This window comes from Ambystoma mexicanum, chromosome 3p (genome assembly GCF_040938575.1).
Source record: "Ambystoma mexicanum isolate Mex_15411 chromosome 3p, UKY_AmexF1_1, whole genome shotgun sequence".
Lineage (NCBI taxonomy): Eukaryota > Metazoa > Chordata > Amphibia > Caudata > Ambystomatidae > Ambystoma > Ambystoma mexicanum.
In genome coordinates, this window is record NC_090925.1 from 956,543,011 (window position 1) to 956,687,189 (window position 144,179).

Here is a 144,179-nt window from a genome sequence, read left to right on the forward strand (position 1 = left end):
TACCCTCATCTACATCTTACGTCACTAGACTATATAGTATTCAGTAACACTCAGAAGTGTGGCCACAGTGGCAACAGTCCGCCCCATGACAATTGCTTGGTATTTGTTGGGATTATTCAGTTTGTTGTTGTATAGTTGTGGAGGAACTGGGGTTGGGCAGGGAGGGGGGCAGGGTACACTGCAGGTTTGAGGGTGGCAGTGAGGGTGGGTGGGGTGGGTGTTGGAGGTTTGGGGAGCGTACACAATTACTCATGCTTAGAATGGGGATGGGTACTCTTACGGGGCGGGGAAAACATTTAAAAACGTCTTGCCAGATGGACACTTGAACATGGTTAGGTTGGTCCTCGGGATTGCTATGGATTGGGACTAGAGACAGGATCTGTGCATGTTCACAAGGGGAATAATGTAATGCAGATTAATGTGATGAGCTAGAATGTTCGGGGACTTGGGAAACTTCACCAAGGCGAGGAAAATTATGGCATATGCAAATAGGCACAGGATTAATATCCTCCTTCTCCAGGAGACACACGCTATGGTTGATACATGTTGTGGAGTGGCATCCTCTCAGGGGGGAATAGATATTTTACCTCGTATTCAACCCAGTCACAGGGAGTTATGACCCTTCTCCACAAGTCTGTGAGATTCAATGAGAAAAATGTACACATAAACCCTGAAGGGCATTATGTGATTATCCTTGGTATTATTGAGGGGGTTGAGCTCCTTTTAGTGAACGCGTATGGTCTGAACATTGACTCCTTGGAATATTTCGAAGTGATTACCGGGATACTAAACGCTTATATTGGAGTTTCTATCCTCAGGGGGGTGGGGGGTTATGAATCTAATGCTAGATTAAGACAGTGAACGTACTAGCTCTACCCCCAGTCCTCGATCCAGAGCAGCGCATTGCCTATCAAATAGAATCGCTATCCTTAACAAATGAGTGGTGCCTCCTTCACCCTTACTCCTGGGAGTATACTTTTTACTCGTCCGTTCATGATATGGCTTCACACATAGATATGTTCTTGATATCCAAATTGCCTGTGGGTAGAGTTTCCACTGTTGATGTCCTTCTGCACACACTCTCAAATCCTTCTCCTGTTGTGTTGAGCCTGCTTATGGACAAACCTTGCGCGTTGCCGGAAGGTCTTGCTGTTTCAAATCTGACGCATTGTGAGACATTAATGGGCCTCATTACGAGTCTGGCGGTACCCTGCCTGTGCTACCTGCGGGTTGCCGCCAGACTCGTAGCATTTTAGCGGCACCTAGCTTCCCTCTGCCACTGGGACATCACAAGTCCCAGCGGACCGGGAAGCTGGGTGCCGGAAAATGTTAGTCCCCATTCTCATAAAGTCTGATAGGTCTCCATGGGAATGGGTTCACGGAAGCATTGGCACCGTTACTAATGGTGCTGATGCTTCCATGACGAGTCTGCCTACAGGGGCCGCTGCACCCAGCAGGGTCAGACCTGTCAGGCGCAGCGGCCCCGGCAGGCAAACTCGTAGTGTGGCAGTCCAGAAACAAGGGTGCCAGTGAGCTTGCCAGCACCCTTGTTTCCAGACCGCCACACTCATAATGAGGTCCATTGTCTTTAAAACGTATATTAAATCAGACATTGAGACCTTCTTCTCCTGTTACACTGCTGATGCTACGTCAATGGGCACTAGATGGCAGGCATTTAAAGTCTACATCAGGGGTATGCTGATCTCTAGGGAGGCTGGAGTCCTCAGGATGATCAGGAGGGACTTGCAATGGTGTGAGACCTGACTTAAAGTCTTGAGACCGAATATGCATGGTCACCAGACCCCACAATACTGGCACAGACACATGCTGAGCTGAAGCAGTTCAGAGCCCATGCCCTTCGCGAGGTTAAATACTTTATGCAGTCTATGGCAGCCAAGAAGTATGGTGAGGGGGAGAGACCAGGGAGGACAGTGGCTAGAGTGGTGAAGTCGGAACATGGGAAAATCCACATTGGCTGTGTCCTAGATGCACATGGAGCAGCCAAATGGATGATCAAGATATCCTTGAGGTTTTCTGAGCTTTTTATGGCTCATTATATAAGGCTGGAATGCCCCAGTGGCGAAATAGGGCATTCACTCTTTGATTGTGGGTGTCCCATTGTCCCGGCTAGACGCACAGACATGAGACACCATAAACACTCCACTCATGGTCGAGGAATTGCGATCAGTGATCACAGACCTCCCTAAAGGGAAAACCCCCAGCCCGGATGGGCTTACAGAGGGATTATACCAGGAATTCAGTGAGCTGTTCGGCCCTCATCTTTTGGAGGTTTGGGAGGAATCACTCACCTTTTCAGTCCTTCCCGAAACCCTTCGGGAAGCTACCATAATGGTCTTACTTAAGAAAAACAAACCTAGTAATGAATGTGGGTCTTATCGACCCCTCTCACTGATGAATGTAGATACCAAGATTTACGCTAAGACTCAGGTGAATCATTTGCTTTTGTTGCTGCCCCATATGGTCCATAAAGATCAGGCTGGGTTTTTCCCTGGAATATCCACTTCTCTAAATATCCAGCGCTTGTTTAATATCATGGCCGGACTGAATCCCAATTCTGAGGCAGTGTCAGTCGCGATCAGTGCCCAAAAGGTATTTGACATGGTCTTGTGGGAATACTTGCTAGTTGTGCTGGACAAGATGGGCTTGGGCACGGAAATGCTGCGGTACATTAAGTTCTTATATAAGCTCCCTGTAGCCAGGGTGCTTGTTAACTCCTCTGTGTTGGACCAATTTGTACTTGAGAGTGGAACCAGATAGGGTTGCCCTTTGTCCCCTATTCTGTTTGCATTGGCTATTGAGCCAATGGCAGACCTGCTCGTTACCGCCACAAACAACAGGGTTTTCGTTTTAGGGCCCTCTATAAATAATCTCATTATACACGGACGATATTCTGCACTACTTCAGAGACCCACAAACGAACCTTGACCCTATTATACATGACATTACACAAATGGGTGAATTCTCAGGCTTTACGATAAACTATACTAAATCGGAGGTTTTCCCCTTAACAAATCTACGAGGGAACCATGCAGCGCATATCCTTTCTGCTGGGCTCTCGATGGTAACAGGTACCTGGGAGTGTTGGTGTCTAGGGAGAAGTCCTCTCTCTTAAGGGATAACTACACAACACAGGCAACATATGTGGAAAATAGACTAACCCGATGGAAACCTCTTCCTATCACTTTGGCGGGCAGACTGGCGTTGATAAAGATGATTCTATGGCCAAACTCCTGTATACCTTCGCTAATGTTCCCATGTGGCCTGGCAAATAATGTTTTGCCAGGCTACATGGCTCACTTGGTTTCTTTCACACACTCGTGCTGTTTGAAAAAAAGGGGCAGATAGGGCACTACCTTACAATAAAGTGAGTATCAAAGCTCTGCAGCTGGAGGTATATTGGCTAGCTGCCCAAGCCCAATTTGCTTCTTATTGGTACGGGGGTGATCCTCGCCCTCCTCATGTTAAACTGGAAGAGTTAGCTGCAGGGAACTCGGACCACAAATGCCTGTATGACCAGGTACTGGTCACTGTGACCGCCTGGTGTGTTATTTTTGCAAGGACGGATGCGCAACGTGCATACTAGAGATGGCTCCCTTTATGGAAGTTCCCTAGACTGGGGCCGGCGTGGGATACGACATTGGCTACTTGGTGGGCAGATCTCGGCTATCGGGCATTGGCTCATGTGTTTCTAGATGGGAAATTTCTCACGCTACAGACAAGGAGCCAGGGCCATGGAAGCACAGTGGTTGGGCTAATGCAATATTATAGGGTCTGTGCCGCTGTTGCTGCATGGTGGTTGGACTATCCCACTGAATCTCCCGAGAACACTGTGAGCCTAGGGCCCTTTAGGAATGTGCATGCAATGGATGGGTTCACACAGAATAACTCTGATTCCAAATAACCGGACCAACTCAGGAAGATGGCAAAGTATTGTTTTGTTAACAATTATCTAAAACAGTGAGTTACAATGAACATCAACGGACGGACGCTCAATTTCTCTCAGCGATCTTTTCACAAATCATACCTTTTATATTACAAAATACGTTAGAGGTGATGTCATACTACGTAGCAAATAATGAAAAACCTACTGGGGATTGGGATAGGCTTAAGGGTAACTTCTAAGTATATCATCTATAGGAACTAAGATTGTAATTGGCTGCCCACTGTCAGGTGGACTACATATGCCTACCTCTAAAACATGTAATCTTTAAAAACATTATATACACAGTTTCTTATTGGTTTTCAAACTATAAGGTCCCTCGTTATATGGACCTCTACAATTGGTTGGCACACTTGTGGCATGTCTGGAACATTTGGTTCACTTAGCAGCACATAAGGCCAGACCCAAATGCAAGGAGATAGGCCTGAATCTACCTTCCCGCCCAATTAACCCAACATCGCTCTTCGCCAATGCCTTCTGCCATGAAGATTGTCTATGAACTTGGCCTTGCAAAGTACCCTTGTCTCTGAGAATACACGGGAGTGCAGGCAATCACTATCCTGTTCTAGGACTCCAAGTCCGAACTCTATTTTCATCCTTGGCTCACCTGACAGGAGACCACAATTTGGTCCATTTTGCAGCTTTTAAATGTCTTAAATGAATTAAACTTGGCACTCTTGGCTTTCTTTCTTTGCCCCTTAACAAGAGTTGATTCGTCCTTCATACTCTCACTCCTTTCCAGAATATATAGCCGACTTTGGCTGCTTCAGTCTTGTTCCCACGCGCCTAAAACAAGCATGGGTCACACCGCTCATAAAAAAACAAGGCCTTAATCCATCTATTCCCACCAACTACAGACCCATTGCAAATGTCCCATTTCTCCTCAAAATCCTGGATATAATTGCTTATGAATAAGTATTAGCCCATTTGGAGACAAACACTATCCTTAACAAATATAAATCAGGCTTTCGTCCGTGCCATAGTACTGAATCTGCTCTTTTGGATTTTAAATCCAATATGTTGAGAAGAATTAATGATGGACATAATGTGGTGCTCATGGCATTGGAGACTTTGTGAGGTTGCTAACTTTAGTGATCAAGCATCAGCATGGATTGAATCTTTTTTGGGCAATAGAACGATCAGGGTTTGCAGTAATATTGCAGAAGGTACACCAGTCCCTTTGAACTATGGAGTTCCGCAAGGGGCCTGTTTATCGCCAATCCTGTATAATATCTTTACAACCCCATGTTGGAAAAGAACCAGATCTGCTTTTCAAACTATGTAGAGGACACCCAGTGCCTCATCACCCTGACAGGAGACTATTTGGAGAATATAAAACTGATAAATAAGATCTATAACCTGATTCATGACTGGATGTGCCGGAACGGCCTGGCACTGAACTGTGAAAAAACAGAGCTCATGGTCATAGGTTTCAGCCGTAGAATTAAAAATCTCAGCACAGATGATCATCAATTACTGATTGGAGATTGTGTCATTAAGACTAAAGATAAATAAAGACTAAAGACTTTGGGGGTCATGTTCGACCAAGCCCTTTCCATGAAGGCCAAGGTTAGCAGCCTCGTATCTTCCGCTGCCTATTATATTATTTTTATTTTTATTTATTTTTTATTTTTTTATTTTTTATTTTAAATACTGCCTATTATATTAGGCTATTGCACCACATTCGCCCATACCTTTCTCAGAAAGTTGCAAAACAGTGGCAAGAGGCATTATTGGCTCTAAGATTGACTACTGTGGAAGCCTTCTGGTAGGCATTGGGAAGAAAGAACTATCCAGACTCCGGGTGATACAGAATAGCAAAGTCAGGGCTATTCTGGGTCTTAAGAAGTTTGATCATGTCTCTGATGCCAGGAGAAGTCTGCATTGTTTCCCTGTAGAGGCAAGAATTGAATTTTGCCTAATCACGATCACTTTTAAATGCTTAGTAGGAGACTTTCCATCTTATGTGGCCGATAAGCTGAATAGAAAGAGAATAACAAGGAACCTGAGATCAAACAACCTCAAACTGTTGGAAGTCCACACCTCCAATCTAGTTTTTGTTAACAGATGCGCATTTTGGGTAGCGGCACCAATAGGCTGGAATGCTATGACATTGGATCTCAGAAGCTGTGAGTCGCTTGGAATATTTAAGAAAAAACTTAAAACGTACCTTTTTAGGGAGGATATCCTATACCTTATCTTGACAGTGTAGAGCAGGCTGTCTCTGTCTTTGCCCTCTGTGTTTGGGCCTTTGTCCTTGGCGCTCGTATGCCTCCGGGCCTTTTAAGGGGATAAGAGAGCAGATGTAGCAACCCTCCTTAGATGCTTTTTCTCCCACCTTTTCCATGTGTTGGTACCACATGTTATTTCACAGGTGAACTGTGTTATCTAAATAGGTATTTATCCCTTCACTATCTTCCTCTGCATCTCTTTTGTGTCTCCCAATATACTTATAGAAAACAAAAAGCCTGTCTTTATTTGTTTTCACGGTACGGATAACCATAGAAACTCCTTTTTCAGCAGAAGTACTAAGATGATAGAGACTGTGAAAGATGAGGAACAAAAAGACAACGAAAACAATCATGCAAATATATATCATGCATAAAAATCAAGGCATCCATTTCTCGCGCCATCCTACTACTTGCTGAACTTGTTCATTCTCTATAACCATGCCATTCCTTCATAAATCATTTTCAATACAATCATCAAGTGTCTTTACCTTTGCAGCTGTAAAATGTGTTCAAAATGAATCTGGTTACTGTTCTCATTTCCAATTTCTGATCAAGAACTGATGTTTAGACATAACTCTGATGCATTATTCTCTGCTCCAATGTATTTCTAAAAGTTCATTTCAAAATTCCTGGAATTCTCTGCAAGTATTTGCAGTCTCTGCTAAATATATATGTAAGGAGTGTCTATTGAATTCCAGTCCAAATAAAGTATTCTTTAATCACTCGTTTTATTGTCCTTCTTCTTGGTTATCGATCGGGTCTGCACACGCGGAAATTATTCTTGTCTTGCTTCTGGATCAGTAACGGTGGGAGGGAAGGCCTTTCCTTTATAAATCTGCACGTCGCTCATGTGCAACCAAGCTCTTCTTCCTTGTATTTTAATAGCAGAAGGGGACACTTCCTCAACAATAAAAGGGCCATGGAAATGTGACTCATGCCACTTCTTGGTAAAATATTTAATCAACACTAGGTCCCCAGCACATAACTTAGTTGGTGGTAATAGTTCACTTAGATTGGTTGCCAAATTATCTTCTTCTGTGTTCTTAGACCGACCCCCTGATGCTTGACTTGATCTGAAATTAAAGAAATACTAAAGGTCATACATGTAAAATAATCATGCATCTCATCCCCTAAAGTTTTAGCTTCTCTCTGGGCATCACTACTAATCCTAGACAGTGGTGTAAGGGGTGTTCTAAATCAACACCCTGCCAATAGTTTGTGCAGGGTGGGGTGGTGATCCGACCATGGCTGATTCGGAAGGGCATACAAGGCCTGGGGTAAGAAATACAGCCATTCCTTTTTCAGAGTCAATTGGATCTTGGCAATCCTTTCTTTGAGGTGGCTGTTGAGTCTCTCACATATTCTGTTCGCTTGCAGGTGATAAGCAGAAGAAAACATGTGTTTTATGCTTAATACAAGCCTTATTTGTTCAAATAACTCATTAACTAAATGTGGCTCATTATCGGATCTCATTACTTCACACACACACACCCCACCTGAGAAATACTTTGCTCACTTAAAACTTTGCTGTGCAAGTGGCATCAGGGTGTGTACACGGACCTCGATCCACCTAGAAAAGGGACACACCACTGCTAATAGATACCTATATCCTCTACATGTCTGCAGAATATGGACATAGTCGATATGTAAATGCTGAAAAGGACCACTCAGTTGAGGTATTACTCTTTTAATTGTTCTCAGTGTATGCCCAGCAGTAAACTTTTGAAATACGATGCAATTCACCATAAATAGTGCAACGTGTTCCAACAAATTAGGAATGAACCAGTCTTCTGCAATACTAGCAGCAAGACTTTCTCTAGTTACATGAGCAGGGTAATGCAGCTGTTCAAGTGTGACTTTTAATAACGTTACTGGCTTCACTGGCTTTCTAGTGCTTTGCTGTCATCATAATGCTTCCTTGGGGGATAAATAACACCCCCTTTGTTTCCACAGTTCTTGCTCCTCCTTTGGTGCGGTTCCCTGAATCTATATTAATTGGGTGTTTGACAATTTATTAAACCACTCATGTACTAACATAGTTGTCACTGAGTTCTCTTTAATGCTCTCAGTATCAAAACTCGAAATGTCTGGAGAATATGCAACCCTTTTGACTTCTACATCTGCGGCTTCATTCCCAGAAGAGATCAATCTGTTTGTTTAATATGTGCTGCAAATTTAATGACCGCTATGGCTACTGGGAGCTGTAGTGCCTTAATAAGTTTCTCCAATAAGGACGCAAGTTGCACTGGAATGCCGTCTGCGCAGAGATAGCCCCTCCTCTTCCGACATGCCAACCTTGTCTGTACGGTTAATGTCACATAGGCAGAGTCACTGTACACCGTCACTTCCTGCCCTTCATGTTTCTCAAGTGCAACAATAAGCGTTACTAATTCTGCTGCTTGTGCTGAAAAGTGAGATTGTAGTCTTGCACTCCCTACTACTTAAAATTCACCATTTAATCTGTGTCTTAATACCGCTGCGCCTGAATGCCTTTCCCCACAAGTCTGATCGATTTTCAAAGAACCATCAATAAACAGAATCTCCTCTTCTGCTAAAGATTCTCCTTTACACGGGGTATGTCATCATAAAATTCAACATAATTAGCACAGTCGTGCACATGATCACCTTCTTCTACGGGTTCAGCTATGTACATAGCAGAGTTAACTATTTTACATCTTACAATTTTAATCTCTGGGTTGGAAATCATTACCTCATAAACTGAAGCTCTTTGGGATGTCAATGTGCCTTTGGATTTCTCTAGAATAGCAAATAGAGCATGCTCTACGAAAAGAGTCATAGAGCAGCCGATGAGAATACTTGTGGACCTCTCAATTGCAAATGTGGCACTTCCAAAGATTGTTCACAAGGGAAGTGTCCTCTCATAACTGAATCTAGAATCCCAATGTAATATGCCAAATGTTTGTACCCCAATGTGGTTTTTTGTGTAAGCATTGTTGTCATTACTGACCCATCTGGGTGTGAGAACAAATAAAATTCCTTAGCATAATTGTGAATCCCAAAAACTGGATCTGTACAAATTGCTTTGTTCAATTCTTCAAATCCTTCCTCCATTTCTCCAGTCCATTCTAGCTTTGTTTTACCAACTTGGGCTTTCTTTAATGCTTGTAGAAGTGGCCTTGTGTACATACAATAATCAAACACCCAGGCTCTAACATAATTGCACAGACCCAGAAACTGTTGCATTTGTCTCACTATGTTTGATTTTGATGTTTTCACGATTGCCTCGGCTCTCTCAGGTGTCACTTTCTTTCCTTCATGTCAAATCAACTGACCTATACATAACACCTCTTTTTGAAAATACTGAAATTTCTCCTTGTCTACCTTGTATCCCTTGTCTTCCAGAATAGTCATTAATCAAATAGAGTCCTGTCTGCACTCATCCTCTGTTTTACTACAAATCAATATATCATCTACGTACTGTATCACTGCACTTTCAAGATCGATATTGCCTAGATCCATCCGTAGGACTCTGTTAATGTAACGCTTACCTGGAATCCTCTGGAGCCTAATGCCTTCTCACCCTGTGGACCTGGTACCTGGGCATCTTAGGATTCTCTTTCTGTTAAAACAACAATGACAACAATAGAAATACTATAACATCTGCTAACGGAGATTGTACTGCATTAGATGTATACGCCTTAAAATCCCTCCCTTCTCACATTCTCACCTGTGTTTATTTATTGTGGAGCTCTCCATCCTGCTTTTCTAAAGGGGCACGTTGGGATGAAAAAGCAATGGTAACGTGGGTAGCTTTTGTAATCTGTTGCTTCTTGCCTTAAAATGTCTATACTTTTAAGAATGAGTCTTTGGGTAAGTAAGCTGATGAAAATATTGTAGTCCTTAAGGGCTTGGATTGATAACTACGTTAGAGAGATCTCTCTTTCTAATGATTTGCTCTTTCTTTTCTCTTTTTGCAGGTTTTCAGATTTTAGGATAAGAATTATGGCTGCGGATGGCTGCAGAGTTACTCAGGATGAGAAAACGTTTTAAAACGTACGTTCGTCTATACGCAGTAACCATAGCCTTCAAGGAAGAGTGTGGAAATAACTGTGAGGTGAAAACTTGAGGAACCTTCAGGTATGTGAAAACATATTAAGTGTCTTCTTTTATCAACGGTTAAGTTTGTTTGTTAAATAAAATACCTTTTTGTGTTGTCTGCAGGTCTTTGGAAAAGCTGTGGAAAAATACCTGCGGAAGATGCGATGGCTGCGGAAGAAACTTCTGACTGAAGATGCTGCGACTTCGAGTGAAAACTGCTGACGGAATATACTGCGGCTGTGAATGAAAATTCTGACTGGAAATGACGCGGCTACGAGCGGCAACTGCTGACGGAAGATACTGCGGCTGTGAGCGAAATTTCTGACTGAAGATAACCGCTTCAGACAATACTTTGGTCAGGTAAGCCTTTTCTATAAACTATTGAATTCTGTAGTTTTCTGTAAAGCTAATGTCAGTCATTATTTTCTCATTTTACAGGTTCTGTGAGGAGAAACGCTGGTAGCGTTACCCGATGTCAGCAGAGCAGACGCAAAGCGTGTGTTCCAGCAGAGGCAGGGCTTAAGTAGCTCCCTCTGCAATATGAATAGAACGTGCTACAAGTTGTGAATGGATCTTGCGGCGGCCAATTTTGGTGTATCAAAATGACTGTTAAACATTACTAGAGTCTATGGAAGCATATGCTGTGTATGGTGTAAATGCCTCATGTGCCAGGCTAACACCCACCTTTGACCTGCTGACTGAATGAATGTTCCCTGCCTAGCCTGAACGCCTAAATGAGGGCTATGCTCCTTGACTGGGATCACGACAGTTAAAGAACGATGGGGATTCACAGTACCCTTGAGGTAGCCTAGTATGTTTCAGTCTTTTTTGGAAAAACATAAATTAAGTCAAGTCCTGGGAGTCCTTATGCAACGGGATTGAGAAAAACGCCTTTTTCAAATCGATCACCGTGAAGTATCGAGCATCTACTGGATACTACACAATATTGTCTCTGGATTGGTAACTAAAGGAAACTCAGCATCTACAATCTGGTTAAGAGGTCTCATATCCTGGATAAATCTCCACGACTCCCCTTTATATTTCTTAATCGGATACACTGCCGTATTGCACGATGACTCTGATGGCACCATAATCCCCTGATTCATCAGCGCAGAAATAGTTTGAAATATACCTTCATCAGCCTCTTTAGACATGGGGTACTGTTTTGCGTGAGGTAAAATTGCTCCTGGCATAAGCTTTATTTTGACCTACCCTATCCCCTTAAATAAACCTACATCATAAGGGCCTGTAGTCCATAAGGCACTCAGCACCTTTTCAAGGTCCTCCTGAAAGAATGCTGGTTGCTGCCGCATTATCGCCATTCTTTCTCTATCCTTATCCAGTATGTAATGCTCATGAAGAACAATACTTCATCATCATTTCAGTCCTCCCCGAACATATGGTCATCAGTTTTATCAGTCAAACTGTACCCATCTTCAAGAGCTATCACTGTTCTCCATGATCTACCCTCAGCGTCTAGTCCTTCGAGGATTGCCATTTCTTTTCATACTATAGCTGCTTCTAACTGTATAGGAATAGTCTGTCCACCTTCCTCTTCCATGGGTATTTATGGTTTGAATAGAAACTCATCAGGTATTTTCACAGTCGTTCCCACCAGACCAGGTAGCCAAGTCAATGAAATGCTTACCCCATAAAGAAATGCATCTACAGGAACGCACAGCAGAGCCACTCACCCTGTGAAAGCCAGTATGAACTCTGCCACATTTAAATAGTGTATTCCTGGAGTGGAGCACACTATTCCTTGATCAGTGAATGAAATTGTCATGTTAAGTTTAGTCGGTAAATCTCTTCCTAAAATATTAACCAGTGTCTGTCGTGAGTATAACAGAGGAACGGACATGTCACATTCTCCTATGGAGACCGGTAATTTATCAGTAAAAGGAACTCGACTCATAGCTCCAGAGAACCCTTGAGCATTCATGGCAATACCTGACATTGGATATTTTCCCTCTCGTATACACAAACTAGTTGCACCAGTGATTTGACTCCTATTGTCACATCGGCCCTTGGTTCCTCTTGGGGGTCTGGTGTCACAGATAGTATTGAACACATCAAGTCACCCTGTGAGCTGTCCTACTGTGGATACAAGCTCATCCCCGTCCCTGTCAAAGTATTTCCTCCTATCACAGTGACACCTCCTATTCTGGGTGTCAATACTTGTCCTGTGTTTGCATACTGCTGTGTCTGCACAGGGGCTTGTTGTGACTGCCCTTTTGATGGATTCATTTGTACTTGTCCCTAATGTTTCACCTGCTGTACTTGCAGTGCTTGTGCCTGATAAGATGTGTGATCTTGGGCAAAGCCCTCTCTGGTCTGTGTGCTGTATGGCGGAGGATAAGCTGTCCCCCCCTCTGGAAAACTGGCCTTTTTCTACATTCCCTTGGCTCCCACATATGCATGCAATATGTCCCATCATTCCACAATTCCAACCTACTGGAGGAACTCTTCTGTTAATTCCTCCGTGAGTATATCCTCCGTGAGTACTCTGGTTCTCATTCTGTATATTTTGAAACCCACTGTGGTTATTCTGAAATCCGCCTCCTCTTGCTCTATCGGCCTAGTCCTCTGCCTCGGCGCGTAAACCCATATCCACCTTGGTGCATCGGGCGTGAATTATTTGCCTGTGATGTAACTACTGCTTACTACATTCCCAATACTCTGCTTGTCAGTACCTCCCCTTCTATGGCAAATTTGTAAAAAATGTTCTGAACTAGTTTGGCTTCCTCAATCTTACTATTCTCATCTTTCTTCTTGTTTTTCTCTTGTAATAACCGAAAATGATGTACTATTGCCCATGGCTTTGCTTCCATCCCCACTTGTTTTTTTCATCTGCCTCTGTGCTGGCTCAGGCAGCTCTTGACATAAAATAGGATAAAATAACGTCACTGTCTTTTACCACGGCTCGCGAGTATCAAGCTGCCATTTTCCTAAATGTCCAATATAGTCTTTATCTTCCGTCATTTTTACGTGTCATAATTGCACCCACATCTGATGTGTCAGGATATTCTACTCTGAGAGCCCTCCAAACATCTGCCCTATAATTATTAAATGGCGCTCTATCATGTGCCATGTTTTGTGCAGTCACAATTGAATATCCCACTCTCCTCCATATTTCATCAGCCCTCTCTCCAAGAATAGCTGGCAGGAGACCTTTTATGTTCCCTATGGCCAGTGTATTTCCTCCTATCATTTTTTCTAATTCGTATATCCATTTCCCATTGCCCGAAGTCAAACTAGGGAGCTTGCATTTTAAATTATACTTGTCCATCTGTGGCCATGGATGTATTGCGGTCTTGCTCACCCTTTTTCTAAAAAGGGAAATTGTGTAAACCCTGTCTCATAGTCGGATCCCACTATTAGTCCATCTATGGCAGGGGTTATCGTGCCTATCCGCCTTCTTGCTTGTAATGACCTTAACCTGCTTACATATGGTGGAGACTCTCCCTTCTTCACTATGTGATCGTCCTCAGGGACACTGAGGATATGCTACAGGATCTGGCATTCTATCTTTAGGCTGTTCCAGATCCGACCATCTCACTTCCTTATCCATCTGCAGACTTCCTTCAGCGGCGCGTGCCCTCCCTCCTTCTGCCCCAAGACCGGACTCTCTTTCTTCGTCTGACATGTCTAGGCCCCAACTAGTGTGACTATCATCCCCCTCACCCTGGTCTAAATTCAGTCTGCTCAAAGACAATGCCCGATGTTCATCACTGAACAGGTTTCCTTCCTCCATTCGTGGGGGAAGTTCCAGGGATCGATCATCATTCCCTCGAGTTCCACTGCTGGCGTTATTTCCTTTATCGGAAGAATCTCTTCCAGTCTGTCCACCTTATGTCTGGGCTTGGCCTCCTTTATTCTTTACGAATGAGACTGGCGTCAAACACTTGCTGTCTCCTTTTTTTGCTCTATTTCTTCATCTACTTCCCTTCGCTTTCTTGCATCCCTTCTAATTCTTTCTTCCTCTTGCCTTTGTTCTTCTCCTCTCCTTACTCCTTCCCTTGTTTCCTCTACTTCTCTTCATCTCTGTAATCTTGTGTCCCTTAGTCGTTGTGCTTCTTCCTCCTCTCTCTTTCTGTATTGTCCCTTTCTTCGATCACTTTGTCTATAGTTGTGCTTTCTTTAATCATCTGCATCTGCCCATTCTTCAAGTTTCTCTTGCTCCTCCTGATATATCTGCTCTCGTCGCTCCCTGCTTTTCCTTTTCTGTTCATCTTCTTTTAATCTCTTCTCTCGTTCCTTATCCTTTCTTTCTTGCTTGTACTTGTCTTCTCTTTGCCTAATTTCCTCAATACTTTTCCCATCTATCTTCAGTATATCTATCCTCCCATCCATTTGTTTTGTACGAGCGCTACCTCATCAGCCTTATCTTTTTCTCCTTTCCATTTCTTAATCTCCCTATGTATTTCTATCGACAAATTCAACCGCTCATTTTTCTCTTCCTTGTCTTGTTTGAATTTAAAAATCTGTTCCTTTCTTTTATTCTCTTCCGGACTATCGTCGCTACTGTAAGCGGGAGGGTCATATATTGGATTACTGTACCCCGTTGCTGCTCTTAGTTCCTTTAAAGGATACACTCCTAACTCTTCCGTTCCAACACTCTTTGCTTCAGGTAAGGTAAGGGGAGCGCAGGGCTCAACAGCTTCCTCCTTATGCTGATTAAGCATCCACTACTCAGGTGGCGGGTCTTCTCTTTCCTCTTGATACATCTTCCATAGCTCCAAAATCGCTAATATTTTCTCTAATTTCTTCCATGTGTGCACAGCGTGCAAGTATGTGGTCATGTGTTGCAAAACCGCTTTTGACAATGATCCCTCTTGTGGCCATGGCATGAACATTTTATCTGCTGTGCCCTTTACCCATTCTGCACTGTACTGTTTGAGCTTGGGCATATGTTTTGGCAGTGTCTTGAATAGGTGCATGAGAGGAGTATCCTGCATCAATCGACTGTCGATACTTACCAGATCATTAAATAAACCTTATACTTTAGCTTAAATCAGCACTTTTCAACATTTTAAAGCAATAAATATGAGCAAGCACCATCAATCGCTGCTCAGTCCTCTTGTTTCAATAGCCTATCTTTTCTCTTGATTGGTGCCAATCGTTTTACTATACTGTTACTTTTTCAATTCTTGACAATCTCTATCGCTCTTTGATATTTTATTCAACAGACAACATTTAGACTAGTCAGTCATTACACGTTATAAACTCTGTGATCACCTCTTCCCTCGAACATCAACGGCCATACGCCCGATTTCTCTCAGCGATCTCTTCACAAATCATACCTTTTGTATTACAAAATACATCAGAGTTGACGTCATACTACGTGGCAAATAATGAAAGACCAACTGGGGATTGGGATAGGCTTAAGCAGAACATCTAAGTATATCATCTATAGGAACTAAGATTGTAATTGGCTGCCCATGTCAGGTGGATTACAAATGCCTTCCTCTAAAACATGTCATCTTTAAAAACACTAGATACACAGTTTCTTATTGGTTTGCAAACTATAAGGTCCCTCGTTATATGGACCTCTACAATTGGTTGCCACACTTGTGCCATGTCTGGAACATTCAGTTCCCTTAGCAGTATGTAAGTCCAGACCCAGGTGCAAGGAGATGGGCCTGACTCTACCTCCCCACCCAATTAGCCTAACATCTCTCATCATCCATGCTTCTGCCATGAACATTGTCTTTGAACTTGGCCTTGCAAAGTATCCTTGTCTCTGGGAATATACGGGAGTGCAGGCACTCACTACCGTGTTCTAGGACTCCAAGTCTGAACTCTATTTTCATCCTTGGCTCACATGACAGGAGACCACAATTTTGTCCATTTTGCAGCTTTTAAATGTCTTAAATGAATAAAACTTGCCACTCTTGGCGTTCTTTCTTTGCACCTTAACAAGAGATGATTCATCCTTCGTACGTTCACTCCTTTCCAGAACAGATAGCCGTCTTTGACTGCTTCAGCTTATTCCCCTTCTCCTTCATGGGTCCTGGTTTACTAAAATTCCTGATACCAATGTCCAGCTCCAATACAATGGCAGCTCTGCCTGCATTCTATTCACTACATATAGCCAGCTTCTATGATAACTCAGTCTACTTGCATTTCAGCACCTGTACAATTATTGAATGGTTGATTCTCTGCAGCACTTTGGGCATGTGTAATCTTCTTTTTCATATTTAAACATGTATCTTGATTATTTACTTCGTTATTAGTTTCCGCAGGATCCATACATCCTCTTCAACCACTATCCTGCGATGTCGTTCATACTCTCTTATGACATCACAGGCTTCTTTCTTTACCCTTATTCCTCCCTCAAATGGTCAACCCTTCGGGGATACATTTGATATGGTTGTCTCTATGGGTATCTTCTTTCAAACATACGTTGCGGTATTGGCACTCTGCTAATGTCAAACACGGCACAATCTCAGGCTACCAACATATGGGAGGTATGGGGGGTAGGGTTTCCTGCAGAGGCATGCAGCTGCTGTTCTACAACAGAGCTGGTATATAAAGCAAATTCCGGGGGATGTCGGACACTCCTATCTACATAGTATAAAACAATATTGAATAAAGAATCTATGTCAGTCCCCAAGGTGAGAATTCATTGGGCTGAAAATCTAGGTGTGGAAATCTCAGATATTCAGTGGAAAAATATGTGCTTAAATACTAATAATGTGTCTTTTAATGCTAGGTTCAAGATCATGCAGTTCAAACTGTTAAACACTTGGTTGGTAACATGAGAACGAGCCCGGATGCTTACCGTGTGTATTACCCTCTATAGCAATGATACCTCTACTTCGAATATTAGTGATTATTTCTCACCCTTGCACCCAAAGACCTCTTTCCTTGCATCTGTAATCTGTACATGAAATATGACAATGTATACATATGCTACAATGTTCTGTCTTCCAAGCTTAAATAAATAGTACAAAAAAGAGTTTCCATCATCAGCTCCATCGTCACCGAAGACAGGTTTCAAGAAATACCACGATTGCAGTGCCACAATGTCAATCACTGACCCTCATCAAGTGTGCCTGTGGTGTCTGGTCACAGAGCATTGAACGACTGCGACTCCTGTCAAGAAATGACCGGTAGAGGCTCTAAAAGAGCGTAAAAGGAAACTAGCCGCAGGTAGGACCCCCTTGAAATCCCCTTCATCCCAATCTAAAATCCGATCTTCTGACCAGTCGAGAGGAGACTCTCCTTTGAGAAAATCATCCAAAAAAACAACCTCGCTCCAGGAGTGGGTCTCACCATTTTACGTATTCGACTAAGAAGTCGAAAAAGAGGTGTCACAGATCTCCATCGTCCACTAGTGATTCCTCTCCTGAGAGAATTTCATGTCTGACAAAATCCTCTACTCCTGCCCAGTGGAAAGAGTTTTGGAGAGAGATGTTGTAAATATGCAAGAAGGAGGCCTCCGCCCTCTTGAAGGAGAAGGCGACTAGCCATGCTCCTGACATGCTGCATAAAGGTGAAAAAGTGAAGGTAAAGGCTAAATCCTGCGCGCCCTCGAGCCCAAGACATAGGCCATCGACCCATAGAGACTTGTCAAGGCCTTTGACCCGACAAAATGCCATCAAAGACTCCTTAGAGTCGAGGGTCTAGCTCTTCTAGGGAATTATCAGCAAAAAAAAGACTTCATCAACATCATCAGTGCCAAGTTTGTCGATGTCTCCAGTGTCGAAAACATCGATGCCATTGATATCGAAGAAACCGTTGATGACAGGCTTGAAGCCGTCGACGCCTTTTACAAAGCAGGTGGAGGAGACTTACAAACCTGCACTGAGAAAAGATTTCTTCAAATCTTTATCGTCAAATCGTGAAGAGCATGAACCTTCTGATGCAGACATCCTTTGGCCTGGAGTTTGGTACCTCTAATGTGCCAGAGGCCCTGGTGTCAGAAGAGTCCAACATCGAGGACTTATATGAAAGCCTATAGACATCCAGTGGTGTGGATACATCACCTGAATGGGAATTTGCAAAACCAGACCCTTCAGACCATGCAGAAGCCTCCTATAGGCAACTCATGACCAGTGTGGTTGACTTTCTAGGTTGGAGCAAGCCTACATCCCCCTTTTGAGCATGACGATTTAACAGATTTCCTGGCCCAGGGTACACAAAAGGGTTGAATCCTTCCCTTTCACATTGCCCTTCACAAAAAGGTTAAGACAAATTGGGAGGTACCTGAGACAATAGCTGCGGTGATCAAGAACCTCACCAAACAGTATAGGCCATCTAGCCGTGACCCTGAATATTTGACAAAGCACCCCATGCCAGAAAGCCTGGTGGTTCAGGTGGTGACGTCCTCATCTAAACAGGCCGCATATCCCACAATCCTTCCTGACAGGAACGATAGGAGAGTGGACGCTTGGGAAAGAAATATTTCTTCTGCAGAAACCATGGCATTGAAATTTGCCAAAGCCACTTGCGCCTTAGCAAAATTCACATTCACCCTGTGGGATTGTATAGCAATGGCTGCAGACCATTTTCCAGAGGGGGAAGACAGAGACGGCTTCCTGTCCATCATAAGTGACGGAAAAGAGGCTATATGCCGTCTCTACAGTCAGGTCTGGATACTGCTGACAGCATCAATAGATCCATAGTGACAAGTACCGTACTACGCAGATTTGCTTGGTTGAGAAATTAAGGATTTGCACTGGACTTGCAGTCCAGACTTTTCAATATGCCTTTTGATGGCTCTGACATGTTTGGCAGCAAGGCTGGCGAAAGCCTGGAGAAGCTGCAGACCTCTAAAGCGGTGGCAAAATCATGTAGTGTCACAATCAGACACCCACAACAATCTTACCCCAGTGGATCTTCTTGAAAGGGTAGGTCCTTTTGCTTCTATTCCTCCGTTGGTAGAGAGAGGGGACAGGCTAGTCATAGAGGCCAAAGAAGATTACCTCGTGGTAGACGAGGGAGAGGTACTAAGTCTGCCCAAACAGCAGTTGCTTTACCATCAGCCACTGTTCCAGCTGCCTCAAAACCTCTCTGAGGTCCTAATTCACACGACCCCAGTGGGAGGCAGACTGTCTCAGCATCTGCAAGAATGGCGTGGCATTACTTCAGATGCTTGGGCATTAGAAACTGTAGCCCAGGGTTACTGGCTCCCATTCATAAAAAGACCTCAGAATCATCCACCGGTAAACCACACAATCAGAACCCCAGATCCGTTCCTTCTCCAGGAAATAATGAGCCTGCTAGAGAAAGGTGCTATAGAACCAGTACCTTTAGCGGAATGGAACACAGGGTGGTATTCCCCATACTTTCTAATCCAAAAGAAGGACGTGGGATTGAGATCCATATTGGACTTGAGATACATAAACAAGTTCCTCAGGAAGGACAAGTTCAATATGGTTACCCTTTCTCAGATCCTTCAGGCCCTCCAGCTTCAGGATTGGATGGTATCATTGGACTTTCAGGATGCTTACTTTCATGTGCCTATTCATCGCAAGCACAGAAGGTACCTGAGGTTCGCGGTTGGCAGTTCTCATGATCAGTTTTGAGTTCTACCATTCGGGCTTCCCTCCGTCGTGATGGTTTTCACCTAGTTAATTGCAGTTGTGGCAGCAAGTCTCAGGAGAGGGGGGATTTACGGCTACCTCTATCTGGACAATTGGCTGATCAGGGCACATTCTCCTGAACAAGCCCTGGAACATCTCAGCATCACCTGCCACTCTCTCCACAGACTGGTCTTCTCCCTCAATTTCAAGAAGTGCCACATAATACCATCACAAAGACTCCCATTCATCAGAGCAGTCCTGGACACAACCTAGGGGTAAGCCACGCTACGCGAGGTGAGGGCTCAACACATTCTGATGGTCACCAAAATTCCAGAGTGCCCAGCGTCTTCCGGCCTTCGTCTTTATAAGGTTGCTCGGCCTCATGGCACCTTGCATTTTCATGGTGCCAGAGGCTCGCCTCAGAATGAGATCCCTCCAATGAACTCTCAGGACTCAGTGGTCTCAATTCTCATGCAAGATGTCAGACCTTCTTCAGTTTTCAAGCAGAGTTGCACAGGATCTCCTGTGGTGGACCTGAGAGGACAACATTCTGAAGGGAGAAAGTCTTACAAATGACTAATAAAATAAATACATAAAGGGAGAACCTTTTTGGCAACCATAGATGGAGATAACAGTAGTGATAGATGCCTCACTCACGGGGTAGTGAGCCACGCTAACCATCTGACAATCAGCAGTCGTTGGTCTCCATCGGAGACCAAACTATACATCAACCTTTTGGATCTGAGGGCAATCAGACTAGTGCTGATTACATTTCTGCCCTCTGTACGGGGAAAGAATGACCTGATAATGACGGACAACACAGTGGCCATGTACTACCTCAACAAAAGAGGAGGTGTAGGGTCAATACCACTGTGCAGAGAGGCAATGCAGCTCTGGTTCTGGGCAATTCAAGAATGAATCTCCCTATCAGCGGTTCACCTAGCTGGAGACGAGAACACGATGGCTGGTGCTCTGAGCAGGCAGAGCACAGTCTCCCACGAGTGGGAACTAGCTCAGGAAGTCCTTCAAGAGATTGTCACCCTTTGGGGAAACGCTCAAGTAAACCTGTTCATGACCAGTGGCAACAAGAAGTGTGAACTGGTCTGCTCCAGGGAATTTCCCCCAAGAGGAGCTCTATAGGATGCGTTTGTAGTGGACTGGGAATGTCCACTCCTGTACACGCTTAGCCCCGTCAATCCTCAAGTGATCAGGATGTTCAGAAAGTTTGGCAAATCACTGAACCTAATTTCTCCGGATTGGGGCAGGAGGACGTGGTACCTGGACCTTCTGGACATGTCCATCTGCCCTCCAATGTGTCGTTCACAAAAAGAGAGGAACTCCTCTCATGAGAGGAGGTTCTGGATCTACATCCAGAGGTCAACACACTCAGCATTCTCGCATCCTTTCTGAGAGGATGAGATACATGGATTGGGACCTCCCGGATGACATAATGGAGATTTTGCTTTCCCCTTGTCATGATTCCTGCCCCTCATGTCCCCAGCCCTCCAAGATGTCAGGCTGGAGCCAGTCCACAATCACCTACATGGCCCTCAAGGGCCTCCCCATCCCTCCAAAGACCCACTTGGAGTCAAACTTGGCGCTTGTGGCACCAGACTCACTCACTCCCATAGGATAACATTGGGGATTGGACTTGTAGTGCATTGATGGGGACAAGATGGATGCCCCCACATATTTCAGTTCCCAGATCTGCATGTGCGGTCTAGTCTTTTGGGTGTGGTTCAGCCCAGAGACACCTGGGATACCCAGAGACTATTTAAGCCACACCCAGGCTGAGAAACATGCTTTGTGTTTTCTGCACCTGCAGTGTGACACTCACCGTGTTCGGATCGGTCTCCCGTAGGCCTGCATCTTTCTTCTGCGCTCAGCTCCTGCAAGAACACTGTTAGGAACAGCCTTACCTTGCGGCGCTTCTCCCCATCATTCATCGCTCCTTCTGTTCTGAGGGCATCTTTGGCGGTGTCATTCCCATCCCGGCACGCTGCTTCCTAAGGAAAAGGGAAAAGAACAGAAAAAAGGCATTAGTAAGCATACTGCAAATCTTGGCTTATTTTAAAATACTGTACGAGCTTCAAGCGCTTTCCTGAATCCCAGCCGCTCTGGGGGAACTCTGTCTCCCGAACTTCTCATCCATCTGCAAGAGGGAAAAGACACTCCAGGTTAGCGTGGAAACATCTAGAGGCGCCGCATACCGCGCTTACCCACCGCATTTGTTCTTCATAACCAGCATCCACGCTGAAAACGTAGCGGCACCTAAAAGACACAGAAAAAGAACTCAGTTCAATGCAAATACGAAAGGGGGGCATTGCGCATCGCGCTCTCACTCACCTTCAGCGCTACTCATCTCAGCAACACGCCGCCATCCCCGGACGCCAGCCATCATCAAAGGAAGGAAAGGAACGAAGTTAGAGAACTGTTCAAAAGACTCATTATACTTACCCGTCAGACTCTTGCCAGTGAAGTAACTAGGCAGCAACGAGCCTGCATCAATCAACGCGCCCCTGAGCTGAAAGCAGGACGGAGAGCACACTATCCAAGAAAACAAGGTGAGCTGTGGATCAAAGGGAAGGGTTGGACACAGGGGAAGAAGGGGTTCAAACACACAGAGACAATAGGGAGTTAAACTCTACCAATCCTGTGTTTCAGGCCTAGTCTCCAGTCGAATAGCCTCCAGGGAAGGGTTTGAGGTTGTAAGAGGTCAGAACAGGCTGAGTGACGTCCCTGTGGATACCAGGTGAGCGTTACAGAACGCAAAGCCTCACATCAAAATCCACCTGGGCGTCATGGAAATGTCAGAAACCCACCAGTTAGCCCACATGTTGGGGCAGCTACGTTCCGAAGTACATGCAGCCAGACAGGAGACCAACACCCTGAGGAGAGAGCTAATAGTAGCCAAATAACGCACTGATGATTTAAGCCGGCAACTTCTCTAGTCAAAAGCAGGGCATGCACCATTGCCGGGAAGCATGCCCTCGATGCCAGCGCCATCAGCCAATCCCGTTCAGATAACCCTTCCTGGGGCAGTTCCCTTGGCCCCTCCCAAATGATTTACGGGGATCCCAAGAGGTTTGCAACATTCATGGGCCAGTGCCGCATGCACTTCCTTTGTAGGCCAGGGGCCTTTCCGAATGACCAGTCACAGGTCACTTTTGTGCTATCCTACCTGAGTGGTAGCACTGCAGACTGGTCTGTACCCTTTGTGGCCCAAGACGATCCTTTGCTGTATGACTTCAGGGGCTTTCAGCAGGAGATGGAAAAGCTGTTCGCCGGTCGTACTCATGGGCAGGCATTAGACAACAAACCTCTGTCCCTACGCCAAGGGAATCAAGACCTATTAACATACATAGCCATGTTCAATAGACTCATAGTTGAAGCAGAATGGGCAGTGGAGAAGAGAACCACGTTATTTCATCGGGGTTTGCGGGGGAAGCTCAAGGATGTTCTTGCACAAATAGTGAACCCCCAGAAAGACTGCTCAGAATTCATTGACCTTGTTGTTCAACTGGATCAAAGGTTGCAGGACTGAAGAGCAGATCGAACCAGACCGGACCCTCGCCCTATGTATGTGCGTTGAAAGGACAATACTGCCCGAACAACGGAAGGTTCAGGAGAACCAATGCAAATCGGGGGGGGGGGGTCAGATCCCCCTTGACTAAAGCAGAAAGGGATAAAAGGAGACAGCAGCAGTTATGTCTGTACTGTGGAAGGTCAGGTCAGTGCCCTGTGAAGCCACCAAGGAGGACGTTAGGGACAACGGACAAGGAAGATACCATCAAGGAATCGGAAAACTCCCCAGCCCGGCAAGTGTAGGGGTCCACTCCTATGAGCCACGGAGTGCATGTGTGCTGCACCAATGGAGTGCCAGCACTACGGCTGGCGTGGCCAGTAAGGCTTGATGCCGGAAGGCATTTCAGCCTTGTCACGCCCACGCCAGCCGTAGTGCCAGAAGCCTCGCCAGCTTTCCAGCACATCTGGGTAAGTACATGGTGGGGCGGCTGTATGTTTGTGTGTGTGTCTGTCTCGTTCCGTCCTGACTGTGTTTTTTGTTTTTGTATGTATGTTGAGATGCGGAGGTGGGGGAGTGTGTCAGGTGTGTATGGGTGTTTGTATTTGTATGTCTGCAGTGTATGTTGAGATGTGGGGGTGGGGTGTGTGTCGGGTCTGCTTGAATGTGTTTGTGTGCAAGTGCAGTGTGTGTTGAGTTGCGGGGGTGGGGTGTCGGGTCTGCCTGAATGTGTGTGTGTACAAGTGCAGTGTGTGTTGAGATGCGGAGGGGGTGTGTGTCGGGTCTGCCTGAATGTGTTTGTGTGCAAGTGCAGTGTGTGTTGAGATGCAGAGGGGGTGTGTGTGTGTCGGGTCTGCCTGAATGTGTTTGTGTGCAAGTGCAGTGTGTGTTGAGATGCGGAGGGGGGGGTGTGTGTCGGGTCTGCCTGAAAGTGTTTGTGTGCAAGTTCAGTGTGTGTTGAGATGCGGAGGGGGAGTGTGTGTTGGGTCTGCCTGAATGTGTTTGTGTGCAAGTGCAGTGTGTGTTGAGATGCAGGGGGGGTGTGTGTCTGGTCTGCCTGAATGTGTTTGTGTGCAAGTTCAGTGTGTGTTGAGATGAGGAGGGGGGGTGTGTGTGTCGGGTCTGCCTGAATGTGTTTGTGTGCAAGTTCAGTGTATGTTGAGATGCGAGGGTGGGGTGTGTGTCGGGTCTGCCTGAATGCGTTTGTGTGCAAGTTCAGTGTATGTTGAGATACGAGGGTGGGGTGTGTGTCGGGTCTGCCTGAATGTGTTTGTGTGCAAGTTCTGTGTATGTTGAGATACGGGGGTGGGGTGTGTGTCGGGTCTGCCTGAATGTGTTTGTGTGCAAGTTCAGTGTATGTTGAGATGCGGGGGTGGGGTGTGTGTTTGTGTGTGTGTCTGTCTCGTTCCGTCCTGACTGTGTTTTTTGTTTTTGTATGTATGTTGAGATGCAGAGGTGGGGGAGTGTGTCAGGTGTGTATGGGTGTTTGTATTTGTATGTCTGCATGTATGTTGAGATGCGGGGGTGGGGTGTGTGTCGGGTCTGCTTGAATGTGTTTGTGTGCAAGTGCAGTGTGTGTTGAGTTGCGGGGGTGGGGTGTTGGGTCTGCCTGAATGTGTGTGTGTACAAGTGTAGTGTGTGTTGAGATGCGGAGGGGGGTGTGTGTCGGGTCTGCCTGAATGTGTTTGTGTGCAAATGCAGTGTGTGTTGAGATGCAGAGGGGGTGTGTGTGTGTCGGGTCTGCCTGAATGTGTTTGTGTGCAAGTGCAGTGTGTGTTGAGATGCGGAGGGGGGGTGTGTGTCGGGTCTGCCTGAAAGTGTTTGTGTGCAAGTTCAGTGTGTGTTGAGATGCGGAGGGGGGGTGTGTGTTGGGTCTGCCTGAATGTGTTTGTGTGCAAGTGCAGTGTGTGTTGAGATGCAGGGGGGGGGTGTGTGTCTGGTCTGCCTGAATGTGTTTGTGTGCAAGTTCAGTGTGTGTTGAGATGAGGAGGGGGGGGTGTGTGTCGGGTCTGCCTGAATGTGTTTGTGTGCAAGTTCAGTGTATGTTGAGATGCGAGGGTGGGGTGTGTGTCAGGTCTGCCTGAATGTGTTTGTGTGCAAGTTCAGTGTGTGTTGAGATGCGGAGGGGGGGTGTGTGTTGGGTCTGCCTGAATGTGTTTGTGTGCAAGTGCAGTGTGTGTTGAGATGCGGGGGGGGGGTGTCTGGTCTGCCTGAATGTGTTTGTGTGCAAGTTCAGTGTGTGTTGAGATGCGGAGGGGGGGGTGTGTTGGGTCTGCCTGAATGTGTTTGTGTGCAAGTGCAGTGTGTGTTGAGATGCGGGGGGGGTGTGTGTCTGGTCTGCCTGAATGTGTTTGTGTGCAAGTTCAGTGTGTGTTGAGATGCGGAGGGGGGGTGTGTGTTGGGTCTGCCTGAATGTGTTTGTGTGCAAGTGCAGTGTGTGTTGAGATGCGGGGGGGGTGTGTGTCTGGTCTGCCTGAATGTGTTTGTGTGCAAGTTCAGTGTGTGTTGAGATGAGGAGGGGGGGTGTGTGGGTCGGGTCTGCCTGAATGTGTTTGTGTGCAAGTTCAGTGTGTGTTGAGATGCGGAGGGGGGGTGTGTGTTGGGTCTGCCTGAATGTGTTTGTGTGCAAGTGCAGTGTGTGTTGAGATGCGGGGGGGTGTGTGTCTGGTCTGCCTGAATGTGTTTGTGTGCAAGTTCAGTGTGTGTTGAGATGAGGAGGGAGGGTGTGTATGTCGGGTCTGTCTGAATGTGTTTGTGTGCAAGTTCAGTGTATGTTGAGATGCGGAGGGGGGGTGTGTGTTGGGTCTGCCTGAATGTGTTTGTGTGCAAGTGCAGTGTGTGTTGAGATACAGGGGTGGGGTGTGTGTCGGGTCTGTCTGAATGTGTTTGTGTGCAAGTTCAGTGTATGTTGAGATGCGGAGGGGGGGGTGTGTGTCGGGTCTGCCTGAATGTGTTTGTGTGCAAGTGCAGTGTGTGTTGAGATACGGGGGTGGGGTGTGTGTCGGGTCTGCCTGAATGTGTTTGTGTGCAAGTTCAGTGTATGTTGAGATACGGGGGTGGGGTGTGTGTCGGGTCTGCCTGAATGTTTGTTTTTGTGTGCAAGTTCAGTTTATGTTGAGATGCGGGGTTGGAGTGAGTGTCGGGTCTGCCTGAATGTGTTTATGTGCAAGTGCAGTGTATGTTGAGATGCCGAGGGGATGGGGGGGGGTCAGGTCTGCCTGAATGTTTGTTGTTGTTGTGTGCACGTTCAGTGTATGTTGAGATGCGGGGGTGGGGGGTCCGGGGCTGTATGTGTGCATGCTTGTGAGTTTGTTTGGTGAGTTGGGGGGTAGGGGATTCAGGTCTGTATGGCTGCAAGGTGTATTCTTGTGAGTTTGTGTGCTGAGTTGGGGGTTTGGGTCTGTAAGGGTGTATTGGTGTATGCTTGTGAGTTTGTGTGCTGAGTTGGGGGTGGGGGGTTCGGGTCTCTATGGGTGCATGGTGTATGCTTGTGTGTTTGTGTGCTGAGTTGGGGTGGGGGGTTCGGGCCTGTATGGGTGCATGGTGTATGCTTGTGAGTTTGTGTGCTGAGTTGGGGGTATGGGGTTTGGGTCTGTATGGGTGCTTGGTGTATGCTTGTGTGTTTGTGTGCTAAGTTGGGGAGCTTGAGTTTGTATGGGTGCATGGTGTATGCTTGTGAGTTTGTGTGCTGAGTTGGGGGGTGGGGGTTCGGGTCTGTATGGGTGCATGGTGTATACTTGTTAGTTTTTATGCAGGGGTGGGGGAGTTGGGGTCTGTATGAATATGTATGCATGGTGCATGATTGGTGGCATGGGGCATAGTGTTTGGTTGGGGGTGGGGGCCATGGGGCATAGTGTTTGCTTGAGGAGTGGGTGTCATGGGGCATAGTGTTTGCTTGAGGGGTGGGTGTCTTGGGGCATAGTGTTTGCATGAGGGGTGGGTGTCTTGGGGCATGAGGTAGATCCTATTCACCAATGCCAAGTCCTTGCCATGATCCCCGGAAAGTGGGAGGAGAATCTGTGTATCATCTTCATAGATAGTGTAGGTGATACCCAGAAGGTCCAAATCATCGAACAATGGCTTGGTGAATATGTTGTTCAGAGTTGGGGACACGCAAGAGCCCTGAGGGACCCCGCACACGATCGGGGTGGGATCGGCCGCCGCTGATGGGGAGAATACTCTAATGGTTCTGTCACTCAGGAATGATTCTATCCACTTTACCGCATCTGAAGAGACGTGGGCTGCTGAATCAAGATGTTTGCAGCGGACCTTGTGATCCACCAGATCGAATGCAGCTGAGAGATCAAGTAATAGCAGTAGTGCTGTCCTCCCTTTGTCTCTCAGCTCATCTATCTGTGTTTTCAAATATATCAATGCAGTTTCTGTCCCATGTAGCGGGCGGAAACCTGATTGTCTGACCCCTAGGCGTTTGTGTAGCTCAAGATATTTTTGGATCTGCGAGTACGCTATCTTGTCCAAGATCTTAAGTAAAAATGGTACCGTCGTGATAGGGCGGTAGTTTGTGGCGATGAGTGGGTCTAAGGTTTGCTTCTTTAGGAGTGGGAGGACCTATGATTGTTTGAGATTGACTGGGACGGTGCTCGAGGCAAATGAGGCGTTGATCAATTTAGAAATGAATGGAGGTCTCTTGCAGCATCTTTTATGATGTGTGCAGAGCAGACATCTCCTTTACAGTTAGATGGTTTTAGTGATAGGATTGTTTTTTCAACTTCTGGGACAGAATCTATTATTATGACCAATGGTTTTGATATTAGGTGGGATAGAGTTGATTGGCTGTGATAGGTTCAGGGTGTCTTTCTTATTTTTTATTATGGTTTGTAGGGTGTTTATTTTGTTGGTTAAGGCTTGTTGGATCTCTGAGCACCAGGTCTTATTTTTGATACAGATGTCAGGAGTGGAGATAGGGGACTCTAGTTCTCTTAGTATTATTAAAAGTTCTTTCATACTAGAGTTGGAGCTGGCAATGCGTTCGTTGTACGAGTTTGCGTTTTGACAGACAGATTTCCTTTTTGTATTGTGAGGCCATGGACGTTAGCTTCATTTTATTCTCACTGGAGGGACAAAGCCGCCATGCCGTTTCACATTTTCGTTTTAGTAACCGCAAATCCTTTAGTTGCGGGGTGAACCACTTGTTGAGGTGTGCTTTGGTCTTGCTTGGTCTCAGTTTTAAAGGGGCAACTTTGTCTAGTGTGGAAAGCATAATCTTGTTATATTCCTGCACCAGGATGCTAGGGTCAAGGTTATCCGGCAGAGAGTTTAGGGTAGGTTTAGGGTAGGTTGAATGTTAGGAATTACGCTGTTGATTGTGATGTTCTTTTTCATTCTAGTTAGGCACGGTGGTGCGACTTGTGGAGCTATGATAGTTGGTCTGGTGGTGGATAGGCTCATGGACACAAGGTCGTGGTCAGTCCAAGATAGAGGAGAAATTGCTGTTATGGTAGCTGTGCAATTGCACTCAGCCACCCAGTCCAAAGTTCTTCTCTTGATGTGAGTAGGTTCATTTACTTTTTGCTTTATTCCTAAGGCATTAAGGAGTTGGCAATTTGTAAGGCCTGTTTATCCGAGGGGTCATTAAGACCTAGGTTGAAATCGCCCAGGAGCAATACTTGGGAATTTGGCTTGAGATTGCTGGCAAGTATATTATGCAGGTTCTCCTCGAAAGATCCAATGGGTCCAGGAGGTCTGTAAACTACATGCATGGTGAGTGATTGGGAGTTATTTAGAGGGAGTTTGATGGAAATGAATTCACAGGATTGCAAGGTTTGGCGAGAGGCTATTCTCATAGATAAGCTCTCTCTAGAGATGATAGCTATACCACCGCCTCAGGATCAGTCTCTGTCTTGTCTGGAGATGGTGTATCCTTCTGAGATGGCTAGCATAAGTGCGCGTCCTGCAGCGTCGTGTAGCCAAGATTCCGTTATGGCTAGCAAGTCCAAGTTGTTTTCTGAAATTAGGTCGGCTATGTCAATCGCGTGAGCCACCAGAGACCTTGCGTTAAGGAGAGCTCCTTTGAGAGGCTGATTTTCTATTTTAACTGGAGTTGGGCACAGGGAGGGGTTGGTGAGAGCTGTGCCTTGTGGGGGGATGTGGTGGTCTGAGTAGCAATGACACCAGGAGTGGGTGGTGAGATAGACCGTTTGGCAGTAATGGGGGTCATAGTATGGTGAAAGCTAGTTTTCTTGTTAGTAGGAGGTAGAGATCTGGTCAGAGGCTCGTATAGTTTGGGAAGTATGGCGCAGTTTAGGGTTTCTGTTGGTTGTAGTACATGTAGTTGAGGGGTGGGGGCCATGGGGCATAGTGTTTGCTGGAGGGGTGGGTGTCTTCGGGCATAGTGTTTGCATGAGGGGTGAGTGTCTTGGGGCATAGTGTTTGCATGAGGGGTGGGTGTCATGGGACATAGTGTTTGGTTGAGTGGTGGGAGCCATGGGGCATAGTGTTTGGTTGAGGGGTGGGGGCTATGGGGCATTGTGTCGCACTCCAAGAGTGAACCCAAAAATAAAGCTAAAACAGGCACAGTCAGGAGCTGTACATCCTTTGCTTTTTGTAGAAACCTGACTCAACGAAGGCCATACTCCCCTTGGGCAATCCAAACAGCAAAGTATGACAGTCCAAAATAATGGAATGTCCAAAATATATATAATTTAATTAAACAGACGATATGCAATAACTAAATAGAAATAAATAACAATGTAAAATGTGTAGTACAAAAGATAAGTTTGAAATACAAATAAAAATCATTACACCTCAAAAACGTATTATTTTTGCATGTGTTTAATAAAAATTGGGGGTTGAATAAGCCTCCTGCCATGCCACGCCGCACCGCGCCTACCGCCCCACCCACATTTACTTTTCGGCCCACTATAGCCATCATGTAAGGTACTTTCGGCCCTCTGTTAAAATCAGTTGTGCACCCCTGGCATAGACCATACGATTGCCAAATCGACCTGATACCCGGCGCACAAATCCCTTGTGGGTGAATTTACGCACTCACAGAACCAGAAAACCAGCATCTGAAGGCCTATCTTGACCAATACCTGGCCAACGGGTTAATCCGTCCCTCGAAGTCTCCAGCAGCCAGTCCTCTATTCTTCGTACCAAAAAAGGAGGGGGACTTGAGAAGAACGTGCATCGACTATCGCGCACTGAACTAGATTACTATAAAAAATCGCTACCCCCTGCCGCTGATCCCTGAATTGCTTGATCAAGTCAAAGATACCCAAATCTACACAAAACTAGACCTGAGGCAGGCATATCACCTTGTTCGCGTAAAACAGGGGGACGAATGGAAAACCGCTTTTCGCACCAAATACGGCTTGTACGAATATCAAGTAATGCCCTTTGGCCTTTGCAACGGGCCTGCTGCATTTCACTACTTCATGAACGATGTCCTACGGGAATTGATTGATGTCTGTGCTCTAGTGTACATCGACGATATCCAAGTATATTCCGCATCAAAGCAGGACCACGTTAAACACGTCCGATCCGTATTGGAGAAACTCCGTCAACACTAGCTCCACGCCAAGCTCGAAAAGTGCTCATTCCATGTCTCCGAGGTGGAATTCCTGGGCTTTGTTCTCAGCCCGAATGGAATCCGAATGCATGTACACAAGGTAGATGCTATCCTGAACTGGCCATCCCCAAATTCATTCAAGGGGATTCAAAGTATGCTGGGTTTTGCAAATTTCTACCGCCGGTTCATCCCAGGATTTTCGCAAATCGTGCATCCCATCACGTCATTACTAAGGAAAAGCAACAAAAAGTTCCAGTGGGCAACAGAAGCCGAGGAGGCTTTCCAGGAACTCAAAGCAAGATTCACATCTGCCCCAATCTTACGCCACCCTCGCCCTGATCTCCCATACCTGGTGGAAACGGACGCCTCAAGCATGGCTATGGGAGCCGTCCTCTCACAAAAGGACCCCGAAACGGGCCAGTTACACCCTGTTGCCTTCTTTATTTTATTACATTTGTATAGCGCAACAATGAACCGATAGGTGTGAGGGCGCAGACAAGACAAAGAAAGATTAAAAGAAGCCGGGGAATCCGGAGGAAAGAACCGCAGAATAAAGGACTACTATTTGAAGAGGAAGGTTTTAAGGCCCTTCTTGAAGATACTCAGGGCTGGCAAGTTTCTCAATTGATCTGGCAGGGTGTTCCAGAGAGCAGGCGCCGCGAACGCAAAGGCGCCACATTGTGCTTTCTTGCTTTTCACTTTAGGCTGGTGGAGCAAGTTCTGATTATTGGAATGAAGATTCTAAAGGAGGATTTTATTCCTATATACCTTTTTAGATAGGAGGGCATCTTGCCCTTGATGCATTTAAATGTAATAACCATAAGTCTGAAGGAGATCTGTGAGTCCACAGGCAGCCATTGCAGTGCTCGCTGTGCCTCAGATACATGTGCCCTGTAAGCGAGACCAGATACCACTCTAACCGCTCCATTTTGAACCACCTGAAGACGGTTGATGTTTTTTTTACTCGAGCCTGCTAATAAACTGCAACAATAATCCATTTTTGAGCCTATAATGGCACGAGCGATGGTCTCTGCATTGGATTGAGAAATAAATGGTTGCAGATGGGACAACAGTTTAATATAGTAGGTGGCAGAGGATACAGTACTGGCCACATAGGATTTCATGTTGAATGATTGATCCACAACCACACCCAGTATCTTTACCTTGGGAAGAGTAGAGATTAAGACGTCTCCCAGCTGGAATTGTTTGTAGGCTGGGTCTAATTTGGCCATAATGCTATCAGATCCCACAACCATAAGTTCCGTCTTTCCGCTATTAAGTGCAAGATTATTCAGCATCATCCATTGTTCAATAATGGCGAAAATGCGGTTAAATTCTCTTTCGTCCTCGTCATGCTGGCCCGTAAGAGGGATGACACACTGGGTGTCATCAGCATAGTTGGAAAAAAGTATGCCCTCCTGGGCAAGATGGGCAAAAAAGGGAGTCATGAAGATATTATAAATGCACGGCGACAGACTGGCACCTTGTGGCACTCCAAACAGTATCTGGATTGCTGGTGCTTTGGGATTGTTGGCACATACCCTACTAGATCTATTGAATAGAAAGGATAGCAGCCAGTTGGTAGCGTCCTGCGAGCAATTGGCTACAGACATAAGCCTATCTGCTAGTATGGCATGGTCGATCAGGTCGAACGCTGCCGATTGGTCCAGAGAAATGAGAAGGGAGACCTTTTGGGTGTCCATTCTTTGGAGCAGTTGTGACTTGAGTTCCAATAACGAGGTCTCGGTGCCAGAGCCTTGTCTGAACCCCGACTGGAAAGGATTGGGTATAAGGTGGGAGTTAAGATGTTGCGCTATTTGAGTATAGGCTAACCGGTCCAATATCTTTAGTAGGAACGGGGTATTGGTTATCAGCCTATAGTTAGTGGGTACGTTTTGATCCAAGTTGGGTTTTTTCAATAAAGGGGTAACCCAAGCTTGCTTCATGTCGTCTGGGACCGTACAATTCTGCAGAGAAGCATTGACAAATTTACATATGGCCTGTACAAAAGTTGGGGGACATGTTTTGATGATTGTAGAAGCACATGGATCCCCTGTGCAATTGGTTGCCTTAAGTTTGTTAATAATAGAGGCTAACTCCTCCTCTGATATGGGTGTAAAATCAAAAATGGGGATATTGGGATCCCTAGTAAAGGTATTACTGACTAAATGAGTGCCCTGTGTGTCAGAAACACTTTTTTATGGCTATGGTTATACCATCCAGTTTATTTGCTATGGCATTCTGGATGTCCAGACACCAATCATCATTTTTGGTGATCGTAGATAATACCGGTTCTGGGAAAACCTCTTGTTCTTTCAGAATTTTAAATAGTTCCTTGGAATTCGAAGTTGCCTGAAGAATTCTGGAGTCCAAATAAGATTTCTTGGCTTCTGCGATGGCTCTTTTGTAGTTATTGGCAGCTTCCTCATAGTGGGACAGTGCTATGAGTGATTGATTAGTTTTCCAGATGTAGAATAGTTTAAGGGAAAAGGCTTTAAGGGATTGGCGTTCAGGCGAAAACCAAGGATTAGTTAATTTCCTTTCTGATGATTTCTTTCTTCTGGTCGCGTAAATTCACACCCCCTGAACTCAATTATGCTATCACAGACAAAGAACTCCTGTCCATTAAGTTAGCCTTTAAGGCATAGCTGCACTACCTCTTGGGCGCCAGACGCACAATCACCGTAATAACTGACCACCGGAACCTCCAGTACCTAAAAACGGCAAAGGCCCAATCCTCACGACAACTACGTTGGGCTCTTTTTTTTTGCTGAATATGACTACGTGATTACATTTCAACCAGGGGTGAAAAACGGGAAGGCCGGTGCCCTTTCCCGTATGGGGGTGGAAGAGCAAGGGTATCAGACCCCTGACCCAATAGCAGTCATCCCGAGTGACAAGCTCCTAGGAATCACAGCAACCATAACTCAGAAAGAATTACATGAAGAAATCCAAAACCTGATGAGTCCGGAGCAATTACAAGCATGGAGTGCACAAGGAGAACATTACATGATAAAAGATCAGTTGCCCTACTTCAGGAATCGTTTATTCTTACCAAACCAAGAACTACGAGAACAAGTCATGTCCGGTTATCATGATTCCTTGATCGAGGGCCACCCCGGAATTGCTAAAACCCTAGCCAAGGTAAAACGAAATTATTGGTGGCCCACGTGGCGTTAAGACATTATCCAGTTCATCCTATCTTGTGGGGTGTTTGCTCAAAACAAGTCATCCAAGCAGAAACCGGCTTGGCTATTACAACCATTGGAATTCCCACCAGCACCCTGACACACGTCCCTCAATTTTATTACTGACTTACCACCCAGTCAAGGGTTTAACACTATTCTTGTGGTCGTGGACCTATTTTCAAAAATGCCACATTTCATTCCTCTTAAGGGGCTCCCAAATGCTTCCACTTTGGCAAAGGTATTTCTTGAAGGCATCGTACGGCTCCATGGGTTTCCTTCAGTTTTGGTCTCAGACCGAGGTACTCAATTCGTATCTAACTTCTGGAGAAAATGCTGCTCTATGGCCCAGATCGACATCCGCCTATCCATCAGTCACCATCCCCAAAAGGATGGTCAAACTGAGAGGACAAATCAGACGCTCGAGCAGTATCTGCGTTGCATGTTACAAGCAGTATCTGCGTTGCATGTTATACCAAGCAGAAGTAAGCTGGTTCGACCTATTATTATGCTTATAATAATTCACTACACACCAGCACTGGGCAGACACCCTTTTATACCATGTATGGCAGGCACCCACGTACTTCTGAGTTGGACATTCCTACAACCCTGGACATGCCAGCAGTCAAAACCTTGCACACAACCATTTCTCAAACCTTTAAAAGGGCAGCTGAACACCTACTTCAAGCTAAGAATCACCAAAAGAAGTTTGCTGATCAACACCGAGCAAAGGCCCCAACTACCAAGTGGGAGACAAAGTCTGGCTGGCGTCTAAACACGTGTCCATTAAAGGAGCCCGAACTTTCCATCCAAGATACCTGGGTCCATTCACCGTCACCTCCGTGATAAATCCTGTGGCGGTCAGACTAGCTTTGCCGTCAAACATGCAGATTCATCCTGTGTTCCACGTGTCTCTCCTTAAACCTGTTCAACCTGGGACCTGGGTAGCAACGCCACTGTAGCCAGTAGTAGTCGCCGGAGAGCCAGAATTCGAAGTCAAGGACATCCTAGATTCAAAGTATGTCAGATCCAAATTATACTACTTAGTAGACTGGAAGGGGTATGGTCCACAAGACAGGACATGGGAGCCTTGTGAGTTCATCCATGCACCTTGCTTGTTTAGACAATTTCATCAACACCACCCAACCAAACCAGACAGAAGAGCCACCTTGAGAGAGGCCTTGGGGGGAGTGCTGTCATGATTCCTGCCGTTCATGTCCCCAGCCCTCCAAGATGTCAGACTGGAGCCAGGCCATAATCACCTACATGGCCCTCAAAGGCCTCTCCATCCCTCCAAAGACCCACTTGGAGTCAGACTTGGCGCTTGTGGCACCAGACTCACTCACTCCCATAGGATAACATTGGGGATTGGACTTGTAGTGCATTGATGGGGACAAGATGGATGCCCCCACATATTTCGGTTCCCAGAACTGCATGTGCGGTCTAGTCTTTTGGGTGTGGTTCAGCCCAGAGACACCTGGAATACCCAGAGACTATTTCAGCCACACCCAGGCTGAGAAACATGCTTTGCGTTTTCTGCACCTGCAGCGTGACACTCACCGTGTTCGGATTGGTCTCCAGTAGGCCTGCATCTTTCTTCTGCGCTCAGCTCCTGCAAGAACAAAAACACTGTTAGGAACAGCCTTACCGTGCGCCGCTTCTGCCCATCATTCATCGCTCCTTCTGTTCTGCGGGCATCTTCAGCGGTGTCATTCCCATCCCGGCACGCTGCTTCCTAGGGAAAAGAACAGAAAAAAGGCATTAGTAAGCATTGCGCAAATCTTCGCTTTTTTTTAAATACTGTACGAGCTTCAAACGCTTGCCTGAATCCCAGCCGCTTTGGGGGAACTCTGTCTCCGGAACTTCTCATCCATCTGTTATGAATGCACTACGAATTTGTTCCAAAATAACACTGGGAAGAAACAAAAGACCACCTACCTGGGCTGTGTATCAGAAACAGGTATCGGAAGAAGACCTGGTGTTTCTAGGAACTTCATGTGAACCCTTGAAGAATAGTAGGAATTCCCCTGAGGACTCCTCGAAGGGCCTGCAAGACACTTGCTCTTCGAGAAACCCTGAGGGAAACCCTCGTGGGGAATAAAACCCTAGAAGAGCTGCTAGTGAGCGTTGTCTTCCAGCGTAGACCAGGCGAAGAAGTGAGTTGACCTGGTGAAGAAGGCTGGTCTGGTTATTCTTCTGGCAGTTTTAACGCTTTGCTTTCAGAATTGAACTACAGCAAGTGGGTAGAAAATGAACACTGTTAAACCTAATATTCTGCTGGGAAAGAGGGAGTCCTAATTTAAAGGTTCTTAGATCTTACCATACATTTAACATGAAGAGAACGAAGAGGTAGGTCATCTCCGTAAGATTTGCAAAAGATGGAATGGCACTAAGGTTATGGAAAGGGAAATCGGAAGATTAGGGTGGAGATTTCTAATCCTGTAAGAGTAGAATAGACAAGGGAATAAGCCTACCCTTTGACTTCCAAGTCTTTGTGAGCCAGCCTGGAAAGATAAGGTTCGTCTGAAAGATTCCAGCAGGGTATCGCTGATGAGAAGGAATTGACAGTGAGATGCGGAACTCTGATGGCCGAGAGATGACCGAAAGGAAGATGGGAAACAGATGAGTACCTAGTAGTTCCCTGGAGGGAGGCGTAGAGAAAGGCATGGGCTGTGCCTCCAAGGCACAGGGTCTATGCGTGCTCAGACGTAGATCGATCAGATCCGATCCCGGAAATGACAATGAAAGGTATTGTTCTGCCTTCTAAGAAAAGAGAGAGGAATAGGAAATAAGGATGTAAGTAAACAAGGACAAAAGGACTGAATTGGAGAGAGAGACCTTTGTAATCCTAACAAGACAAACTTACGAAGCGTATGCCGGCTCCTATGAGAGTAGCAACGCGTCTTCTTTCTGGTGTCGCTGGATTATAAGTGGGGAAACAGGAAGTGATGATGGAAGGTTGAGAGGCTTCCTGGGAATAAACAGCTAGCCCGAACAGCACGCTTGAGATGGGTACCGCTGCGGCGGCCATCTTGGAATCAGCATCAACTAGGCAGCGGCGCAGGCTATTTCTTGGTCTAGAAGCGGCGGCCATGTTGGAAGTAGGTCAGAAGGCGAAGTATGTATCTGAAATCATCATAGTATGCCCCCTTTTAGGCGTGCTCCCTCCCGGTTTAGACGGATGTTTGTGGTGAAAATTCTTAACTAGGCGAGGAGCATGGATCGCTGTTTCAGGTTCCCACGTACGATCGGCAGGAGAATACCCCTTCCAATCTACTAGATACTGTAACCGACCCAGGTGATATCTAGAGTCACAGATTTCTTTGACTTCGTATTCTGGTCCGGAGTCGCACATCTCTGGGGGAGGACGAACCGAGACCACAGGGTGGAAAGTACTTTGATTGTCAGGTTTTAGTTGTGATATATGAAAGAAAGGATGAATCCGAGACCAGGAGACAGGGAGTCGGAGTTTATAAGCAGCTGTACCAACCGCCGATAAAAGCTGAAAAGGTCCAAAGAATCAAGGAGAAAGTTTTGATGGTACTAGATGTCGGGGGAGAAATCTAGAAGATAGCCATACCCAGTCCCCTTTTTTGATCACTGGTGCTGGAGTTCTGTGTCGATCTGCAAAATATTTTCTTTTGACTTGTGAATTTTGTAACGCAGTCAAGGCTGTGCGATGACCGTGACGTATCTGAAGCATTAAGGAGTCCACATCTGGAAATTTGGTTTCGGATTTCTTCATTATAGGAAATGATGTAGGATTGAATCCATACGTACTGTGAAAGGGAGTTGTGTTAATGGCAGAATTGTATGAGTTATTATATGTGAATTCGGCCATGGGCAGCAATTCCTTCCAGTTGTCTTGAGCTGCTGATACATAGCTCCGGAGATAGCCTTCCAAAGTTTGGTTTAGTCTCTCAGTCTGGCCATTAGATTGAGGGTGATAACCTGAACTGAGAGCCCGAGAAATTCAGAGATTTGAAAAGACAAGCTTCCAATATTGCGAGGTATATTGTGACCCTCTGTCAGAGATGATGGTTTCGGGTAAACCATGTAAGGAGAAGATGTTACTGATAAAGATGCGAGCCATTCGTGCTGCCGATGGTACCCCTACCAGCGGAGTGAAGTGAGCCATCTTGGTTAGTGTATCGATAGTTACCATTATGGTGGAACAACCCCCTGAAGGAGGAAGGTCAACGATAAAATCTGTTGATATTATCTGCCAGGGGCGAGAGGGTAACGGCACCTTTACCAATTCTCCAAGAGGTGCTTTTCGAGGGACCTTGGTCTGTAAACAGACAGGACAAGATCTAACGTATTCCTTGACATCCTTCCGGACTGTCGGCCACCAGAAAAAACGTGAGATCAATTCTAGAGTTGACAGGAATCCACGGTGTCCCGCTGTCTGTGAAGAGTGACATATGTCTAAAACTTCTTTCTGGAGGGGTCGAGTGGGAACGAATGCCTTATTTTCATGGAAATAACAATCATCTTCCTTGGTCAAAGCCATTCTATCTGTTCGTGATAGCTGGTTCTTGGTAATGTGTTTGGATTGGATCTTGAGTCGTGATATAAAATCCGATGTGGTATGTAATCCCGATGCCATCAAAGGAAAGATGGGTTCTGTCTTGAAGAGTTCATTGGGAAGGTGTTCTTTGCATGAAAGAGCATCAGCTTTCGAATTATCCCGTCCGGGAATAAATGAGAAAGTGATCCTGTATGGTGAAAAGAAATGAGCCCAGCGAGCTTGGCGACTATTACAGGTTTGTGCATATTGGAGAATTCTGAGGTTGTGGTGATCAGTCCTGACTTCAACTGGATGTTTAGCCCCTGAGAGTAAATGACGCCACTCCTCAAACGCTCACTTGATAGCTAGGAGTTCTTTTTCTAGAACAGTATAATTAAGTTCAGCAGGAGCAAGTGTTTTGGACAAATACGCTACAGGGCGTTCTTGGTTAGAGTTGTCTAGTTGAAGTAGGACTGCTCCTAGGGCATACTGTGAAGCATCGGTTTCCACAATGAACCTGCGGGATTGGTCCGGTGTTAACAGAATAGGGGCTCAGGAAAACAACTCTTTTAGTTTGTTAAATGCCTGGTCTGTGGTCGGGGACCATGTAAACTGTATTCCCTTTTAAGTAAATTCGTCAAAGGTTGGGTAAGTCTTGAGAATTCGGGAATAAACCTTCAATAGAAATTTGCGAATCCAACAAAGCGTTGAATGTCTTTGCCGGAAGTAGGAGTGGGCCAGTCTTGGACTGTGGAAACCTTTCCAGGGTCCATTGCTATTCCTTTGGCAGAAAGGACATACCCTAGGTGGGTAACCTGAGTTTGATGGAAGGAACATTTCTTTATCTTGCAATACAAATGATTTTGTTGCTGCCGCCGTAACACCTCTTCCACATGTTTCTGATGTTCTTTGATAGTGAAAGAGAATATCAAGATATCATCTAGATAAACGACAATATTGTGAAGTAGTAGATCTGAAAAGATGTGATCCATAAACCTCTGGAAAATAGCCGGGGCGTTGGATAGTCCAAAAGGCATCACTCTATATTGAAAATGCCCAAACGGCGTTCTAAATGCTGTTTTCCATTCGTCACCCGTTTTTTTTCGGATCAGATGATAAACTCCCTTGAGATCCAATTTGGTATAAATGTTGGCCCCTTTGACAGCTTCAAGAATGTCGGGTATTAATGGCATTGGGTATTTGTCTGGGACTTTGATCTTATTCAGACCACGGAAGTCTATACATGGATGAAGTTCAGCCGAGTTTCTCTCCGAGACAAAGAATAGAGAGGCAGCAGCAGGTGAGGTGGATTCAGTGATCAGTCCATTCTTTAGGTGAGTTCTAAGATACTCACAGAGGACCTCTTTTTCGTTATTAGACAAAATATACATTCGAGCAAAAGGTAGTGGTTGGTCTGGAACTAGCTCAATAGAACAGTCATCCCTACGGTGAGGGGGTAGTTGAGTGTATTCAGAGATATAGAATACTTCCTGGTATTTGTGATAGACTTCTGGAAGACCAGAAACATGGTCAAGAGAGGTTATCCACTGATTGTTTAAGGGAGCTGGAGCCAAGTCCACCATCACCCTTTGCTGATCTTTAACACAATGGGTGATGCAGTATTCAGATCCCAGAAAGAAAGATCCAGCTGTCCAGTTTATGTACGGGTTGTGTTTCTTTAACCACGGTAACCCTAAAATTACCGGATGATGGGCTGCCCGAATGATATCCAACGTGAGAATTTCTTGATGGGTTGAGATGGTCATCAGGATTGGATTGGTTTGATCCTTAATGGGTCCGCAATCAAAGGGCTACCATCCACACTTTCCACAGGAATGGGTTCTAATTTAGTGGATCTAGGAACACCATGTGAAATGGCCCATTGATCGTCAATGAAATTTCCGGCTGCTCCACTGTCTACTAGTGCCGGTATGTTCTGCAGCAAACGTTCTCCTATGGAGAAGGAAACCATGAGTACCACCATGTGAGAGTTGGTATGGCTAGTACAGAAGGAGGAGTATGAAGTTTGTGAGGAACCCTGATTAGGCATAGGTTCCCGTACCGTGGTTCCCCTTACGGCCGGGCGCTGGCGTTTCCCGAACGCCGAGGTGGTGTGATTTGGCACTCCTGTACTGTGTGGTTATTGGCACCGTAGTACATACATAAACCCAAGGTTCTCCTTCGGTTTCTCTCCTCGGGAGTCAAGGGACCTCGAGCATCGGTTCATCATTAGACTGTGGGCGAGATGAAGAAGGAGCGAATGTTGTTTGTGTATTCCTTCCCTTTTTTCTCTCTATTACCCTTTCTTTCATACAGTAATCTATTTGCATTACCAATGCGATGAATTCAGTAAGTGTTGTGAGACGTGGAACCCGAGATATCTCGTCTTTGAGGTCTTCAGATGAACCCCTTCTAAATAGTGTGACCTGGGCGTCATCTGACCAGGTGGTTTCGCTTGCCATCTGCTTGAATCTTGTTATATAGGCCAATATGTCTAAATTCTCTTGTTTTAGATCTAACAGGTGCTCTTGTGAAGCCACTCGGATCTCGTGTCGGCCAAACATGGTGCGAATGCTATTGCAAAACACTGTATGAGAGTCTAAAACAGGGTTATTGTTGGTGACTTATGGTGTGGCCCAAGCCAATGCCGGCCCAGTCATTTGTGAGACCATATATCCCACACGATCTCTATCAGTGTGGAAATAAGTTGCTTTAAAAGCAAATTGGATAGTACAGGCATCCAAAAATTCCTTAACCTTATGTGGGTTGCCATCAAACTGTCCTCCAGGTAAGGGTCCTGGAGGAACGTCAGAGCAGTGTGGAATACGAGGGACTGCAGCCTGTTGGGCTGTTTGCTGTTGGACCTGTTTTAAGGAGGCATTCTCCTGTTTCAACTGCTGTACTTCAGTAGTGAGGGATTGAACAGCAGCAATCAGCTTTTGGATTTGCTGTTGTTGTTGCTGTTGCGGATCCATGGTACTTATGTTTCTTGCTCAGAGTACTAGGAACAAAAAATATAAACGGGAGTTGCTAACTGTTATGAATGCACTAAAAATGTGTTCCAAAATAACACTGGGAAGAAACAAAAGACCACCTACCTGGGCTGTGTATCAGAAACAGGTATCGGAAGAAGACCTGGTGTTTCTAGGAACTTTGTGTGAACCCTTGAAGAATAGTAGGAATTCCCCTGAGGACTCCTCGAAGGGCCTGCAAGACGCTTGCCCTTCGAGAAACCCTGAGGGGAAACCCTCGTGGGGAATAAAACCCTAGAAGAACTGCCAGTGAGCGTTGTCTTCCAGCGTAGACCAGGCGAAGAAGTGAGTTGACCTGGTGAAGAAGGCTGGTCTGGTTATTCTTCTGGCAGTTTTAACGCTTTGCTTTCAGAATTGAACTACAGCAAGTGGGTAGAAAATGAACACTGTTAAACCTAATATTCTGCTGGGAAAGAGGAGGTCCTAATTTAAAGGTTCTTAGATCTTACCATGCATTTAACATGAAGAGAACGAAGAGGTAGGGATTCTCCGTAAGATTTGCAAAAGGTGGAATGGCACTAAGGTTATGGAAAGGGAAACCAGAAGATTAGGGTGGAGATTTCTAATCCTGTAAGAGTAGAATAGACAAGGGAATAAGCCTACCCTTTGACATCCAAGACTTTGTGAGCCAGCCTGGAAAGATAAGGTTCGTCTGAAAGATTCCAGCAGGGTATCGCTGATGAGAAGGAATTGACAGTGAGATGCGGAACTCTGATCGCCGAGAGACGACCGAAAGGAAAGATGGGAAACAGATAAGTACCTAGTAGTTCCCTGGAGGGAGACCTAGAGAAAGGCGTGGGCTGTGCCTCCAAGGCACAGGGTCTATGCATGCTCAGACGTGGATCGATCAGATCCGATCCCGGAAATGACAATAAAAGGTATAGTTCTGCCTTCTAAGAAAAGAGAGAGGAATAGGAAATAAGGACGTAACTAAACAAGGACAAAAGGATTGAATTGGAGAGAGAGACCTTCGTAATCCTAACAAGACGAACTTACGAAGCGTATGCCGGCTCCTATGAGAGTAGCAACGCGTCTTCTTTCTGGTATTATAAGTGGGGAAACAGGAAGTGATGATGGAAGGTTGAGAGGCTTCCTGGGAATGAACAGCTAGCCCGAACAGCACACTTGAGATGGGTACCGCTGTGGCGGCCATCTTGGAATCAGCATCAACTAGACAGCGGCGCGGGCTATTTCTTGGTCTAGAAGCGGCGGCCATTTTGGAAGTAGGTCGGAAGGCGAAGTATGTATCTGAAATCATCACAAGAGGGAAAAGACACTCCAGGTTAGCGTCGAAACATCTAGAGGTGCCGCATACCGCGCTTACCCACTGCATTTGTTCTTCATAACCGGCATCCACGCTAAAAACGTTGCGGCACCTAAAAGAGACAGAAAAATAACTCAGTTCAATGCAAATACGAAAGGGGTGCATCGCGCATCGCGCTCTCACTCACCTTCAGCGCTACTCATCTCAGCAGCACGCCGCCATCCCCGGACGCCGGCCATCATCTAAGGAAGGAAAGGAACGAAGTTAGAGAACTGTTCAAAAGACTCATTATTCTTACCTGTGGGACTCTTGCCAGTGAAGTAACAAGGCACCAACGAGCCCGCATCAATCAACGCGCCCCTGCGCTGAAAGCAGGACGGAGAGCACACTATCCAAGAAAACAAGGTGAGCTGTGGATCAAAGGGAAGGGTTGGACCCCGCGAAGAAGGGCTTCAAGCACACAGAGACAATAGGGAGTTAAACTCTACCAATCCTGTGTTTCAGGCCCAGTCTCCAGTCGAATAGCCTCCAGGGAAGGGTTCGAGGTCGGAAGAGGTCAGAACAGGCTGAGTGACGTCCCCGTGGATACCAGGTGAGCATTACACCGCCAGAAGGCCAGCAACTAAATCTTTGTACCATTGCCGTTGGAACAGGTTCTTCAACTGGGGCAGAGATAATAATGTGGACCCATTTCAATGTAGTACACCTATGGGGTTGTCTTTATGGGGCTCCAGATTGGAACCATTAAAGGTTATTTGGCAGTGCTTTCAATTTTGAAGTGCTCTTCTGAGGAAGTGTTATACTTTAAAATTCCTTTAATCAAACAGTTTCTCAAGGGGCTCACCAACCTGTTTCCCGCAACTCCTTTTGAAGTCCCAGTTTGGGATTTGAATCTTGTTCTAAAATGTCTTAAGCTCCTTTTGAGCCGCTTCATTCGTGTCCATTAAAACTTCTGCCATTTAAGACCATTTTGCTAGTAGCTCTAACATCAGCCCTCAGGGTGAGCGAGTTGCAGGCATTATCTTGTAAACCCCTGTTTACTACTTTTTATAGAAACACAGTTTTTCTTAAGGTAAAACCTTTGTATATACCTAAATTAGTCTCCGAATTCCATGTATCTAAAAAAAACGTGCCAACTTTTTACCCGCTTACCCGCCCCCTCATCCTAGAAAGGAAGAGGAGAGGCTACATAGACATGACCCAAGAAGACCTCTTGAGTTTCTATATTTCACGAATGGCAAAGATTCGACAAGATGTTCAGCTCTTCATTGGATAAACGGTCATAAATGAGGACTAGCAGTAAAGAAACAAACCCTGTCTAGATGGATTATTCTGAGCATTGGAGAATGCTATAGATTGGCTGGAAAAGACCCTCCGGAAGGCTTAAGGGCCCCTTTTACAAGGGGCATGGCAACATATTGTGCCCCACGAAGAGGGGTGCCAATAAGGGACAGCTATGGGCAACCACTTGGTCTGCCATCCATACCTTTGTAAAACATTACTGTTTGGACTCATCTTCACCTCAGGAAGGAGGATTTGGGAAGGCAGTCCTTCATTCCGTGCATTACTAATATTAATTCTGAAAATTCATACTCCTGCCTCCAAAACCAACACTGCTTTGGGAATCTATCAAATGATGAGGAATACGTGAGAGGACACAATCCATTCGACAAACAAGATACTTACCCCGGTAAAGTTCTTTCAACAGGAACATTACCAGGGGTAAGTAACTTGTTCTTCTCTGAGTGTGGTGCAGAGTCATGTGGCGCTGATGCTTTATCCAGGGCACTGTAAGCCAGAATAACAAACTTTATTGGACACAAGGTGCACAGCAGGCACACACACATGCACTCACACACCCACACACAGAAACATGATTGATATCGATCATGTAGGTTGTGCCCACTTGTCACTGCAGTCCTGTCACCGACCCCCTGCTTGCTTGCTGTGGTGGCCTGGACAAATGACAAGACACAGTTTGTGCTTAGTGGGGTGTTTATTGAGACACCTCCTGTAACACTGGAACTGGGGAACTAAGAGTTCAGGGCAGGGCTGGTGTAGGTACTCACTGTGGAGCTGTCCAGTTCATGTAGTTGGCTTCACTACATATAAGTGTGTTAATATTCACACACACGACAGCCAGAGCACCCAGGAGGCTACCCTCAGCCTTGGTAATATGCTCTGGCTGACTGGGGCCTCTGTAGGCATGCCCTGCACAAACTGTGGTCCTCAGGCAGGAGGAGCGCCGGGGATGACTGACTCCTTCAGCCTCCCGGCGAGTTCTGCCACCTTCCTGTTATTTGCATGCTTTGCGCTCACGAGATCTCGCGAGATCACGTGGATGTGATCTCGTGAGACGGAGTCCCCACACACCTCCTTTGGTGGGAAAAGATAGTAGCTAGTTCATGACAAAGTCAATGAACCTGGTGGGCTTTCTTCTCTCCCTTTGGGTCTGTCCTTGTTGGTGATGACGCCTGGGGCTTGGGTGGTGATGTGAGGTGTGTCGGGTGGGGTGAGGTCTTTCAGTGTCGCCTCCCAGTGTGTTTCTTGCGACTGGGGCCGGGGGCTCATGTATGTAAGTTCCCTTTGATCCTTTTCTCCTGAAGTGTCTGTTTCTGAATGCTGGGGGTCACTGACCGAACCCCATTCATCATGGTCACTTCCTGTTTCCGTGGAGGGGTGGTTGGTGGATGCCCTCTTGCGGTACATGGCCACTCTTTCCAGGTTCCATCGCCTTCCGTTGCTGGTGTGAACATGGTTGGTTCCCCTGCTGGTGACTTCTATTGCCCTGCTGTATTTGGATCTAGCAGTGGTGTCTTTGTGAGGTAGGCGTATCTTTACTAGGTCACCTTCACTGACTTCTCTGCGATGGGCCTCCCTGCGTTTGTTGCCTTGGGATTTCATGACTTCCTTGTTCCTTTGCATGTGGAACACAATGTCTCTCATGTCAATGTCTTCATTTTCTCTGATTTGGTGTAGCCACGGGGGTACTATCGTGGATGCAGCCCTTAGTCCTCGTGGTGTACAATGCTGTACAACGAACAACATATGCAGAAAAGGGTAAAGGCAGCCTGATTCGTAGCTGCACAGCAAACTGGGACTTCAAGTATAATTGTGGTTGAAGTGAATCATGGAAAGCGCGTTCCGTTGTGCTAGCCTCAACAATCAGCTGTTTACAGCTATGGAGGCACGCAAGCCCACAGGCTTACCTGGGCAGACAAATATTGTTCCAGGCTGTCTGGAAGAGAGCGGACACTGCTCCAGCAGTGTAGGAGGGGCTCCAGCTGCTCTGGGGGATCCTCAGCTTCTGTTCCAGCTTGGGACAGCCACCTTTGTTCAAGTGCCTTCATTCAGAGGGCCAGCTACGCCTGCCGGCGTCTGCTTGGTTGAAAATGCTGGTACTGACCAATCAGGCGTCCGGATGCAGGGAACAGGCAAAGTTAGGTAGAGGGATAAGTTTCAGAGGTGTAGGGCGGCCATCTTGGGATATGCTAGTCCTCGTGGTGTACAATGGCATACAATGAACAACATATGCAGAAAAGGGTAAAGGCAGCCTGATTCGTAGCTGCACGGCAAACAGGGACTTCAAGTATAATTGTGGTTCAAGTGAATCATGGAAAGTGCGTTCCGCCGGGCTAGCCTCAACAATCAGCTGTTTACAACTATGGAGGCATGCATGCCCACGGGCATACCTGGGCAGACAAATATATCTACGGGCCGTCTGGAAGAGAGCGGACACTGCTCCAGCAGTGTAGGAGGGGCTGCAGCTCCTCTGCGGGATCCTCAGCCTGATTCTGCAGGCCTATGAGTTTGCAGACCTCTGTCCTACAGGGCGGGTCCAGGGTCAGTTCACAAGAGGGCTGGCTGCCTCCTGGGAACCCCTGCAGGGGGTTACCTTTGTTGGACATTTGCAGAGATGCCACATGGGCTACACCCAACACATTCATTCGGCATTACCAACTCAACGTGGAGGGGCCCCAGTCTACTTCCTTTGGTGTGGGTGTTCTGAAGGCTGTGTCTGGATGAGCTGGTGGCTGGAGTCATGTTTGGTCTGCCTTTTGCTTTTTGCTGTTCCTTGAATAAATTGGTGTTGGGTGGGTTTCACATTACCCTTGGTGTATGTGTCTTTTGCGACAGGCATGGGTGCCCTTCCTGTTTCTGCTTTGGTACAACTCAAAGGTAAGTACTGGGATGAGGAAGAGGGACGTTCAGGTAATGCTCAGATTACTTACTCGTTATCTTCATTACTCCTAGTTCTACTCTTCCTCCTCCCAGTACAGACTTCCCTTCCCTCCCGTCCACTGGCAGAAAGTTTCCATTCATGGGCTTTGGATTACTGCCATGGGCTGGTTGGTTGAGAGGGTATACTTCCTGGGAGGGGAGGGTCCAGAGGAGGCAAGCTTGAAAAGAAAAGAGTTGGAGTGAGTATGGCGAGTACTCAAAGGTAAGTACTGGGACGAGGACGAGTAGGACTAGTAGTAATGTAGATCACTGGTAAGTAATCCGGGCATGCATTGAAATGAATAGGACATGGATTGAAATACATATGACATCTACTGAAATGAATATAACATCAATAGATATGACTATAACACTGATTGAAATTAATATTAATGTAACATGCATTTAAATCTATATGACATTCATTTAAATGAATATGACAATCATTGAAATTAATATAACCTAGGATGAAATTCTTATGACACAGATTGAAATTAATGTAGCATGTATTGGAATGTATAAGGTGCTCTGAATTGTGTGTATAACACATGCTGAAAAGCACATGACATAGTCAACAATCATATTGCAGTGAAATGAAGGTTGCAAAGCCTTCCGGTGAATGCTGCTCAATCTTCTTTCTTCAGGCCTAACAGTCTTTCTCTGCATTCCATCTCGTGCAGAGCTCGAGGTGCTCCTGCAAAGCCAGGCTGCACCAGTCACGTTCCTTTGTATAATGTATATTATTGCTAGCACTGCAGCCTCAGCTCAGGGCGGCAATTAGCAAATAGCAACATTTGTTGCTTCATTTCACTTCCCCAGGTGGCGCCAGACAGCCAGGCCTCGGTGCACGTGCCCTCCTACAGCCAGCGCATGCGCTGCACAGTGCGCTGACACAGGGGGTTCATTGATTGGGCAGCCTGCCCTGCTGTGACCTGCCCCTGTCTTTATCAGTTGACACGAAAATTGTGGAGGAATCGGGATCCGATCAAGACCCAGCCAGACCCATTGAGCCAGAAGCAGGACATAGCCGCCGGTAGGAGCCCGAGGACGAGCCCAGAAGTGGGGCTCACATGAGGTTGGCTGCGGGAAGAAGGTAATCGAGTTGCTGAACAAGCAGCTAGTTATCATCTCTTTAGGACACGTGGCCGAGTGCATATTTAAAAATCCTTGCTAGGGTTCGGAGAGATTTCCTTTCCTCGCTCGCCATCCGAAAGTAAAGTGTTCATCTGGAGTTGGAATGGAAACACCTTTGGATCTTGCGGGTGGCCAGGAGTCAGGACTCTATTTCTCCTACTCTGGAGTGCTTTGCACCACATGTGAACATGGAAAGTGTTTTAGCAGCAGTGAAAACTGAAAGAGATTAGGATAAGCATTTAGCGCATTTATTCGACATGACATAGACTGTATTTCTACACAATTGGAAGGCAGCGGTTTGAAAGCTGTTGTGCTGTAATTTATTGAGGATAATTCAAAATGCACAGCATGGACTAGGTTATCTAATGGAAAATCATTGTGTAATGCCTTTTCAGTACATCGTGTTTAAACCATATTTTGTGGGGCGTTGTGTGGTGTGGGAAATTATACAGCTCAGCCTCCTCTTCACTAAGTATGTAAATCATACTAATTTAACTGCTGAAACAATTGCAGTTGATAATTTTGTGTTAACTCTTTGGTCTACCTACTTCACATCTTGCCCCATCTATCACTCTGCCGTCCGCACCCTCTGTCTCCTCACCTCCCGTGACTCCATCTCTGCTTCTCTATCCTCCATTGGCTGGCTTCCCTTTCACTCCCAACTTAAATTTCATTTTCTCTGCCTAGTCTTCAAATCTCTCCATGATCTTGCTCCCCCTTATCTCTCCTCCCTACTCTCTTTCTACACTCCCTCTCGTTCCCTTCGTTCCGCTGACCACTTCCTCCTCACTGTTCCTCCCTCCCCTTGTGCCTCCTCCCGTTTCCGCTCCTTCCAACTCCTGGCCCCCCTCCACTGGAACTCCTTACCTCTCTCAATCTGCTCTATCCCTACCTTTTCCTCATTCCGCACGTCCCTTAAATCTCTCCTTCTCCATTCCCCGTCATGATTCCCCTCCCTCTTCTCGCTCCCCCTCTCCCATCCTTTCCCTCCTCTCCCTCCTATTCCTCCCATCCCTTCCTCACCCCCACCCCTTCCTTTCCCTCCTCCTTCCCTTCCTCCCTCTACTTCCCAGCTCTACTCCACTTTTCTCCCCTTCCCTCTGTCTAATTGCTCTAAATACTGTTTTGTTGGCTGATTCAAAATTGTAATTTTGCTTTCTTCAGTTACTGTTATTTTGTTATGTTAATGTATCATGTTGTTGTTAATGTGCAGCGCTTTGGTGTAAAGCGCTATATAAACCTAATAAATACAAATATAAATACAAACTTACTAACCAAAAAGAACATGTATCAACCCATGACAATTTTCTCAGGTCCAGTGCCCCCATGCTCCCCCTTAAGCACTCAATGCGGGTTTGAATCACAGATAGCTCACACAGGCGTGCAGATTTCTGTCAATACATTGGTGTGCACACTGTTCTAAAAGTCATATGTACAAAAAACATGTATCAATAAACGCACCCATACTGAGTTGTTGCTGTTTGTGAATTGTCCGACATGTTGTAATTACAGACTTTCAAAGTCCGGTCCACAGAAGACAGTCATGTTTAAGCGGTTGCCTGAAAACCTTTCATTTGTGCCAATTTTAAATAAAATATTAGGTAACCATTCTTTTGGTGTTCATCATAAACTGCAAATGAGAGCATTCATTTTAAAATCTCCCCGACCCCCAGAGTGGTTAGAAAGAAACTCCCTTGCAGGATACTGCTTTGCTGTGCAATGCTGCAGCGAGCGCGCCGCTCCCCGCATGTACCCGGGTAAAAGGGGACGAGGCATTATCTGCGCTTTAAAATGAAGCGTCCATCCCAGGCTTTGCAGCATCCCGCGAGCCTGCCCGCAGGATTCCAACCATGCCACGGCACGGCCTCCGCGCCTGGCTGCAGCAGGACTGTGACACATTCCCGTGCATGGGATGTTTCCGAGCTCTGCAGCCAGAATGCAAGGCAATTTCTTGTGTTTTGGGGAGCAGAGCAAACAAACAACGTGCATTCCTGAGGTTAGGGTGGGATTTTTGGACACGGGTGGCAACACTGGTATTGCACCCTCTGCTCTACTGCAGGCACAGGCATCCAAGATAGAGAGGCAGGCAGCAGTGTTAGCAGCGAATCCTTCTGCATACACCCCTCGCCCGGGCCACACATGTGTAGCATGGGGCTTGCATTGATGTGCACAATGCAAGCCACAGAATGTTTAGCTGGTCTGGAACCTTATGTCACCTCAAGGTTCCAGGAGTGACGGTTGGGACACACAGGATGGGAGACCAACTTAGAAGGAGGCATTTACTATAGCTCCCTATCTCCATTCATATCTAATCCCTGTACCTGACCCCAGAGTGCTTCCTGCTTAACTGCTTACTGTGTGACTCTAGACACTACAACACGCCATCTTTCCAACCCGCCTCTCCATACCGACATAAGCAAAGTCAAACAACTTATCATTAAAACCAACTCACTTTACTCCTAGCTCGAACACTTGGTCCTTCCCCTCCTTCTGAAGAAAGGTATTGCCTCAGCAACCCCACTAATACTCTGTTTAGACTATCCTGGCTGTCTAAGCTCCCTAAAAAGATGGTTGTCCCCTTTTGGCATCTGTAATGTGAACTTGTATTTTGCTCATAGCCGAGAGGCTGAATAAATCTTTGGCCACATATGTAACATGCGTAGATAGTAATAACCTTGCTTGCCAAGACATGTCAGCTAGACTTGCATAGCAAAGGTGAAGAACAAATGTATAAAAAAAAAAAAATTGCTAGAGTTGCTTTCGAGAAGGTTATTTTAATTATTTGAAGCAACATGCACGTTCTTAATGCGCTTGCCATGCAGTATTGAAAGACACATCATGAAGCTGTGCCTCTTAATTTTTTCAATGTTAAATATTTGCCAAATGAAAATAAGATTGTGCATGGCCCTCCCTATACGAAATTACAGAAGGTCACAGTGAAAACAATAAACATGTTTTTCGTTACACTTTGTCATGACTGTTCCAATGATGATTATAATGGTAAAGATGTCTGGTGTAAGCCAGTGTCTTATTGGCTTTCTCAGAGTGCTGTGTCAGGGAGGAACCACTGCTTTGCATGTGCAATTACACTTACGAAACACATCTGTGGTAGCATATTAAACATTACCTCAACCTTGTTTTAATGGTCAATCAATTGGCATATTACACTGTGTAGCACTTTATACCTGTCTGGGTGTCTAGTGGTGCTGTGTCTGGGTAGCTTGTGTGTTCTTGTTCCAAAGGGGGGATGTGCTTAAATGACTATAACATTGATGGTTGAAGACAGGCAGACTAATAAAGTTTAATTTAGAAAAATTATTAGTTACTGGTACGATCGGCAGTACTCCATAGTGATGGTCTGCATGTGTTTCACAATATCAGAGGACCTGCAGAAGGTTAATTCCCTTGATCCTGTGCATTTGTGATGGGGGGTGATGAGTATTTTTTGTTTGCGGGTCCGAGATCAGGCCAATTGAAAATTATGTTGATCTTATGTGTCAGGGAGTGACGAGGCTTCTGTGTGATGCAGGAATGTGAGCTCTGCTGAGGGTGTGAGCAGACACATATTCACTAAGGAAGTCCCAGAATTGTTCAAGTATCAGCCGAACAACAGAACTGAGCCCCCTACTGTCTGTATTTGTGGTGGGTGGGGAGGCACACAAATCACGCACATGACTCTGCCAGACCGGGGGCCGGCACTGCTGCATTTCCAAATACAAGACCTTTGCACAGCTCTGCTGACTGAGTGAGACACTTTGATCTCAATCCTGGCCAAGTTCCTCCTCACTGTTCCAATACTGAGACTCATCTATTCTAAAACATGTCAATCCTGACTGCTGCACTGTGACAATGCACGCCAAGCTCCGCCGTCTGCACCCTTGCACTTCAGTAGTGAGAAGTGAACCCCGTAGATAAGTGCCGATGTATCTGATTTCGTATCCAAAAACAGTGCTGCTAGTTAATGGCACATTCAAAACACAGCACTGGACATGCCCCTCATTCCTGAACATTGCACCCCGTGTTGTTTCAACAAATAACCTAAAACTACTCTACTAGTACTCTGGAACCAGCAAGCTCTGGCAATGCACCCAAGCCTTAACCAGTCACATCCTCTGCTTTTCAAGTACTGGAATCTGCAAACAGTTTTGCCATTGAGCCGCAATCGTGACGTGTACATCCTCCTACTGTTTTATTAATGGGCATTGGCATCATCAAAAAAAACTGCACGTGTACAACCATCTGGACCTCCAAGATCATCTGATGTGTCTGCTGGGACCTACAGAGCTATGCCAATGCATCTCAATTCTAAACATTCCCAATTAGGAGGTAGATGGAGTTTAATCATGATGCCAATTCTGTGTTTATCTCCTCTTGCCTGGTACATGCTTATGGGTGTTAGCAGGTGTTCCTGCATTGGAGAGAGCTACATCTCTGATATCACGTGGTGACTGTAAATGGTCTGGCTGGCTAACTTGCCTGACAGACAAGGACGACATTTGTTTGTCCCTTCCTCAATGCTGCTTCCTCCCATGTATAGGAAACTGGGAACATTACGGAGGGAGCAGAGGCACCATGTGTGGCACCCTCATAATGTGTGTACGGACTGCAGCGGTCTTGGATGCTATGTCGGGTAACCCAGAGGAGAGTTTGCAGATGTCCCAAGCTGCCCCTTTTCAGTAGTGAGATGCTCAGCCAGCCTTGGCTTTGAGACTCCCATCACTTTGCATTTTATTATTTGCAGAACTTCATTTATTGTGAGGAAAGACTCTACTAGAGTACACAATGACATGAGCTAAAAAGTGGACACTTGGAGGACATATGTACCCTGACAATGAAGAATATGAACTTTGTTTCAGAATTTTTTTAAGAAATAGCTATATGACTTGTTTTTATCTAGTGCGTTATGCCACACTGCTCCGGCTTTTGAATGGTACAATGTTAGGTGCTCTTAATACCCAATTATGGTACACATGTTTTCAACTTTTTGAGGATGAAGAGTGGCCCTGCCATGCGGTAAACGTGTGACTGCAATTTGCACACACATGTTAGCAGCGGGCACTTCATTTGCTAAGTTATCTCACCAACAAATGTGTGTAAACAAGCAGCCCTTTCAGTAGATGTCCTTGGTCCTCATTCCTGCCCACTGTATTTTATTTTGTTCAGGCTAACAAATGACATTTGAATCCCAGCCAAACATTCTACTAGCCACCACTCTAATTTGTTTGGGGCAGATGGCCGCTCTGTTGTGAAGTCCTAGCAGGCTGGATCAAAGGTTGCATCTGAAGAGATAACCCCATACACCCCAAATCCCAAAGAAAATTCTAGACGCTGGCACCCATGCACATAATAATTTTAGAGCTTGACTGGTAACTACACTTATAATTTCGTATTTTGGTGTAGACCTAAAGATGGGACTCGAGAATGTGCAGTTTCAAGACTAAAGCATAGTAAATTGTTTAGAAAACTGATGCTCAAAGTCAGCTTGCGCCCAAAACAATATAATCCCTAACACATTAATTAGTCTGAGTTGTTCTCTACTGTCAAAATTGGGATCACTCAAAAGCAATTCAATCATGTGTGAACTGTTGTTGATTCCTGCTTCACTGTTTAGCATTTAGTGAGCCTCCATGTCTTCATTAGGTACTTTTTTCAGTTTATGGTGCTACGCATGCTTAGTTCCTATGTGTCTGTACAATATTTCTGGTTGATATGATATGATATGGTATTTGTAACGCGCCTATACACAGGTGTTTCAAGGCACGACGAGGCAGGGAGGGGAGGAACAAGGGGAGACAGACAACGATCCTACTAGGCCAGGTGTCATTCAGATCGCGCAAGTGCAGGGGTGGGGGAGGGGGAAAAGTGCAAGGGGAAGGGGAGGGGGGGAAGTGCAGTACAAGGTAAGTGGCGTAAAGTAATAATTAAATAGGGCCAGCTGGTGGCAAGTGCAAGGTAAGTGCAGACAAGTGCTGGGGAAGGGGGGGGGCTGTAGGGATACAGAGACAGTCCCGCAGTGCAGAGGGGTTCAAGGGCATCAGTGCAAGTGGAGAGTGGCTGGGCCCAGGGCCGAGGCCGTTTAGAGAGGTCCAGTTGCAGGATCAGTGCAGTTTCAGTGAAGAATATTAGCTGTTCAGCAGGGGAGAGGGAGAGAGAAAGCAGAAGCAAAGAGGAAGGTTTTGAGGTGCTTCCGGAACCGGAGATGGTTCTCCTCGAGTTTCAGGGAGGCAGGAAGGCTGTTCCAGAGGGAGGCCCCTGCCGCGGAGAGAGATCTACCCCCAGCTCGTTGCTTCGAGAAGCGGCTGACCCTGAGGGAGTTGGAGGCGGATGAGTGGAGGGCTTGGGAAGGAAGATATTTGGGAAGAGAGAGTTGAAGGTATTTAGGACCCAGGCCCCAGAAGGCCTTGTGGACAATGCAGAGGGTTTTGAACTTTATCCTCGCAGCCACTGGGAGCCAGTGTAGAGATTTCAGTCCTGGAGAGATACGATCCCTGGGCTTGAGGCCAAGGACAAGTCTCGCAGTTCTGTTCTGGATGAGTTGCAGAGGGCGGAGAGTGGAGGCAGGCAGATTAAGATAGAGGCTGTTACAGTAATCCAGCTTCGAGAGAACCAGGGCTCGGGAGACACTGAGCTTCTGGGGGAAGGAGAGGAAGGGAAGAATACCTCTGAGGAGGTGCAGCTGGTAGTGTGACCTCTTGGCGACGTCAGAAATATGAGGAGAGAAGGAGAGTGTGGAGTCGAAGATGACCCCAAGGTTTTTTGCCTTGCAGGTAGGAGCAGGGAGGGGGCCAAGGGAGGCAGGCCAGAGAGCTGCAGGGAAGGAGGGAGTGGGAGTACTGATGAGTAGAATCTCAGTCTTACTGGCATTAAGGCAGAGGTCATTGGCGGCACACCATTCTTGGATAGCAGACAGACAGAGATGAGGGAAGGAGAGGGGGAGGCTGAGGGTAGCCTGAAAATGAGCTGGGTATCGTCCGCATAGCACTGGAAATTAGGGCAGAGAGCGGCGATGCGGTGGGCAAGGAGTGCCAGATACTGGTTGAACAGCCAGGGAGAGAGATTAGATCCCTGGGGGACACCACAGGTGGAGAAAAAGATGTCTGAGAGGAAGGACCCCAGTTGGACCTGGGAGGGTCGATTTGAAAGGAAAGAGGTCAGCCACGCCAGAGCCTGACCAGTGATACCCAGGTTTTCCCGGAGACGGTTGAGCAGGATGGCATGGTTGACAGTGTCAAAGGCAGAGGAGAGATCGAGCAGAATGAGAACACACGGAGTGTTGGAGTCGAGGTTCAAGAGCAGTGGTTGACCACTTCTGTTATTCATTATGATTGTTATTCATAGCAAAAGGGCACATTTTGCCCAAATGAGATGTTTATACATCCTCTTCTGGCAACTCATTAGAAATGGAACTCAGAAACCTTTTAACTGACTTGGAACATATCTTTCAGAAACAGCAGAGCTAGGAGAGTGGGAGGGACTCTGGAAATGCTACTATAACCTTCTCCATGTAGCTTTTGACATAATGCATTCTATTTCTTGGTTCCTACAGTTCCCCTTGCTCATCCATATTAATACTCACATACAGCAACACAACAAAGTTTTACATTGACATATAGAGGAGCATAATGGATACTAGCACTGGGAATGTGGGAATGAGCCCATCAAAAGAACATTCACTTGCAGGCTGCTCCTATGGGAAGAGTCCTCAAAGTATCAGCTCACTACCTGAGCAAAATGATGTTTGTGAGAAACGAGTTAGAATTGCACAATTATATGAGCATTTTCCTCCCTGTGGGGCATCTGTTAGATTGATCACTTAGTTTCCCAATGTATTGCCCTTGACTCTTGAGATTTAGGGGGTAATTCATAGAATTCAGCGCACAAGTGGCGCACGCGGCTGGCGCACAGTGTGCGCGTGCAAATCCCTGCGCCAGCCGCGTGCGCTAAAATCCATTTCCGCGCACAACGTATTCATGGATTCCAGCCACCAAAACCAGCCGTGGCGCACAGTGGCGCAGCGACCCTGCAGCAGCGCCAGTTACGCCCCCAAGAACGCCTCTCGCGCAGGGAAAAGCCATCAAAATCCCCAATCCAGCGCAAAGGGCTGCGCTAGCCCTGTACCAGCACGGCAAGCGGGCTACGTGTATCACTGGGGTGCGCGGGAAGTTCCACACGCGATTGGCCCCGGGCGAGGAGGGTACGCATATTTCAGGGGTGCGCGGGAAGTTCCACATGCGATTTCCACAGGGTACGTGTATTTCAGGGGTGCGCGGGAAGTTCCACACGCGATTTCAGCAGGGTACGTGTATTTCAGGGGTGCGCGGGAAGTTCCACACGCGATTTCATCAGGGTACGTGTATTTCAGGGTGCGGGGGAAGTTTCACACGTGACATCAGCAGGGTACGTGTATTCCAGGGGTGCGCGGGAAGTTCCACACGCGATTTCCGCAGGGTAAGTGTATTTCAGGGGTGCGTGGGAAGTTCCACATGCAATTTCAGCAGGGTACGTGTATTTCAGGGGTGCGCGGGAAGTTCCACACGCAATTTCATCAGGGTACGTGTATTTCAGGGTGCGGGGGAAGTTTCACACGCGACATCAGCAGGGTACGTGTATTCCAGGGGTGCGCGGGAAGTTCCACACGCGATTTCCGCAGGGTACGTGTATTTCAGGCGTGCGCGGGAAGTTCCACACACGATTTCAGCAGGGTACGTGTATTTCAGGGGTGCGCAGGAATTTCCACACGCGATTTCATCAGGGTACGTGTATTTCAGGGTGCGGGGGAAGTTTCACACGCAACATCAGCAGGGTACGTGTATTTCAGGGGTGCGTGGGAAGTTCCACACGCGATTTCAGCAGGGTACGTGTATTTCAGGGGTGCGCAGGAAGTTCCACATGCGATTTCAGCAGGGTATGTGTATTTCAGGGTGCGGGGGAAGTTTCACACCCGACATCAGCAGGGTACGTGTATTCCAGGGGTGCGCGGGAAGTCCCACACGCGATTCCATCAGGGTACGTGTATTACAGGGGGGCGCGGGAAGTTCCACACGCAATTTCATCAGGGTATGTGTATTTCAGGGTGCGGGGGAAGTTTCACACGCGACATCAGCAGGGTACGTGTATTCCAGGGATGCGCGGGAAGTTCCACATGCGATTCCATCAGGGTACGTGTATTTCAGGGGTGCGCGGGAAGTTCCACACGCAATTTCATCAGGGTACGTGTATTTCAGGGGTGCGCGGGAAGTTCCACACGCGATTTCAGCAGGGTACGTGTATTTCGGGGTGCGGGGGAAGTTTCACATGCGACATCAGCAGGTTACGTGTATTCTAGGGGTGCGCGGGAAGTTCCACACACGATTCCATCAGGGTACGTGTATTTCAGGGGTGCGCGGGAAGTTCCACACGCGATTTCATCAGGGTACGTGTATTTCGGGGTGCGGGGGAAGTTTCACACGCGACATCAGCAGGGTACGTGTATTCCAGGGGTGCGCAGGAAGTTCCACACGCGATTCCATCAGGGTACATGTATTACAGGGGTGCCCGGGGGGCACCACACGTGAATTGCACGTGTGGGTCCTCCCAGGTGTTCCCTCTACACCCTCCACGGCCCCTGCAGGTGGCTCACACCACAGGGGCCGACCCTGCACATGTCCTCCAGGCACCCCATCCACCATGGCCATGCCCCCCAGCCAACCCACATGTCAACTTGCACTCCTGCCCACCAACGCATGTCCCCCTGCACGCCCAGCCACCAGGGGCTCCCTCCACCAGGCCCCCACCCATGTCTCCCACCACCCCCACCCCCCAGCACTGTGGGGCACCTGCCAGCAGGCCCCCACCCATGTCCAACTCATGTTCCCCACCACCCCCATCCCCCAGCACTGTGGGGCACCTGCCAGCAGGCCCCCACCCATGTCCAACTCATGTTCCCCACCACCCTCACCCCCCAGCACTGTGGGGCACCTGCCAGCAGGCCCCCACCCATGTCTCCCACCACCCCCAACCCCAGCAGTGCAGTGTCACCCTCCACCAGGCCCCCACCCATGTCCAACTCATGTTCCCCACCCCCCCACCCCCCAGCACTGTGGGGCACCTGCCAGCAGGCCCCACCCATGTCTCCCACCACCCCCACCCCCCAGCACTGTGGGGCACCTGCCAGCAGGCCCCCACCCATGTCTCCCACCACCCCCACCCCCCAGCAGTACAGGGTCACCCTCCACCAGGCCCCCACCCATGTCTCCCACCACCCCACCCCCCAGCAGTGCAGAGTCACCCTCCACCAGGCCCCCACCCATGTCTACCACCACCCCCACCCCCCAGCAGTGCAGGGTCACCCTCCACCAGGCCCCCACCCATGTCTCCCACCCCCCCACCCCCCAGCACTGTGGAGCACCTGCCAGCAGGCCCCCACCCATGTCTCCCACCACCCCCACCCCCCAGCAGTGCAGGGTCACCCTCCACCAGGCCCCCACCCATGTCTCCCACCACCCCCACCCCCCCAGCAGTGCAGGGTCACCCTCCACCAGGCCCCCACCCATGTCTCCCACCACCCCCACCCCCCAGCAGTGCAGGGTCATCCTCCACCAGGCCCCCACCCATGTCCACCACCACCCCCACCCCCCAGCAGTGCAGGGTCACCCTCCACCAGGCCCCCACCCATGTCCAACTCAGGTTCCCCACCACCCCCACCCCCCAGCACTGTGGGGCACCTGCCAGCAGGCCCCCACCCATGTCCAACTCATGTTCCCCACCACCCCCACCCCCCAGCACTGTGGGGCACCTGCCAGCAGGCCCGCACCCATGTCTCCCACCACCCCCACCCCCCTGCAGTGCAGGGTCACCCTCCACCAGGCCCCCACCCATGTCTCCCACCACCCCCACCCCCCAGCACTGTGGGGCACCGGCCAGCAGGCCCCCACCCATGTCTCCCACCCCCCCACCCCCCAGCACTGTGGGGCACCTGCCAGCAGGCCCCCACCCATGTCTCCCACCACCCCCACCCCCCCAGCACTGTGGGGCACCTGCCAGCAGGCCCCCACCCAGGTCCAACTCATGTTCCCCACCACCCCCACCCCCCAGCAGTGCAGGTTCACCCTCCACCAGGCCCCCACCCATGTCTCCCACCACCCCCACCCCCCAGCAGTGCAGTGTCACCCTCCACCAGGCCCTCACCCATGTCTACCACCACCCCCACCCCCCATCAGTGCAGGGTCACCCTCCACCAGGCCCCCACCCATTTCTCCCACCCCCCCACCCCCCAGCACTGTGGGGCACCTGCCAGCAGGCCCCCACCCATGTCTCCCACCACCCCCACCCCCCAGCACTGTGGGGCACCTGCCAGCAGGCCCCCACCCATGTCTCCCACCACCCCCACCCCCCAGCAGTGCAGGGTCACCCGCCACCAGGCCCCCACCCATGTCTCCCACCACCCCCACCCCCCCAGCAGTGCAGGGTCACCCTCCACCAGGCCCCCACCCATGTCTCCCACCACCCCCACCCCCCAGCAGTGCAGGGTCACCCTCCACCAGGCCCCCACCCATGTCTACCACCACCCCCACCCCCCAGCAGTGCAGGGTCACCCTCCACCAGGCCCCCACCCATGTCCAACTCATGTTCCCCACCACCCCCACCCCCCAGCACTGTGGGGCACCTGCCAGCAGGCCCCCACCCATGTCCAACTCATTTTCCCCATCACCCCCACCCCCCAGCACTGTGGGGCACCTGCCAGCAGGCCCGCACCCATGTCTCCCACCACCCCCACCCCCCCAGCAGTGCAGGGTCACCCTCCACCAGGCCCCCACCCATGTCTCCCACCACCCCCACCCCCCAGCACTGTGGGGCACCTGCCAGCAGGCCCCCACCCATGTCGACCACCCCCCCACCCCCCAGCACTGTGGGGCACCTGCCAGCAGGCCCCCACCCATGTCTCCCACCACCCCCACCCCCCGAGCAGTGCAGGGTCACCCTCCACCAGGCCCCCACCCATGTCTCCCACCACCCCCACCCCCCAGCACTGTGGGGCACCTGCCAGCAGGCCCCCACCCATGTCTCCCACCCCCCCCACCCCCCAGCACTGTGGGGCACCTGCCAGCAGGCCCCCACCCATGTCTCCCACCACCCCCACCCCCAGCACTGTGGGGCACCTGCCAGCAGGCCTCCACCCATGTCCAACTCATGTTCCCCACTACCCCCACCCCCCAGCAGTGCAGGGTCACCCTCCACCAGGCCCCCACCCATGTCTCCCACCACCCCCACCTCCCAGCAGTGCAGGGTCACCCTCCACCAGGCCCCCACGTATGTCCAACTCATGTTCCCCACCACCCCCACCCCCCAGCAGTGCAGGGTCACCCTCCACCAGGCCCCCACCCATGTCTCCCTCCACCTCCACCCCCCAGCAGTGCAGGGTCACCCTCCACCAGGCCCCCACCCATGTCCAACTCATGTTCCCCACCACCCCACCCCCAGCACTGTGGGGCACCTGCCAGCAGGCCCACACCCATGTCTCCCACCCCCCCCACCCCCCAGCACTGTGGGGCACCTGCCAGCAGGCCCCCACCCATGTTTCCCACCACCCCCACCCCCCAGCACTGTGGGGCACCTGCCAGCAGGCCCCCACCCATGTCCAACTCATGTTCCCCACCACCCCCACCCCCCAGCACTGTGGGGCACCTGCCAGCAGGCCCCCACCCATGTCCAACCATGTTCCCCAGCCAACATGTCATCACAATCCAGATCCCTGGTCCCTATGGTCAGCCTCCAAATGCAAAACACCCACCCGAGTATTGCATCCACCCACTCATAATTGGCAATTACATGACAGAACACCAATTGCAAGTTCCGAAACAAACACATTTCCCTCACATACAGCCAATGGGTGTCAGTGAATCTCAAAACCCATATCATGATATGCATGAAACCAATGAGATACTACACATTGAAGTTCGATAAAAAAATATGTATTAAAGGAAACATAAATAGAATCAAAAATAAAGAAACAGAAATGGGAATGTACAAAAATGAAAAGAAGCATGTCCATGAAAAAAAGCAAAACCAAAAATCATAATCCAAAGTAATGGTGTCCAAAGTCACTGTCCACAAAACAAAATCCAATGGGAAATAAAATTGAAAGCCATTGCTCCATGGTTAAAATGTGAAAGAAAAATACAATCCAACAGTGAACTATGTACATACGAACAAGCCAGGGTCCATTATCCCAACAAAAGAAATGAAATTTATCTAACTACACTAACTAATGAAATAAACTATATACAAAAATGTGGCCAATGTCCAAAAGGTCCAAAATAAATCCAAAAAAAAGGAAACCTAACACTACCTACATAACTATGCACAAGGGCAGCGGGCTAGTTTGACGGCTCACTTTTGGATGTCCCGGGCCAGGGCATCATCGAACTCCTGCTCAATGTCCCGGAGGCGGTCCTCCTCCATGGCCCCGAGGGGCCGCATGGCCGTCGACGTCTCCACCTCCAAACCCCTGCGGATTGCCTCGAGGCACTCAGCCCGCCTCAGGGCCCTCCGCATGGAGTTCTCCGCCCTGACCATTGTGAGCCGTGCCTCTTCCGCCCGCTGCCGCTCCGCATCTATTGCGTGGCCAAACCGCTGCCACACGGAAGACACTCTCTGTCCTGGATCCTCCTGCCCTTCGGCCGATGCCTGCCCCTCCGATGTTGAAGGCCCCGAGCATTCATGGCTCCCACCACGTTGCTGCTGCTGCTGTGCCTCTGCCCGTGCACTGCCTCCTGCTGCCTGCACATCCTCCGCCGGCTGGGGTGCAGTCGTTGATGTGGCCACCCCTGCTGGACGTCCGACTCCCGACTGTGGCAGGGATGCCTCCTCCACCAGCCTGGCCGCACCGTCAGAGGCAGCTCCACAGGGCACCCAGGTGACTGATGGGTGGGAAGATGGCACGGAGGACGACTGGCGCGTAGGGGGTTCAGTTGAGGAGGGGGTCGTAGCAAGCCCCATCATACGGAGGAATCCGGCCTGGGTGACCTGTCCCAGCAGGCTGACGTGGTCAACGAGCCATTTGAGATGACGTGCAGTCTCCTCATGAAAAGACTGCAGGTCACCTCGCATGGCCCGTTGACGCAACGCCACACCAGTCAGAACAGGCTCAACCCGGACCCGGATAGCCACGTCCGCAGGCAGAGGACGGCCAGTTGTCGTTTGCTCATCCCCTGCCTGAAAACGGGTCTGGACGTAGGCATCCCTGCTGGTGCAAGATGATGCAGGGACAGGATTGCATACTGGCACCTCCGCGGCGGCCTGTGCTGCCTCCTGTCCCTGGTCCTGCACTGCACCACTAGCACCAGTGGGATCCCCACCTCCAGACCCCGTCTCTGTTGCTTGCACGGCCTCCTCCTCCACCAAACCCCCCACCAACCTGGATGACTCCGTGCCATCTTCCCCCGTTGGGCCCTGTGGAGTCCCAGCTGCCCCTTCTGCTGCCGAGGAGTCCAACTCCAACCTCCGCCTCTTGGACCTCCCCCCGGCAGCTGCGGCCTGGGACGCGGCACCGGACTCCTCACTCCCCGACGAGATGACAACATGGGAGGGGAGCCGGGCCTTGCGTCTCCGGCTGGCGGTGGGATCCCCGCCGCTGTGCTCCACAGCACCTTCTCCACCCTCTTCATCAGTTTACGCTGCAGACAGGGAGAAATAAAACACAGGCATCAGGGCACTGTACAATGGACACATACACACATGACAGTTGTACATGAGTGGCATTGGCAAACCTCAGACATGCCATCACAATCCCCAACACACATGTCATTTCAACTCGCACACATGAGCCATACCACAGCCATATCGCAACTGCCAGCACCATCCATACACATACAACAGCATGAGCAGGCAAAGGTGAGCCAGACATCACATGCAACACAGGAAGTGCACCACACATGTACACACACCACCACACTTGCATGCATGTGTACACCTCTGCCAAGTGGCACAGTGTTCAGATGGGCATCCATGTCACATCTGCCAATCAGGCTTCCACATACCGCGGTCACATGCATCCATGTTGCATCACTGTTGCACCCTTGTCAAATACACACAGATGCACCTGTACACAGTGCTGATACATGCAGCTGAAAACAACATACATGCATGACATCACGGACATGTCTACTTACATACACATTCATCCAAACATGTGTGCCCACACAACTGCATTTGGCATGCAAGCCTACACACACAAGCACCATCCATGACTCACACATTCCAGCCCTTGCATGTGTTAGCCCCACGGCCCTGTACACCCCCACCCATACTCGACCCCATACAAACAGATGTGCAACCTGCACACTACTGAAAAATCACCACACGCACAGCTCACAATCAGGATGCATGTACACTTACCGCTCGACTCCAGACGGGTCTGCTCTCAAGGACCTGGACGTGGAGCGCTGGGGATATGTGTTCCAGGACCTTCATCTGTTCTTCCGACAAGTGGCCCCGGCGCCCCTTGGCATCCGCTGCCTTCAAGAGGTGCCGGGCCTTGTTCAGGGTCCTGGACCTGAAGTCCTCCCAGCGCTTCTTGACATGTTGGAAGTCGCGGACTGCCACCCCTCTGCGTCGATGGCAGTCACGATGTCAGTCCAGATCCGAGTCCGTCCTTCCTTGTCGGCACGGGAACTTCCGAAGAGGGCACCATACTGCCCCAGAACTTGCTCCACTAGGACACCAACTTCGGTGGCACTGAAGCTGGTGCCCCTCTGCCTCTCTGGCCGGGGGTTGTCAGTGGTCTCAGATGGTGTTTGCCCCGACATGACAACCCCAGAGGCAGGAGTGGGTGGGCAACGGGTCCTGGTGCTGGGCTGTGGAGCGATGCAATCCCAGTCGGGAGTCTTCGGTTCCAGCAGGGGTGGTCACAGCAACAGCACCCCTGGCTGATGTGCAGGCAGCAAATGGCAGGGCACGTGGGCAGCAGGCAGTCAGGCAGCAGCAGATGGCAGGTGGGAGTGTGCTCGGGGCTCTGGGGGGCAGTAGTTCGGCCTTCTGGGCAGGAGCATGATCTTCCGTGTGCTTACACGTGGCCAGCTTGATACGGAGTGATTTGGCACGTGAAAATTCGACACGTCAGCGTGTAATTCGAGGAAAGGCCCTTAGCGCGTAAGCGCGTCAGCACGCATATGCAATTTCATTGGACAGAAGGCCCCTGAAGCGCAAGCGCCCCTGTGACGTGACGCGCACAGGCGTGCATGGGCATTTCAGCGCGCGTGAAAAACTACACGTCCGCGTGTAATACGAGGAAAGGGCCCATGCGCGTAAGTGATGTGACGCCTGCGTGCGTTTCCCTCAGCATGGATTAAAGGTGAGCGGGCCCAGCAGTTCGCTGTACGTGCCTTTCGTGGAGACCGACGTGTGTTGCTGCTTCCTGTTGTTTCGCGCGCCATCACAACTTCACAGCTATCAAGGACGTATCTCTTCTTTTGGCGGGGGTATTGGCTACGCGTGTTTTTCTGCATCGCGCTAGTCAGACGGTGAGTCGCACACGCTCTTTTTCCCACTGCGGGTGCCCCTGTGTATCACACCCATTTTCGATGTCATAGTAGCCTGCCTGTCCCACGCGTACGCGTTATTCGTGTTACTGGGTGCCACCGCGTACTGCGGGAGGTTGAATACACGCACGTAGGCTGCAGGGTTGCGTGCATGGTTTTACTGCAGTTTTAGGGTGCATGAGCGTTGCGTGACCCGTCACCACATCACCGGGGTCACATACAGCCTTGCAGCTGCAGGGGGGCTGTTAACATCTTGCTTCCCACCCCCTTCACCCCAATTGCCCAGGTCAACTGTGGTGTACACCTCCCATTGGCACCACTCCATCTGTGCCAGCACTACTACATCAGTGCCATGGTTGGGAGGCCACCAAAGGTGAGGGGCGCCTCAGCTGGGCGTCCTCGTCGTGGCGGGCGTGGTCAGGGACGTGGCCGTGGTGACCAGGGAGTAGGGGGACTCCAGGGTGTCCAGGGCGGCCACAGAGAGGGAAGAGGCAGGGGTGCGCCACTTGAGCACAATGTTGTGCCATGTGTCGGTGCAGTCATGCCACCACCCCCTGTGGTTCCGGGGGATGCAGCTCCTGCATCTGGCACTGGCACCCGTTTGACCCGGCAGTCCGTTCCATCGACTGCCACGGGCCCAAGGGTAGTGGTAGCTGCAGGTGCAGCTGTGGACACCGCCACCCAGGCTCGGTCTGCCAGCGCAGGCTGCGTTGGCACTTGAAGAGCCCTTGGTAGATCTCCAACAGGCCAGGGGGGAAACCATAGGGGCAGGCCGGGCTGCTCAGACCAAGACACGTGTCCCTGGGGCAGTCATGTCATCTGCTGCCCCGAACAGCCGGGTGTTGGCAAGTGCAGGGGCAGATGCACTCAACAGCACCCCGGTTGTTAGTCTGCCAACCAGGACCGTTGCGGTCAATGACCCTGCCACAGCTGATGTTGCTGCACAAGGTCCATTAGTGGGCACCCAGCTGCCACTGACACAAGTCAGGCCTTTGGTCATCCCTCCACCTGCCACTCCCTTGGCTCAATCCACCGAACCCACTGGCCATACTGGTCAGGGCGGCATTAGCCAGCCAGGGTCTGCACCACAGTCCAAGAGGAGGAAGGTTGCACCTGCAGCACAGGCTGGGACCCCACACACAGCCACGACCTCCTGCACGTCGAGGAAGAAGCCTTTCTGTAAGCAGGAACTGGACTTCCTCGTGGACTACGTGCGGGGCCACAGCCGTGACATGCTAGTGGGTGCCAATAGTCAGACTACGGCTGCCCAACGTGACACCCACTGGAAGCATGTTGCGGAACATGTCAGTTCATTCGGCCATGAGGTGCGCACGGCGCAAGAGTGCAAAAAACGTTGGAATGACATCAAGCGCAGCATTAAGGCTAAGCGTGCCTCTAATTACAACTTGACTCTGGTCACTGACGGTGGGCCTGCACCAGAGGAGGAAGAGCTCACTCCGCATGAGGCTCTCGTTGCGGAGTTCATACCACCTGAATTGGTCGAAGGAGTGGGAGAGATGCTGGACTTTGATGCGCAGTCCAGTGAGTGTTGATGCATGTTTGTTGAGGACGTGTGTGTTTCACTTGTGGGATGTGTTGTGCATGATTGCCGCTACATGTGACGTGTACATGGTTCTGATGTGTAAGTAATGCAATGCTTCCGTCATGCATGTCTCCTCTGCCTGCATGCGGGACTCCATGTAGGCATGCTCCCTTGCCCCTCCTCCGCCACTCTGCACCCCAGTTCCACCTTTGCACTGGTCTGCTTCAATCTTGCCAATGTGTATTTTCTTGTTCATGTGTCCTGTGTAGATGCTAACTTCCAGCGTAGAATCTGGCAGACATATGCCGTGTGGTACAGCCTTAGTACTCGATGCAGGGTATCTCACTTGTACTGTGCATGGGTCCGATGTCCCGCAGGGACATGAGTGCCCATTCATGCTCCATGTGCATTGCACGCATGCCCCTATGTGTCCTTGACTGGATGATCACTGTAATACAAGTCCTTGGTTACATACATTGACTGCCATCTCATCAGCCTTCCCATGTCAACTGTGGCTCAGTCCTGCGTTGCACACATGTTTAGGCTCTGACAATCTGTGTGGCTCACAGGCCTCAGCCTGTTCAATGGCCAATGACTCTGTCCAACTCTTGCTGTGTCTTCTTCACACGTGGGCGGCCTCCAGAGTTTTCATCATGTGTCCTGCCTACTGTCCCAGCATCATTTGCAGTGTTGTCACTTGAATCACATTAAGCTGTTGATGCCAGTCAACACACAGGTGTATGGTCAGCCTTTTGATACCATGCTAGGCATCCCTGCTTTGGTACTGGGGTGGAGGGGTGCTTGGCTTCTAGATATGGTACACATTGAATGCACAATGCACGTGATGTCTGAATTTGACATTGCACTGCCTTCACATTTCCTGGCACACACCATGGAGTCCTTGTACATGTAGGTAGTGAGTGGCGTACACATTTTCTGCACTGCATAGACCCACTTCCATGGAAACTGCCACCTTTCAACAGGTCTGATCACAGAAGCTATTCAAAGTTGACCCAGCATGCATGCCAGGTTATATGTTGTGTGTCACATGTCTGCTGGATGCGTTTTCTGTCGTTGTGTGTGTGTGTTGTGTGCTTCTGACATGTGTAGTGAACTTTTTTCTCTCTATTTTTCAGGTGATGACGCAATGGAGGCGGAGGATGGTGTTGTCATGCCAGACACAGGGTTGGTACCACCACATAAACCCGGCACTAGTGGGGGTAGTGGGGTGGTAGGCCACGAAAACCCCCAAGTGCTGCAGTCCATCTTGTCTCTGGCTGCCTATGAATCTAGCCTTGATGACGACTCTGACGTCCATGTTGAGTTGGATGAGCATCAAGTCCATGTGTAGGGGTGAGTGATTCTGATGTGGACACTCCTCTGTCTGCGACCCCTGCACTGAGGGATCAGACAGTCTTGGTTCCTCCGCCCGTGGTGGATTGGGACGCAGGTTCACCCTCCACACCAGTCACTGATGTGCCTGGGACATCACGTCGACGGGGGCATGTAGTCGTGCAGCCACGGGCGGTGCCAACACAGCAAGGACCCCCGGTCCTTGGGTCCCGCAGGGGTGAAGCCTGGCAACGCCATCGCCGCGCGCAACCGCAGTATACTGAGTGGGAGCAAGACATGACTGCCAATTCCGAACGGCAGGGGGCAGCAATGTAGAACATCGCTGAGAGCATGGAGCATGTGGCCCGATCTCTGCTCCCTCCTGCTAGGCAGGTGCTTCTCCAGCAGCAGGCGGCACGGTCCACGGCCCGCTCGCTCAGGCTGGGCATGGCGGCCTCAGACAGGGCACGCCAGGCTGAAATGTCATTTCTGCATCAAGCAATTGCTGCTCACGCAGAGGCGCACATGGATGCCCTGAGGGAGGAGTATGCTTCCCTCAGATCCACTCTGGGTGTCCTTATGATGTCCCAGAGGCAGCAGGCAGAGGAGAGGTTTGCACAGCTTGAGCGCATCATCTCGGCTGAGCTACAGGCTTGCCCTGAGGTGCAGCGGTTGTCCAGCCAGGCCTTGCAGGAGGAACTCTGTGTTACACGTGCTACCTTGCAAGAGGAAGCACGTGTATCACGTGAGGTTCTGCATGCAGATCTACGTCACATCGCCACACAGAACCAGGCTCACCCGTCTGGCAGACTTGCTGCCGATGAGGGGCAAGCTGCGGCTAGGCGTGGCCAGGCTACTATGCCACGTGCTCCTTTACAGGATGAGCCAGACTCTGACGACCATCTATCTCCCACATAGGTCGGGCTGTGCAGGCATTGAGCCCATGGAGGTTTGGCTCAGCATCATCGCATGTGGATGTTGAGCAGCACCCTGTACCTCCTCCCTCCTGGGTGCCTCCCCTCCCCCCCGGGTCGTATGTGGCCATTTTTGATTTTTCTTTTAGTTTAGTTAGTTAAGTTTCTGTTTGATAGTTAGTTTAATTAGGTAATGTAGGTTTTCCATTGTTAGTGTAATTAGTTAATAGTTAATTTAGTTTAAAATTGCTAGTCTATTGTGCTTTAATGTGACGGTGCTTTGTGGCTTTTGAAGGCATCCACTATCTGTTCCAGCTGGGCCCTTCAGGCTTGTCTTGTGTATGTGTTTGCTGCTTGGGGTCCTTGACTCACATATGCCACTCCTGCCTCCCTTATCCATGGGCTCGCAAGGATGGTTCGGTGTTACAGAATTTTACACAAGAGCTTTGGACTGTCATATCTGTGGCATGTCTGGTGCTGTGTGACTTGTGTTGACACCCCTAGTGGGGATGATTTTGGTGTTATTGTCCACTGTTCAGCTTTTGCTAGATGGGGTGTGTCATGATTAATGTGTACATTAATTGCTATGCAGTGTGTAGTATGTTTCATATCTTTACTGTACACGTGCTTGTTGCAATTCATGCTGTAGATAGTGTTCCACACGTTGGATGTGAAAGATGGACTGATGGTGTGATTTGTGATGTCACTCTCTGACATGGTCAAGTAATGAGATGCCTGATGAGACACACACAGATGACTTTGAAGCATTAATCATGTGTTTCATGCCCTTTCTGCAGGGGGATGAGCCTCCTGAGCACCTTTGCCAGCAGACATGGCCCATTGGACGACGGAATTCTGGACACGTTTGTTGGTGCCCACATGCACATGTGTGCACAAGCAGAGGCACAGGGATTGCAGACCCACATCCTAGAACTGCTGACATGTTCCAAGGAACTCCAGGCAAGGTGAGCAGCACAGGGAGGCCACGACACAGCAAAGCTTGCACCAGGCGAGTTGCACATGCAGGCTTAGTCACAGCACTGAGGGTGAGCTTAGACGAATATTGGTGTTGAAGCACACAATGCAGCTCAGATGTGTTGGTGGACTGATGGCTGTTGATTGTAAGGTTGTCTGGGACACATGCAGGGGCAGTGGCACATACCCTCCGGTACACCAAGGTCCATTGAGGCACTTGTATCAACCATGTAGCCTTCCGAGACATGGAAAGGGGCAGCTCACAGGGACATACAGCAAGGGACATACTTGGGTGCAGTGCATGTCTTTTCCATGTACTTTATGATAAATGCACTGCCAACTTTTTTTCGGTCATGGTGGTACGCAACTTGCTCAGAAGTCATGGCTTGCTATATGGGTCTGTCTGCTTACCCAGGGAACATTGCATGTTGTGTGAATTGTGACACATTGGTGTTCCATTTGCCACGCACCCACCGGCGGCTGACTTACTGCATTGACTGTGTATGACCCGTCACAGGGGTGATGTTATATATGGGTACGAAGCATCTACACCAGATTGTCTGTTTGTAGAGTAGTTTGTTGCTATGGGGCATGTTTGGTGTTGTGTTTTTGTGTAATTGGCACATACAGGTTGTTGACTGTGTCTCTCTTTGCAGCATTGCAGTGCTCCTGTAACCGGACCTGAGAGTGCGCAGGCAGGAGGCCAGCACTCAAAACCAGAGCTAAGTGTCTTGTTGTTTTTCTTTCAAACTGCTCTGCATAGGCTTGCTGGGGAGTGTACTAATGCATGGATGTATGTGTGGTTCAATTTGGTATGTTTTTTCCCCCTAATCACACGTAATCCTATGCAATTTTGAACCCTCTACCCGGTGTTCCTGCTTCCCGTACCTATCCAAGCAATGTTCCCTGACCCTCTTTCCCCGCTGGGGTTGCAGATGCCTGTGTAAGTCCCGAACTTGCAGGCGCCAAAACCCTAGAGGGGGTGGTTGGTTCGTACCACTCCTGAGCCTGGACTACAGAAGGCCATGACAATGATGTCCAAGTTTGTTTGGATTGTGTATGTGTTCATGCAGGTAGTACATTTTCGTGCATTCCCTAGTTTCATGTGTCATTCCTCCTCCCCTCTCCTGCCACTCATTCCAGTCATCCAGTGTGTCAACACCCGTCCCGACTGCATATCCCTGAACCTCCTTCCCCACCAGGGTCTCAGGGGCCTGTGCGAGTTTGACCTTGCAGGCACCCGGGACATGGTGGGGTTGGTTGTTTCGTGACACTCCCGCGCCTGTACAGGGGTCCTGTGACAGTACACATCCGTTCATGGTGCATCATCCTATGTCATGTACCACACATGTTTCACATCCTGTTGTGACATTGTTTTACTGTGCTACCTTGGTTGTTGCATCATTGTGGTAGTACTTGGCCTTTGTGAGGTACTGCTACGTCAAGTCATCTACTGGAGGGTGTTCTGGTTCGTTTTTCTGGCTTGGATTTTGTGATTTTGGATATGAGTGTGGATTATGAGGGTGCAGGCACCTTTTTACACACAAGGTGGGAGATGGTGACGAAGGGTAAAGGTGATCCTGTGGCCAGGTGGAATTGAGGTTTGAAGGCTCCATGACCCAGGTGCAGTTGTTCAGTGGGTCATGGTCATTTGTGAGGGAGGGGGGGTTGTTGTTGATAGTTGCCTTGCCCTGCAGTGTGATGGGAACTCTGACATTGTAATGGTGGTATCATATGTACATGTTGTGTTCTGCTGATCAATGCCTGTTCATGTGTTGTGTTTACCTTTCAGGTGCGAGGGATAGTTGTGGTTTGACATGCTGGGGTGTACACATGGTGAATGTTCACATGTGATGTGTAGAGAACACTAATGGTCACTTGAGTGCACATGCACTCTGATGCACTACATGTACTCCCACCCTTGCATATCCACGTGTACACTGTTTGCCTTCTGGTGCCCACTGTGTCCCTGCAGCACATGTTCTGTGACCGATTATGGATCCTGTACATGCCTAATTTGCCTGTTTGATGTGGTCTGTCACTTAGATGTGATGCTCAGGGTGTGCATCACACACAATGGCTGTTCACTGTGCTGTGCGCTGATCAGTATGTTGCAGGAGTAGGACACAGCACACATGAGCTGCAGTGTTGATTTTGCAATGCACAATGTGCATGTAGACAAGCATTCATTGTTATGTTACGTCTACAACTCTTGTAATGCATTTGGAAATGACTTATTTTGGGTGGGAGATTTTGTTGGTCTGTAATTTCATCTGATTCTGGGTCAGGCATCATTGTCTGATGCCACTGTAGATTTAGGACATGGCAATGTGTACCTTATCGTCACTGTGTTGGTGTATGGGTATTGCTTGCCATGTCATGTTGTGGTTTGGGAGGGTTTGAGTGACATGACAGTGATGGCCATGGCCTGTTTTGCAGGTGTGTGTGATGCACACCTTGCATGTCAGGGTCATCCGCTTCTCAGAGCAACTAGCTGGGGGTAGATCTCTCTCCGCGGCAGGGCCCTCCCTCTGGAACAGCCTTCCTGCCTCACTTGAACTTGAGGGGAACCATCTCCGGTTCTGGAAGCACCTCAAGACCTTCCTCTTTGCTTCTGCTTTCTCTCTGCCTCTCCCTTGCGGAATTCTTCACTGGAACTGCACTGGAGCTGCAACTGGGCCACTCTCACCGACCTCGGTCCCTGGCCCAGCCACTCTCCACTTGCACTGCCTCCCTGGCAACCCCTGCACTGCGGTACTGTCTCTCTATCCCTACAGCCCACCCTTCCCAGCACTTGTCTACACTTACCTTTGCAGTTGCCACCAGCCGACCTATGTATTTGTTTTTTGGTCTACTTTTCCCTTCCCCCTACCCCTGCACTTGCACAATCTAAATGACACCTGGCCTAGTAGTACCGTTGTCTGTCTTCCCTTGTTCCCCCCTCCCTGCCTCATTGCACCTCGAAATACTTGTGTATAGGCCATATCATGTCATATTTCATATGTGTGCCTTTTGGTCACACGGGATAGCGTTTGTTTAAGTAGCTAGGGTTGCAGACGATGTGGCACTTCCATGGCAACTATCTCAGGGTGGTAGGGTTGTGACAGTTGACTGTCTCTTTGTCATCATCGATTGTCACCTGGTATGTGCCAGGCCTGTGTGCACTCCGCAGGGGTGGGAGTTTAGGTGAAAAATGTGGCCACAAGCTGGGTCCGGGCTTTCTCGCCACGTGCCCTGTCCCCTCCCATGGGCAGCGCCTGTGCCTGTGGTTGGGGATGTGGGGGCACCACCATGTCCACCGGGACGCCCTGCCGTGTTGCAACATTGTGCAGGACACATGCTGCCACAATGATCCTGCACACTACTGGTGGTGCATAGAGTAGTTGCCCGCCAGACCGGTCAAGGGAGCGGAAACGTGACTTGAGCACTCCGAATGTGCGCTCCACTATGGCCCTGGTTGCAATATGGGTGGCGTTGTACCTTACCTGGGGTGGTGTGGTGGGGTTCCGGATTGGCATCATCATGTGGTTGCTCAGAGGGTAGGCACTGTCCCCTGGTGAGGTGATAATAGTTGAGATTATTAGGGTTTGGGTATTTGTCTGTGTGTGACTTGCATGCATGTGCAAGGACATTTGTACTGACCTAGGAGCCATGTGTCGCCATGCTGACCAGCTTCCAGGGCCCGGCTCAGGGCGGACATTCTGTATATGAAACTGTCATGGGTGGAGCCAGGGTAGTTTGCATAGACAGAGGTGATGATTCCCTTTGCATCGCATACCACCTGTACATTGATGGAATGCCAGTGCTTGCGGTTTCGGTAGATGTGCTCAGTGGTCCTAGGTGGACGTAGGGCCACATGGGTGCAATCTATGGCACCGAGCACTTTGGGGAAGTGTGCCACCCTGAAAAAATCCAGGACAACGGCCTGCCTTTCTGCGGGTGTTCTGGGAATGTATATGTGCCTGCGGACTGAAGGGCGCACTGTCATGATTGCCAGTACCTGGTGTAGGCAGCTTGACTGCGTGGCCTGTGAGACCCCCCCACTATGGCAGTAGTCCGCTGAAATGACCCAGTGGCCAAAAAATGCAGGACATTGAGCAGCTTCTCCAAGGGGCTCAATGCTTGGGAGCAAAGGGCGGGGGATGTAAGGTCATCTTCCCACTCCCTGACCAGGTCTAGGATGATATGGGGTGGAAACCTATACCTGCCATAGACCTGGTCGTCAGGCATCCCAAAAAGGCTTGTCCGTGGTGCGAAAATGAGTGCCCTGGCTATTCTCCTCCTCCTGCGGTGTCCCACGATCAGTGCTGCGACAAATGGGGCATTCATCGTAGCTGTATATACGCGTTTGTTGTTTGTGCGCACTTTTATACTGTGCGCGGGGACGCTTCCGCCTGCCTTCGTGTGGCGGACGGGTTAACGCCTGTGCGCGTCTTTTGCCGTGCGCGGGTTTCCCGTATTCGGATCCATGAATACGGGTTGTTCGCGTGTGTGTGGGCGTTCCGTGTAGTTCCCTGCAGTACTTCCCCAGTTACGTCTTCTTTTTCACGCGTTGTTCCCCATTCCGCGTGTTACGCCCACTGTTCCGCCCACTTTGGTTGTGTGCACCGCGCTATGTGCGCTTTTGCTGTGCGCGTAGCGCACGCCGTGTATGCCTGCGTGCGCCATGGCTGGATTGGGCGCACGGACAGCGGGAAACACGCGCAGCGTCTTCTTTGAATCGCACGCATGCGCGTGCGCTGCGTTTCTCATGCTTGTGCCTGCTTGCGCATGGATTTTCGGCGCACGTTTGTTCCATGAATCGGCCCCTTGATGTACAGAGAAATCCAAAAAACCCATGCTCTTATGAATGAACCCCTTGATGGGTTTAGTCGTGCCAATAACTGCAGTCACAGAGTTTCTTGATCTAATTATAATACGTGATTTAGGGACAGAGCTAGGAATGTGGTGGGAGAAGTGAGGTACATTTTTTCAAGAGGGAGAAACTCTTCAACCCAATTGGAATGTGGTAGTCCACAAAGGCCATCAACTAATAGTGCTCTAATACGCATGAGTCGAATAGTATGACACAATCACCAATGTTTAATTTCAGCCACAATTTTGGAAGACCGAACTCCCCGAGAATGCAGCGGGCAAAATGAAGGTAAGATTACAGGTTTTATACTTGCCTTCACTATACTTTATTTTCCTCCAAAACATTTCTGTACATTCAGTTTGCAAAATGTAATTTATGGAGTTGCAACTTTAATATACTATATGTGAACAGTTTGTTTTTGATGCTATTTAATGTCAGGTTGTCACTATATCTTCAGAGTTCATATTAAAAGCACTCCCAGCACCCCCCACAAACAGCTGCTGCTGTCCTTGCTGTCTTCACATGGAAGGGGTGCATGCCGGGGTGACCTGTGAGTGAGATGCAACTGGCACATTACTGTTTTGTAGCTCATCCAGTGTGCACCCCACCATGAGTGACTCACATGACCCTCTGCCTTGCTTCCTTACTCAGGGCACTATGTGGCACTCAGTTTGATATTCTGGAGTGGACCCACTGTGATTAATCCCTTCCACTGAGTTACAATATAGAGGGTGTTGCAGCTCACCAGCCGTAAGCAGGGAATGGATGCAGGAAGGGTGTGTTGAAGACGGCGTCTCAGTCAAGGATAGGCACTGTGGGCGTCAGGGGCAGTGCTTGCTGAATAAACATGAGAAATCTTATGGTAAACAAGAGAAGGGCCCTCCCCTATGTATCCTTGTGCCCTGAGGTAACATCTGTGCTGCTGGCAGCAAATCAAATTGAGTCTTGCAACTTGCCAAATAATTACTTAGTACACTATTAATTACTGTATTGGTTTGTGCCTGAATCCATATTTCCTCATTGGGGTCCAGCTTAGACTAGACATTAGAAACATAAAGGATAGCCACAGATTGACTCAGGCAGGCAACACAAGTTATTATTCTAGCCAAGATGTGTATTATTCTAGCAAAGGTATGATGGCAACCAAAAATGCCCTTTGGCATATTCATGTATATGTTTTGAAATAAGATTTACAGGGTATCTTTACACACAGAGGGACTCATTGACAAACATAAGAAAGAGCTGAATATCACAGGCTTCTTTTTTATACGTTGTAGCCCTAGTTTTCTTGAAACCATGCACATGCTAGATATCCATCAGATGAACCTATTACCTAGTCCATCTAGTTCTGTCCAAAAGGAGTCCTACTAACATCATTGCCAGACACAAGCTGAGTCTTTAAGCGACAAATAGCGCACTTTGACACACTTCTTCAATCAGGAGCTTGCTTTCTCTCACCAAATCAGCAATTCTACTCCTAGCTCACACTGTGTCATGATTAAAGGAATGGTTCGCCTAAAAGTTTTATTTCAAAAATAGATAGGCAATATTAAAAACATATACTCGCGCTTTTTAAAAAAAAATTCCTATGTAAAATTGTGAGCTATTCAATCTCAAATTTGCAAAAGCAAGCACATGGGCGCATCCATTTTGTGAAATGGATGCCCGCCTGTGCTGGCTTTTGCTTTTGCGGCACTATTTATGTTTGCGGTCGCTTTTGAAGGCTCCTCCATCCCGGAAAACTTAGAAAAAAAACTGCAGCTAGTGTTTATTTTTATTTAAAAAATAGCACTTACCAAGATGCAGCTGCAGCTTTTTTGCCTGTGGTCTCCAGTCCCCGTCCTCCTCGTACAGCACCAATGAAGGAAAAGCCACCCAGTGGTAGCTTTTGTTTACTACAGCTGGCTGGCTTTTCCTTCATTAGTGCCACAAAAGCAAAAGCCAAAACAGGCGGGCATCCATTTCACAAAATGGATGCGCCATGTGCTTGCTTTTGCAAATTTTGAGTTTGAATAGCTAAACATTTTATATTGGAATTAAAAAAAAAAGTGCAAGTATATTTTTTTTAATATTGCCTATCTACTTTTGAAATAAAAATGTTAGGCGAACCATTCCTTTAAGTGTAACCTGTCTACCTATACCTGAGGGACTCCCGCACTGAGGACAGATCAACCCTTTCTTAACTAAATGCAACTTTCTTCTGTCACTTCAGCATTTCAGTTTCTATGACCCGCTTGACTCTGGGTTGTTTGGACTCCAATTAAAATTATGCATAATTCTTTATATGCACTTATTTGGACTTGTGCCCTGACTTGTGTACAAGTTTTATGAGTCCACAAAGCATATACTGAAGTGTTTTGCTCTTTACTCGTTCTCTCTTTCACTGATCTCTACCTCACTTTCTCATCTTCCTTTTGTTTCCCCACTTCACTCTAACACAAATGGGCAGCTCTTTATACCTCTTGAAAAAGCCTGTACACTAATTACTATGATATGATATGATATGATATGGCATTTGTAACGCGCCTATACACAAGTGTATGAAATTATGCCCACACATGTGCCTACACATGTGCACATCTGTATCACTATTGCCCCTTACTCAGCTCGCACCTTACAACTATTCATAAATCATCTTCCACATCCACTCAGAAACACTCACACTGACTGCCACATCCAGTCTTTGTGTGGGTACATCAATTCATATGCGCTTTAAAATAGTTGATTACAATCATGCTGATAGCTGCATTGCTAAAACATATAAGCCCTGGCCCAATAATGTGTGGTTGCAGGGAGGTTGTGCCTGACGCAGCTGAAGCTCATATGTAGCTCCCCTTTTAGTACATCTACTACTATAGTACCAATGGCAGGAAGCAAAACACATGACAAAACATCTTGCATGTGTTACAAAGCAAAAGGTATTGAAAACAAGGAAGCCTGATCTTGAAGGCATTTTGATGTCTTTAGGAATAGTCATTTTCCAAATGAAATAAGTAAAACTGAGAAAGGGAACAGTGTGGTACACTGGGCCACAGTAACTACAATGTTCCTTGGATTAATTGACTGTCATCTCGTAATCAAGAGTACTGGGTCCTGCCACAGTACCAAGTTCATTGACTGGTTTTAATAATACAACACCATTGAGTTGGATGCCTTTTTGAAGACTCATTGAGGGCACAAACTACATTATCTCCTTTTCATTTTCTGTTACATCGCCATGACTCTGAGGGGAGTTCTCTGTCAGTAGATTTCTATGATTTAGACCAAACAGATGTCACTAAATCCAAATGTAATTTTAGATTTTGAAGTGGTCTTCCAGCTCAAGTTATTGTAGTGTACATTATTTTATCCCATTTGCATGTTCCTGTACACATCCTGCCTTTTTATAGTCTCCAGGTATAAGAATCCTTAGAATGTTATACATCTTCATCACATTGAAGCATCCAAGAATGTATCCTCGCCTTTCACAACCTTTGTGTTTTATTAAATTGTGTAGTATAGTCTAGCACTGTATTCAGCTTTGAAGGTTAAAATTCACATTGACTTTACTTTTGAGGCATTTTCGTGGCCCGCCTATGTTCACAAAATAAATAATTCTTTCATCTGGTCCTCATGATGAGACAGTCGTCAAGCAAGGAACACAACAGTTACTTAATGAAAGTGGACATATCATCACTAGATTTGAGTTTAACACATTATGGACTAACACTGAGATGCAAGAAAATCTCTGTAGATCATTTAGTCCAAAAATGCATACTATTGAATAAGAACATTTCCATTTCATATATTTTTTCTGAAGAAGAATGCATTTTCTTTTTAAACGAGCATGTTGCATTTGGAATTGTTAATAACACACAATTTGTAATCAATGGTAGTGCTTCACTTTATAAAATGTTACTATTGTAAATCAATTACTTTCAGTGTAGTATTATTTTTGCTTTCATTGATTGATTGATAGTTTATCTGTGTAGCGCCTATACACACATGTGTTTTAAAGTGCTCCAAGGCAAGGGAGGCAGCAAGGGAAAAATACAATGACATTCTTACAAGGCCTTGAAACATTAAGAATGTGAAATTAACTATTGTACTAGACCTGGTGACATTTCAGATAGTGCAAGAGCTTTGACAATGATAAAGAAGGGAGGGGGGTAGGAGGTGAGAACAGACAAGCGACTATCGTACTAGGCCTGACGACATTTCTGGCAGAGCCTGGGATTGACAAGAGGTGAGGGAGGGGTCGGGGGGGTGGAAGGAGAGGAACAAAACAAGGGACTATCGTACTAGGCCTGACGACATTTCAGGTAGTGCGGGAGGGGGAGGAGCAAACAAGTGCGGGAGGGGGAGGAACAAACAAGCTACTATCGTACTAGGTCTGACGACAGTTCTGATGGGGTGAATGCATAGAATATAGTCAGGGGAGGGGGGAGAGGAGAGAAGGAGTAAGTGCAAAGAATATAGTCAGGGGAGGGGGGAGAGGAGAGAGGGGAAAAGAAAAAAAAAGATAGGGAGAGGAAGAGAAGACTGAGTGCAAATACAGTGTTATAGAGCGGAAAAGCAAGTGGTGAGAGCAAATCAAGTTGCAGAGGTAAGTACTGAACACATAATGTTCCAAAAGAACAGCAAGTACAAGCCAAGGATACAAGTCGTAGATGGGCACAGCATGATTCAAGGCCACCATGATTACGTGATGCTAAAGGAAGTCCAACATGAGAACGAGATTCGAGATGGGTGAACCAACATGAGTCACATGAGTCCAAAAAAAGTCAAATCAAAGCATCAGCAACAAGGTGGTGACGGGATCACCATAATGAGTCAATACAAACTCCGGCAATGGGCAGGGTGGTGGTGCTTGGTTGATGTAGTGGGGGATAGAAGGAGAGAGCTGCCAAAGGAGGAGGGGACAGCAAGATGAAGGATTCAAGCATACAGGCAACACATGCATATAACAGGGGGGAGCAAAATACAACAGGCAGGCATGCAGGAATCTCATGCATACAACAGGGGGGGGGCAAAATGCAACAGCCAGGCATACAGGCATCGCATGCATACAACAGGGAGGGGGACAAAATACAACAGGCAGGCATACCGGCATCTCATGCATACAATGGGGAGAGGTGAAATACAACAGCCAGGCATGCAGGCATCACATGCATACAACAGGAGGAGGCGAAGTACAACAGCCAGGCATCACATGCATATGGGGGGGGAGTGGAGCGAAATACAACAGCCAGGCATACAGATATGACATGCATAAAACGCGGGATGGGCGAAATACAACAGCCAGGCATCACATGCATACAACAGGGGGGGGGCAAGTTACAACAGCCAGGCATCACATGCATACAACAGAGGGGATGGAGCGCAATACATCAGCCAGGCGTACAGGCATCACATGCATACAACAGGGGGGGAGAGAATGCAACAGCCAGGCATACAGGCATCTCATGCATACAATGGGGGAGGGTGAAATACAACAGCCAGGCATACAGGCCTCTCATGCATACAACTCAGAGGGGGGCAAATACAACAGCCAGGCATACAGGCATCACATGCATACAATAGGGGTGGGCAAAATACAACAGCCAAGCATACATGCATCAGATGAATACAACAGGGGGGGAGCAAAATACAACATTCAGGCGTACAGGCATCACGTGCATACTGAATCCTAGAATCATTGAAGGCCAAGAGTCATATCTACAGACTTAAAGCTAAAAGCAATTCGTAACAGGTACAGGATTCCACACAGGATTCCTTTCAAAAGAATCAACCAATATTTATTCTTTCTTGTTTTCTGGTGGGAAATGTATAATTGTATGTTAAGGATTACATAGCAAGACAGACCACAATTAGATGGAAACTGGTGAAATACACATACTGAATCCTAGAATCATTGAAGGCCAAGGGTCATATCTACAGACTTAAAGCTTCAAGCTATACATAAAAAGTAAGTCAGTGATTTGTATTACCAGGTTGAGGCACACACTCGCACAGACATGCCCACAAAAGTGTGAGGGTATGACACCCTCCCCTGAATCACAGCAGCCAAATAGATCGACCCCTCCCACTGTGGTTGGCACGGGCGCCTGAATGTTAGAGTAACAAGTGACCATGTGGCAGCCAATGTGGGGTATGAGGGATTAGGGAGAGGTTGTGGATAGGTAGAGGGTAATAGGAACACCAGAAAGAGGGTAAGGAAAATGTAGATTGGATGGGTATGAGGGAATTTAGGGAAAAGAGACACACATAGCATTTGCTAACACTCCTAACTCAATCCTACCAGAAACCCTGCCGGTCATAAGTACATAACCTTTCAGTGGCATTCTACCTGATCCTTTTCTCTACCTAATGCAGTGTGGAGTTTCCACCATGTAACTTGAGACATAAAAGTATTTCACCTGAAGGACATGGCGCATAAAGCATAACACAACATAGAGCCTGCAAGCAACTACAAGTTATGACCACATGAAAGCACATAACATTAGCACTCCTGTTAACTTGCACATCAAACAGAGAATGTTTTTAGCACATAGAACACATATGGGCACAAGAGCAATCGTGATGTGACACACACACACAGATTTTCCCCTTCATAAAAGAAATAAAAACATGGCCCATTGGGCTAGCGAAAGCAAAACAAGACTGGCACAGCATTAATGGGCAATCCTTTTTGTCTCATGTAATGCTTCTGAACTGAACGTGGCACTTCTGTGCGAAATGGAATGAGTGTTGTTTTCCGAGTGTTTCACTCGCGGCGAATAGGAATTTCCCTTCTAACAACGTGATAACATAATGCCTCTCAATTTTGAACAACCCTCTGACCCCACGGAGCGCTAAATGAAACTGCTGTCACCCCATGGTCCATTGAGTTTGTCAGTGTGGGCTGAACACAGTCAGGAAAATGCCCTCATCAAAACACAGCAAATGTTTTCACAAAGAACTTAACTGATGGCCCTGGCCCCCCAATGGACGACCCAGACCTGGAGCTGAAGAGCATTGCATACACCGGACCGGTTCCGTGCTCACGGCTGCGGCCCACGATGAAGGTACTACAACATTCCTCTGGCATCCCTTCCTGGATCAGAATTCCTCACACCGACCGCCGTCACCGCCCGCGGTGCATAATCTTAAATAAGCCGCACCCGAGCACGGGCGGCCGGCAGTTGAATAGTCTCGCCCTAATGGCCTCAGCTGTTTATGCGCACGAAGCGCAAGGACTACAGGCTAGTCCCAAGGCTGCTGGGAACTGTAGTTCTCAGTTCTGAAAGCGGAGTTAACCGTGCACTCAACACCTCTTTCTTCCCCAGCTCCAATTCCTGACATTCCCCTTACCTGTAACACCTTTACCCATCCTACCAGTTAGGATACTTAGGAACTCAACCTCACACTCTAACTCTGCCTTCCTGTGCCGTTGCGCCTGGCAGGTCTGACCTGCCGATCTCAACGGCCCGGGTAGGTGGAGCTACCAGGAAAGCAACAGCACTGTTGGCAACGGTGCTGTTGCTTCCATGTCCCCATTCCCATGGAGTCCTATGGAACTCCATGGGAATGGGGACTTACACTTTCGGCCGCCTGATATCCCAGACCACCGCGACTTGTAATGTCCCGGTGGCACTGGCATATCAGGCAGTGGAAACTGTGGTATGAGTTCAGCTGGTAGCTCCGGCGGGTTACCTCTGAACTGTAATGTGGCCTGGTTTCCTAACATGAGTGGAATGAGCCAGATTTTAACTCCATAGATGTGCACACAATTGTCTGGTATTGTAGTAGGAAGGGTAAGCTATTAATACCCTAGATGTAAAAGCAGGTTTGTGGTGTGAATCATGAACCACCACCATGGGTGCCCTGTCAGTCAAGATTCATCCAGAGATTGGTGTGGATCTAAACCATTCAGTGTGTAAACTCCAAACAGCTTCCAAGAACTTTATTTGACTCTCAAAGATTAAACAAGAGGATAATGGTCGTAGAAATAGCACAATTATGAAACTCTACAATAATTATAAACCTCAGGGTTCTGTCCTGCCCCCCTTCCCTTCTCCTTGTATACTATTCCACTTGCTTCCATCATCATCTTGTTTGGTCTATCCCACCCCTTCTATGCAGATGATAGACAACTTTTTATTTAATTTTTAACTCTTGTTATTCATGAGACTATTTAATTCTGCCTCCTTGCTATCCTGTCTTGTATGACTAACCACTTCCTTTATCTCTTCCAAGGTGGAGGTTCTCTTTTTCCCTCCTTTCTCCATTCCTCCTCCTCGCCCTCATATGTTCATCGCGTTCACCCTAACTCCTTACCTATTTTATGTTCCGCTCGCAACCCTCTTGAATATATTGATTATTCTGTTACCTATCCTCAAATGGCTGCACTTTCTCATTCATATCGATTTCATATCTTCCCGCTCTAGTAAGCTAGACCTTTTCCCCCTGCTAATTTTTATGTGTTTGGCCATTAAAGCCATACTAATCAATGCCCAAGAAATGAAATTTAACATGGTCCTCTTAAAAAGCCACCCTATAACAGCCATCCATTGAACAGGAGGGTCTTTGAGCTCCTTCCTGAACTGTAGAAGCGAGGGGGCGAGTATGATGATGATGGTCAGGAGGTTCCAGAGTCTTGGGCCATAGACAGAGAAGGTCTGTCTTTTGATTCTTTCCTTCCTGCACAGGTAGAGTTCAAGTTTGCACATGCCCCTACTTCTGGTGGAAAAACACAAGCTGTGATGGCTGGAAAGTTCTGAATTAACCTTAACCTCTGGCAGTGCTCTGAGCAATCCTCCAGACCATTGTTCTTCTAGTGGATCATAGGCCTCCAGAGGTGCTGAGTTTCTCAGTGAGTTGGCATGGGGACTTCAAGGTGACAGGCTTGTAGATGATTTAGTAGGATTTGAAAATTATACATGTTTGCAGGGGGAGCCAGTGCAGTCAGGCTGGATTGATGTGATCCAATTTGCAAAGTCCTGTGAGTCGTCCTTGGGTTAGACTTGTTTCTGCACCCCACATGCCACATTTACTTTTAAAATCATTGAGTGTAATTGCCTTAAAAAAGAGCATCATGCCCCTCCCCCTCCCCGAAACCCTGGACCCCCTTCAAATCCCCTTATATGGGCCAGCCCCACAGATTGAGATCGACTGGTTTGCTGTTTAGGTGGGCGGGAGTCAATCTGAATGTAATAGCATCATATATCAGTGGTTTTGTTGGAGAGGTTAGCCTGGGAATATTTTGTAAGGGTGAAATATGTTAACAATTGATTACAATACACATAGCTAATTTTTCAGAAGCGGTGACTTAAAAAAATAATCTGTGTTAGATTGTAATAGGAACGCTAGCTTGAAAATTATTTTCCCCACAAGATTAGTAGGTATACTTGGCAATATGTTCTTTTGATAGTTGTTTTCAGTCAGTTTAAAAAGAATGGAACACACAATTAAAAGCAGTAATTTTAGGATATGATTCATATTAAATAAATAAACATTAGTTTTCTTCTAATTTTGTTTTCTTTTTAAAGTCCTTTGAAATGATGACTACTAACTTGCTGGTGAAGAAATGGCAATTTCTCTTGTACACGGAGGGCCTGCTCCAAACTTTGTGTCCAGTTTTGTACAGATGTTTAGTTTCAGAACGAAAAAATGTGCACCCTGTTTTGGCAGATGTACGGATCCTGAGACGCAAGAAATGTTATACGAGGTGATCATTGGTATTAATGATTCTTCATAAACAAACATAACTGTTTCAGAATCATTTTCTTTCATTTGTTATGGTTTAGTCTTACATCTTTGAGCCAAATTGTGTGTGGAACAAAATAGTTAACCTTGTACACTGTAAACATATGTATAGCTACCACATGATCGATTGTGTAAAAATATACTCTTGGCTTTCAGATTAGACTGTGTGTGTTCTAAACTATTCCTTTGTCCACTGTGTACCCCTACATTGCATGTATTCATTGGCCTCCATATTTTCAGACCACTATTTCACAGCCACTATTAATTATGAGTTCAGTCTAAAGCAAGCCATCTGTGCCACATGCTCAATGGTCACTCCCTCCATACGTTAGAAAACATTTTTGTCACAATATTACAAGAATTTATAGTGCACTTTCTTTCTACACAGGTCATCTGAGAAGGACAGCCTATGTGATTACTGGAACAATTCTATGTCTGTTAATATTATCTTACTCTTCTGGTTCTTTAGGCTTGCTTTGAAATGTTTCGGCTTGCTTAACAATTGTTTTTTTGTGGTGGACCATCAAACCACTGATTTAGCAGCAACATTAATCATGGTTGTGGAACTAATTAAGTTCAAGACAATTTTTACACTATAGCATTCATTCTAATGTTATTCTAAAGTAAAAATGTATCATTTTATTTCTGCAACTTAACCATATATGTTTTTCTTAATTTTGTTCCATAAATTGAAAGCTCTTCTTCACTTGAAATGCTTCAAGAAATAATTCTGAAGGACAACTCTATTTTAGGTGCAGCAGGATGCCTCTGTGCAGTAAAATGCCTCAATGACAAAATGGAGCTGTCACAAGATTCCATCAACTGGTACCTTTTGTGGAGGACTATGCCTTCACTTGATAGGAAGTATGATGATTTTGTTTAAAAAAAATGTATTACATGGATATGCCAATAAAATGCAATATAATTATTATGTAACTCACTGGGTAACCATAATATCATTATCCACCGTGCATCTATGATGTTTCCACGCAGGCCGATTTCTTTGAAGCCCGGTTGCCTGGGTCCAATTTTGGTGCTGAGAGGACACATCTTTCCCTTTCTGCACACCCTTCCCTCTCCACTCCCAATGCGGGTGACTCACCCGAGCAGCTAGTTCCCTCAACCGCACCTCGCCCCCCAGGCCGTCATCTGCTTTGCCACCCGATCCCACTTTCCAACATACTTACACACACACACACTCGCACACAAGCATGCCCTAACAGATACACATACATCCCTACCCGGCCTTAATCGCCATCCTTACCTCACAGTCCACTATCCTCCTCCTCCTATTTGCTTAGTGCACAGTGGACACTGGGTTTACTTTGGCTGCACATATAAAACAAGAGGGTTAGTCCTCTGTTTTCATCATCACGTTAATTTCACTTTAATCATCACGTTAACCCATTATATGCAGAACCTGCGGTGCAAGCAAAACGGGTTGGCAGGTCGGACACCCTGAACCATGCAGTAATTGAATACCAGTTATTTTGCATGTGATCTATTTGGTCAGATCGTCGTTCGTAAGTCTCCCACTCTTATCTATACATCAGAATCAGTAAGCAGCCTTGGAATTATCATCAGGTACCTTTTAAAATGGACTCTTGCTTCTATTTAGAACCACTGTAGTAACAAAGCACAAACCTATCATTACTCTCATGTCAAGTACTGTCATATTCCCATCTTAGGTTATGAACCCTTAAAACTTGTAGCAAAACCAGAAATTGCTTCTAAACTAGCAAAACACTTTGCAAAGGGCCAGCATGACAGCTTACCATCTCTCTTCATGGCAGCTGTCTGGCTCCGGTGTTTAACCTGAGTAGCTACTTTGTTCCTTGTTAAGAATGACCAAAGGAAATGGGAAGCTGCTTTGGCTTTCATAATGGAAGCTCCTCATCATTTAAATATGAAGCTTATGTGTTCTATTCTTCCCGTATTGAATGGGGAGTTCTGAAAGATTCCAGTTTCCCTAACACTTTATAACTTCTACATTTAGCCCATTCATGAATTACATCGTTCATGGAAGGAGTGTGACACAATTATGAAGACAGCATGCTTTAATGAGATTTGGATGACAACTTGAACTGCATGCATGGATTCCTTGACATTACTGAGGATTGGATGTATGATAGTTGACTAATTTAGAATCAATCCAGGATGGAATTCCTTCTAATCACATCCCAACACCTAAAGTAAACGACAAAAGCCCTCTGACCTCACACTGTCATCTCCAAGTTGATAAGTTCCCTGAACATTGAAACACTTCTGCCCAGAGCCTTTATGGTCAGAGTTTGAAAATAGGTGCCCTAATACCTGTTGATTAGGACGCCATGGAAAACTTTCTCAGATATGATTTGCGGGCTGCTGCGAATCTCCTAGTCAGATTTGGGTAGGTTTACAAGTTCCCACAGATTTTTTTCATCATGGCCAAATCTGGCTAAATCTCCTTCAAAAATCATATATCTACTGGGAAGCTTGGGATACGTTCAGGCTGATTCTTAGAACAAAAACCTTCACATTAACTTAAAAGGCATCAAGAAACGGGAGAAAGGTTAGGGAAAAGGATGGGTTGGATGAGGCTGTGAGGGAGGTGGAAGAGGAAATCGCACAGTGAACATATGTGAATGTTATCCAAGTAGGACATCGCATTAAACTGCTTTAAGATATGTAAGTAGATTAATGGACCTACTGCAGATATCTATGTGTAACCTATTGGTCCTAGGTTTGAAGCTGGGTAGGAAGAACTCAGCGTTTCATCCGTCTGAAGTTGATCCAATTAGTAAAGTTGAAGTGTGTAATTGTAAGACTGCATGGAAGACCAGCTGAGTCATTCACGTCATGACTGCCTGGGTTGGCTCTTCATCATTCAGAGTTAGGAACCCTGAATATCATAACGTTTTATACTGTTAAAACATAGAGAATTCATAACAGACAGTCATCTCTGAAAAGACAATAGCTATGTGGAAGAATCAGTCATGCATTACAGGTGCATGAATTTTCATCCTGCTGACTTTGCTTCCATGTTGACTATCATGATTATTTATTTAATCACTCTGAAAGTCTGTGGCTGCAAGTCAGTGGCCTATGGAAGTGCAGTAGGACTGAGCAAGAGTCAGTCACATGTCAAGCATTCCTGATGTAGGCTGTGAAGTTCCTTAACACAATACCATTTAGTCAGGTAGAATTGCAACGTTAGGAGTTTTGTACATATATATATATTAAGTGGCCAGTTCTCAAAGGTTTTACTGGCTCAAAGGTTTTACTGGCTCATCTGCTCACTTGTGCACAAACAAAAGATGTGCCCTATTTACAAGGTTTGTGAATAAGGTGACCTGAGCTTTTCTCAAAGTAATGTATTTGTTTATTTGCATTACTTATTGTGAAGTATGCAATATTTGTTTTTAGGTTTACAATTATTTGTCAGCTGCAAAGAGTGAATCTAAATGGTTTCTATATTAAAGAAACAGCCATGTCAAGCCATTGGTCATATATTTGCTTTCACTGTGTGCTGGCAGAAAAAGGTCTGAGCTCTTCAACCCAATGTTTACTGCAACATTTCATCAGCATTCAATTGTCATGACCTTCACCTGAATCCTTCTTCTGAATCTATTAAAAGTTTGGCCGAACATTATCGCCCAAATAAAATTACTATTTGAGTTTCTGATAAAGAGTTTGATAGGCTTATTGAAAAGTCATCAAATATTATCATTTACAATGCTGTCATTTTGTAAAAATATTATTCAACTTTTTTATGTTACAGATTAAAGGAACGATTAAAAACGCTAGGATTACTTGATGCGATGGAAGTACATAAACAACTTTTTTAAGGGGCTTTTATTTAGATAGAAGCAATGTTTGACATTACATTTAGTGTACCTGGAAGTAACGAGAGAGTGCAGTAATAAAAAAAACATTGGATACTGGAGAGACTATCTGCAGGATTGTGAAGGCAAGTAAACCTTTAATATTTATATATTTCTTAGCTGAATGCAAGGTCTAATTCAGTCCTTAAGCATATGTGGAAAAACAGTGTTTTACTGTTGTAAAGTAAATGATTGCATGAGTCAAAAATAATAGACAGATGGTTGAATAAGGGAATGCAGAAGGGGATCAGCTGAGGAGCTCTTAGTGAGCCCTTGTGCAAAAGTACAGACTGAGCTGCCTCCTGTTGGTTCTATGTTGTTTGCCGGCAGTTTTTCTTTCGATGCACATTTTTACAAAGAATGTTCATCGAAAAAAACTAATCAAATTTTGTTTATTTGGGGGTTTCTCCCAAGGTACCTCTTTCCCTTTACTTTAACTATATCCCTATCCAACCCCCTCCCTACCCTTTTTATCCCCTTACCCACCCTCCCTGGTGGTGGCAAAACAATGCCGTGCTCTCCCGTCACTCAAATCTTCTCCCTTCTTGCACTTATGGGGACCTGACTACATCTCAAGTGGATTTCCAGTACGCTTGGCAACCCTTCCGACAAATAGCAAAATCAGATGGTGCTAAAGAAATGCAATAGTGTTGCACACCTAATCGGTCCAGTTGTCTCAATCCACAAGATAATATTGGTGTCACAAAACATTTTTGAAGTGCTCTATGATAAGAAAAATGTACAGGGAAGTGCATCATCGGTTAAAAACTAAGATTGTAAAGACTTATTATTGTATGTGAGTTTCCACTCACAGCTGACTGTAATGGTCCCACCGGATAGCAGAGTATTAATCCAGTTTTGAATCTTTAGTGATGTTCGTTTTCATTGTTGATTTGTGTGTGTGAGTCACAAAGAAAATTTGTGATGTTAGAAATATATATCTCTTTTTTTTATTTAAGAGTTGACATGTCAAGCTAAATTGGAAGACATCCTGTGTTTTGTGACTGGCGCAAACACTGTATCACCACTTGGTTGTCATACTCAACCCGCAGTTTATAAATAAATGTGATCGAGCAGTAGAACCATCAAAGTTCCCAAAGGCAAGCACATGTGGAAATATATTGCGCCTACCTCTTTCAATGACCTATGAAGAATTTAAAACTAACATGGACTTTGGAATACCCAATTCCCCTGGTTTTGGATGTGCTTAGTAATCATACATTATTAATGCATAAAATAATGATGCTTTGCTATTTTATTTAAGCCTCTTTCAGTGTCATTTCCTGTAATAGTAAATATAAATATGAATTGAATCCCCAATTCAAAAAGAAAATTCAAAGAGTTTATAAAAAGTATTGCATCCTCTGTACCAAAATGCACATCTAATAGGGGACATAGTATACAGAGTCACCAACAAGACAACACAGAATTCATAATATGGCAGGGGTGCATCTGTTTTCCACCCATTCTAACACAAAGACAAAACGCTCCATTACACGCAAACAAAATAGTATAGATCTTGTTCTTGATTGTGTTGATTTGTGCAAGATGTTAATCCAACATGCTTCCTGTTTCAAATTTCATAATCTCTTGCCCTGTTTGGATACTGATATACCATAATACAATGGAGCCATGGATCATTATTAAAAAAGTTATCTTTACTGTTACTGACCATGTGGAGCTCGTAAAGTGAAAAGGATGCTAGGTTGTAGGTTTGCCTTTGTTGAATGGTCACACATAATATTCAAATTCTTCATGTGTTGGATTTTATTGAAAAGTATGGTTGTGCAGAGTGGTGAGTTGTGATGGGAGTACTTTGTTAAAGTGTGGGTCTTTGGCTGTGGTGTATATTGGTATATGGGCTTGAATATGGTGATGTGTAGAAAAGCATTGGGACTTGATAGTGGTGGAGCATTATGGGAAGTGGTGTGCTGGGGAATAGTACAGCTTTGTAGGAACTGAATGGTTTAGATGTGACCCATGGTTAAATTAAGTAAGTGTGGTGTTGGTGCAAATTGTGATGAAATCTATCTGAGTCCCCCTTCCCTCACTGCCCTAACCAACCCAATTTCTTACAGAACCATGTGAGTGCCCAAAGACCATGCTAATGTGTGAAGCCCAAAGGTTGTATACTGTTTGAATTTCAAGGTGTTTTCCTGACATCATCATACCCTGAAGAATTTCAAAGGTGGGAGGGATTTTGCTTCAAATTGAAATGCAGGTCAACTTAAGGTCAGCAAAGTGTCGACTGAATTGAATACAATGCTATCCAAACCACAAGATCTAGTTTTTCTGTATTGTGTTATTTCATAATTGTATCATGTTCACATTCAACATTATTTCACATCGCAGGATACAATCGACTTATCAATGAGTTGTGCTGTATTATAAAGCAAAAAACAAGTTAATTTAGAACATCACAATTGAAGACAACTGGTGCATTGGTTGACATTCATATTTCTACAGTTCAGAATAGGTTTATTTTCTTGCTGATTCACATTGGCACACTTGAGCAATGAGGAGAATTTTGTTTGGGCAGTTCAATTTCAGCAGACACAGCTCTCCATGAAAGCATAATCAACTTAAAGGTCTTTGAAACTTAGTATTTGGTTGAAATGTGCTCAGAGGCCCAAGATACTGAGTTTCATCTCTTAAGTCTGCAGGTGATTACCTGCTTCCTGCAGGTGCACCCTTGTCATGGTGGCAAGTAAGAGGCAGAAATCATAACTCAAATGTTGCATTTGTTACAGGGGCCTCTCTCACTTAACCATGAAGCATTCTCCATTGGTCTTTTGTTCTCACTACACTTTAACAATCTGCCTCGCACTTACAGGGAGCAGCATAGTTTGCAGTTTTTGGCATCAGTTTGCTTTTGGGAAATAGTCTTTGGTTCAATTTATTTTAACAATTCATACTAGAGGACTTTTTGTCATAAGAGCACTAACCTACTAACACGTGGGATAAAGGAGTGAGCTAAATCACGTAGAAGGAAAAGGTCTTCAGTAATCTGCAAAATGTCAAATTATCAGACACGCAGCAAAGGAGAGAGGGAAGATGATTACACAGCTGCAAGCCTGGAACACATGAGGAACAAAGGGCCTCTGGTGCTTTAGCAGCTTTAGTGATGATAAACAGGTTATGAATCCAGGAATGGAATAAATTACTATGCAGAAATATTTTGGATGGCACGCTCGGACAAAAGTCATGCACAGTGCAGTGACCATGCACAGAACCTAGAAATCTACGTGCTACTCCAGCAGAGACGGAGGCCATAGGATCTAAGTGTAAAAGGGTCCAAGCCATGACATTTTGGACAAGTTGCCGACTGGGTATGGAAGATTTGGGGAGGCTGGCATAGACAATGTTGCATTAATACATACAGGAACTAGGCTTTAGTTTAAATCACTTGCAGTGGAAAAGTTAAAAGGTCTTTATGAAGAAGAAACTATGTTTAATTGGGATGTAAAAGTGAGCTCATTGTAAAAAAAAAAACACACCTATCCTTTATACTTGTATGACTGGGAAACAAATTTGACCTAGCGTAACTGGCCAGAGAGATCGTATCAACAGAGACACAAACAAACAAGCATAATCTCAGTTAAAGTGAAAAAGTGTTTGCCTTCTGCTTTGAGTGCTGGAATCCATGGAGGACATGCCAGGAACACGTGCAGTTAGTGCAAAGCGTTTAAATAAATCACTGATTTTGAAAGAATCATCATCCGTGGAAACAAGCGCTTTCAAGGGGTATGCCAGCAGACTTCTTCTTTAAATGTGGGATACCTGCCTCAGGTAAACAGGACGCAGTATCAGAGGAAGGACCAGCACTAATAATGACTTTAGGACTTTTTTAAATAATCAATCGTGCTGGTGAATCAGACCAGCTTCTAATTAGAGCTTTGGGGAAGAGTGGATAAAGGTGCAGATTAGGGCAGTACCTTAGATTCCACATAGTGTTAAAAATGTGAGGCACAGACGAGTACAGATTCACTCTTCTTTATTCAGTTACAAGTTCATTTAGCTCATAGGGAGAAATATCCCACCTTCTCACTGTGCTCTCTCTTCATTCAAATGTCACTCCATGAACTGGAATCGAGAACTCAAAACCGTACTACACATTCCATTCACAACATACCGTCCTTCCTTCACACTCACACCAGAGCCAACCTTCACTACCCGATTAATGCTGCACACTTGTCCTCCATGTAGGCCCGCAGTACTTCTCAATACCCTTTACACTTGCATTGATGCACTCCATAATCACGCACCTTTATGCCGTATCCCCGCTTTCCTCACATATATCTATTCTCCCACATTAAACTCGCATATCTTCACTCCCTTCCTGCTATCATTCCCCCACTTCACACGCTCTCTCCTCTCTACATACTCCATGCTTGTATCTACCCTCCTTGACCTCAACCACGGAGGAAACACCACGGTCTTTCCCTTTCTGACCCCTCCTCAACACAAAAGGGGACATGCAGAGCTTCTCAGTACTCTCACACCCTCCTCTATCGCCTCTTTCTTTCCTTTCCCACACACCTCAGCCATTCTTACAGCCTCCATAAAAGACCTGTTTACCCTTTCCCTGCACCCATTTGTCTGTTGACTGAAGAAGATCTCTTGTGTTTTATCCCATGAGTTGATAGGTACTTTTCCATCTTCCTGCTGACTCTCTGCACTCCATTGTCTGGGAGGATGCTACTCAGATACTCCTCCCTTCCAAACACAACCTTCATGAAGTTGATGATAGACTCTGTGTTCACCACTCTTGCAAACTTCTCCTCAATCCATCTGGACAATAAATCCACCATTACCACTATGAACTATGATCCTCCTCTACCCAGGAACACAGGCCCCAATATTTCAATAGCCACAACCACCCACGCCCCATTTGGGAATTCCACCCCAATAATCGGCTTTGTATAAATTTGAAACTCTTTTCCTGATTCCTCACACTCCACACACCCTTTCTAATTTCTTTCCACTTTCTTATGAATGTTTGGCAACCAGTAATCCTTACACAGGACTGCCTTAGTTTGCGCCAAACACCTATATGCCTCAAATGGGCCACATCAACCAATTGTTTCAACCCTGCAGGTACCACAATCTTCCCAGTCCTTTACACCGCACCTCCTTCCATACTCAACTCATCCTTGACCTCATAGCATCTTTCCTCACCCTCTAATATATTCTTTAATGGTCACTCTCTCTCCACACCTTGCTATCATTTTTCATCCCTTCCATACACTCTTCAATGCTAATGATGTCATTGTGCACCACAAAAACCTGTTCCAACTCTTCTACTGATGTGTTTTCTGTCACTTGAGAGGCAAGAATGGACACAGGTATGACACTGGACCAAGTAAGTATAAAAGGAGGGTACGTCTTTGCTCGGGTCTCTCCTGCTTCTGGCAGCTTCTTTGGCTTCCGGTTAGCAGATGGCAGGCTGTCTTCAACACGGCTTCTCCTCAAGCTGTAGCTCCTTGCCTCTGCACTGCCGTTCTCACTCCTCTGCTTTCTCAGGTCCTCTGCACCGCTCTCATTGGTTACTGACAGCCTTCTACTCTGCCACGCTACCTCATTACCATCAGCTGTGTCGGTTCTAAACTTCCCACAGAAGCTGAACGTTTCCCAAGACTAGAGTGTGGCATTGGCTACCCGCATCTAGTCATCTTCATTACTCCTCGTCTCTTCCTCGTCTCAGTACTTATATGGGAAGGTGTATTTTGCTGACAAAACCTGGGATTTCTTCATCTATGCTGCAATAAGCCATACACCTATGTTGTACAGGTGTATAAGTGTCATGAGGAGTTAAGGTATTCAGGTTATTTTGCACTATGGGTGCTCCACCTCCCTGTAGTTGGTATTCCCCCATGTGGTGCTCCTGCAGATAGCCACCCCCAGGGTCAGAGTCAGGTAGCTTCTGCCTTTCCCTTGACACATAGGAGAAGCTTCCCTTCAGAGTGTCAGTGACGATATTATCAGATTTGTCACATAGTTTATACATTCTAACACAATTTCTGAATGTAAGCTACTTCATATTGGATTTTATGCTTACTAATGTTGATAAACTATTTTAAAAGAGAATCAATGAGAGAATGTGTGTATTAATTTGTTACAATGTGCATGCTAATGATCCACATTTTCCGAATTCAAACATACATGATGTGAAGGAAAAATGTGCAGATTGCAGCAAGTTTAAAACAGCAAAACATTAAACATTGCCAATATAAAAATTCTGGCTTGCAACTAAGTTACATGAGTTAATGAAAATGTCCACTCCATGATTAGAGTCAACAGCATTGGGGTCTATTGTTTGTTGTAATGTCAACAAGTCTTCCTCACACAAACTTAAAGTATTTTCTGGGACAACTACAAAGTTGATTGTTTCTGGAGTGAATGAAATTCCATAGTTATCAACACCATAATCATCTCCATTGCAGAATGTGTCTAACATTGAGGTAGCACTGAGCATACCACTTGTCCACAACTTTAGAGGAGAAACATGTCCTTCTGTACGCATACAGTGATTATTCCATTGGCTCACAAACTCAGCAGTTGCTTTATATATTCTTGGCAAGTACATATAATGTAATGCAAAAATATGAATTTCATTCTGAAGATCTAATATTCCGTTCTCTTCCACCCAAATAAACAAATCTTTGAAGTAGGAAACAACAACTCTGTTGACCTCTGCCCATAGGCGTTCTATACGTTGATTGTGAACAATTCGACCACAAATATAATTACCTCTGCTTAATTATATGCTTTGTGTATCATGTAACGTGAAACAAGGACATTTTCAACACCCATGTCTGCCCTGGCCCTCAGAGGCAGTCCAAATCTGGATACTCCATCATTGAAGAGGTTAAAAACTGTCACACCACGATTGCTGGTATGGCATTGTACATAAATAACAGATATGCTGAGGCCATCGATGCAGCCATGGAAAACAAACCTCCAGTGTATGAGCTTGTGGTTACTGTCAATGTGCCTGAAAAAGATACACACTGATAGTTAGAATGATGAAAATATATCTCATACGTTCTAAAACAGAAAAATAGAAGTGACACTGCCTTGAAAAAGCTTATTGTTTGAGGCATAATGTGCAGAGGGTCGACACCCATTTTTAAACTTTACAAATAGAATCAAATTTAAGTTATGATTGAATGTGAAAGTGTGCTCAGCACATTTTGTAACATTTGTTTATACTATGATCAGTGCTTTAAGTGGGCCGGGGCCTACCGGGGCCGGGCCCCGGCAGTCTCCAAAAAGTGGGGCTGAGCCGGGGCCCTGCCGGGGCCCCGTCCCACCGCCCGCAACATTGGCAGGATGCATTATCCCGTCGCGGCCGCAGCCGCGACGGGATAATGCATGTGCCTGCCATGAAGTCAAGCGATCTGACAGAAGTGGCAGCCAGCCACAGCGATGCTGTAACTGGCTGCCACTTCTGACAGTCATAGTAACTGCATCTGGTGACCCCTCGCGCGAGAGGTCACCAGAGGCAGTTACTGTTCCTTTGTTTCCCCAGGTCGCCGAGGCGTCTTTAACCCTCGGCGAACCTGGGGATTCCTCGACATATTTCGAGGTTTATAAAAGATGGCTTTGAAAGTACACATTTCAAGCCATCTTTTATAAAGCTTTGCGGACGGACAATTTTGTCCGTAGTCAAAGCTTTATAAAAGATAGCTTGAATTGTGTACTTGCAAAGCCATCTTTTATAAACCCGAAAACATGGCCTGAAAACTAGGCAAACCGTAAGGTCTGCACACAAATATATATACATGTTATATATCTGTGTGCGTACCTTACTATGGTTTGTGTACTTTGCAGGCCATCTTTTCTAAACATAGAAATATGTAACATATGTAACATAGTTCTATGTTTAGAAAAGATGGCCTGCAAAGTACACAAACCATAGTAAGGTACGCACACAGATATATATATATAACATGTATATATATTTGTGTGCAGACCTTACGATTTGCGTGCTTTTTAGGCCACGCCCCTCCCAGAAGCCACGCCCCCAAATGAGGGCCCCCTCTCGATTTCTTACCCCACTTAAAGCCCTGACTATGATGGAAGTTAGCGGTAACATTTGCATAATAATGTAGGTACCTCGCCAATCAGAGTACTTACAGCAAGAAGTATAATGACAGTGAATGAATAAATGATTGAAGTGCAAAGCACAGCACCAGCCACCTGTATGGTTTACTAACAAGAGAACGCTTCCCCACATTTTAAATATTCATATAAGATTGGATGACCTGGACCCTTGAATCCAATAACTTAGGACAAGAGATTGTGCTATCCATGTAATACAATGGTGTTCGTCTCTAGTATCTCCACTTGACAAGTTTGGTACATAGAAGCAGGTATTTTAAATGAAGCAAGCTCAGAAACAAATATACTTCTCTGTCATGCTGCGCCACCTCCTTCCCAACTGGGCGGGAGTGCCTTCATTTTCAGGAGGGCCTGTAAAGCTTGCTGAAAAAGACACCCACTTTAGGAAACATAACTTGCAATTCAAAAGGGATGATACATGTATGGCTTGCTACCCGCGCTGTCCTCACTACCGCTACCCACTGATAACCAACTTTAATACCAAAGTTACTGTATTTATACCAGCAATACAGGGCGGTATTGCCTTCAATCAATGGTGCCTTTTTTTGGGTTCTGCTTTTAACTGTCACTTCCCACCTTTATAGGAACGTAATTTCATCAGAAATGTATTAATTCTGTTTGTGCCTCCCTCTATGGTTCATTACACAGCAGGCAACTTGTATCAACTGGTTGATCCTGCCATTTTACAATTAAAGCTTTCCATGGCCGTGGATTAAAACATGTTTTCATAGCCAACCATCCATTATGGAATGCATTATTCAATGTCAGATAGGTCTGCACGGTACCTGGACTCAAAATTACCACAATCCTACGATTAAAAGTAATCACAAGCTCTGTCAACCGCACAACGAGAGAGCTAACTCAACACGGCAGTTCAAAAGTAGGAGAGAAGCGACCTTGCCCTTTCTGACCAAGGCCTGTGAAACCTCGGCAGAAGGAATTGTAAGACAGTGAACAGTAGCCAGTGTATGTTGCAGCAGATGTCAACAGTACATGAGACCATCCTCCGCTGATAACCAAGCCGGGGAGAGATGCTTGTCTCCGTGGTACTAACCTTGAGTGCAAAGAGAAAGAAAGCCAAGCGGTTCATCACAGCCAGTGAGTTGAGGGGAGAGTCGATAAGAAGCCGATCTGTGTAGAACGAAAAGTAGAAAACGGCAAATTTGAAATGTGAAAGGCTAAAAGAGCATTTGATGAAAAAAGGGGGAAAACCAGCAACAGAGGAGTCCAGCACCATGTGGGTGCTCACTCAGGAAACTCTGCCCGATTACCCGATTGTTTAAACTACCATAACCAGAAGGCCTTGGGAAAGGTGAGAAGGGGGTCAAAGTGGTCATACAGGGTCTTGTAAAATCCTCTGTATAGTCTTTAACCGACAGATGATTGTGAAGATAAGGGAAATGAATCCCACATCATAAGAGTTGAATGAGAAAGGTACGAAAGAGGGATGCCGATAAAAAGGGAGTAAAGTCTGAAGTCCCGAGATACAGTGTGTTGACAAGAGTGAACCCGGCCAAGGGATGTTCACAGTCAACTGTTTAAAAAGACATTAAGATTTGTGAATGACACAAAGAAGATTGTGTTGAAAGCCATAGTGACCCGGGCGGAAGGAGGCTAACAATAGAGAAGGGTCCGTGCCCGGAAGAGGGCGATCCAGGGGTGGAAAAGGCATCACCCAATGTATATGTGAAAAAGGAACTCTTTTTTTAAATTATTTTGATCCATCAGGTCTACAGAGGCAAGATACTTTTTTTGTAGAAAAGAGACTTAACCACTGAAGGCCCTGATTGCTGAAAGCAGAACTGTTAGCTTGTGCTGGGAAAGCTCAATCGTGCGCTGTGCTCCAAAGTCCTACCTTGTCCAGTGCTGAAAAGGTGGTGAAGGGAGACCTTGACAACCACATCCCGATTTATTATTTGTGAAAACTTCCTTCTTTCTTAGGAACATTATGCCACACTTCTGTTTGTATTTAGCGTAAGGATTGGCAATATTTATTTTTATAATAGGCCTTTTTATTTGACAATGATACCACTAGGACTGCCTTATTATTTTTTCATGGTTGAAGCTTGCTCCCCTCTTAGATTTAGGTTTAAGTTAGGTGTCTTTCCAACCTACCACCACCGTTTAATAAACACCCTTGAACTGTGATTGCTTGTGTCTGTCCTTACTGTTACCACCATGAGTTCCTTACAAGTATCACAATGTCTGCTACAAGGGAAGAAATAACATAAGGGCTCACTAATGTGATGTCGCTGGTGGTGTGGGCCAGATCTGTATTTCTTTTATTTATTAATCTTTATTCATTTTGGTTTACCCATCTCCCACAGAACAATAAATGAAATTGAAGAACTTTCTTTGAAAATCTGGCAATCTGTGGTATCCATGAGTGATCAGCCCTTTTCTCTCCCGTCAACATAATTTAATATATACATAATCCAATTAATGGGACTGCTAAATGTCCAATGGTCTGTAGGATATTTTGTGTAGATTTGGGGTCTGGCGGTATTTTCTTGCTGCCAAAAATAATGGTAATTTGGTGATGACTACTCCTTGCATTTAGATTGGGTTTGGCCTTATTTCCTTTCAGTGAACATTCCTTATTCCATTATATGGGATAATTTAGTAGTATACACTATTGTTGGTATTTTAGTGGTGAGCATGATTTTTCTGTTGTACTTATGGCCCCAGCATACACAAAACCTTCCTCTTACAATGTTCTTGTGATCCATAGAGGGCCTCGGACCTACATTCAGAAACACCACAATTTCACATATAGCATTTTCAATAACTTGTGGTATTATCACAGATTTATATACATCAATGAACTATGCTTCCATAGGCCTCATTACAGATTTAATACTGGTTCATGGACCCCACAGTAATCTATATTTTGTATTAGATTCCACCCAGACACCATGCACTGAGTGAACACACGCACACAACTATTTATCACTGCTAGTTCTATCTATTCGATCTGCATGGGAAACATGACACATGTATTACCTAAAAATCTTCCCCCTTTCACGATATATTATTCTAAAGGCACCAAGCAAAGACAAAAACAAAAACACTCTACACGATCTGCGTATATCATTTGTATTATAACAGTTGCATTTCAAAGTAAACCTCTTACCCTTTTGTACATTGGGATTACTGCATTGTCTCTAACAAAAAAGAAGAGAAAAAATACAGCAACAGAACAACATTCACTTTGCAACATTACAGCGTGGCAATTAAACACAGGGGATTCCCTTTTTCTAATCTGCCTGCCTGATATTTTTAGAAGGTCATTCGTACAGCAGCACACAGTAACCTCAATTCACTTTGGATATTTACCAATTATCTGTCCCCCACGCGACCTCCCTTCGCTCGCCTCCGAAGAATGGGCCCAAGGTTGTCTTTGTAATCTTGAAAGCTTGAAGTGCACAGCGAGAACATGGAATTCTCAATCCGGTGCTAAGTGAGACTGGGCACACCTGCCTCACAGCCCAGTCTCAGATCCTCCGTCTCGGCAGCTCAGCAAAAGCGATCTGAACTTTTTTTCTGTCAGACTTTGCCCAGCAAAACTCGGCTGCTTACGCAGCCCATCTGCAGATATACTTCCCTCCAATCATATTAGCAGAAAGTGTATTAGGTTGACACCCCTGTGTAACAAACAATGGGAGCTTCATATTATAACAACTGTTTCTGTTTGATATCCTGTTGCCTTCCTGTCCTTCACATTCAGAGCAGCCAGAGAAAATCTGAGAAAAATGCATGTTTAAAATCGAATTTCAAAACATGTATTTCCACCCCGTTTCCACATAGAGATTACATTATACTGTTAATGAGCCAGTACTAGTGATTAGTATTTGTTAATTAAGTCAGTCAATTAGATAGCTAATGTAGTCTCCTGTGAATGAGGCATTTCAGGTAAGAGAAAATAAAACAAATTTGATGCACATTTATGCTCTATAATGAGCTTTTTGGCTGCAATATGAATTCCATACCTTGCATACCTCTAGCCATATATTCATATGTTCTGTTGGCAACATAAAATGACTATATGTGTGTGCCACATTATTGCTGGCAATAGAATGCTAACACATTCAGTGAAGCGCCATACTTCAAAGCACTATACTTCAAAGCACTATAAATCAAAGCACTATAAATTATACTACAGGTCCCCTTCTATTCCTATGCTGAGGAAACTGAAATAGGTTTAAGAGTTACAAGCCCCTAGGAACTTTTTTCCACTGTGTTGAACAGAAGAGGGATTTGAGAAATTAATGGGGATGGTTACCAGAACATAACTGGGGCCAAGATAGAAATACTTTTTACTTTACTGATAATACTTTCTGAAATCCCTTACTTTATCAATTTCCCACTCTAATTTGGTGACACTATTGAATACACAAACGCAGTTAAAAGTCTAGCCCTGAGCCTGACATCAACTTGGATATGAACATGCAAATCGCTCATGTCTCTAAAGAAGGATTGTTACAATTGAAACTTCTCACAAGAATGTTTTTGCTTCATGAAAATCAGAAAGTAGCTGTAGCTTATAACCGATGTCGGGGTGAAGCTTGCCTTTGCAGATGCTCTCTAGTCCGGCCTTCACAAAAAGTCATATGCCAGACTCCAAAAGGTGCTAAACATGTCACACTGAATACCTGTGACCTCAGAACCATCCAATTCATCACTCCGGTCAAATGAGTCCTCCGAAAAACACATATGAAACTGCACTGTTATTGTATGTTGCTACGCATCTCTAACCTACCTCAAACATTGTATATGTACCTCTGATTCGGTACATAATCTATTTTGAGACATCCTGGAACCTATGTTCAGCATTTGTGATCATACACTCATGATTCTTTTTTGAAAATCTGAGCATGAAGGACCATTAATGCAGTAGGCCGCATGACCTGCCTGAAGAACAATTTGACATGCACTGACCCTAAGTATGTGAAGCTGGTGTGCCAATGTGCCATACTACTGGTGGTGCCTGGTGCTCTTAGCTCTGGGAGAGAGTGGTTAAGTCGGGGGTCTGTAACCTATGTCTCTCAAGATGTTTTGGAGTACGACCCCTATCATCCCTAGCCACCACAGTCAATATCAATGTATCATGGATATTGTAGTGCAAAACATCTAGAGAGCCAAATGTCTCGGACCCCCGGGCTAGCTGAACAGCACCATAGACCTCCTATTCCATTCACATCCTATGGAGTCTCTACATATAACATATCATACATGCCACTTTTCTTACATTTGAGAAACATTGTCTTACCATAAATAATTTGGATCCCCGACATGGTACACCCGTCGTCGAATAGCTGTTCTTTGTCTGATGGCTCTACCAATAGGGTCAAGGAGATGGAGTCTATTTCTCACTCTCCATCTTTCAATTCTTAGTCCCCTGCTCCTTAGACTTCCACATATATAAGGCTCAGACCGCTGAAGAGAGATCAGGTAGGGTGCTGAGGGCTGCCATCCTGTGGGTGGCCTCCCTGTATTGTTGCTTCTTCTCTCATGGCTCTGGAAAAGAGAGAGATAACTTGGTAGCACTTTCTTCAGGAGGTATGCGGTGATGCACGTTGGTACTGCACATGTAAAGATAAGAACTTGGGGAGGGTACAGGAAATGGGTCCCTCTTAAGTACCACCATTCCCCTTAGGAGAAGGACTGGCTCTTGCTTCCATCATTCCCACCCCATGATAAGAGTGGTTTCTATTCCCTCATGAAAAAGTCAGGCTACTGATCTTGTCACATAATTAATTAATTAATTAATTAATACATCTTTTATAACGTTCCTAACCAGAGACCAGTCTCTAAGCGTGGGCTGGGATTCTAACCTGTGTGACTCTACATGGTCTTGCTACCAAGACAAACACATTGCCCCTGAGCTATCCTACCAGCACATAGGGCTCTCTTGCTTATCTGAATGGGGGCACTACACCAAGATTGAACCATTCTATCTTTGTGTGGCAGTTACACTTCAACTCAATCCTCTCTTTGTACGTCATGTGTCTTCACTGCTCTTTTCATGAAATTCTTTTCTTTTCCTTTGCAAATCATGCACTCCTTAACTGGGTTCTCCTCCATTGGTCTCTTGTCTTATTCTTCTATTGTGTAGTCTGACTGATGACAATTTGGTATTGGCTTATCTTTTTTGCATCATGAAGAAGGGGGACACCCCTGTCACTCTGTAGGGAGTGGTTCCATGGGTTGTTACTCTCCTAGAGCTTCTGCTACACAGTCCAGTCCACTGCAACATACTGCTTGCATTATTACATTTATATAGATGTTCATTCTTTCCACCTGTCTATTCCCCTAGGGGTGATACAGTGCAGCCATCTTGTGTTTTATGTCATTTCTTTCCAGGTGTCACCTAATTTCCTTGGTTGTAAATTGGATATTGTTAACCATTACTAGGTATTTAGGGTTACCTTCTCTTCTAAAAACTTAATTGAACAACTTTATTGTGGCTTTTGTACTGATCTCTCACATGAATTTCAGATTGTACATTTTGACATGTAGTCAACTAGAAATGTAATATACTTTTGATCTTCTGGTATGTCGTACATTGGTCCCAATAAGTCGACCCTCTGTTTGAACCCATGCTTCCTCCTGCCAATTCACATTCATGAGAGGAGTATGCCGGGTGTGAGGAATTCGACCATCAGCATGGGGAGAGTGTGCGCGCCTGGGCCTTTTTGTTTTTGAATAATGAAAAAGAATGATGGCCATTCAGCGCACATTTCATCTGCTTCACGCACAAAACATATAGTCATGTGTACTCCAGGAAGACACCGCCTACAGGCGGCGCCTTCCCCTGTCATATTCAGCTGGAATGTGACAGCCCCGGTGTAGTGATACACAAAATTGCAACCTTGCCAATCAGGGCTTTAGATGACAGCATTAGCCGCTGAAAGCCAATAGTGTATTCAAAGTATGTGCCAAAAATGCTGACAGTAGTCTATTGTAGCACTTCCATTATGCAGTAGTGAGCTACAAGGAATATGCAGGCCTAGTATGAGTGATAGGTCACATTATGCATTGTTGATAGACAGGCAGGGCGAAGGCCCCAGCTCTGTAAGCTAATAGACAATATTGGAGTGTTTGGAACATTATGGCACCTATATAGCGCTTAGATAGCCAGTCTTAAGCGCTATGAACACTAAGCTATGAGTGCATGTCTTTTAGAGCTTGCTCTGCCTCACTAACGGTAGCCCTGCATGGCCCCTAAGCTAATCTTCCTTTTCTCTGGGAAGGCACTGATAAGACATTCCTGAGCTTTCGCGCAGATGGGCTCCAGGGAGGGGCTCAGAAGAAGGAGCACAGTGGAAATTAACAGAGTTGGGTTTTTTCCATGAGCCAGCCTATATTTTGCACAGGGAAAGTTCTGGAACTGTGCGTCATGGACGAACAGTACGAGATTATAAAATATGCATGCTCACATGACTCAGGTGGGAGATCGTCCTGTGGACTTGGTTCGAGCAAGATCAAGTGCCCGGAATTGGAGCTCTGACGGCACCCAGCAGCGCTGTCCTCTGAGCGGGGCTTGTTACAGCTAGCTTATGAGGGCCAGGGTCTCCCAGTGCTGATTGAAGGGGCGTAAGACTGTGTTTCTCTATGTTTCTCTATGTTTATCTAAGTTCTATGTTTCTCTATATTTTGCATTTCTCTAAGTTTTGTGCTTTGTAATCTTCTCTAACTTGAATCCCAAATGTATATGAAATTCACTGTTTAGAATAAATACTAAAACTTATTGAAGGTGTCATTTGTCACTAGCATGAGTTCACTGCTCAGCACAATAGAACCTGTATTTTGGGCTGAATTGGGTATTTTTTGCTCTCAAAGGGCTGGCCCCGTGGAAGATTTTGCCCATATCAAGACATTTGGTGGCAGCTTGGGGATTTGTGAAGAGCAGTGCCTTGCTGTGAAATGACAAATTGTGTGAGAGAACACAGTGCAGAGTGAGGAGCAGGCTGTCGCATTTCCTTGGTGGTCTCACTGCAGCTCTGAGACTTCAAAAGACAGCAGCGTTGTGTCGGCTTGCCGTGGCCGATAGCTTGTGTGGTTAAGACTCCCTTCAGTAAATCAGTCGTGACTGACTTATTGCTTGGGAATGGAGCCAGGGAGTACAAGGCGATAAACAAGCGGGAAATGGCTTTGTTTAAAGCGCTCCGATGAATGGTCAAGAAAGATGTATGTTCAATTAGGAAAGAATTTTATCATGCGGTTTCCCCTGTTTAAAGTTGTAATTTGAAATGCAAAGTGAGACGGAGTTCTCAACTCTATTCTGTCATGAGGGCAGGGAAAATAGTTGCGAGGATTTGACATGCAAATTGTGAATAGTAATATAACCATTGACTCAGCCCCAGTGTGCTAGTGAGTGGGGGGCTGTAATGTACGGAGGCGAAGGTTCGCTTTTTTTTAATGTATGCTTTTGAAGTGTTGACATTCCTGAAGATAACGTGGGGAATGAGCCGTGCTTAGGAGAAAGAGTAACATCTGTGCTGAGAGCCTAAAGGGTTTGTTTTTCTTTTGGCAACTGTAAATTCCATGTGCTGGTGGCGAATTCTGTTTAAAGGAAACACACTAAAATGGTTATATTGCATTTTAAGCTGTGCCATGCTTATAATGGGTGAGAGACTCACTTAAAAAAGAAAGTGAGTGATGTTATTTAAATTTTCGATTTTTGTGTATTGATTTGAAATTGCAAAATCAGTTTGCAATGGTTTGGGGGGAAAAACAATTTATATTTTTCTAAATTGCCTCTAAATTGCCCCTGGAGTATTTTTGAGTGTTCCCACGATATGCCATGGATTTATACTGTTGCGTTATAAGTGATGTATGTTTTTGGAAATAGTGACCTGTTAACTGTGGTACATGGTGAAAAATGTTGTTGACACATTTAACAGCCCACAAGCAATATAGAGTGTGGGTTGCTCTTGCAGAAAAAAAACGTGTAGGGAGCTGCACTAAACATGGGATTTTTTTAAATGCACTGAAATAAGTGGTTATATTCTGGCAATGGTACAACAGAATTAAAAATCTGTGTGTGATAAAACAGCACAAAGATTTAGTGGGTTGCGGGTTCTTTTGAAAGATCGCACATTGCATTGGAGTGAGCTCGTGAAGCCAAACTACAAGGTTACGAGGAAGAAGAGAAAAAAAAAACGTATGCTTTTAAATGGGACATTAATCAGTTCAAAACAGTCTAAAAGACGCTTTGACATTTTGCTAAATTACATGGAGTAGAATCTGATGACAAGAAAAAGTGCCTCTTTTGAAAATAAGAGTCTTGCTGTGTGTGCAGAGCTTGTGCCTTGAAGATAACTTGCACTGTCTTGGGCGAGGTGCGCGATGAAAAAAAAACTGTTTGAGGAAGGCAGACAAAAGCAGAATACTGCGCTCCTGTTTAGTGAAATGGTGTTTACAGAAGCTGGCAGATATGAGAGCTTTTCTGAGTTGCTGGAGCAGTGCATGAAAGAGTTAATCTGGATGAACTGTCTGAAACGAGTGCCTTCCATTGAAGCCGCCACAGTTTAAGAGTTATAGAGCAAAGAGATAAGCTTGCTGCGCGAAAGATAAACAGTGACATTCCTGCATTCCATCCCCTGTGAGAGACACCGTCAGTGTGAGCAAAAAACTGAGGAGAGGGGGTGCAAAGACAGAAATGCTGATCAGAAGTAAAGAATTTGCCCAGTATCAACACTGGAAGGAAAACAAACGTTGCATGCAGGATGGCAGATGGGCACATCACATCTGAACATTTGGGGAACCTGTGCATCTGTGAATGGGCTAAGAAAACACAGCTGCCCATTTCAAGAGACATTGCCGTGCAAGCTGCATTCCCAGGCACCATGTGATGTGATGTGAAGTGAAGCGACATTGCTGTGCAAGCTGCATTCCAGTGCTCCATGTGATGTGAACTGAAGTAAAGCGCTGTGCACTGGAGAAGAAACCTCTAGGCGCTTTGAAAAGTGAAAATACACAGCTGTTTAAAAATGCAAGCTACATTGCCAGGGCTGGAGTAACTGACAAAGACATTATGGCATTCCAGATGGAAGCAAAACTGACAAAAGCGCTTAGCCGTTTTGCAAGAGGCAACATGCAGAGCGGGGCTTTGGAGTACAACCTGAACACTGCACATTAGCCATGATCCAGAAGCCTCACGGCTTAGTGCAAGAATGAATGATTTGTTGAAGCAACAAAAGAAACTGACTTAGACTATCGCGCTCAAAGGGGTGGGCCAAGAAATCAGCAAACACCCTTTGAGAAAAATGATAAGTGAAAAACCAGAGGCTTGAAAGACACTAGCTGTATGGAGAAAAATAAACAAAGCTGCTTGTACAACTGCAGGCGGTATTGGGACTGAAGGACTTTACCTTTGAAATTACGAGTGATGCCAGCAGGGCAAACTAAATCAAGATCATGAGACACTGGAAGCAAGTTGGCGCCTGGCATTCGTGATCGCTTTGGTGAAAAAGAAAAGCATTGTGCGACCTGGGTACTTATTATATGGCTTTTGTAAAAGCACAAATCAGTCTGAGGTACCATTGACCAACTATGATCGCATTGCACAAATGAGTTTGTGATTAGGCAGTTACACCCCGTATGGTTGAGTGTAAATAAGCCCCCAATAACATGCAGAAGAGTGACAAATAATTGTGGTAGCAATGATAAAGTGTGTAGTTACCTGATGAGACTTCTGAAGATGGGGGTGGTGTTAAGGGAAGGGGTGGATAACGCTGATATTGAAGTTTTGGTGACATCCTAACATTTCTTTTTGTATTTTGCCTAGGCAAAAAAGCAAGACAGGTGCGGGGACATTATTGAAGTAGATGTGTTCAATTTGCGGGTGACACTGATCAGTCAAGCAGACGCATTCTCAGAGAAAGCGAGTCACTGCGTGATGAAATAGCGAACATTGAACGTGTCCTGCACCACATTCAATGCTGCTAACATGCATGACGTATGAGGACATTCGTTCTGCAACCTGCAAAAGGTGTCCAACAGAGTAATAACTTTTGCTGAACTGGCACGGTGCAGACTTGGCTAGTTATCAAATATTTGATGCTGCACATTCAAATGATTCAGTTGCTGGAAATAACTTAATTGACATGTCTTGCCTTTCTTGTTTAAAGGACTGTGGACAATGAGTTGTGGACTGTGTGACACAGCACTTGAATGCTAACACATTGGAAAATGGTTTTTAAATGCATTTTTGAGATGAATCTGAAAAAACGAAATGGTTTTGCTCTTCCAACTGAATTGCTTTAACCAGAGATGTTTTGCTTTTTGAAAAAAAAAAAAAACTTCTACGTTGCACGTAGGCAGGAAAATGATTTATGAATTGTTGGGGCAGCAGGATTATGCAAGCAGGAGTGTAATTTATTTTGAGAAAAGATGAGTGCGCACGTCAAAGTCACCTCTGCGTAGGTTAAGATCCTTAATTTGAAGTAATGCTGCCAAGTGTGTGAGCTCCAATTTGAAATGGTAATCTTTGAAACACTGGATACTTTTACAGCCAGCTTAAGGCAGGTAAATGAAACCATGACTGACTTGATGTTTGATTTTATGACACAGTGTGTGACACGGTTTTTGTTAAACCAACCAGTTTCATGTTTTTGTGGGGACAGCTGTCTCCAGCACACTAATGCAAAGAGTCACCTTTTGATTGTAGACATTTGGAATAATTCTTTGGAAAAGCGCTACAAATGAGTATCCACATGGAATTGCTAGCGTTCTGGCCTGGCACATTGTCGGGCATCTTTTGTCACTGACTCATATGACTGGTGTCTATGAAATCCTAGGCCCAAATGTTTCAGTGAATGGATACAACTATTTGTTTAAATTTGTTTAATGTGATGTTTTTTCTGACCAAGAAATGCAGTGAGTGTTCTCGCCAAGATTTTATGGACTATAATTTGACTAAATGCATTTTACACAATGGTGTGATGAAACAGCCACTGCCGGATGGTAGTATGGTGTTTGTAGCTAAAACTAATATTGTATATGGTAGATATCCCACTTGAAGAAGGGTATTCTCCAAGTCATATAGGTAGACACTGTGAACATGTTAGATTTTCCAGTAGTAAGGCAACATTTAAATTGTAGGCTGGTAATGCACACCTCTATTATTAGAGTGATACACTTAGACATAGATTTATCATGAGGCAATGTTTCCTTAGTACTACCAAGCTGCTACAAATGGAGTCCATTTCTATGGCCCATCACTAGAGTGCGCGTAGCTAGGGAGCTAGATTCATTAATTGCAGGAGCAGCGGGGAGTAACAGGAGCTTTATATGCTTGTGACATAGAAACTGTGCACAATAAGCTAGCCACTATGGGTTCTGATGCCAGCTCTGCTATAGAACCTCTGATCTAGTGGTGCCCATTGATACGCCCAACACTGCTACAAGTATTGGCAACCACTGGAGATGACAGAATTTTAGGTATGAAGACATTTTTTCTGCCATAGGGCAGGTCAACAAGACTGCTAAATACACACGATGCATTTTATGGCAAACATTGTTAAATCAGCAGGTGTTGGCTTTTTACTGGGTAGGGGCGACCATCCTCCACACACTGGCACACAGAGCTACAGTAACCAGCATACATATGGATCAAATTGCTTGCTTTTGATTGCATGAATAACACATGCCATGCTTGATGTAAATTAGTAGAATTGTTTTTATTTAGATAACCTGGTGCCCATGGGTTCACCTTGTTCACGAAATTAGATGGTTTCTGGTTGGGTTCCACATATATGGGGAAGTGTCCAATCACACAGCCCATAGTCACGTTTGAATGCCCTGGGATCAGGGGGAGGGTAGGCCCTTAGAGTGAAAGGCTGCCAGGTTTAGAATTGGTAACCATACATAAATGCAATAGTGCATTGTAGATTAGACTACACTGGATTGCCTTGACATTCTAACTGCATGCTGCTTTTTAACTGACAATCAGTTATACAATAATTATTTAGGTATTGTTGTGTAGGCCAGGTTTTGGCTAGAGTAAATGTCCATGTTCACTTTGTGTAGGTATTTTTGTGTAGGCCAGGTTTTGGCTAGAGTAAATGTCCATGTTCACTTTGTGTAGGTATTTTTGTGTAGGCCAGGTTTTGACAAGGGTATATGTCACTGTTCACTTTGTGTACATTTTTGTTTAGGTAGTGTTTTACCTTGCATGCCACGCTGACTAACCGCTAGAAGATAGTTTGCTTAAACCTCTTGCAAAGCCCCAAGGTCTTTATCACTGCACTAAATACTATATTGATGGGTATTAGTCAGCATTGTCGCACACACTTTGAATAGGGGTGGAATGTAGTGATACACAAAATTGCAACCTTGCCAATCAGGGCTTTAGATGACAGCATTAGCCGCTGAAAGCCAATAGTGTATTCAAGGTATGTGCCAAAAATGCTGACAGTAGTCTGTTGTAGCACTTCCATTATGCAGTAGTGAGCTACAAGGAATATGCAGGCCTAGTATGAGTGATAGGTCACATTATGCATTGTTGATAGACAGGCAGGGCGAAGGCCCCAGCTCTGTAAGCTAATAGACAATATTGGAGTGTTTGGAACATTATGGCACCTATATAGCGCTTAGATAGCCAGTCTTAAGCGCTATGAACACTAAGCTATGAGTGCATGTCTTTTAGAGCTTGCTCTGCCTCACTAACGGTAGCCCTGCATGGCCCCTAAGCTAATCTTCCTTTTCTCTGGGAAGGCACTGATAAGACATTCCTGAGCTTTCGCGCAGATGGGCTCCAGGGAGGGGCTCAGAAGAAGGAGCACAGTGGAAATTAACAGAGTTGGGTTTTTTCCATGAGCCAGCCTATATTTTGCACAGGGAAAGTTCTGGAACTGTGCGTCATGGACGAACAGCACGAGATTATAAAATATGCATGCTCACATGACTCAGGTGGGAGATCGTCCTGTGGACTTGGTTCGAGCAAGATCAAGTGCCCGGAATTGGAGCTCTGACGGCACCCAGCAGCGCTGTCCTCTGAGCGGGGCTTGTTACAGCTAGCTTATGAGGGCCAGGGTCTCCCAGTGCTGATTGAAGGGGCATAAGACTGTGTTTATCTATGTTTCTCTATGTTTATCTAAATTCTATGTTTCTCTATATTTTGCATTTCTCTAGGTTTTGTGCTTTGTAATCTTCTCTAACTTGAATCCCAAATGTATATGAAATTCACTGTTTAGAATAAATACTAAAACTTATTGAAGGTGTCATTTGTCACTAGCATGAGTTCACTGCTCAGCACAATAGAACCTGTATTTTGGGCTGAATTGGGTATTTTTTGCTCTCAAAGGGCTGGCCCCGAGGAAGATTTTGCCCATATCAAGACATTTGGTGGCAGCTTGGGGATTTGTGAAGAGCAGTGCCTTGCTGTGAAATGACAAATTGTGTGAGAGAACACAGTGCAGAGTGAGGAGCAGGCTGTCGTATTTCCTTGGTGGTCTCACTGCAGCTCTGAGACTTCAAAAGACAGCAGCGTTGTGTCGGCTTGCCGTGGCCGATAGCTTGTGTGGTTTAGACTCCCTTCAGTAAATCAGTCGTGGCTGACTTATTGCTTGGGAATGGAGCCAGGGAGTACAAGGCGATAAACAAGCGGGAAATGGCTTTGTTTAAAGCGCTCCGATGAATGGTCAAGAAAGATGTATGTTCAATTAGGAAAGAATTTTATCATGCAGTTTCCCCTGTTTAAAGTTGTAATTTGAAATGCAAAGTGAGACGGAGTTCTCAACTCTATTCTGTCATGAGGGCAGGGAAAATAGTTGCGAGGATTTGACATGCAAATTGTGAATAGTAATATAACCATTGACTCAGCCCCAGTGTGCTAGCGAGTGGGGGGCTGTAATGTACGGAGGCGAAGGTTCGCTTTTTTAATGTATGCTTTTGAAGTGTTGACATTCCTGAAGATAACGTGGGGAATGAGCCGTGCTTAGGAGAAAGAGTAACATCTGTGCTGAGAGCCTAAAGGGTTTGTTTTTCTTTTGGCAACTGTAAATTCCATGTGCTGGTGGCGAATTCTGTTTAAAGGAAACACACTAAAATGGTTATATTGCATTTTAAGCTGTGCCATGCTTATAATGGGTGAGAGACTCACTTAAAGCGCTGTGCACTGGAGAAGAAACCTCTAGGCGCTTTGAAAAGTGAAAATACACAGCTGTTTAAAAATGAAAGCTACATTGCCAGGGCTGGAGTAACTGACAAAGACATTATGGCATTCCAGATGGAAGCAAAACTGACAAAAGCGCTTAGCCGTTTTGCAAGAGGCAACATGCAGAGCGGGGCTTTGGAGTACAACATGAACACTGCACATTAGCCATGATCCAGAAGCCTCACGGCTTAGTGCAAGAATGAATGATTTGTTGAAGCAACAAAAGAAACTGACTTAGACTATCGCGCTCAAAGGGGTGGGCCAAGAAATCAGCAAACACCCTTTGAGAAAAATGATAAGTGAAAAACCAGAGGCTTGAAAGACACTAGCTGTATGGAGAAAAATAAACAAAGCTGCTTGTACAACTGCAGGCGGTATTGGGACTGAAGGACTTTACCTTTGAAATTACGAGTGATGCCAGCAGGGCAAACTAAATCAAGATCATGAGACACTGGAAGCAAGTTGGCGCCTGGCATTCGCGATCGCTTTGGTGAAAAAGAAAAGCATTGTGCGACCTGGGTACTTATTATATGGCTTTTGTAAAAGCACAGATCAGTCTGAGGTACCATTGACCAACTATGATCGCATTGCACAAATGAGTTTGTGATTAGGCAGTTACACCCCGTATGGTTGAGTGGAAATAAGCCCCCAATAACATGCAGAAGAGTGACAAATAATTGTGGTAGCAATGATAAAGTGTGTAGTTACCTGATGAGACTTCTGAAGATGGGGGTGGTGTTAAGGGAAGGGGTGGATAACGCTGATATTGAAGTTTTGGTGACATCCTAACATTTCTGTTTGTATTTTGCCTAGGCAAAAAAGCAAGACAGGTGCGTGCCATTATTGAAGTAGATGTGTTCAATTTGCGGGTGACACTGATCAGTCAAGCAGACGCATTCTCAGAGAAAGCGAGTCACTGCGTGATGAAATATGCAAACATTGAACGTGTCCTGCAACGCACTCAATGCTGCTAACATGCATGACGCATGAGGACATTTGTTTTGCAACCTGCGAAAGGTGTCCAACAGAGTAATAACTTATGCTGAACTGGCAGGGTGCAGACTTGGCTAGTTATCAAATATTTGATGCTGCACATTCAAATGATTCAGTTGCTGGAAATAACTTAATTGACATGTCTTGCCTTTCTTGTTTAAAGGACTGTGGACAATGAGTTGTGGACTGTAACATCATGCACCACAAACAGCTGTGTGACACAGCACTTGAATGCTAACACATTGTAAAATGGTTTTTAAATGCATTTTTGAGATGAATCTGAAAAAACGAAATGGTTTTGCTCTTCTAACTGAATTGCTTTAACCAGAGATGTTTTGCTTTTTGAAAAAAAAAAAAAAAACTTCTACGTTGCACGTAGGCAGGAAAATGATTTATGAATTGTTGGGGCAGCAGGATTATGCAAGCAGGAGTGTAATTTATTTTGAGATAAGATTAGTGCGCACATCAAAGTCACCTGTGCGTAGGTTAAGATCCTTAATTTGAAGTAATGCTGCCAAGTGTGTGAGCTCCAATTTGAAATGGTAATCTTTGAAACACTGGATACTTTTACAGCCAGTTTAAGGCAGGTAAATGAAACCATGACTGACTTGATGTTTGATTTTATGACACAGTGTGTGACACGGTTTTTGTTAAACCAACCAGTTTCATGTTTTTGTGGGGACAGCTGTCTCCAGCACACTAATGCAAAGAGTCACCTTTTGATTGTAGACATTTGGAATAATTCTTTGGAAAAGCGCTACAAATGAGTATCCACATGGAATTGCTAGCGTACTGGCCTGGCACATTGTCGGGCATCTTTTGTCACTGACTCATATGACTGGTGTCTATGAAATCCTAGGCACAAATGTTTCAGTGAATGGATACAACTATTTGTTTAAATTTGTTTAATGTGATGTTTTTTCTGACCAAGAAATGCAGCGAGTGTTCTCGCCAAGATTTTATGGACTATAATTTGACTAAATGCATTTTACACAATGGTGTGATGAAACAGCCAATGCCGGATGGTAGTATGGTGTTTGTAGCTAAAACTAATATTGTATATGGTAGATATCCCACTTGAAGAAGGGTATTCTCCAAGTCATATAGGTAGAAACTGTGAACATGTTAGATTTTCCAGTAGTAAGGCAACATTTAAATTGTAGGCTGGTAATGCACACCTCTATTATTAGAGTGATACACTTAGACATAGATTTATCATGAGGCAATGTTTCCTTAGTACTACCAAGCTGCTACAAATGGAGTCCATTTCTATGGCCCATCACTAGAGTGCGTGTAGCTAGGGAGCTAGATTCATTAATTGCAGGAGCAGCGGGGAGTAACAGGAGCTTTATATGCTTGTGACATAGAAACTGTGCACAATAAGCTAGCCACTATGGGTTCTGATGCCAGCTCTGCTATAGAATCTCTGATCTAGTGGTGCCCATTGATACGCCCAACACTGCTACAAGTATTGGCAACCACTGGAGATGACAGAATTTTAGGTATGAAGACATTTTTTCTGCCATAGGGCAGGTCAACAAGACTGCTAAATACACACGATGCATTTTATGGCAAACATTGTTAAATCAGCAGGTTTTGGCTTTTTACTGGGTAGGGGCGACCATCCTCCACACACTGGCACACAGAGCTACAGTAACCAGCATACATATGGATCAAATTGCTTGCTTTTGATTGCATGAATAACACATGCCATGCTTGATGTAAATTAGTAGAATTGTTTTTATTTAGATAACCTGGTGCCCATGGGTTCACCTTGTTCACGAAATTAGATGGTTTCTGGTTGGGTTCCACATATATGGGGAAGTGTCTAATCACACAGCCCATAGTCACGTTTGAATGCCCTGGGATCAGGGGGAGGGTAGGCCCTTAGAGTGAAAGGCTGCCAGGTTTAGAATTGGTAACCATACATAAATGCAATAGTGCATTGTAGATTAGACTACACTGGATTGCCTTGACATTCTAACTGCATGCTGCTTTTTAACTGACAATCAGTTATACAATAATTATTTAGGTATTGTTGTGTAGGCCAGGTGTTGGCTAGAGTAAATGTCCATGTTCACTTTGTGTAGGTATTTTTGTGTAGGCCAGGTTTTGGCTAGAGTAAATGTCCATGTTCACTTTGTGTAGGTATTTTTGTGTAGGCCAGGTTTTGACAAGGGTATATGTCACTGTTCACTTTGTGTACATTTTTGTTTAGGTAGTGTTTTACCTTGCATGCCACGCTGACTAACCGCTAGAAGATAGTTTGCTTAAACCTCTTGCAAAGCCCCAAGGTCTTTATCACTGCACTAAATACTATATTGATGGGTATTAATCAGCATTGTCGCACACACTTTGAATAGGGGTGGAATGTAGTGATACACAAAATTGCAACCTTGCCAATCAGGGCTTTAGATGACAGCATTAGCCGCTGAAAGCCAATAGTGTATTCAAAGTATGTGCCAAAAATGCTGACAGTAGTCTGTTGTAGCACTTCCATTATGCAGTAGTGAGCTACAAGGAATATGCAGGCCTAGTATGAGTGATAGGTCACATTATGCATTGTTGATAGACAGGCAGGGCGAAGTCCCCAGCTCTGTAAGCTAATAGACAATATTGGAGTGTTTGGAACATTATGGCACCTATATAGCGCTTAGATAGCCAGTCTTAAGCGCTATGAACACTAAGCTATGAGTGCATGTCTTTTAGAGCTTGCTCTGCCTCACTAACGGTAGCCCTGAATGGCCCCTAAGCTAATCTTCCTTTTCTCTGGGAAGGCACTGATAAGACATTCCTGAGCTTTCGCGCAGATGGGCTCCAGGGAGGGGCTCAGAAGAAGGAGCACAGTGGAAATTAACAGAGTTGGGTTTTTTCCATGAGCCAGCCTATATTTTGCACAGGGAAAGTTCTGGAACTGTGCGTCATGGACGAACAGCACGAGATTATAAAATATGCATGCTCACATGACTCAGGTGGGAGATCGTCCTGTGGACTTGGTTCGAGCAAGATCAAGTGCCCGGAATTGGAGCTCTGACGGCACCCAGCAGCGCTGTCCTCTGAGCGGGGCTTGTTACAGCTAGCTTATGAGGGCCAGGGTCTCCCAGTGCTGATTGAAGGGGCGTAAGACTGTGTTTCTCTATGTTTCTCTATGTTTATCTAAGTTCTATGTTTCTCTATATTTTGCATTTCTCTAAGTTTTGTTCTTTGTAATCTTCTCTAACTTGAATCCCAAATGTATATGAAATTCACTGTTTAGAATAAATACTAAAACTTATTGAAGGTGTCATTTGTCACTAGCATGAGTTCACTGCTCAGCACAATAGAACCTGTATTTTGGGCTGAATTGGGTATTTTTTGCTCTCAAAGGTCTGGCCCCGAGAAAGATTTTGCCCATAACAAGACACCCGGGTACATCAAAGCATCTCGAGAAGGCGGAAAGGCACACCTTCCTCCAGCCATGGGCAGCCTAATATAAATATCCAAGGCTCCATGGATCCGCATTCCTTTTGTCTACTCCAGCTGGTGGCAGTGCACACTAACGAGATAATTGTGGCAAGCCTGAGAGGCATGGTTACAGGAAGAGACAACAGGAAGGCAGGACAAATGCCCATGTGGCATGCAATATGTCAACTTAAAGCTAGTTCCTATCTCTCTGTATGAAAGGCAGTGAATGGCCTGTCTGGGTCCAGCAGTTACCACAGGTGTCCATGCAGAGAAGACCCTTGTTAGAGGGGAGAAGTATGTGATTTCGGGGAGACAAGAGGTCTGCTCTCACCACATACTTCAATGGAAACCTGTGCTTTAATCAAGAGTCACAGAAGGCTCAGTTACCCAGATAGTCACTTTGATCTACAACAGATAGGAAGATGGGTGGGATTTAGGTATATGTTGTCACCCCTTGTCTGTCCTGTTGCAGAGCACTCTGGTCCTGACCTCATGCATAACCAAATTGTTGGTGGGGACCCATGATTGGTTTGTTGCGGTGGGTTTAGCCTGCACCAATCACTAGGGCCCATTTGGCTTTAAAAGAGGGTTGAACCCTCACTTAGCAGATCATCTGAAGACTTTGAAAGCAGTAAGAAGAAGGACTCATTTGGACACAAGCTGAAGGTACAGTCTACCTTACACTTCCACCAATGAAGGAAGGCCAAGAGTTCCAAGTGGGAAGCAAGATCCTCCCATAAACATCTCCCAGAGAACAGAGGGAGATACCAGACTCAGAAGAACCGTCCAGAAGCTCCAGAACCGGTACCCAACCAACACACAGCGTGCCCTGCTAGGTTCTGCCAGCAAGCTCCCTAGGTGGGAAGTGCCGGAGAGTCTCTGGACAAAGGACAAGCCCTGTTGCTTGCAATCACTCTCCTGAGCTTTGGGACGACTGCCTTGAAAGGATGATATGAGCCCTCTGAAAAAGCTAGGAGGAGTGCCACACAAGCATCATCCAGCATCTATCTTTTAAGGGCATTTTCAAGACAGTTGAGTCCTCCAACTGTCACGCCGCAGTCACAAGAGCTGTCTGAGCCACCTCAACCAGCACTCCAGATCCGTCAACTAGCACAGAGACAAAGATTATTGGCCCTGAGCCACCACACCGGACAGCCTGCAAATGTCCGTCCAGCCTCGCTTGCCGAACTGTCTGCCTCCTGGTACCCACAGCTGTCTGCTGCCACTAACTCTATCTTAAGCAGCCTGGAACCGCCTCAAAACTGTTGAGCACAAAAAACTTCTTCAGCACCAGGTACATTGTGGTTCTACCCCCCTGGTCCTTTTCCGAAGGCCCCTACAAACAGTTATGACCCTTTGCCCCTTTAGGGCTAGAACCGAATAACCTTAAGACTGATTACCCACTACCTCCTGTCAGTATCCATAGTGCATCCCTTTCCCTCGTGAAACTGTCTGTCCTCACCAAGTGATGCATGCTGGTTCTTTTATTAACTAACATACGATTTTAGGTTTAGATTAATATATACAAATAAATAACACTCCCTTTGTACTCAGGACAATTTACGTCAACAGTTAACACAATATGTACAGTTCTACGTGGTACCACTGTTATTCTTATGTTCCACAATAATGCACCAACTGGTAACAGTTATTAAAAAGCATTAAAATTACTAAGCACTGTTTAACCCAACTGACATAAATGTAGCAATGCAGGTAATACTTTAGAATACTGGCAGAATATGGTATGCAGTGATAAAATCGCAGCAGAAATGTCGCCTATACAAAAAATTGTGTGGTTTGACCCGGTAAAAGTGTACCCTATTATACCATTTAAGGAGAGCGGGGGTTGCATTTTTGCGGCAATTTTTTGTATACGTGACATTTTTGCCGCAATTTTATCCAGGGGTTGCAGGGGTTTCCCCCGCATCCTTTACATGGATTGTGGCGGCAAAACCACAGCATTTTTGCCACAATATTTTGTAACCACAGCAATGTTTGCCACGATTTTAACACATGAAACCCAGACTGCTTTGTAGAGTAAGAATGCAATTCTGTTTGGAGATCCCCCCATTTAAGCAACCTGCAATAAAAGGTAAGTTATACTCTGCTTTTACATAAAAGCCTGGTCACCAATTTTTCAGTAATTGTCTGCTTTTGTTTCTACAGATTCCACCACCCCAAAGTACCTGGGAAGCGGCTACCGGGCCCAAAATGAATCTGAGGACCCTGGAGGGACACTGAGGGGGGAAGCCCCTCTTCCTTGTCACATTACCTTGGGTGCCTTAGAAGGCAAAGAAGTGGAGTCTCTAGCTTTACTCAACGAGGGACCTCCAGGATGGACCCTCTCTGAAAGAATAAGTCACAGGATCATTGTTGTCGAGCAAGAGAAGGGAACCAAGCAGTGTCGGAAAGGCAGCAGTGCCGATCTTTCACAGTGGTCTCCTTGGTCGGATACTACGCTGGCTATGGATGGCCCACAAAGCTGAAACTCACTGTGGACCTTGACAATGCTTGGGAGGTGAGGATGAGTCCTATGGTTTTCATTGATGACCTATGGTGGCGACGGGTGCAGTGACAGAATAGGTGTCAGGTTTCGGTAATTGTGGATAGCCACCGTTCGGTTTATTGATGCTGCAGACACAGCATGGATGACAGGGTGGCTTCTGGTGATGTGGACTTAAGCAGTGCATTTCTTTACGTGCCAACACCAAGTTTAGACACTCAAACTTGTTCTTTGGTTCAGAATAGCGAGAAACACACCAGCAGACACTTCTCTGTAGGCAGCAACACTGGAATTCCTCAGCCATGGAAAAGTGGACAGATGTCGTGGATGCAGTGCACTTGAAGATTTCTTCAGTTGGTTGGAACTTGGCAAGCTCCGGGCATCGAGCAGCACTATGCCAGGGTACCCCTTTTCCGGGTGATACACAGAGTTGTGGCTTTCTTCTGGTCATGTACAACCTGTGGACACAGAACAATGCTGTTGGACTTCGTGGGCTCAAGATGTATGTTCACTCCTCTTCTGGACCCATGAAGATACCGCTGCAGGATGGCAGGCACTCAAGACTGGCTCCCAGGACACTTTGGGTGAAGAAAAACAGTTGTACAATGCCCTCCCGCGGCTATGGGAAGAGGTTGCCTGTCCAGGTCCTCTGTTGATTAATCCTTGAATCGGCACTGCAGCCTTTGAATTTTTTTAAAAAGTGCAGCAGCATACTTCTTCCTCTAGCTGGATTCAGGATATAAGCTTCCAAGCTTCTGACACAGAGGTGAGTGAGGGGTCTTCTGTTATACACAGGCAGAGCTAGGCTTAGTCAGCCAATCACAAACTAGGGCATTCATCATGCAGCTCCCAATCAGGCTCTCATGCATTGAGGCTATTCCTCCAAAACCAGACACTCAAAACAGTGGATGTGTATTGGGGGCAACACCGAGCCTTTCAGAGCACACACTGTATTCACTCCAGTTTCAGAGAGGGCTTGGTCAGGCAGACCACAGGCACTGTGGCACACAACCAAAACCAGACACCCACAACACAGACTGTGAATTGACTCCCCTTTCCATTCATTCAGTCCCACCCCTTGAATGTACCCTAAACAAGCAATCCCAGGGAAGGCTCCTACTAGTCTAGCAGGGGCAACTCCAGAGCCATATATGGTCCTTCCACTCAACATCCAACCAGGGGGAAGGGGAAACACAGCCAAGGGTTTCTCAGGACTTTGAGAAACAATAGGGAAAGCCAGAAAGCCATGTGGTTTACAGTGGCCAGATTGCCTTTGTTTAGGAATCCATTGATTGCTATAGCAGGGCCTGGGTATCCAAAATGGGGGAGTCCCAGGGCCACTGCAATGTAGCTGCCACTAGCCCATACCCTGCTCTGTAGGCAACACACAGGTGCCCAAAAACACACACTAGGGACCTCATTACGAGGCAGATAGACTGGGTTTAAAGGCGCTGGTAAAGGTGCCGGTGCCGTTAAACCCATTCCGCCCTATTACGAGGTTCCCTTGCGGGATCCGCTCTGGACGTCTGGTCAGACCAGACGTCCTTTGCGGGTCCCGCGAGGGGACCAGGGAGCTAACAATGGGCCCGTTATTAACAGGCCCATTGTTAGCTCCCTCCCTATTCCCATTGAGCCCTATGGGGGCTGAAATGGGAATGGGGATGTGTTTCCTGAATGGGGAAATACTGGGTCCTCCAAGGTTGGAATGGCCCGGTATTTCGCCATTCAGGGACCACGGACCCGGACCCGAGTTTGGAGGCAGCCATGCCCTTATTAAGGGCATGGCTACCTCCAAACTCATAATGAGGCCCCAGGAGTACCAAGGGGTAACCCTACCCATGCATGCCATCGGGGTATCCCATGGGACTTATTTACCAATAATAAAAACGGAGAGCTGCACTGCTAGAGGTCCAGCCTGGACTTCTGTGGCAGAAAAACACACAGAAAAACAGTGGGGCAAGAACGAAGAGGCTCTGTCCCTCTAAAGCATTTCCATCATCACAGTTGGTATGTGTGATTGGTGCGTTTCTCGACAGATAGCCTGATGGTTTTGGCACGCCGGTTTTACCAATTTTGAAGCTGCACTCTTTCATTTGCATGCCAGTCTTGCCTATCAGGGCATTTGACATCCTGTGTTCCACTGTTCTAATATGTTCACTAATGGTTTGTTGACGGTCCAGAATCTAAACTTTCTTAACCACACATATGTCCTGAATTGATTTACTGTCCAAATGCATGCCAGCATTTCTCTCTCTATGACACAATAATGCTAATCCGTCTCTGTCAGTGTTTTCGATGGTAATGTCACCATATACATTCTTTCCTTCGAGTTTGCTTTACCATTGCTCCTATGCCATATGCACTGGCCGCAATCGTGGATTGAGTTTTGTGTTGGAGGTTTCAGATGTGGTGTATTGTTAATGTCCCTTTTTAGCCTGTTAAATGCTTCCATCCACTGCTCTGACCATTCACATGACTCACCTTTTTTCAAGAGTGTCCTTAGGCATTCTGTTTTGTTTGAGAAACCATGCACAAACTTGGCATAGTGCTCCACAGTTCACATGAACAATTTAAACTGTTCTATATTTGTTGGTTTGGGTGCCAAGCGTTCTTGGAGTTCAATTCCTTTAGCCGAGATGCAGTACACGACGTACTCCAACCGTTCTTTGTTGAATTCACATTACTATTTCTTCAAATGGAACCCTTTCTCCTTTAATCTCTTTCGCACTGTATTGTGTTCGTCCTTGGAGTTTCAGTGGAAGAAAATGTTGTCTGAAAAATATTTTATCTCATTGATTCCTAGTAAGGTTTGTGTCATTATTCTGTGGAAAAACAAGGTGGCTGAGCACAGTTGAAAAGGCACCCTGGTATATTGCTATATGTCGAAGGGAGTGAGGAAAGCCATTCATTTTTTTTATTTGGGATATAATTTCACTTGGGGCATGCATTGGTAATATCTAGCTTTGAAAACAATTTGGATCTCATTATAAGTTTGCCAGTATCCCGACAGTAATTCTAGCGGATACCAGCAAACAGAGCTACCGTTACCAGTGCCAGATAGCCAGGAATTTCTGGGATATTACAGGGGCCGGAAACGGCAGTAAATCCCCATTCCATGGTGTCCAATAGGACATCACGGGGGAAATCGCTGGTATTACTGATAACAGTAACACCGGTGCCGGCACAGGTAATACCTGTGCCGGTAATGCAGGCTATTTTTTGCCGGTGGGGGCCTGATTTTCCTCCAGGTCTTGGCTGGAGGTTAATCAGTCAACCTCCACCCGCGAACTTGTAGTTTGGTGGTCCGGAAATTTGCCAGTAAATGGAATTACTGGCACATCGATTCCAGACTGGTAAATTTGTAATAAGGCTCTTTGGCTTCACTTAGCGAGCATCATCTCTGTGCGGTTGGGTAATGGGAAGTTGTCACTTACTGCTACTTGATTCAATGCTCTGGGGGTCATGCACATTCTTAACTTGTCAATCTATTCCTTCTCTTTACCACTAGGGCGCTTCGCCATTCAGCAACTTTGACTGCTTCATATATTTGTTCCTTCAGCAGATTCTCTATTAGAGACTGCAGCTCCTCTCTTGCCATCCCCCGAATTGGTATGACTTTCTGTTTCACCAGTATGGCTCCTTCCCCTTTAAACTCCATGCATGTATACTTTTAGCATCCCCATTGAGAGAGCAAATACATTGGCATGTCTTTCTAGTACCATATCAACCTTGTTTCAGTAACTGCCATTATTTGCTCTTCTGCATTTAGATGAGGTTTAATATTGAGATCTGTTTGGTGCTGCCGCCTTAGCCGAGATCCATCCTCAACACTGATTTATACTTTGCCCCTCATCTTTATGTCCTTCAACTGGATATTCCTTTTCATATGCCCAATCAGTTTTATTTGCTGTCCTCCATATGCTCCCAGATTGATCTTTGTTTTATTTCATCTTTTCTCTTAACTTCCACAATTCTTTATACTGTTCTTTAGCTAAGAGTGTGAGATCCGATTGTGAGTCAGCCAGGGTCTTTCATTCAATTTAATTTCCCAATATGGTTTGCTCTTCTTCGTTCCTTTTTTACTTTCACACTCATTATTCTCACTGGTCTTCGATCCTCATCTTCTTCTAAACTATTGCAGGTGCCTTCCTCGATTCTGATCTGTTTTATCAGCATACTCATCCACGTTTTCATGAAATGTCCTGCTCTTTGACATTTGGCACATCTTTCACCAACGACAGACATTCCCTGCTGTTTGCCATGTGTTTTTGCATTCCACATGTAAAGCATTTGTAGAGAAGCAGTTACATGCCTCTGCAGGAAATCCCGTCCCCCTACCTCCTATATATTGGAAGCCTGAGATTGTGGCATGTATGACACCAGCAGTTGTGCCAATACCGCAGCGAATATTCGAAAGAGGGTATCACTGAGAAAAAAATATCGTATGTATTCCCGAAGCGATGACAATCTGAGGGAGGAACTCCCTGAAGGAATATGAAAAGGAGCAATTGTTACGCTCAGCTGGTATCCATAGGGATGCCACCCAACCATGGTTGGATGATTTGCACTCTTGAACCCTCTCCCGGTCCCTTGGTAAGGCCTCTGGTTAAAGATGGGTCTGCAATATAGGAGAGGTGGATTCAATACAAGATTGTCTTTATGTTTTCCCACCTCCCTTGGCCTCAACTCCTTCCTCCCCCTTGGGCCTTCTCCTCACCTTAATATTGTAAGAGGTGGATTCTCCGTCCTGCTCCTCGTGGCAGGGGCACGTAGATGTGGGAGGCGAGCAGCGACCGGGTTACTTCACTGGTGCAAGCCCCCCTGTGGGAATCCAGGCCTGCTGCGACTCCGTAGGTTTGCTGCTTTACAGTCTTTATATGCAGTTTTTATGTTTTTCTTAGTTCGAATAATAATGTCTTGCTTCTTTCCTTTTAGGTATGGAAAGGTATTTTGGTGTTGTCATGCAGTTTGAAGATGAGCATGGGCCGGTAGGCGAAAGCGCGGTGTACGCGATGCTGTCCGGTGAGTAATGCGCGATGCACGGCGCTGTTTCACCTTTTATATTGCTAACCTGTGTCTTTGCTCTCCTTGCAGGTTGCGATGTTCCTCGCCGAGCGCCGTAATGTTTCAGCAATGATACTGACGAGCAGATGACTACCCAGGTAAGAATTGTGTGGCTTTCTTCATTCGGGAGGAAACGTGAGTAAAAGCTTACTAATGCTGTCTTTCTTTCTCCTCTTTCCAGGTTATGGTATTCCAGGATGCATGCGGTGCCGGATGATGGAGTTCGTACCTTCAGGTGAGTGGAACTGAAGTCAGCGATGGATTGAAGACAACATACTGTTCCAGGTAAGTTTCGTAGTGTTCTTTCTCTCTCTGCAGGTCCTTGGTTTCAGGTAAGCTTGCATCAAAGAACTGGACACGGTGAGCGTTACACTCCCCACAGCAGAATAACGCAAAGCATGTTTTGCTGTTTGGGTGTGGTTTAAATAGTCTCAGGTAAAGTAGTCCAGGTAAAATAGTCCCATGCCTGCTACACCCAAAGTAGTCCAGGTAAAGTAGTCCCAGGCCTGCCACACCCAAAAGACTAGACCACATACCTCAGTTCCTTGTAACTGAGCTATGTGTGTGCCTCCATGTTGGCTGAACCCCCCCAAGTTAAATAGTCCCTTTCTAATGTTGGTCTTCATGATAGTTATGAGCCTGGCTGCAAAGGCGCCAGGACTGACTCCAAGAGAATCTTGGATGAGGTTTTAAGGCCTTTGACCTGGCTCGAACTGGAAGCCTGACTTGCCAGTGAGGGGCAGGGGCAAGGGGCATGACAGCAAATAGAGAAGCTAGTGATGTCACAAGAAACGTGCTTGACGCCCCGAGAATACTGGTTGAAGAGAATGCATGAATCTTACAGAAGCTGATGACGAAGTTAAGAATCGAGTAAACTTTCATATGCAAAAAGGAAAGGAGATTGCACGTATGTGAAGCGCTGCAGAAAATCAAGCATTCAATAATTGTACAGATGCTGAAATGCAAGTAGACCAAGTCATCATAGAAGCTGGCTATATGTAGTGAATAGACTGTGGACAACGCCACCATTGTATAGGAGCTGGACATCAGTCTCATAAATTTAATAAGCCTGAACTCATGGAGAGGACAGGCCGGGAATTATGTTGCAGCAAGAATAAGCTGAGATCGTGGAAGCGCCTGGCGAGGCTGTTTGGCCTGGTATCAAAACTGAAGCAGCCAAGGTCAGATATCTATTCTTGAAAGCAGTAAATGTGCGATGGATGAATCATCCCCTGTTAAGGTGCAAAGAAAGAACACCAAGAGTGCCAAATTTTATTCATTTAAGACATTTAAATGCTGCAAAATGGACCAAATTGTGGTCTCCTGTCACGTGAGACAAGGATGGAAATAGAGTTGAGCTTAGAGTCCTAGAACAACGATAGTGAGTGTCTGTCATAAATGATGTGAGTCTTCATATTACTTATAATTGAAACAACTGGCAGGTATCCCCCAGGGACTCACCGTTACTTCTGTTCCTCCTCCTCCTATGACTGGCACCTTCCTGCAGGGAAAGACTCCTCTTCTTTCAAGCGGAGAGAAGAAAGTGAAAAGTCTCCCAAGTACTTCTTCCCCCCCCCTAGATAAAACCAGGCAGGAGAAGAAATCCCAGGGAAACCCTCTGGGGAAGAAAACCCTGTGCCGAAGGTAGCGGTATGATGTCTTCAGTTGCAGACGGAGGTTCCGGTGCAGTCCGAAGGTCGTTCGTCTTGAAAGAGAAAGAGACTGGTAAGTATCAGCAGGTAAGTGAATAGTGGATATGTAAGATTTAGAGTAATGTAAATTACCCTTAAACAGGAACGATGTGTGGGAAAAGGTGCCAGTCAGCCTCAGGATACTTCTATGATTATAAAAGAGGTTGGATGAGAAACCGTGGGAAAGCAGGAAAGAATAATGGGAAGCTACGGGGAAGTCTTTACCTGAGAGGCTAATAGGGCGGAGCTAGGAGTTGTTATGGTGTAGCAGAGTCTTGCGTGGGCGGTCGTAATGTCGGGGTGACTTGTACCTGTACCTATGCGAAGGAAGATAGCATAGTGAGCCGGGAAGGAAGGAAAGACGGGAACAGATATTCCGAAGAATATCGAATTAAGCTTACCGCGGTCCGGAACAAAACCGGAAGGCAGACTTGGGTTAGAGAGGGACGGAGTCCGTGGAATCGGGAGAAAGGGAGGCAAAGGGAGCTGCACTAAAAGGGCGAGGCAGAACAGGAAAAGAATTAGAAAGCTGAAATGTAATGTATTTCAAATCGTATAAGGAAGCCTAGAAGCGAACTTACGTAGCGTTGTGATAGCGGAGTAGCAACGCAACTCTGTGCTGATCTCGGAAACAGATATACCAACTCCCGGGTAGGGAGGGAGCACTTCCTGGAAACCGGGTTGTGCAGAGGCTAGACCCGCAACTCCGGTTACGGCGGCCATCTTGTGAGTAAAAATGGCTGACACCCGCCGTCCTAAGGTCCATTTATGCCACAAGGACCACCGTCCTCGGAGGGGCGTGACAGTATGCCCCCTCAAATGCCCCGGGCCACCTGGTTTAGCCGGATGGGACCGGAAAAACCGGCGGACCAGAGCCGGAGCATGAACAGCCGATGCAGGTTCCCAAGAGCGATCAGCCGGAGAATACCCTTTCCAGTCAACCAAGAACTGCAGACGTCCCCGAAAAAGACGAGAATCACAAATACCAGCCACTTCATATTCGGGTCCCATCGGGGTGATGACAGGAGGGGGTACACCCATCCGTGTTCGGGAAAAACGATCCACCACGTCTTTCTTCAATTGCGACACATGGAACACCGGATGAATCCTGGACCAAGACGGAGGGAGCTTGAGCTTGTAAGCAGACGACCCCATTCGTTGCAAAATGTGAAAGGGACCGAAGTATCTCGGGGACAATTTGGACGGCACCAGATGACGAGGTAAAAATCGAGAAGCCAACCAAACGACATCACCTGGCACCAAACTCGGAGCTGGAGTGCGATGTCTATCAGCAGAGCGTTTGACACGGGCCTGGGCCTCCAGAAGAGAGGTTCTGGCTGTCCGATGTCCCATCCGAATAGCATTGATGAGGAGATCCACATCGGGAAACCTAGATGCGGAGACCGGACCGCTGGGAAAACACTGAGGATGACACTGAGCAAAAGAAAGGGCTAAACCCCAAGGCCGAGTGTCGAGAGTTATTATACGCAAATTCCGCCAAAGGCAACAAGGAACACCAGTTATCTTGTGAGGGGGAGATGTAACAGTGCAAATAACCCTTAAGGGTTTGATTTAGACGTTCCGTCTGACCATTTGTCTGTGGATGGAAACCTGAGCTCAATGCCCGGGAGATATGCAAACTCTTGCATACCTGCTGCCAATATCGAGACGTGTATTGTGAACCTCAATCAGAAACGATGGTCTCTGGAAGCCCGTGAAGAGAAAAAATCCGTGAAAGAAAAATCTTTGCCATCTGGGCTGCAGTAGGAATCCGTGGAAGGGGAACAAAATGTGCCAATTTTGTGAAGTAATCGATTGTGACCATGACAACTGTACAACCGTCTGAGGGTTGGCAATTCGACAATAAAAACTGTGGAAATCATTTGCTACGGACGGTTAGGGACTGGCCCTACTGAGAGAAGACCCGAAGGGGCAGATCGCGGGCATTTAGATTGCAAGCAGATGGCACAAGCGGATACGTAATCCATGATGTCTTGAGTCATTTCCGGCCACCAGAAATTACGCCGGACCAGCTCTTTAGTATTAGCCACACCTCTGTGACCGGCCAGGTAGGAGTCGTGACAAAGTTTCAGAACCGTTCTTCGTAATTCACTCGAAGGGAGGAAGAGCATCTTGTTATTATAAGCACAACCTTGGACCAAGGTGAGTTTCCAGGTCGCCAGAAACTGTGGATTTGACTGGATATATCGCAAAGTTGAGTTAGCCACGTTTTGTAGAAATGTGGTAACCAGCTGCACGAATGTAGCTCTGGGAAACAGAGGCTCTGTCCGGAAAGGCGTAGAGGAGTTATAATCCTTTCTAGACAAAGCGTCAGCCTTGAGATTGACTCTCCCGGGAATAAAGGTGAAAACAATCTCATACGGTGAAAAGAAGTGTGCCCAACGTGCCTGTCGGCTATTTCGGGTTTGAGCATATTGCAGGACGCGTAAATTACTGTGATCAGTCCGGACCTCCACTGGGTGTCTTGCCCCCAATAGTAGGTGTCTCCACTCTTCAAATGCCCTTTTTATAGCTAGGAGTTCTTTTTCAAGCACTGAATAATTTATTTCAGAGGGAGACAGTGTCTTTGAAAGATAGGCTATAGGACATTCTATTCCTTGGTCGTTTTCTTGGAGCAGAACGGCCCCAAGGGCCTGATGAGAAGCGTCAGATTCAACGATAAATCTCTTGGCTTGATCTGGGGAGATCAAAATGGGTCCTGTGAGGAAGCGTTCCTTTAGTCTCTCGAATGCTAATCGTGCCTCCACTGACCAAAGGAATCGGACATTCTTTTTAAGAAGAGCCGTCAGTGGGAGTATTTCTTGAGAATAATGTGGGATAAAACGTCTGTAAAAGTTAGTAAATCCCAGAAATCTCTGTAGATCTTTGACGCACACCGGCATAGGCCAATCGGTAACAGCTGAAACCTTCCTAGGGTCCATGGCTACTCCATTTGCCGAAATTATGTACCCTAGATAGGCAACCTGGTTTCTGTGAAACTCACATTTCTCTAATTTGCAATAGAGGTGATTGTTAAACAGTCTCCGTAGGACTTCTTTAACGTGCTGACGATGTTCTGATGGAGAGGTAGAGAAAACCAGGATATCATCTAAATAGATGATAACTGTGTGAAGAAGAATGTCTGAAAACAGGTGGTCCATAAAGCGTTGGAAGACCGCGGGGGCGTTGGACAGGCCGAAAGGCATTACCCTGTATTCATAATGTCCCAAAGGAGTACGGAAAGCCGTTTTCCACTCATCGCCAGCTCGTATACGGATGAGATGGTAAGTCCCGTGGAGATCCAGTTTTGTAAAGATGGTGGCTCCTTTAACGGCTTCGAGTATATCTGGTATGAGAGGCATGGGATAGCGATCAGGGATCGTGATCTTATTCAAGCCCCGGTAATCGATACATGGTCTGAGTTCCGTAGATTCTTTCTTGGGGATGAAGAATAAGGAAGCTCCAGCTGGTGAGGTGGATTCTTGAATAAGACCATTACGAAGATTCTTTTGCAGATATTCCATAAGAACTTCACGTTCTCGTCCTGATAGGACATATATGCGGCCGAAAGGAATCGGTGCCTCAGGAACTAGTTCCAAGGCACAGTCATCCCTCCGATGTGGAGGTAGTTCTGCATATTCCGAATCAGAGAAGACCGTTTGAAATTGTCTATATTCAAGGGGTAATACCTGTATTTGGTTCAACATAGAGATGGAACCCGAATTTTCCAACATGGAGATAGTAGGGCGAAATCCGACCGCTCCCTCCAACAGACAGCGCGTCAAACAATGTTCAGAGCCCAAAAAAACAGTGCCCGCCTTCCAGTTGATGTAAGGATTGTGAGCACGAAGCCAGGGTAGCCCTAGAATTACTGGATAGTGAGCTGTACGGATTACATCAAAAACTATAGTTTCTTGATGGGAGGAGATGTTCATCCGCAAAGCTATGGTTTGTTCCTTTATGGGTCCTGAAGTTAACGGACTACCATCCACTGACTCGACTGGAATTGCCATGGTCTTAACTGAACATGGTATATTATGAGTGGTCTTCCAGAGGGTATCAACAAAATTTCCCGCGGCCCCGCAATCTATTAAGGCTGTGACCGGAATGGGATCTGAATCACCCCATCTGATCTGGACCTGCAAGGCCAACATAGTAAGATCGGGGATCTCTGTTACTTGTGATGGTATCATAGAGGAGGAGGAACCTGTTACTGATTCCCTAGCCGCGGTTCCCCTTGCGGTTGGGTAATGGCGTTTCCCTGTCGTTTGGTTGGGATGAGGGGACAGTCTTGAACTGCGTGTTCCTTGGACCCACAATACATACACAGACCCTTAACCCTACGTCTATTGCGCTCTTCGGGAGTGAGACGACCTCTGATAGACCCTATCTGCATGGGTTCTTCCGTATGAGATTTCCCTAAACTAGGAGAGTATGTAATGGGGTGTCTCACGGAACGGCAGCGACGTCGTTCTTTTAATCTTTCTTGCAGTCGGTAGTCCATCTGCCTGACCATGGTTATTAATTCTGCCAAATTTGGAGGTCTGGGTACTCGGGAGATCTCATCCTTTAACTCTTCGTTTAATCCTCTACGGAAGATAGTGATCAGAGCATCGTCTGCCCAAGACGTGCCAGCAGCCAACTGCTTGAAATTGGTGATATAGGATAACAGATCTTGAGATCCCTGTTTGAAATCCAATAATTGTTCTTGGGCTGAAACCGTGATTTCTTGCCGGCTGAACATGGCTCTAAGACTGTTCAAAAAGGCAGGGTAGGAATCTAACAAGGCATTATTTGTAGTAACCAGAGGCGTGGCCCATGCTAAAGCGGGACCTGATAGATTGGCAATCATGTGTCCTACCTTATCACGATCGCTCTGAAAAAAGGCTGTCTTGAAAGAGAATTGAATGGTACAAGCCTCAATAAAGGCCTTAAGTTTATGAGGGTTACCATTGTATAAACCCCCTGGAATTGGCCCAGGAGGTATCTCAGAACAGCTAGGGACTCTGCCTACCTGTTGCCGAAGATAGGCATTCTCTTGTTTTAAAGCCTGCACTTCAGCCGTTAACGCCTGTACTGCAGTGACTAATTGTTGTTGTTGAGAGGCGTCCATATTTCCTTGTAACTCTGAACCCCTGGGTTAACCTGCTCAGAATCCAATTAGAGAATTAATAATAATCCTTTCTGTTATATGGCGTTGCTAACTGTCATAAATGATGTGAGTCTTCATATTACTTATAATTGAAACAACTGGCAGGTATCCCCCAGGGACTCACCGTTACTTCTGTTCCTCCTCCTCCTATGACTGGCACCTTCCTGTAGGGAAAGACTCCTCTTCTTTCAAGCGGAGAGAAGAAAGTGAAAAGTCTCCCAAGTACTTCTTCCCCCCCCTAGATAAAACCAGGCAGGAGAAGAAATCCCAGGGAAACCCTCTGGGGAAGAAAACCCTGTGCCGAAGGTAGCGGTATGATGTCTTCAGTTGCAGACGGAGGTTCCGGTGCAGTCCGAAGGTCGTTCGTCTTGAAAGAGAAAGAGACTGGTAAGTATCAGCAGGTAAGTGAATAGTGGATATGTAAGATTTAGAGTAATGTAAATTACCCTTAAACAGGAACGATGTGTGGGAAAAGGTGCCAGTCAGCCTCAGGATACTTCTATGATTATAAAAGAGGTTGGATGAGAAACCGTGGGAAAGCAGGAAAGAATAATGGGAAGCCACAGGGAAGTCTTTACCTGAGAGGCTAATAGGGCGGAGCTAGGAGTTGTTATGGTGTAGCAGAGTCTTGCGTGGGCGGTCGTAATGTCGGGGTGACTTGTACCTGTACCTATGCGAAGGAAGATAGCATAGTGAGCCGGGAAGGAAGGAAAGACGGGAACAGATATTCCGAAGAATATCGAATTAAGCTTACCGCGGTCCGGAACAAAACCGGAAGGCAGACTTGGGTTAGAGAGGGACGGATTCCGTGGAATCAGGAGAAAGGGAGGCAAAGGGAGCTGCACTAAAAGGGCGAGGCAGAACAGGAAAAGAATTAGAAAGCTGAAATGTAATGTATTTCAAATCGTATAAGGAAGCCTAGAAGCGAACTTACGTAGCGTTGTGATAGCGGAGTAGCAACGCAACTCTGTGCTGATCTCGGAAACAGATATATCAACTCCCGGGTAGGGAGGCAGCACTTCCTGGAAACCGGGTTGTGCAGAGGCTAGACCCGCAACGGCGGCCATCTTGTGAGTATAAATGGCTGACACCCGCCGTCCTAAGGTCCATTTATGCCACAAGGACCACCGTCCTCGGAGGGGCGTGACAGTATGCCCCCTCAAATGCCCCGGGCCACCCGGTTTAGCCGGATGGGACCGGAAAAACCGGCGGACCAGAGCCGGAGCATGAACAGCCGATGCAGGTTCCCAAGAGCGATCAGCCGGAGAATACCCTTTCCAGTCAACCAAGAACTGCAGACGTCCCCGAAAAAGACGAGAATCACAAATACCAGCCACTTCATATTCGGGTCCCATCGGGGTGATGACAGGAGGGGGTACACCCATCCGTGTTCGGGAAAAACGATCCACCACGTCTTTCTTCAATTGCGACACATGGAACACCGGATGAATCCTGGACCAAGACGGAGGGAGCTTGAGCTTGTAAGCAGACGACCCCATTCGTTGCAAAATGTGAAAGGGACCGAAGTATCTCGGGGACAATTTGGACGGCACCAGATGACGAGGTAAAAATCGAGAAGCCAACCAAACGACATCACCTGGCACCAAACTCGGAGCTGGAGTGCGATGTCTATCAGCAGAGCGTTTGACACGGGCCTGGGCCTCCAGAAGAGAGGTTCTGGCTGTCCGATGTCCCATCCGAATAGCATTGATGAGGAGATCCACATCGGGAAACCTAGATGCGGAGACCGGACCGCTGGGAAAACACTGAGGGTGATATCCGTAGGAGCAAAAGAAAGGGCTAAACCCCAAGGCCGAGTGTCGAGAGTTATTATACGCAAATTCCGCCAAAGGCAACAAGGAACACCAGTTATCTTGTGAGGAGGAGATGTAACAGCGCAAATAACCCTCAAGGGTTTGATTTAGACGTTCCGTCTGACCGTTTGTCTGTGGATGGAATCCTGAGCTCAATGCCCGGGAGATATGCAAACTCTTGCATACCTGCTGCCAATATCGAGACGTGTATTGTGAACCTCGATCAGAAACGATGGTCTCTGGAAGCCCGTGAAGAGAAAAAATCCGTGAAAGAAAAATCTTTGCCATCTGGGCTGCAGTAGGAATCCGTGGAAGGGGAACAAAATGTGCCAATTTTGTGAAGTAATCGATTGTGACCATGACAACTGTACAACCGTCTGAGGGTGGCAAATCGACAATAAAATCTGTGGAAATCATTTCCCAAGGACGGTTAGGGACTGGCATTACTGAGAGAAGACCCGAAGGGGCAGATCGCGGGCATTTAGATTGTAAGCAGATGGCACAAGCGGATACGTAATCCATGATGCCTTGAGTCATTTCCGGCCATCAGAAATTACGCCGGACCAGCTCTTTAGTATTAGCCACACCTCTGTGACCGGCCAGGTAGGAGTCGTGACAAAGTTTCAGAACCGTTCTTCGTAATTCACTCGAAGGGAGGAAGAGCATCTTGTTATTATAAGCACAACCTTGGACCAAGGTGAGTTTCCAGGTCGCCAGAAACTGTGGATTTGACTGGATATATCGCAAAGTTGAGTTAGCCACGTTTTGTAGAAATGTGGTAACCACCTGCACGAATGTAGCTCTGGGAAACAGAGGCTCTGTCCGGAAAGGCGTAGAGGAGTTATAATCCTTTCTAGACAAAGCGTCAGCCTTGAGATTGACTCTCCCGGGAATAAAGGTGAAAACAATCTCATACGGTGAAAAGAAGTGTGCCCAACGTGCCTGTCGGCTATTTCGGGTTTGAGCATATTGCAGGACGCGTAAATTACTGTGATCAGTCCGGACCTCCACTGGGTGTCTTGCCCCCAATAGTAGGTGTCTCCACTCTTCAAATGCCCTTTTTATAGCTAGGAGTTCTTTTTCAAGCACTGAATAATTTATTTCAGAGGGAGACAGTGTCTTTGAAAGATAGGCTATAGGACATTCTATTCCTTGGTCGTTTTCTTGGAGCAGAACGGCCCCAAGGGCCTGATGAGAAGCGTCAGATTCAACGATAAATCTCTTGGCTTGATCTGGGGAGATCAAAATGGGTCCTGTGAGGAAGCGTTCCTTTAGTCTCTCGAATGCTAATCGTGCCTTCACTGACCAAAGGAATCGGACATTCTTTTTAAGAAGAGCCGTCAGTGGGAGTATTTCTTGAGAATAATGTGGGATAAAACGTCTGTAAAAGTTAGTAAATCCCAGAAATCTCTGTAGATCTTTGACGCACACCGGCATAGGCCAATCGGTAACAGCTGAAACCTTCCTAGGGTCCATGGCTACTCCATTTGCCGAAATTATGTATCCTAGATAGGCAACCTGGTTTCTGTGAAACTCACATTTCTCTAATTTGCAATAGAGGTGATTGTTAAACAGTCTCCGTAGGACTTCTTTAACGTGCTGACGATGTTCTGATGGAGAGGTAGAGAAAACCAGGATATCATCTAAATAGACGATAACTGTGTGAAGAAGAATGTCTGAAAACAGGTGGTCCATAAAGCGTTGGAAGACCGCGGGGGCGTTGGACAGGCCGAAAGGCATTACCCTGTATTCATAATGTCCCAAAGGAGTACGGAAAGCCGTTTTCCACTCATCGCCAGCTCGTATACGGATGAGATGGTAAGCCCCGCGGAGATCCAGTTTTGTAAAGATGGTGGCTCCTTTAACGGCTTCGAGTATATCTGGTATGAGAGGCATGGGATAGCGATCAGGGATCGTGATCTTATTCAAGCCCCGGTAATCGATACATGGTCTGAGTTCCGTAGATTCTTTCTTGGGGATGAAGAATAAGGAAGCTCCAGCTGGTGAGGTGGATTCTTGAATAAGACCATTACGAAGATTCTTTTGCAGATATTCCATAAGAACTTCACATTCTCGTCCTGATAGGACATACATGCGGCCGAAAGGAATCGGTGCCTCAGGAACTAGTTCCAAGGCACAGTCATCCCTCCGATGTGGAGGTAGTTCTGCATATTCCGAATCAGAGAAGACCGTTTGAAATTGTCTATATTCGAGGGGTAATTCCTGTATTTGGTTCAACATAGAGATGGAACCCGAATTTTCCAACATGGAGATAGTAGGGCGAAATCCGACCGCTCCCTCCAACAGACAGCGCATCAAACAATGTTCAGAGCCCAAAAGAACAGTGCCCGCCTTCCAGTTGATGTAAGGATTGTGAGCACGAAGCCAGGGTAGCCCTAGAATTACTGGATAGTGAGCTGTACGGATTACATCAAAAACTATAGTTTCTTGATGGGAGGAGATGTTCATCCGCAAAGCTATGGTTTGTTCCTTTATGGGTCCTGAAGTTAACGGACTACCATCCACTGACTCGACTGGAATTGCCAAGGTCTTAACTGAACATGGTATATTATGAGTGGTCTTCCAGAGGGTATCAACAAAATTTCCCGCGGCCCCGCAATCTATTAAGGCTGTGACCGGAATGGGATCTGAATCACCCCATCTGATCTGGACCTGCAAGGCCAACATAGTAAGATCGGGGATCTCTGTTACTTGTGATGGTATCATAGAGGATGAGGAACCTGTTACTGATTCCCTAGCCGCGGTTCCCCTTGCGGTTGGGTAATGGCGTTTCCCTGTCGTTTGGTTGGGATGAGGGGACAGTCTTGAACTGCGTGTTCCTTGGACCCACAATACATACACAGACCCTTAACCCTACGTCTATTGCGCTCTTCGGGAGTGTGACGACCTCTGATAGACCCTATCTGCATGGGTTCTTCCGTATGAGATTTCCCTAAGCTAGGAGAGTATGTAATGGGGTGTCTCACGGAATGGCAGCGACGTTGTTCTTTTAATCTTTCTTGCAGTCGGTAGTCCATCTGCATGACCATGGTTATTAATTCTGCCAAATTTGGAGGTCTGGGTACTCGGGAGATCTCATCCTTTAACTCTTCGTTTAATCCTCTACGGAAGATAGTGATCAGAGCATCGTCTCCCCAAGACGTGCCAGCAGCCAACTGCTTGAAATTGGTGATATAGGATAACAGATCTTGAGATCCCTGTTTGAAATCCAATAATTGTTCTTGGGCTGAAACCGTGATTTTTTGCCGGCTGAACATGGCTCTAAGACTGGTCAAAAAGGCAGGGTAGGAATCTAACAAGGCATTATTTGTAGTAACCAGAGGCGTGGCCCATGCTAAAGCGGGACCTGATAGATTGGCAATCATGTGTCCTACCTTATCACGATCGCTCTGAAAAAAGGCTGTCTTGAAAGAGAATTGAATGGTACAAGCCTCAATAAAGGCCTTAAGTTTATGAGGGTTACCATCGTATAAACCCCCTGGAATTGGCCCAGGAGGTATCTCAGAACAGCTAGGGACTCTGCCTACCTGTTGCCGAAGATAGGCATTCTCTTGTTTTAAAGCCTGCACTTCAGCCGTTAACGCCTGTACTGCAGTGACTAATTGTTGTTGTTGAGAGGCGTCCATATTTCCTTGTAACTCTGAACCCCTGGGTTAACCTGCTCAGAATCCAATTAGAGAATTAATAATAATCCTTTCTGTTATATGGCGTTGCTAACTGTCATAAATGATGTGAGTCTTCATATTACTTATAATTGAAACAACTGGCAGGTATCCCCCAGGGACTCACCGTTACTTCTGTTCCTCCTCCTCCTATGACTGGCACCTTCCTGCAGGGAAAGACTCCTCTTCTTTCAAGCGGAGAGAAGAAAGTGAAAAGTCTCCCAAGTACTTCTTCCCCCCCCTAGATAAAACCAGGCAGGAGAAGAAATCCCAGGGAAACCCTCTGGGGAAGAAAACCCTGTGCCGAAGGTAGCGGTATGATGTCTTCAGTTGCAGACGGAGGTTCCGGTGCAGTCCGAAGGTCGTTCGTCTTGAAAGAGAAAGAGACTGGTAAGTATCAGCAAGTAAGTGAATAGTGGATATGTAAGATTTAGAGTAATGTAAATTACCCTTAAACAGGAACAATGTGTGGGAAAAGGTGCCAGTCAGCCTCAGGATACTTCTATGATTATAAAAGAGGTTGGATGAGAAACCGTGGGAAAGCAGGAAAGAATAATGGGAAGCCACAGGGAAGTCTTTACCTGAGAGGCTAATAGGGCGGAGCTAGGAGTTGTTATGGTGTAGCAGAGTCTTGCGTGGGCGGTCGTAATGTCGGGGTGACTTGTACCTGTACCTATGCGAAGGAAGATAGCATAGTGAGCCGGGAAGGAAGGAAAGACGGGAACAGATATTCCGAAGAATATCGAATTAAGCTTACCGCGGTCCGGAACAAAACCGGAAGGCAGACTTGGGTTAGAGAGGGACGGAGTCCGTGGAATCGGGAGAAAGGGAGGCAAAGGGAGCTGCACTAAAAGGGCGAGGCAGAACAGGAAAAGAATTAGAAAGCTGAAATGTAATGTATTTCAAATCGTATAAGGAAGCCTAGAAGCGAACTTACGTAGCATTGTGATAGCGGAGTAGCAACGCAACTCTGTGCTGATCTCGGAAACAGATATACCAACTCCCGGGTAGGGAGGCAGCACTTCCTGGAAACCGGGTTGTGCAGAGGCTAGACCCGCAACTCCGGTTACGGCGGCCATCTTGTGAGTAAAAATGGCTGACACCCGCCGTCCTAAGGTCCATTTATGCCACAAGGACCACCGTCCTCGGAGGGGCGTGACAGTGTCTGCATTCCCATATATTCCCACAGACAAGGATACTTTGCAAGGCCAAGTTAAAAGACAATCTTCATGGTAGAAGGCATGGGTGATGAGAGATGTTGGGCTAATTGGGTGGGGAGGTAAAGTCAAGTCCACCTCCTGGCACCTGTGTCGGAGCTTACGTGCTGCTAAGTGAACCGAATGTTCCAGAAATGGCATGAGCATGCCAACCAATTGTAGAGGGCCGTATCATGAAGGGCCTTATAGTTTGAAGACAATGATAAACTGTGTACTTAATAGTGTTGTAGATTACATGTTTTTAGAGGTAGGCATACGTTGTCCACCTGACAGTGGGCAGCCAATTACAATCCTAGTCCCTATAGAAAGTATATTTAGATGTCTCCCTTAAACCAATCCCAACCCTTGATAGGTTTTCCATTATTTTCCACATAGTAAGACGTCACTTCTGTCATATTTCTTTGCATATAAGGATGTTTTTATGAGAAATTCGTCAAGAGCCTGAGCAAACGTCCATTGATGTTCGTTGTAACTCCCTGTTTTAGATAATTGTTAATAAAACAGTATCTTTGCATTCTTCCTGAGTTGGTTTGATTATTTGGTGTCAGAGTTATTCTGCAACCCCATCCACTGCATGCACGTTACTAAAGGACCAAAAGCTCAGATTCTCCCAGATATTGTCTCCTTTCACCATCATGAGTTTCTGCTCCCTTGTATGTTCCTACCCTTCGTGCAGGTTTCCATTTCATTTCCATTCATCTGTTTTTTCCCATTTTTCCTTTTCAATCATCTGTTTCATATCCCTCGGTTTGTGTAATGTACGTTCTTCCACAGTGTGTGCTCTTGCTAGTATTTTTCCCCACGTGGGATTCTTGCACTGTAGCATTTTTCTGGCATTTTGGCAGTGTGACATCCTACTACCAATGAGTCCGTCAGCATTGCTTGTAATGTTTCTCCAACTCAGCAGTTCTTCGCTAGTTCTCATAGCACTGCGCGCACGTCATCACCAGGCTCATTTGGCCCTTGTCTTCTCTCATAATAATGCAATATGTGCCGTAGCTCAATGCTTTGGCTATTACATCTCTTGTACAGTCTTCTTAGTGCCTCCTCATAGGGACTGTCTATGTTCGTGCCATACTTTTCCTTCTCCACAGGTAAAGTCTGAAATATCCTTTGCCCTCCTATCCCTATTGATAAATGATCCTACCACTGTGGGTTGCAAGTGTAGTATTCTATGTAGAATTAACAAATTGCCACTACATCCTAACAAACGAATGCGGAGCTCCCACCTGCTTCCTTCAATCGTCGCCCCACACAATGCAGCATCATGTGTGCCTTGCCCCCACCAGCCGTGCCTCCCCCACATGACATCCGGCATGTCGCGCTCTTGCACGCTCTGAGTGATGTCACAACAATGATACTGTGTCCTCATTACAAATTTGCTGGTCTAGGAAAATTGCTGGCAATTCCGTGACCAGCAATTTTCCCAGACTGGCAAACTACTGGTTTGCTGTTGGGGGTTCATTGATTTGCCTCCAGCGAAGAGGTGGCGGTAAATCAGGCTCCCACTGGCTAAAAACACCAGTGCCTGAAATACCGTCAATCCCCTCCATGGAGACCCATGGAACGCCATGAAATGGGGGTTTACAGCCCTTTCCGGCACCTGTAATGTTCCTGAAATTCCGGGATATCAGACGGTGGAAACGATGGGTCAGTCTGCCTATATCCCACCGGAATTACTGGCGGGACACCAGCAGACTTGTAATGAAGGGCAGTCATTGCTGGGCTTGTTGCAGAGGCACAGAAAATGAATGCAGCTACAGCATGCCGCTTTTGAGGTCAGATCAGCAACTACCCATACCTCACAGGGTGCCACAGTTTTGCACCTTTTTTTGTTATGCAAAAAGTGGTTCTTCGATGACAAAATCCACTCTCTATACTGGCAGTTGTGGACAATCGAATCTTACGGATTCCTTCTCAAACCTCCACTTTGGTTCCCCTTTGGTTAAGAAAACTGTGATTCCCCCACTCATTTACCATGAAGCTCAGAAACAGGCCATCAGTATCACAAAATCTGTCCTGTGAGGAACAAAGGATTAGAATGCAGATCCAAATTTAGAAACGGTATTTGCACGTACCACATTTTATATTCAGAACAGGCTTAGTGCACACCTTTGCAGTGCACCACCCACATAACCCCCACAAGCATACTGTACAGGGTCATCCCTTCTGGCACAAGGACATTGTTCGTGGTGGACATAGTGGACCTCCTCACCACATTTTGGTTAACCCACTGGTCTGTAACCATTCCCATTGCGTCCCCTGATTGTGCTGCTGCTCAGTGTTTCAGAATGCTAGCATGTGATTATGCAGCAGGTGACCCAGATTAGCCCTTGCCGTTTCATTAAATTGCTGCTGTCATGAGGCCAAGAGTGTGACAGGATTCTGCGGTTGGCATGACAATGTGTCTGCGTAACTCCAGCCTGCATTGATAGCACCTTCATCTCAGCTATTGAAAAATTCTGGCTGTGCTAGACGGCATAACCTTCTTGAGTACAAATCTTTCCACGCTCAAAAGGAGTCTTCCTCTGAAATTGAGAATACATGTCCACGCACATAATTACTCTAAAGATTTATGAATCACGTTCAAAACACTGATAATCTAAATTAATTGTTCATCCTAGCTGTGTAGACCCCTGCGCAGATGCATGCTGGAATGAAAATAACGGCATGTGACCGGGTCTTCCATTTCGCAGAAACAAAATGTACAGTACTACATGGTGTAGTCCTTTGGCCTGCTCCCTGTATTGACACAGCAGTTCCATGGGTGTCTTATTTTACCCCTGTGATAAAAAAAAATACATGTTTACGGTTAGGTGATGGGACTGGACTGGGGAAACTATAGGGACTGAGGCCCTCACCTACTATGTGACATAGGCACCGCAGGTGATCAATGGAGGACCCCCTATGCTGTCCAGTCCATCCCTAACGTGCCTAACTAACTTATACAAATCCAGAGACCGGTAGCTCCTGTCTAAAGAATATACATGTCAGAGTCAGAGATGGAGAAATCATGTAAATAGCAGAGAGGAATTTGGAAAGTACCCTGCTTGGACCACCAAAGACATCCGTGCTAACTGTGAAATACACAGAACAACCCAACCTTGAGAGCTCTATGCCAGTGGAACCTGTGGAAGAAAAATACTGATTAATATCAAAGACAGGGAAAAAAATGTCTCCACAGTTTGGAATAGGGGAATATTCAAGGTTGGTTTGACTTGAGTTGTGGACTGGCCGGCATCCCAAATACATCATGCCGCCGCGGGAACTGGGAGACAAGTGTTCACAGTGACGGAAGAAAATCATGCTGATAAGAACCAAGTACTGCAGACTGGCCCACTGCAATATCGTTGCAGATCTGAAAGGGTAAGATGGCAGATGGCCCTTATGAGGTCTTGGTTCGAACATGTGTGAAGAGTTCAGGCAGCTTACCCCAGGTTTGGGTAAAGAAGGATAGAGTCAGAGGAGGAAGGATGTGGCGACTTCAAGAGCTAAAAAGACTGGACAGCAGAAAGCAGAGAAGAGCGATCAGGAGTAGAGGAAAAGTAGAGGTAGTGAGGTAGTAAGAGGAGGAAGAAAGATTTCAATGAGAAGGTGGGAAAGCTTCAGGAAGTGTGGCACAGAAATTGCAAAGAGGGGGTGGAAAAGATCTGAAGCTAGTGAAACAAAAAGAGAAAAAAGGGGGAGTTAGTGGATTTAATATGATTATAATCAGGGAAGGACTGGCAACTTGTGGCCTGGGGGGGTATGTTTACTTTTCTGGCCCATAGTGCATTGCCCGAGCCCACAGTGCAGCAACCCCAACTTCCAGAACCAACCTCCCCCCTCCCACACATTCTCAAGTATATGTATTAGACATTATTGACATTACTTTCCTTTCACGCAGCACATTTTCCCTTTATGTTTGTGGTTTCTTAGAGACCCGGACCCCTTGAATTCTCCCACTTACCAAACATAGTAACATTATTTCACCAAAATAATATAATTGGTGACATGGGAAAGCTGGGATTTGAGCCCAGTTTTCAATTTGTCACATTTTGTAGTTTGCCAGCAGGCTACATCTCCTCCCATCTCACCTTTAGTTTTAGAACAATGTAAAGAGCTGTCAAAGCTAGAGAATTCATTTGTAGAGCAGAGCCGTTGCTGAACCAGGGTGTCTAGATTTGCTCTCAGAGTCAGGCTGGCATGGCAAAGTAGTCATACCTGGCTTCCTGCCTCCAGAGCGCACAATACAAAACCCATACCTGCACCCTGAGTCCCCACCTCCCACAGCATAAGACCCTCAATTGTCATCCTGCCTCCTCAATAGTATGTTTAACATACATTGTTACAATTATTTATAGAGTAACACTATAGAGTATTCTATTCAGCCATATGAATGAGGGTTTCTCTACAGATAGTGAAGGAAAATAAGGCACAGTGATGAAAAGTGATTTGCTCAGGATCACAATGTATGAAGGGTAGAAGGCAGGGGTTTGAGCCCTATCTTCCTGGTTCCACAGTTTTCAATTCAGAAAGCAGGGGAGGCTTCATCTTCTCCTATTCCATCTTCAGCAATACAAACAAAACAAATGCTTTCTGCAAAGTTGAAATTCAAGGACTAAACTAGAATACTGTTCAATATTTCCGGTTTTCAAGACACCAATATATCTAAAAGGGGGACACATATTAATCATCTGTATCGTGAGGCAAATACATCTGGGGACCAGACTAAGATTATAATTCTAATGAAAATGTACTATAATTATAATCTTTGTCTGTACAAGAGTGTGCTTTCAAAGCACCAAGTCACATGATAAAGCAACTTGAAAAATGTAAGAGAAGTAGTAAATGAAACATATGTTCATAAAGCCAGTATGTATTACTTAGAAGAAAGAAAGGGGATCAGTCCAGTCCCACAATAGGGTGCAGTGGCATGCAGGTCAGACATAGCTCTCAGCAATAGTCAACCTGATGACCTATTATTACCGATGTGTACCTCCATCTTATTTACCTTATTTTCCTTACCCATCATGCTCCGGGGTCCTTCCCTTGCACAGCATTCTCAATGCTCACTGTTTCTTAAACCTTTCAGACCTCTGTTCCCCTTTTGCTCCATCCTTTAACTATTATTGCAATCCCCCCTTACCTTGCATGCAGCTCCTTCTCTTGCCCACATTTCCCAATCACCAATTCCTTCCCACTCACACCCTTTAATTGCCCATCAGACCAAGCCTATTCCTTACCACTCACCACCTTTCATTGCCCTGGTTTATAGTTAGACAGTAGACCATCTTGATTGCCAATTAACCTCTGGCATTGCTCTGGGCAACACTCCAGGCCATCGTTCTTCACCTGCTAAGCAGTTACAAAAGGGGAAATACCATAAGCAAATCAGGCTTGGTACAACAGCCCACGAGGGGCTTTCCATCCCGAACTGCTTGGTCATATCCCTTCTACACGAGACCACTAGCATCCCCAGACATGTTTCAGCCTCATTCGGCGTCATCAGTGGAGAGTAGCTTGGGTCTCTATGCCCAGCAGGCAGGGGACCCAAGTCTGGGCTAACCATCGAACTCGGGGTGACAATAGCAAAACTAAAGAAGTGATGGATGGAAGGTTTAGAATTAATTTTAACCTCTGGCATTTCTCTGGCAACCCTCTGTACCATCTTTCATTGGTTGCTAAGTCATTACAAAAGGGAAAGACCTTTATCTGCCAGTCAGCCTCTGCCAGACATGACAAGAAGCCATACTGCCTAATCACGAGTTTGGATGTAACCCTTAAATGTGGCGGTAATGCTATTACCGCTGCATTTAAGGGTCGGCCAAATCACAGGCGTGGCGGATTTACCCCCAGCTCTGAGCTGGGCGCAAATCTGCCATAATTTTGCCCATTTTCGGCACTATTACCACCAGCGGTAATAGCACCAAACATTCCCCATTGGGCCCAATGGGGAATGGGAAATTCATGAATGGGCCCAATGGCAAATGGGGATTTACCTTTCCGCCAAACTCGTTATCTGGCGCTAATAGCGCTGGGGGGGGGTTGGCGGTAGGGCTAATAGCGCCCAACTCGTGATGAGGCCCATTAGTCTGGGTTTTGCCGGTAAATGTGGCTATTGGGTCTGCCTTTGAACAATGCAGAGCGAAAGAAAGCAAGTGGACGCAGCTTTTTGTTGTGCTTCCAAGTTGCACAAAGTCAGCTGCATAATTCAACTCATGAAAAAGCGTAGAGAACTGCAAGCAGAATACACCTTGGACCTGGTGATGGAGAGGGAGCAAGAGCGACCTATTATATTTGTGGAGTGTTTGTGTGTGTGTGTGTATGTGTGTGTGTGTGTGTGTGCGTGTGAGTTTTAGTATCTGTGACTGGGTTAATGTGTCTGAGTGTATTTGTGACATGTAAACTATAGGTGGAAGGATGTATCTGTGTTCATGTGGCTTTGTATCTGTGTATGCGAATCTGGTGTTGATTTGCATGTGTGTCTTTTGTTGGTCATATAAAAGAAAACTCTGAATAACTCCCTTAGTTTGTAGTCTTCTAATAATTACTACCTGGACATTACATCTTTTCATGTGTGTTTTTCAATTATCTCCAAAGGTAAGTACCACAAACAGTCCAACAGCTATTTCTATAACCACTATATGAGTAACATACATGGGTGCTATTCAGGGTGCTATTAAACTCTTTTTGTATGAACATACTTGAACATAGGAGAAGCATTTGTACAGAATCAAACCAAGGACACACTCTAATAATATATGGACCCTTACTTCCTCAGCAAATAGGAGATGGTAGTGATAGGTTGCTGTGGCTTGTAACTGACCAATGATGTAATCTGTTATTTAGATGCATACATTGCCATTGGGCGGTGTGAACATGCTGCTGCAGCTCAGACTCCTCCCCCTCTCACTCACTGTGGAGGTCCATGTGTGGGGGCCATCCAGGCACATCTACAACATTGCTGACATCAAGATGAATGCCTCACCACATGTACAAAGAATCTGAGCAGGCTTTGCAGCACTCGGTTCCTTTGTGGCAGGCTAGATTTTCAACTATTTCATCTTCTTCAAATTTTTGTTTAAGTAATTTTCTGTAAATATGATGCTTCTTGTATATTTTGCGAGTTTCTAGGTATTGTCTTTTCTTGCAAGTTTTCTGTATGGATTTTTTTTCTTTTACTGTTTGATTTTTATTGAAAGTATCAATTGTTCTTATTTCTGTCATTTTTGTCAAATTACAAAAAAATATTTTTAAAAAACGGAAAAACCCCACAAATGTGTCTACATTTTGTTGCTCTGGCCCATTGGGCAGCAGCACAGCCAGCCTGGGGGCAATTGCCCCTTTGACCCCTTGCCAGTCCACCCCTGATTGTATGATTTTAGAGAAATAGCAATGGAACAGCAGAAGGAGAATGAGAAAAGAGTAACAGAAAGAAAAGGA